The sequence below is a fragment of the Phasianus colchicus genome, chromosome Z, assembly GCF_987193195.1.
Source record: "Phasianus colchicus chromosome Z, bPhaCol1.hap1.1, whole genome shotgun sequence".
Taxonomy (NCBI): Eukaryota; Metazoa; Chordata; class Aves; order Galliformes; family Phasianidae; genus Phasianus; species Phasianus colchicus.
In genome coordinates, this window is record NC_143476.1 from 48,687,643 (window position 1) to 48,831,821 (window position 144,179).

Here is a 144,179-nt window from a genome sequence, read left to right on the forward strand (position 1 = left end):
CATACCTTGAATCTTTCTCTCCTTTGTATTTCTCATCACTACACACTAACACAGTTACTCCTCTCCCTGAATAGTAGTACACCAATGTGTAAAACATTTTATAAGTGTTTCATTGATGACTGTGCCACTTAATGTATACAAGTCAGCTATAATTGCTCATGAGTTTGATAAATGAAGCAAAAGGAGAAAAACGAGAAAAAAAAATTGTGGAAAAAAAAAGTTATTTGTAAGTATTTTTCAGGCTTTTTTGTTTGTTTGATTGTTTTGTTTTTTGATTCAGAAATGTGGATAAAAATTGCCTGTAACTGAAAACAGAAAGAAATCTGAGTGTCCAGATTAATGCCACGTTTCATAAATATAGTACAAGTGATTCAGGTCGCAGCTTCTGACTTGTACATGGTAAATGTTCTGAGCTCAGTGACATTGCCCTGGTTACCAGCCAAACTCCAGTTTGAAAGAAAACTCCTTAAGATCATTGTGTATTAAGACACAGGCATTCTTTATTGCAGTGCTAGATGCACAGGGGATAACTTCACCTAAATGCACACACCTGGCAGAAAAGATCTTCAGCTTGTACACACGACTTACAATACACAAGTAAAGATTTTCCTGCACAGTACGTACACATTCAATACTACCCCCCAAATCATTAGTGTGGAGTTCTGATTTCCAACTTTTTGTGTTGGTGGTCTTCTTGGTGTATCCTTTAGTTGAACTCTCTTGTCTTTTCACCTTATTCATGATAGAAAGTTCCCTTTGTGGGATGCTTTGCTGACTATCGAATCAAGGACTAGTTCTTACTGGTAATCAGTAGCAGGCTTTTGAAGCTTTGTAGGCAGGAACGTTCTGCAATCTGTTATCTAAAACAGTCACAATGCTCCACAACACCCTCTCCTGTGAACACTGAACTGAAGAACTAGTCAGGCCTACTCATAACTGTGTAAAGGCAAATTCAGGAGCTCTTTACAATGCTGACAGTCACAGTGTCAATCCAAAATGTGTTTTTTATTGTGATACAAAAAGCCACTGTTTAACATCTGTCATTTCTTATAAAACTGACACATTCACCCAGTGGAACCAGCACAGTTGTTATTTGGTAATTCTCTTCCCTGTCATGTCCTCACCTCTCCTGAATGTTGTAAGTGGGCAAGTCCTATATTACTTTAATTTATTACTGAAGGTCCTTCACTTTGGAAGTCTCTGACAAAGCCTTTTAGCAAAGGATCAGCTCCATCTTCCAGCTTTGAAAGTGGTATGCTCCTTCTCCAGCCTAAAAATACATGACATCTGAGGAAAAAGGAGATGGTCTAGGTTAAGTGTGCTCATGCTCATCTTAGTTTGAAAATCAGCAGGTCTTCTGTGCTTTAATTGCTGTTCTTCAAGACCTTTCATCACCATTTCAATCCAGGGGCATTGTGGCAACTAGGGTGTGCACAGAATGGTCATGTCTTGTCTTTTACATCATCCTCAGTAAGTCCATTTGAAAATGTAGTTTTATTATCTTCTGCTGTAATAGACTGTCCTGCCAAACAAAAAGTGTTATTCTGTTGGTTCGTTTTTTTTCCTTCTGACACAAAGTAATTTTGCACTTAAGAAAGTGAGTAGAAGCTACTAAGCTGTAAATGCTGATGGTCTCATTGGCAATAGGCCTAGGCTAGCAAGCAAAATACACATCATTAGGAAATACTACAATGGAGGTTTTAGATGACCATTTTTCAGTTGTGTTATAGGGCATGGGAACTGCATGGAGAAGGACTATAGTGATTGCCTTGTTTAATGACAGAGAAGAAGTAGCTATCTAACTGAACAGACAGCTTGCCCTATTACAGTGCAGAGTACAGTACAGCTAGAACCAAGTAGAAGAGGCAGGCAAAGTGAGCAAGGTGACTGCAAGAAATGCCAGAGATCATGACTTGGAAAGGTGTGGGGTTTCAGGGATGCGCTGCATTCAGGAAGAGCATCATAAAATGGAGTGAAAACAGAAGACAAGCTTGCTTGAGTTATGGGAAAAAGACTGATGTTTGTTTTGATTTTATTTGTGTACACATCCTGGGCAGAGCAGATGCTTCAGGCAGATGGCTGAACTGGTTTTTGCTTTGTTTTGTTTTGTTTTTAATGAGCATCACTTGTCAACTGAATGTTTCTGGTACAGCAAAGCACACCAGGTGCGGGACCTTCCACATGGCATGAAATCATTCATAGAATTGCCTAAATCATGGGTGTCCAACTTTTTGGCCTGCCTAAGTGAAGACTGTGGGACAAACTAAGACATTACGAACAAAAGACCTTGCAAATGAATAAACAAGCTTGGCAGCTTCTTGTGTCATATGTAAAGATGCACGAGGTACCTGGCTGGTACACGTGACCAAGGGGTTCTTACAGGGGGGGGATAAAAAAGTTGAAAGCACCTACATTTATATGAAGGTCTTCATTCTGCACCAACAACAGAGTCCATGCCTCACTTGCCACAAAGGAATTGTCTTGGGCCATATACACATTTGCTTTGAAAGTAATGCCTCCTACTTATTTTCATAGAAACTAGAACAGATAAAAGGACACAGTAACACTATTTGATAGCGCAGATTTTCAGCTACAAAACACTTTTTCAACACAGACACCACCATTATCTATACATTTTCACATGCAATGAACAAGAGGCCTGCTTATAAAAATCTGCACAAGTGGAGGAGATCCACTATTGCTGTCACCACTGCTGAAACACACCACCACCACCTCACTGTGCCCACATCCATTATTTGGTCACCGTTAATGTTCAGCAAGTGTTAATGAATGCTAGAGGGTGCCATTTTATTCCACATAGAGGAAATCAATGACACACCTTTGCTTCATTTAGATTTCCAAGTCAGATGCCATTTTGTCAGACTGCCCCTCTGCTGCCATCCATCACACTGCAACAACATCTAATAGAGTATGTGTGGGAAGGTTCCACATCTACTGCCATACCATCTCTTGACATAAAATAGCAGACATTAATTTTGGAGCTCAGAAAATATATAGTTCATGCATATAAATAACAAAACTTGTTTTTATTTTTTATATTTTTTATTAAAACAGAGTATAGCAACAACTCTGAACTGGTGGGATATTTGACCTCGTTTTTCTGAAATTAACACATCACCCTAGTTCAATGGCAGTGGCTGCAATTCTCGGTGAGGTCTCGAGGTGTTCATCAGAGATTTTTTATGACATTTTATTTCTTCTGTACTTCATTTTTGAAAATAGTTGTTCACAAATGTACACACTGCCAAACAGCGATGATATAAATAAGCTGTGATTATGAAAAGAGGGATATTTTCTCAGATAAGAGAGAGCTTATAAAAGTAAAGAGATATAGTCAGATTTTTGAATTGAATGTCTGACTCTATACACTCCATTCAAAAATTCCCAGGTAATGTATTTATGCAAACTGAAAATGGATTTGCAAATATACAAAAAAAAAAAAAAAAAAAAAAGATGATTTTTTTTTTTTTGCAATCTTGAAGCTTGTTCCCAAATTCCTTTTCACAACAAATATGTTCCAAGATACTTTGGAACATCAAAATCAAAGCCTTAACTATAAAACAGTCATAAAAATGGTGACCTGGTCTTCTCAACAGTATTTCAGAAAGCAATTTACTTCTGATGTCACAGACTCATGATCTCAAACACAAAAGAACCTATTAATTTCCTTAATTTAAATGGGTTTTGGACACAGCCCAATGGAATGAGAAAAAAAAATAGCAACAAGAAAATGGGTACAATTCCAGCCATGTGATTGAAAATAATCCACAAGTCTGCAGAGAAGGAGGGAGGAAAGATAAAGAGGATGGGCAAGGAGACACAGAGCAGCTCCTACCCCACTGAGGCAGCTGATGCCATCCTGCCAAGAGGTTTGCCTGGGGAGCCCCTAACTGGTTCATGGGGTGGACATGGGGGGCAGCTGTTTGCCTGCCTTGGCTGCTTATGCTGGGAGCTCCTGCTTGCAGAAACTTGTTCTTCAAGTAAAATGCTGCCATGTTTTCTAGTGGAAGGAAACTACAGTGCAAATAATGGGCAGAAGTTAAGGCACTTCTTGTTTTTGCACCAAGGTTTTCTGGAGCTGGGCTGTGCTTGGGGGAAGACAGTGTACACTCCCATCCTGCTTTAGCTGTTCTGAATGCAACCTGGATGGATTCGGAATGCTTGTTTGTAATTTAACTATTCCCACTCACAGTATGGTACACCCTTTTATTTTCCTTCCAGAGTACGGCTTCATTATTATGCCAAATTGTGGAAACATCATGTTTTGTCATCATCCTCAATAGCTGATTGAGTAGTTTTGCATATATTATTAACAAGTCCTACTTAGCAAGGCTATATGTCTTAGCTGGTTCTGATATACTGATGTACTCTTGAGTTTTTTTTCTGTTATATGCCAATAGTAAATGTCTCCAGTGGTTCCAGCAGGCTAGAAGATCCACCACTCTTGGCCTGTTCTTGTCATGCACTCTTGGACTGCCATGAAACCAGTTTTTGTCTTTACAGAACTCTATGAGGGTTCATGGTTAAACACAAACTTGCTCACGGAGTTTACATTCCACAGGTAGTTCAAACAATTTAGAATGAACTTGATCTAACTCTTTAGCCTCATTACCAAGTTGTGCAGACTGTCTGTACTGGCAGGAGAATATTATGGTTGGGGTAAAAAAGTGAAAAAAGAGAGGCAATCATTTTATCTTAGTTCTGAGCCATCAACTCAGGTTCCAAAGCCCTTAGACTCTCTAGTTACTTCTTTATATGATGGGAGTCAAACCTGCCACTTGAAAGCTGATTTTTTTTTTGTTAAATACATGTCTGCTCTTCAAAGAACTATCTGAGCATCCAACATATTGCACAATGCTAAAAAGAACACAGAGATGCTGGGAGTAACAAGATGATTTATCTATTGTCTGTCTTCTGGAACATGTACCAAGCTGTTACTACACAAACATCATATTTAGTGCCTAGTTCCTGAAAGTCCACTACAGCTTGTGCGAAATTGGTTGTGATTTTTACTTTTCTCAGAATTCCCTCCTTTTCGGAGAGGGAGACTTTTAGCAAATGATCTTCTCACTTTTCTACATACTGAACTGTAGGAATACAAGAAAAACTGTTCAGAACAGAAGCTGTGGAGCAAGATAAGCAGCATGGGAACCAAGGACACTTCTAGAAGAAGAAAGAATGTCTCACGGCTATGATTGGATAAGCGCCCGTGTGAACAGTTGAAGAGTGTCCTGTAGAATGCTCTGTTGACCTGTAAGGGTGGATGGGAAAGTTGTAGGGGTGGATGGGGAAGCTAGAAAACTTGTGAAGATATGTGAGTGATGTGAGAACTTGTAATAAACGATTTGGATCATTCACATCTGAGTCCATGCATCAGACGCTGCAAATGGCACCCACTGTGTGGGGCAAATCAAGCTGAGGCTGAGCGAGCCCCGTCCAGCAGCGCCTGATTGAACTACGGAGAGCCTGTTTCGTGCGCGCCCGCACTGTTCTGCAGGACAGAAGGTGAGCAGTCGGGAACCATGGGAAGTTCGCTAACGAAGGAGCAGCAAGCAAATCTTGCAGCATTACAATTAGTTTTAACGTTTCAGAATCAGCCTGTATCTACCTCAGCATTGGTTGCTTTTCTTAAATGGATAAGCAAAAATGTCCCTGAATTTCTGAAAACTGGATTCTCTTTTAATGGAGAGCTTTGGGACAAAATTAGCGCAAAACTCCAAGAGGCTTCTATTACTAAAGACAGAACGGCTGCTAAACTTTTACCTGTTTGGAACCAAATAATGGAAGGGCTTAAACAAATTCGACAAGGAAGAATTTCTTCTGACTGCTCTCCATCACCCTCCCTCCCACCCCCGCCATTGCCCCTCGGTGCAGAAAGCAGCCCCCGTCCGGATTCGTCAGTCTGGGGCCTCCCCAGTGTTCGAGGAACAGCCAGTTGTCAATGTGCGGAATGTGGCCACAGGGCATTGGGAAGGTCCCTTACCACTGATAACTTGGGGTCATGGATATGCTTGTGTTTCCACAGGGACTGGCCCAACATGGGTTCCAGCACGATATGTTTGGCCTCATCTCAAGGCAGAAAATAGAATCCAGCCTTTATAACGACTGGGATTGTGTGCTTCTTTATTATTGGTATTGCTTTCTAAATTGTTGTACTGCAACAGTAGTAATGGTATGATATAGTGGGTGATTTTCCTGTCTTATCAATGCAGTCTCAAGAGTTAGAATTATTGGGCATTATCTAGGTTGTCGTGTGCTTCTTTTATTTTAGTAATAGATTGAATGTGAATTAAACAGGATTTAATGTTACCAATGCTGGAATCTATGGGAATAGCTCTTTTAATGTATTGGCAATATGTGGTTATGATACTGTCAGCCTTTTCTTGATTTGCAAAGACAAAACCTGGAAAGGAATCCCAGGCAAAAGGATAACCCTGTATTATAGAATGATTAACTTTCATTCATCCCACTTATCTGGAATTTTAAAATATGACCATGCATCACCTGAGACAAAAGTGCATGCGAAGAGAGCTCAACTTGTTAGTTTATTATGTTTTGCAAGCAGGTGTTCCACTTGGGCTCTGTATCATGCACTGGCCATGCAAATGCAGTGTACAAATGGAGAATACCCTTCGGATCTTGAGAAGAATAAAAGCAACAAAGAATCTGTGATGGGTGAGAGAGGAAAAGTGCACGCTGAGGAAGGGGATGCCCTGCTGGCACTGCATCACCATATCGCATTCACCACAACCATGTTCTTTCTCTCTCTTTTTCCGCAGGTTGTTGTTTCTCGAGGGTCAGTAAGTAATAATGCCCCTAGTGATACTATAGCACCTTTGCCCACTAATGTTGATTCTATCTGACATGCAAAAAGTTGTATGGCCATTAATTTTCTATTAGCCCAAAGGCATGATCATGAGCACTGTAAAAGCATCTGTTGTACAAATTGTAGTGATCGTTCAAAATCAGTATATCAGAATATACAAAAGTTGAAGACCTCTTTCTAACCACTTAGAGATTAACACAGAACGGGACCTTCAGGGATTTATTTCCACTCAAGAAACTTGAGTTGCAGACCAAACACGTGTTTGTTCTTTTTAGTAGGTTAACAGTATTTCTTGACATTATCCTGTTTTTCTTGTCACCTTTCTCAAACTTAGAGTATTGTCAATCGAGGCCTTGACTGAGTTATAATGATTATGTTATTAATATAATTAGTGTTATTATTTTATAGTATCGTAGTAGTTTGCGAATAAACAAAAAAGGGGGAATTGTGGGAATACAGGAAAAACTGTTCAGAACAGAAGCTGTGGGGCAAGATAAACAGCATGGGAACCAAGGACACTTCTAGAAGAAGAAAGAATGTCTCACGGCTCCGATTGGATAAGCGCCCGTGTGAACGGTTGAAGAGTGTCCTGTAGAATGCTCTGTTGACCTGTAAGGGTGGATGGGAAAGTTGTAGGGGTGGATGGGAAAGCTAGAAAAAGAAAACTTGTGAAGGTATATAAGTGATGTGAGAACTTGCAATAAACGATTTAGATCATTCAATCTGAGTCCATGCATCAGACGCTGTACTGAACCATAGAAGTTTAGTGCCCCAGGACACTTTGAGATCCCCCTCTGCCATTCAACAAAGACATGTTCAGCCCAGTGGTAGCACTGGAGTAGTCAGAATTTAAAACCAGATTCTGCATGTAATTCTATTCATTTTAGTCAATTCTGTAGCTATCCTAACTGTTGCCTTTCTGTTATACCTGAGATCAATCTGTCTCAAGAATCACGGTATGAAGAATATGGCCAGTATACAAACTATGTATTTGACAAATTTACACTTGTAAATAAGAAATTTACTAACTTCTGATATTCCCTTGCACTTTTTATTGTCATGTTACTGCTATGAATAATCAGTTCATAATATAGAACATGCAGAAGTATACTCAATTTTCATTCAGGTAAAACTTGTGCACATTCTTTATGATCATTTTTTAAACAGAGCAACAAAGCTTGCATTAATTATCTAGGAATACCTCATTCTCATGCCTCCAGCTGCTGCCATCTTGTATGCTATAGTATAAGATTGTTGTTTTTAAATGTTTAATTGTTATTTTTGGGTTATTTTTAATCCAAAGTATAAAATAACAATTCACTGTGTGAACGGCTGTGTTCTTTCTAAGAGCTTAATCTTCCTTCTAATTCTCCTTCTTCATTGCTTACCCAATTATTTTTAGGTAAAAAGACTGAATGAAGTCTTCTGATTTGCCAAAAGCCTTAAGCATTCCAGCAGACTGTGGCTTGACATATGCAGTACTGTTTGTTGTACTGAGCAACTTCCTTATGAGTATGGCCCGTGTTTTGCCATCTAGCTATAGAAAATAGACATGCCACAAAAAAATGAAAAAAAAAAAAAAGAACAACCCCCCCCAAAAACAACTAGCATTTAATTAAAATGCCTTGACAAGAAAAGGATGATGGTTATGATATCAAGCATTGCAATTGAGGTTATTACTTAGCTCTTCCTTGAGAAACAGCAGGAAATAACGTCCTACCCACTCCTGACCTCTTTTTTGTTGTCAGCAGCACCTGGCTTCATTGGAGGTATGGGGATAGGCTAAAAACGCACTCTTTCAGCCAGAATATTGTCTTTGCAGTCCTTCTGGCACTTTGAAGAGCAGGCTGTCCTCATGTCCACAGTCTCCACTGTCTCTTACAGTGCAGAATAGGCTACACTCTGCAGTGAGGGGCTGGCTGGGGAAAGCCTATGTGGGACAGGGGAAGGGGGTAAGGGAACATGGAAGGAAAGAGCTGCTCACATAGAATTCCCAGCAAGGCAAAAGAACTCCCCACCCTTTAGTCAACTAGAGAGAGAAAATGTGTAAAAGGTGTAGACAGCACCTAATGTGAGCCACAGTTTTCTTTGCAAATGGTAACTGGTGCACACTCTCATCTTTGCTGAGATTAAGAAATGAAGAAGTAAATAATAGTTTTGAACAAAAGTCACATGAATAGCAGGGAAGATGTCAGTGCTGTAAGCAGGCAGGGAGCCCTACAGATCATATGAACACAAATAAGTTAGGCCATGGCCATGCTGGAGGTGTCTGCTCTATCTATCTTTCATTATCCAGAAAAATCAGGTTCCCCCATGTTAGCATCTTTTTGGTTCTTCAGCATGAGCAGGAGTGATAATTTGACTCCGTTCTTTTTAGCAGCCTTTAGAGAATTTTCTGAGTTGGAAATGCAATATTTTTGAGAGAATTAGAGTGATTTAGTTTTGTTTTCTGAAAAGACAATGATACTAGAATTGTTTGTGAAAAGGATAACTGAATGAACATGGACACTGCTGTGGGAATGGAGTCAGAGGGTAAAAAGAGAGCGTGTAGCAGAGAAGGAAAAGAAAAACACCCCATTCAGATTTTGAAAAGACAGGATATACAGAGGCAGTAGGAATGCTGAAAGATAAAATGATTACGTTGTCTGTTGTGAAATTATCGTGTCCATGCAGCCTTATTTCTGCAGATCATCCCTTTATCTCAAAGGTTACAATAACAAGAACTATCTACTGCCTGAAGTTTGGAAAATAATTTTTTTTTACTTTAGCAGAGTTGCAAAGATGTACGCTAACAATTCTCCTGCTGGATTTAAGAAAATAACAGGCTCAGAGCCTGCAGTGTACCTTTCTCTGTGGGTACACAAATCATTGACTTCCTCCCAATAGAAAATACTTTGCAATGGAGATGCCCCATTTTACAAGTGCTGAGGTCACACTGGGTGGTGGTGGCTGGACTGAGAATCCTCCCCTGAGGAAAGCAGCTGCAGTGGATCCCAAGCCCCTGTGTGGAGTCACAGAGGAGTTTGCTTGCTGTCCAGAAAGAGTACCACTCCTCATTACTCCTCTGCCCATGGATGGTTTGTTGTGCGTACATGGAAAAGGGTGGCTGTCTGGGACTATGCTTCGTTTTGTGGTTCTGCTACTTTGCTTTTAAAGCCCAATGCTGTAGCAGTGCTATACCATAAGTTTTAAAAATAGGCCTGAGTAGGGTGAGAGGAAAGAAAAAAAAAAAGATCAAAATCTGGGAAATGAAACTATAAAATGTTGCTACTATTATGTTAAGCAAAAAGTGAAGGACTATTTCTACTGTGACTTTCCTGGGCGCAACAGGTCATCTTTGATTTCTAAGAAAAATTCTAGATTTTAGTGTCCTCTGATTTCAAATAACTTTCAAGGTGAAAAAAACAACACCCATTTATTTCTCAGGAAACAGCAGCTGGAGCAAGATCACATAGCAAATGAGTTTCAGAAACTGGAAAGAAAATAAGCCAGCGTACCAGTGTAATTTTCAGCATCTTTCTCTGACCACTAGCTCATACTCACACAGCTTTCCCTTGAGAGACAGCTGCTTTCATTGCCTGTTCAGTATCAAGACAGGCTCTTCCTATCTCCGCATTACAAAATGGGAGGTAAAAGAGTCTGTGCCCCTCTTCAATCATGGCTTTTAACCTTCACCAACTTTTCCCAAGACCAATTATTGTTCCCTGAGAGTGCCACACAGTCTGCGGAATGTACAATAAAATGAGCTCAATGCTTTCTCTCCCCAAGAAAGGACAGCAGTTTATTACTATAATAAAGGTCATGTGTCATGGTTCTGTGATTTTTGGTTATCCGTATTCCATATCACAGCATCATGTAGTGCACTGGGAGTTTAACTGTTATAATGCTCAAGTTCTGAGTACCTGCCCGGAAAAGAAGAACTATATTCCCCAGGGCTTTGTGGTCGGAGAGGAGATACAACTCCTGGCAAGGTTACCTGACATGCTCTTCTTCGGCAGGGTCTCCTCCTGTCTCTCCCTGACGCTCAACTGGACGACGCATCTCACCTCAGCGTTGTGGTGAGGCCTATCCACCTTTCGGACATTCTCTCCCTCATTATATTTTATTTATTAGTTCAATTCTAATTATATTGTATTATAGTGTGTTATCTTGCATTCCGATACTATATTTAGTAAATTAGTTTGTTTCTCCTCAGATCGTTGCCACTGTTTTTAATTATTTTGGGGTCCCCTGTTCCCTTTTCCGAAGGTGCGGATTTTGCGAAATTCCTCCGCCCCGCTAGTCACGGAACCGGGCCGAACCAGCCTCTAAACCGCTGACATTCTTGGTGGAGAATGAAGGCAAAAGCTGCTTTTTATCTTTTTAGAACAAATCTCTCTCTGCTCTCGGAGAGTTTTGTTGGGAAAGTTTATCTTTTTCATAGGTGCTCACTGAAAACTTGACCTTGAAAGTCTAGGCGGACTGCCAATATTCTGGGATATTTGTAAACTTTGAGCACTGCTATCGGGCTTCTGTAAAGAGAAAAAAAAAATGATTCCGCTTTCTCTTTTAAACCATTGACAGTCATGACACTGCTTTCTTGTATGAATGCTGTATTTTTGGAAAGATCATGCAGCTCAGATGATAAAAATAACAATTCTCCGTGAGAACACTGAGACTTCATCTTGCAGGCAGTTTACATAATTAAGCTGTTCTCAGTCACCTTAAGTTTTCAAAGGCTTGAACAACTGATGATTTTAATTAAGTATAATTAATCTGTTCCAAAACCCGCAGGCTAGTAATGAAGTTAAATGGTTGTCTGCTTTGCATTAACCGCTACAAGCTCTATACAGCAAACTCGTCCTTAGTACACAAAGCACGCAGCAGAAAAGCATCATCCCCTAAACAATAATAGCATTTAAGAATTGTTTGACCCCTTGCAGAATGGGGTCTCTGGATACTCCAGAATGCTAACCCAATTGCATTACAACAAAGATCCACGTGCTCCCCAAAGCACTACAAGAGTCTGTAACTCTTTTACCATTGCTAATTCTGCTGGGCCTTTCTGTCTCTAGGACCCAGCCCCACTTGTTGGCTGCTGTCACCCGTGGCTTGTCCAGTCCTTATTATCTCTGTAGGGAAATTGCTGTGCTGCATTTCATTGCGAAGATTTTCCTCCAGGTGGGGAGTGGAAGAATTGCCTGTGTCTGTAATAGAGGCAAGCCTCCAAAAAACTGTGGAAACTCAGTCCCCAAAACAGAACTTGGAAACATGTAAACAGAAGTCCATATGTGGGTGGGACCAAACATTTCCTTATTACTGTAAGTAAGCGTTTGGAAATTGCTTTTTAATTTACACTCATGCTTAACCTACTCCAGGACTGTGCTGTAGTTGACCTCTGGAGGAGCACAGCTTCCACCTCTTCTATCTCAGGAGCACAGCAGAGAAGGAATATGTCCACTGCACAGTCACAGATCTAAGGGAAGTTGAAGACTATTACTCTGCTTCCACATAACTTCTGCATAAATCCAGAAGTAGCCACTCATCAGGATATGTCTGACAAAGAGCACCCTGAACATATACACCAGTGAAGCAACAAACACACTGGTTATAATGAGGGGAAGTGGGTGGTGGGTGAGAAAAATAGGAAGGTTGGTGATACTCAAGGAGCTGCATCAGGAAACAGGCACGGCCGGTAGCTGGCAGGGAGCATACTTGTTTCTCTTACAAGTCATGATTCTTTTGTTTATTAACATAGGAAAATAATGAGTTGTAGCATTAGAACAAGGCTTTAAACCATGGTTGTCCAACCTTTTGGCTTGCCTGGGCTGCACTGAGTGAGGAGGAATTGTTTTGGGCTGCATATTGAGTATTGACTCCCAAAGTATTGACTCCTGTTTATTTCTGTGGTAACTACAATCCATACAAAGAGAACAATAACACTATTTGATAGAGTGAATTCTCAACTAGGAAACACTTTTTTAATGCAGTAATTACCATTAGCTCTGCATTTTCAGCGGCCATTATGTAGAGCCTGCATGTTGCACTCCTAAAAAATTGCACCAGTGAAGGTGACTCACTGTTCCACAGCTGCTATGATAGTGTTGTTGCTGAGATGCATTACCCACCACCTCACTGTGTTCACATCCATTGTTTGGTCTCCATAAATGTTCAGCAAGTGTTGATGAACATCGATGAATGCAGTTTTTTCCACATGAAGAAATTCAGTTCCACCCCTTTGCTTCATACACGCTCCATGTCAGATTCCATTCTGTCAGACTGCCCTTCTGCTGTCATCTGTCACACAACAATAAAGTGTAATGGAATATTGGTGGGAATGTTCAGCCTCTACTGCTGCTGCCTCTACTGCCATATCACCAACATCTGCCTCTGACGTTGTGGCCTGATGTAATAAAACAGAAAGCGTACATAGTATTATAGCAGTAGTTAATATATATAAATAACAAAACATTTTAATTTTAATATTTTTTTATGAAAACATGAAGAAGAGAACACCCAACACATAAAATTAGTTGGTTATTCAATGTCTTTTTTGTGAAACCAATGCATCAGACTGATTGGATGGCAGTGGTTGCAATTCTTATTGAGTTCTCAAGGTGTTCATCAGAGATTTCTGACAAAATTTTACTCATCCTGTGCTTCACTCTTGACAACGATTGTTCACAAATATGCATACTGCTAAAAGTGATGACATTTATAAGGCATGATTATGAAGCAAAGGATATATTTCTGCTAAGACAGGTTTTATAAAAATGCAGCTGAGACATTCACATTTTGGGGTCAAATGTGTGACTGCAACTCTATACATTCAATTTGAAAATTTGCAGATGATGTGTTTAAGTCGACTGAAGTTCCTTTATCACAGTGGAAAGCATGGCTGCTTATTTGTTGATGCTCACAGGACCGTGTTTAGCCAGTGTATCAAAACGAACATAATTCTTTGCCATCACTTGAGTTAACACTGCACTGCTCCTTTCCCGTGCCCTGGTTAAAGCCCAGACAGGGTTCATAATGCACCAATGCTCAGTTGTTGCTGAGTGATGGCTGTGTGCCCAGGGTGGGCCGTTCTGTGGGGAAGATCCTTCACCTTTAGAATAAGAGGCAAGGGCAGGCTGCACTACTTGCTTTAAACATCTTGCATGCTCGTTTTGAATGATGCCACTTGGCAATGTTTGTAGGGACTACTGCATCAGTGATAACCAGCAGCCTATCACTGAGCAGAATGGTCAGTAAAGCCCTTTTGCCTTTTTTTTAATCTTTCAGATAAAGGATTACAAATATGTTTAAGAAAAAAACTATCATCCATAGGATTAAAGAATATGCACAGGATTTCTGCTGCTTGCCCTCAAATATTAATGTAATTAAAATATGCAAATAAAATTCAAAGTGTGTAACCATAAAAATAACACTGGTTTTGAAGACATTCTGTCAAAATCGCTTGATTTTTTAATTTAATATTTACCTTTCCTGATTAACTTCTTTATAAGTGACATAGATGATGGGATTGAGTGCACCCTCAGTAAATTTGCGCATGACACCAAGCTGAATGGTGTGGTTGATACAGCAGAAGGAAGAAATGCCATCCAGAAAGATGCTGATAAACTCAACATGCAGGTCCTTGTGCGCCTAATGAAGTCCAACAATGCCAACTGCAAGGTTTTGCACTTGGGTTGAGATAGTCCCAGATTACAAACTGGGAGAAGAATGCAACAGTACCCTATTGATAAGGACTTAGGGGTCCTGATTGATGGAAAACTTAACATGAGCCAGCAGTGTGCACCAAAGGTCAGTGATATCCTGGGTTCCATTAGAGGAGGAGTGGTTAGCAGGGTCAGGGAGATGATTGTTCTCCTCTGCTCTGCCCTCATGAGGCTCCGGCTGGAGTGGGCTTCCAACACAGAAAAGATGTAGAGCTTCTGGAGAGGGTCCAAAGGAGGACAGTGAAGAAGATCTAAGGGCTGGAGCACCTCTCGTATGGAGACAGCCTGAAAGAATTGGGTTTGTTTATCCTGGAAAAGAGAAGACTGCAGGGGGACCTCATTGTGGCCTTCCAATATTTAAAGGGAGTTTATAAACATGAGGGAAATCAACTTTTTCATGGGTAGATAGTGACAGGACAAGGAGAATGGCTTTAAACTAAAGGAAGAGAGATTTAGCTCGTATTTAGCTTCTTCACTTCAAGCAAGGCTCTTCATTGTACTCATTGTACTGCTACTTTCTTCTTTTTTTTTTAAGTCTGTATCTAGACAAAATATGAAACTGATATGAAACTGAGCTGCACTTAGGTGTTGCCACTTTGCATTTTTAATAAGCAGAACAGTCCAACAACTAGAAAAGAAAGGAAAAAAAAAAAAAAAGAACAACAGAAGAACAAAACTAGCAAATAATATCTAAAAGTGAAAAGGGAGCTATGGAGCAATTGTGATGTTAAATGTACGAACATTTATGGCCTACTTGTTTGTGATTTGATCCTTTCACAGCATTGAGGTAGCAGAGAAAACTTTGGATAGATGTTACACAGCTTTTGAGATGGTGAAAATCATAAAGCAGCCAATAGAGACCTCAGTGTATTGCTCAGAGTGGTGCAACAGAGATCTTTTTTCAGCTTGCTTCTGCAGGTGTAACTGCAGAGAACTTCAAAGAACATCATTACTACAGCACACAAATAATTACATTATTGCATAATATCTTCCATGATAAGTGACATCAAGGAATGCAAAAAAAGACATTTCCTGAGAACATTTTTAAATGTTGGGCAAAAAAACATGGTGTGGATGCTCTTAGCTTGTCCTCTCTGTGTATAGAGTCTGAAAAAAGACTGTGAAGGCTGCGCCCTTGAGACAGGTGGACTGAGAGAGTAGGCACTGAAGACTCATCAGTGTCCAGTGTTGGCTCACAGTGTCCAGTGTTTGCTCAGTTAACATGTTGTTAACTGTTACATAGGCAGAGCTCTCATTGCAGATTAAATAAGCTCGAGGCTGGCATAAAGAGCAGTAAGTGTGTGCCAATGCACTGGTGTCTGTCACCAGGACACTGAGCAGTGCTAATCATTTTCCTTTCCTCCATCTTCCCACAGCAGCTCCCACAAGTCTCAAATACTCACTGGAATGGCATTAATTCACCATGTTATGATAATTAAAGATTGCAAGCCAGCACGAAAGACTGAGGCTGCTAACCTCTAATACTAAGAAAGCCCATCACAAGATTTCAGCAGAGCTCACACAGACTTGAATCTCAAGTAACATCAATGAACCTTTGCCATATGCAACTACTGCCAGCTATCAGCAGCGATCAGTTGCTGGTGTGCCAGTTCCATCAGCAACAAATGGTCTTTCAATTACTGATAGCTGATAAGGATGTTGTTAAGTCGATCTACTTAGGCAAGAAGAACTCAGTGTGTGGAAGTGCCAGAGAAGGAGCAATATGCAAACTGTCCAGCGCTCCATGTATTCTTCTACTCAGCAGCTGAATATAGGAATGACATTGCCCTCTCGTGGGTAATCGATGAAATGGAAAACGTCAGCTGCAGTCCTAGTGTGGGCGTGGGTTCGTTGGTTCTGCTAGTCTCTCCTTGCAGCCTCTCGAAATTTTCGTGTGTGCTCAGGTTGTTCAGAGTTGAGAACTGTGTTTTGCAGAGCCAGGACTTCCTTTTGAGTAGAAATCTCTGTGTGCTGGCTAGGAGTAACTCTATGAGGACGTGACCCAGTAGCCAGAGTTCTGTAAGTGCCAGGTATTTCAGATCCAGGTTATTTTTATAGTTGGAAGACAGGAAGAAGCATCAATCTCAGCAATTTAGCCTAGGAGCTAAAACACAGATCTAGGCTTGTGACAGTCAAGTAGGTCTGATTTGCTTTCAGAACACCCTTTGTTTCTGTTAATAATGCTCAGCCTGAGTAGTTCAGATCATAGCTCTTGAGAAAGGAATTGATGCAGTGCATTGTGTAGAGATGCAGCAGAGCTGAGGTTCTTCTGAGCAAACATGCGAACTGTTCATGACAGTACTGAAAGTCCATGGTATAGAGGTGGTAACTGGCCCACCATGATGCCTGTGGAAGTTAAAAACAGTCTGTCCTGAGAAGTTACACACTATGAAGAGAACTGATTTTGGTCTTTGTGTAGATCTCAGAGAACCTGACTGAAGAAGAATGAGTCAGCTGGTAAAAAGGGGATGGAGGAGGAGGGGTAAAATCAAGCAGCAGAGGACAGCCAGAAGACAAGAAGGCTTGGGACAGGCTAGCTTGATTTTACCTTAAACATGACTGCTTGATCCTTCTGCCTTGAAATTCTACTGAAGTCTGCATTGCTGCAATAGCTGAAGCACTATCTCCAATCTTTCTAATCTCAGAATATCTTTGGGAAGAAAGACACATGGCTTATACAAGTGGCACACTGTCAATGGCAAACATAGATGTTTTATGTTAAGTATGGCTGCTGGAGTAGTACTCATTAAACATTATTCCCTTCTCATCACTAGAAGAATATCCCCTGCTCTGTCATCCACTATGAAGAGCACCTGTCAACAACCACAGCAAAACTACCTAAGAATACATTAAACTAATGATGTTCTGGTTTTAAAATTATTTCTCTCACTTTCCCCCTGACATATATCTGTGTAAACACAGTGTGTGTCTATATAAACATGTAAGTATATGTATATATATCTTTGAATGGTAGGATGTGCAGCACTCAGTAAAACCATAGTCCATGAAAGTTCTTGTTCAGTCTGTCTTCATTTTAGTGTACTTGGAAGGGAGAATAAATGGAGAAAGAGCAAGCATCATCTTGCCTAGAGAACAGGTGCTTTGAAGATCCAGCTGACTGTTGGAATGGTACAGTGGGAGATAAAAGGACTGTCAAAAGTTCAGTGCACACAAAATAAGCCACATTTAGATGGCCTGTCTTTCAGGGCACTGGAGTGGAGGATAAATAAAGCGCTTCTAAATAATGGCTGCTTTTATTATTTTGGGTTTTGCAGGTACATGACATTTAAAGAGACGTAAATCGAGCTTAATAATGCCTCTAATTGTATAAAATGCCTCTAATTGTATAAAGTAATGCCAATTATATAATAGTTGTGAGTAAAGGGAAATACTCAGAATCGTAGAATAATAGAATCCTTAGGTTGTAAAGGCCTCTTGGTTCATCTAATCCAACTGTCAGCCCATCACCACCCCACCATGCCCACTAACCACATCACTCAGTGCCAAATCTACATGTTTCTTAACATCTCCCGGACAGAAACCCACCATCTCCCTGAGAAGCACTTTCCAATACTCCACCATTCTTTTAGAGAATAAATCTCTCCTAAATAAATCTCAACCTGAACCTCCCTGGCACCACTTGAGGCTATCACATCCCATCACATAGATTTATTTTACAAATAGCTACCTTCAGTTTTGGTTCAGCTAGCCTTCAAGCCCTCTGTGGAAGAAGGATGAAGTGCCCCACTTCAACACCACTGCTTCCAGACCACCACGTAACACAGCCTCTGCTGCTGTGCTCTAACCTCTTGTGTTCTGACACCGCTGCTCTGTCCCAAATCAGAATTATATTGCTGCCAGACCAAAATTCAGTTTCTCTCAGGACAACCTTTGCAGTGTCTCCCTAAATTTCTCACCATGAGCTTCTCTATTCTACCCATTCCACCCAGACCCTCTGTTCAGCGGCCAGGCCCCACCTGCTCTGTTAGACCCAACCCTGCTGCTCCCAGTACCACACAACCACTCTGGCTCCTGCTTTCAGCAAGGTAAAACTACAGACACAAGCTGCTCCTACCAAAAGTCTACCTAGTCAAGATTCAGAATAGGAACAGACAATGCATCCTGTAAAGTTGTTGCAGTAGCCCCAGCACAAGTACATGGAGGTGTGTCATCACAGTGACCTGCTCCCATCTCTCTGAAACAGTCAGGTCTCTGACAGCAGTGTCTCTGTCTTTCCAATGTCCGTGTCTCCATGCTGTCATGAGGGTGCTGCTGTGGCTACTTTGCTTTACTTAGGTGAATATTCTCTCCCTCCTCACTTTTTTCTTTTTTATAAATCTATATAAAAATCTGGTGTAATGCATGAAAATATGCTTAACATATCTTGCTATTATGTTAGATTTTTATTCATACATTTCTTTAGAGAAAAGACAGATGTATGAAGGCACAAACTTGTTTAACAGTTCCAGCTGTTCAGTTTCTCTAATGGAAACCTGCATAAGGGCAATGCCTTTATCATCTATGGATTATTTACCATAACGTTGCAGTGAGTACACAGCTGTACTACTGGCTTCGGAATCAAATTATATCACAACTTGTGTTCTGACCCTGACACTCCAAGCATTTTGCAGGCAACATTTCTAGACAGTTGTATTACGTTGACTTATCAGTAAAATGAATACAGATCATATCAGCTGCTTCTCAGGACTGTTTGGTTGAGTGATGTTTCAATCGTGGTGAAATCTGGATGGACGTGACTAAAAATGCACAAATTGTTAGTATGTTTTTACCATCAAATAAGCCCTTTACTTTAGAGTTAAGTCTTCAGCAGACTTTAAGGAAAGCAACATAGGAAATAAAAAGAAAATAGCCACAGATGAAATGGCAGAAAGTGCTCACTACCTCTTGGTTGAATTATGTGTTTGAGAAAAAATGATTTGGTTTAACAGATTTATCTACAACAGAAGAAAATCAAAACAAATTTAAACAGTCATGCAGAAAAAAAAATAGTAGTTCTGCCTTTAGCTGCTGCCTTGCCTTCCCTATGTGGGTAGTGGCACAATTTGGCACAATGCTTTAAGGAAACAGAATGCTTTAGCCGCTAAATAATGCTCATTCTTCTGTTGCTAAAGACAACTTTTAGACAACTACTTCTCTGGTTGTTTACAGTTTTGCAGCTTCCAAAGTTTGAAAACAAAGACTTCTCTACTGGACTTAACTGAAAAAGCAGTGCTGCATTTTTTCTCATAACAGAGATTTTTTTTTCGAGCAGACAGATCGTGTTGTTCAACCGAAAGCCAAGAAAAGAACTTAAAAACCTGCCCCAACATCTGCTATTTTTCTTGCATTTCCTTGTTTCCATTCATGAATCCACTTGCTTCCATAGAATAATAGAATGATAGAATTACTCAGGTTGGAAGGGACCTCAAGGATCATCAAATCCAACCGCAGCCTAACCACAGTACCCTACCTCTAACAACCCTCTGCTAAATCATGTCTCTGAGCACCACATCCAGACGGCTCTTAAACACATCCAGGGACAAACTAAGAGATAAACTAAGAGAAAAAAAGACTTTCTGCTGGCCTTGTATTTAGTACTATTGTACTAAATTCTGGTACTATTGTACTGCATTCTAGTAAACTATGTAAGATGTGTAAGTAACTCAGTAGTTCTTCATTGCTTTATTAATCTATTTTATACATTTGTGCTCAGTAATAACAATAGCCACAATGTATGCTCTGTGTAGGCAACAAGAATTGGAAATGAGATGCTGCATAAAGTACCCAACATATGTGACTTCACGTGCATCAAAGATCCTTACTTTTGATTCTAAAACATAATTCCAGGGCAATAAAAAATTCTCAGTGGTCAGCATTTCAGAAGTCATTTGGAAAGAAACGTGATTGTCAGCCACAAGAATTGCCTCTAGCTGGCAAAAACTACAGGTCATATAGTAGGCGCGTTACATAAAGCATCATCAGTTGTAACTTAACAAAAGAAACAACACTTCCACTTTAGTCAAGACATGTGAACCCTGTCTTAAACATAAGACCCACAAGATCTGAAAATAAAATCCGATGTTTTGTCAAATAAAGTAAAATTAACATACCATTTATAATCTAATGGTTACTTTGCTATGTTATTTTCACTTTTTTTTTTTTTTTAGTGGATATAGGTTAATCAAGCTTTTAGTGTCTAGATACAATGAGAAACTATTATTTGCATTAAAAGCTATATGATATATGACTTAAAAAGAGTGAAAATGATCTGAAACTTGATCAATGAACTGCATTTTACTCTAATGCACAGAAAAGGATCAACTTGGCATTTTCTACTTGGTTCACTACTATTTCACCACAAACTGAAAAAAAAAAAGTAGTTGTTAGAACTTAAGTGGATTATACTCACAGGCAAACATAATTAATTTGGTGATCATAAAGAATTCAATTATAACCTTCAGGTATGCATGTGTGACTCTGTTTTTACCTGAATATAGATGTTAGACAAACTCAGCAGTTCTGCCTTAGTTTGTATTGGAGATATTCAAGACCCGCCTGGACGCCTACCTGTGCAGCTTGACTTAGGGAGCCTGCTTTGGCAGGGGGTTAGACTAGATGATCTCTAGGGGTCCCTTCCACCCTCTACAACTCTGACTCTTCTTCAAGCCAGCTAGCAGCATGGCAGGAGAGGTGCTGTCAAATGGCATTCAAGTAATAATATATTGCCAACAACATTTTTTGCTTAGTTAGAGCTTGCTTAGAGCCCTTTTCTGCAAACCACATGGCTAAATTCTCATGACCAGTGCAGCAAGATGAGCACAAGCTTAGCTGAGCATAGAACTCCCCTCATTTTAATTGTTTCAGTTTCTGTTTTGAGTGTCTCTATTAATGTACAGGAAACTGCCCACAGAGCACAGTTTTATATCTTCTACGTGTAAGACATTGGTTGACATTTTAACCAACAGTATTTACAGTAACAACACTGCAAGATGAGATCAAGAGAAATTAATTTGGTACAGCATAAATCAGTTTGCTAATTTGAAGATGCATACACATGTATTATACTTCTGTGAAAGCCAAGTGTTCAGCATTTGCAATAGAAAAACACCCCTAAAGGGTTAGTCAGTAAGTAAGTAACTTTGGTGATTAAGGCTAAATTAATTGCTGTGATGCTAAGAAAGAAATTAAAACCCAGAAGAATAAAAAATGAATCCATGTCTACAATGCCAACAGAGAAAATGCTTGAAGACTAGTATTTGAGATTACTAGTGGAAAGAATTGTGTGTGGAATGCTTACATCTTGAGGAGCAGATAAATATTCTATCACAATGCACAGCACTGGTAAGCAATCTTTTATATTTATTGAATGGGAACATAACTACACATATATTTGTAAATTTTTATTTCTATTTTTATTTTTTTTTAAGTTTGACAACAGCAGCTCTTCAGAAAGAACACCAAGCAGGTAGCAGGGCTGTACAAGATGGAGAATTATAGAGGTAGAATTTGAACAAAGATGTTCAGTTTTATCTGCTGTGATAATGTCTATATATCATCCCTGATGCTATACTTTGCCTGAATATACCAAATTACAGACCACAGCATTTACCCACAGCTAGTCACCGCAGTCAATAAAAATCACTGTATGGATCAGTTTACAAAGAGTTAACTCACAATGCTTGCCATTTTCCCTAACAAAATGCTTCTCCATCAATTCAACGTTGTGGGCTCTCAATCTTAACATGTAGTGTTTCACAAAATGACTTACTAATAGAAATCCATATCTTGCCAGTTCAATGAAGGATCAACAGAACTGTCATGGTTTTATCTCTAGATCTGTGTCCATGACAGGGGACCAGCCCAAAAGGGCAAAGAAAGGAAAGGAATGAAAGGAAAAAAGAAAAAAAAAACAGCAGCAACTTACTTTACTAATTGTAGTAAAAAAATTCCAAGTCAATTGAGATTGAAGCTAATAAATATCAAGTAAAAGGGAGTGAGTTTCTGAAAACCCAAATTCTTACTCTCACTTGCAAGGGAGAAAAAAAAAAAAAAAAAGTCTCTTGAGACTTCCAATCAGTTTTATCTTTCCCTCTTCCCTGAGAACAGAATGAAAAACCAAAGTCTTCTGGGAATCATGGTTCATTCTTCTCTTCCAAGACAGCAGAACTAACTCTTTATCTCCCAGTGCACCACATGATGTTATGATCATACTGATAACGAACCACAAAACCGTGACAGGTGTACAGCTTCCATCAATGTGACCATGCTACAATCTATTGGTATACAGATATACATAACAATAACATGTTTAACATGTTATCTCAACTTGCTGAGAAAAAGTGTTTGATATTCATTGTATTTCGTCAGTAGCACTGAATAGTAGACAGTTGAAAGCTGCTGAAGAATTTTACAGAAGCTATGGGAACATTTCAATGAATTCAGGTGTCAATACACTGATAAGTTTGGTTTCCAATAGACACACTCAAAATAGTAACAAACCTTTACTGTTGTCTCAGTGAGATCTGCTCCTCCTAACTCACAAAGTGCTGCCAATAAGCAATTTTCTAATACCCTGTATTTCCTCTACATCACACATCTATTAATTTAATGCAAGTGAATCATAATTCTGATATTGCAAATACTGATGTGCAAAACTATCAAAACTGAAACAATGAAGTACATACAGAACAGCTGTATGTGGAAAATCTGTGTGCAGTTACAGAACTATGACCTCTTTGGGATTACAGCAATGTGGTGAACAGCTTACACAGTTTGAGTGCTACAACAGATGGACATAGGCTCTTAGGAAGCACAGGATGGGGCAGCAAAGAGGAAATATCACACTCCACATGAGAGCAGATGAAGTTCTGGTAGCTACGTACTTTCAGGAACAGGTCAAGAGACTACAAACCCAAATAGCAGGCAGACTAACATATGTACACTTGTACTGCTACAGATTGTGTGACCAAGAAGAAGCAGTGCCAAATTTAAAATTCCAGAGGTAAAGAAAACCCAGCAACTTACATAACCACCCCTCACAAAAAGTATGTTATCAGTACTTGAACATTAAACAGGTGTATTTTAATCATGTCATTTTCAGATTAGACTGTTAAAATAGACAAGACTTCAGATTCGTATACTTTAAATAATTTATTAAAGCAAATAATTTTGTTGATAAAATGTGATTATCATTAGAAAAGATTGACAACAAGAATAGCTTTGTAGATATATATATATATATATATTTTTTTTTTTTACAGATTTTGCAGAATAAGATATTTGCATAGATTTCACAGTGCTTCTTTACTGTCTAAAACAGCTTAACTTCCTGAAGTACTTCAGTATTATTAGGAACGCTTTGGTTTGTACTGACTACAGTAGATAAAACAATACAAATAAAATAGACATTGTTTTTGACTTGAAGATTATCTATTCCAGTAAGTCATAAAATACAATTTTTTTTTTCAAACAAAATTAAATAATACAGCCTTACTCTTCTTGTTCTGAAAATCACAAGCATTGTTCAAAAGCTTTACAAAATCTCCATGACGGCCTGTCTTGCTTGTCAACTTCTATTTAGCTAGAAAAATTCTGAAATATATCTGCACCCTCAAGCCAGTTCCGAAAACAGGATAGCCCTTTGTCTCTGATCTGTTTCCTTCCTTTGTCAGTAATCACTTCTCCGGTTTGTTTCACAATCACCAGTTTAGGAATTGCTGTTATGTTGTATTTCTTCTTCAGATCGCTGAGAGAAAAAAAAGTTAAAGACATCATTAGGGACCATTCTAAGAAGACAGCTAATTTCTTGTGAAAGGTATGCTGGTAACTACACATGGCAGAGCAGAAGCAATGACTGTCCAGACTCTTCAGAGTTTGAGGCATAGCACTGGGTAGTGTGGAGAGATGGAAAAGGCCCAACCAGAACCGAACATTTACCTGGTGAAACTTAGCTAAGGGAGCTAGGAGAGATGAAGCAACCTTCCCATCACTGCTCTTCATCACTGTCCATAGCCTCCAGAGAAATTGAAACTGAATCTTATGGACTATAAAGAGGTCAATTACAGTGTGACGTATCCTTCCATCCCATTTTTATTAGCCAGAACCAGTTGTCTTTTTTTGCTGGCTAGGAGGAAATACTTTACTTAACTTAGCATTAGCTATTTACTCTAGTATAAAGATGTTGTAATAAATCAAATCTGTAAAGAAGCATAATACTTTAAGCAGAAAAAAAAAAAAAAAAGCAACAGAAAAACACATTAAATTCCTTCAATGACACAAGTTGAACTCTCAACAGAAGAAAAACTGGCAAGAGAGGCCACATATCACCAACAGTGATCATTTCTTGAAATCAGGATATGGAAAAATCTGGACAGATTACAAATAACTATCTTGCCATCAACTGTTTTCTAACAAAACAGTTAAACTGCAAGTGAAAAAATTAAAAAGCCATACAGCAGCAAACTTCGTATTGATGGAGCAGGTAACTCAAGAAAAACTAGAGACAACTTTTGAAGGACAGAAAGACACAATCACAGAATTGTAGGGGCTGGAAAGGACCTCCAGAAATCATCTAGTCCAATCCCCCTGCCAAAGCAGGCTTCCTAGACCAGGCTCACAGACAGACATCTTGAACATCTCCAGAGCAGACTCCACAGCCTCTCTGGGCAGCCTGTTCCAGTGCTCCATCACCTTTACTGTGAAGAAGTTCTTACACACATTTGTGCAGAACTTCCTACGCTCCAGTTTGTGGCCAATTCCCCTTGTTCTATCACTGCACACCACTGAAAAGAGTATGGCCTCACGCCTTGGCCTCCCAGAACAGATAGATATTTATAGACACTGATCAGACCCCCCTCCGTCCTCTTTTCTCATGGCTAAACTGACCCAGGTCACTCAGTCTTTCCACATGAGAGGTACTCCAGGCCCTTTATCATCTTTGTGGACTTCTGCTGGACTCTTTCTAGGACATTCCTGTCTTTCTTGTACCGAGGAGACCAGAACTGGACACAGTACTCCAAGTGAGGCTTCACCAGGGCAGAACAGAGAGGGAGAATCACCTCCTTTCACCTGCTGGCCATGCCTTTTTTTTTTTTTTTTTTTTTTAAATGCAGAGCAGGAAGCCATTGACCTTCTTGGCAACAAGTGCACACTGCTGGCTCATGGCCAACCTCTCATCCACCAGGACACCCAGGTCCCTCTCTGCAGAGCTCCTCTCCAGCACATCATCCTCCAACCTGTACAGGTACATGCTGTTATTCCTTTACACTTGCTTTTGTTAAACCTCATCTGGGTCCTCCCTGCCCAGCTTTCCAACCTGTGCATGTCTCGCTGAATGGCAGCACAGCATTCTAGTGTGTCAGCCATTCCTCCCAGCTTCGTTTCACAGCATCCCCTCATCAAGGTTACTGATTAAGACGCTGAACAAGACTGGACCCAGAAACAACCCCTGGGGAACACTGCTAGATACAGGCCTCCAACTGGACTCTGCACCACCAATCACAATCCTCTGAGCTTGGCCAGTCAGCCAGTTCTCAACTCATCTCACTGTCCACTCATTTCTCCCACAATTCCTCAGCTTCATTTTAAGGATGTTGTGGGAGACGTTATCAAATGCCTTGCTGAAATCCAGGTAGACTACATCCACTGCTCTCTCCCCATCCACCCAGCTGGTGATGACACTGTAGAAGACAGGTTGGTCAAGCAGGACCTCCCTCTCGTGAGCTCATGCTGACTACTCCTGATATCCTCCTTCTCCTCCAATTGCTTTGAGCTGATGTCCTGAACAAGCTATACCATCATGTTTCCATGGACAGAGGTGAGGCTGAGTGGCCTTTAGTTTCCTGGATCCTCCTTCTTGCACTTTTTGAAGACTGAAGTGAGATTGGCTATCCTCCAGTCTTCAGGCACCTCTCCCATTCTCCAAGACGGTTCAGCAGTCACCTCTGTCAGCTCCTTCAGCCCATGTGGATGCAACCCATTGGTGCCCAGGAATTTACGTACATTGATCGTGCCTAGACACTCTCAGACCATCTTCTCCCTCACCTTCCATTCCCAAGACTCTCTAACTTACATCCAGGGTCCAAGATTCCCATGGGGGAGTCTTATCAGTGAAGACAGAAGCAAAGAATGCATTCAGTACCTCCACCTTCTTGGCATCCCATTACCAGAACAGCCACATTTCCCCCCAGTCTTCCTTTTACTGGGGACATACATTAAAAAGCCTTTCTTATTATCCTTTCTTTCCTTTGCCAGATTCAAATCCAGGTGGGCTTTAGCCTTCCTCACCACATCCCCAAAGGCCCTGACAACATTCCTACATTCTTCTCAAGTGGTCAGACCCTTTTTCCACATTTCATGTACCTTCTTCCCTTTGAGTTCATACATGAGCTCCTTGCTCATCCATACAGGTGTCCTGCCACCTTTCCCTGATTTCTTACTTGTACAGATGCACTGATCCTGATCTTGGAAAAAGTGCTGTTTAAATGCTGATCAGCTCTCACAGGCCCCCTTACACTCTAACCCTAGCCCACAGGATAGCTCCAAGTAGGTCCTGAAAGAGATCAAAATTGGCTCTCCTAGAATCCAGGGTAGCAATCCTACTTTTTGTTTTGCTTCTTCCATTCAAGATGCTGAACTCCACCATCTCTCGATCACTACATACAAGGTGCCCCTGACTTTCCCTAACAAGCCTATCCTTATTAGTAAGAACAAAGTCCAGTAACGCCCCCACCTGCATCAGAAAGTTATCTTCAACATAATGCAGGAACTGTCAGAACCACACATGCCTAGCCATGTTGCTTATCCAACAAATATCTGTATAACTGAGGTCCCCCATAAGAACTAGTGCCTGGGATCACGCTACTTCCTGCTGCTTGTAGAAGGCCTCATTCACTTCCTTTTCCTGATCAGGGGGCCTATAATACTCACCCACAACAGTGTCACACATACTAGCCTGCCCCTTAATTCTCACCCACAAGCTCTCCACTGCTACACAACCCACCCCCAGGTGGAGTTCAATACATTCTAGCTGCTCTCTCACATAAAGAGTAACTCCACCACTCTGCCTAGCCAGCCTCTTTCCTAAAAAGCATGTAGCTATCTATGACACCATTTCACAGTCATGTGAGCTGTCCTACCGCATCTCTGTGATTGCAATGATATCATGGACTTGCAACCATACAGAGATCTCTAACTCTTCCTGTTTATTTCTCACACTGTGTGCATTACTATACAGAAACATTAGGGAAGCAGCAGGTCCAAGTATCCCTAAAGGGATGCAAGAAAATTTCAGGTGAGGAATTTGCAACATATTCCTCTGAGGAGATCTCACAAGATCCTAAAGGACAATCCAGAAATTTTTCCCTGCAATATGCTAGAACATCATCTCCTAGCCCTTCTCTGTCCCACTGACTTCCACCCTCTCCCCCCATAAATCTAGTTGAAATCTTTGAACTACTTGCTCAACCCCAGTGAGCATCATTTTACCCTCTTCCTCCTTCTTACTTAGTTTAACACTCTTACACCTCCTGGACTAGGATCCCCTTTCCCCCTGAAGACACATGAGACCAATCCACAGCCATCAGGACAAGTGCAAAGTAAACTACTCCATGAGCAAAGAACTCAAAGCTTCTGACATAGCACCAGCCTTTCAGTCACTTATTCTAAGTTTTCCTACCCCACTCTTTATCCCTCACCATATCCCAGAAGGGAGAGAAGAAAATACTACTTGCACTCCCTCAACAAATGGCCCTAATGTCTTCTGATAACTTGCAAGCTTCCCTGAGTGACTTCATCACTGCCTGCCTGAACTATCAACAACTATCTGCTTTACAGAAAATGACTGTCCTGCACTGCTTTTCAAAGTGGGCAGAAACCGAGCACCAGAAAAACCAGACGATGGCGACAAAGCAAGCAATATCAGAATATAATCACAGAATCACCAGGGTTGGAAGGAACCTCAAGCATCATGAATCTCCAACCCCCCGCCACATGGAGGGCCACCAACCTCCTCATTTAATACTAGATCAGGCTGCCCAGGGCCTCCTCCAATCTGGCCATGACCCTCTAGGGATGGGGCATCCACAACCTCTCTGGGCAGCCGGTTCCAGCACCACACCATTCTCTCTGTAAAGAACTCCCTCATGACATCCAATCTAAATCTCCCCTCCCTCAATTTAAAACCATTTCCCCTTGTCCTGCTGACACCTACCCTTCCAAAGAGGTGACTCCCCTCCTGTTTGTAGGCCCTCTTTAGGTACTGAAAGGCTGCAATGAGGTCACCCTGCAGCCTTCTTTTCTCCAGGCTGAACAAGCCCAGCTCCCTCAGCCTGTCTTCATAGGGGAGGTGCTCCAGTCCCCAGATCATCTTTGTGGCTCTCCTGTGGGTTCCCTCCAACAGCTCTGTCTTTTTTGTACTGGAGGCTCCAGACCTGGACACAGTTCTCCAGATGGGGCCTCACAAGAGCAGAGTAGAAGGGGACAATCACCTCCCTGTCCCTGCTGGCCACCCCTCTTCCGATGGAGCCCACCATACCATTTACTTTCCGAGCTGCAAGAGCACACTGCTGGCTCATGTTAAGTTTTTCATCCATCAGGACCCCCAGGTCCTTCTCTGCAGGGCTGCTCTCAAGGACCGCTCCTTCCAGTCGATATAGATGCCTGGGATTCCTCCAGCCCAAGTGTAAAACTCTGCACTTTGCTGTGTTGAACCTCATCAGGTTCACCTGGGCCCACCTTTCAAGCCTGCTGAGGTCCCTCTGAATGGCATCCCTTCCTTCTCCCATGTCAACCGCACCACTCAGCTTGGTGTCGTCAGAAAAGTTGTTGAGGGTGCACTCGATTCCATCATTGATGTCATTGATAAAGATGTTAAAGAGCACCGGTCCCAAGACAGACGCTGCTCATTACCAGCCTTCACCCAGACATAGAGCCATTCATGACCACCCTCTGTCTGTGGCCTCTCTACCAATTTTTTATCCATCAAGTGGTTCTGCCCATCAGATCCACATCCCTCCAATTTGAAGATAAGGATGTGGTGGGGACCACGTCAAAGCCCTTGCTCAAGTCCATGTAAATGAGATTGGTCGCCTTTCCCTTGTCCAACAATGCCGTCACTCCATCACAGAAGGCTACCAGGTTGATTAAGCATGACCTTCCCCTGGTGAAGCCATGCTGGCTGTGTCTGATCACACACTCATTAGCATAGGCATTAGCATATTAGACATTATCTGTCCTCACTGAAACAAGGAGAAACCTTTAAAATCCTACATAAAATACAAGACCAGAGAAAGCATTCCTGAAATATTTTTCTTCTCATTTTTTGCAAGAAAAACCTTAAATAGGTAACGGATGCTGCTTTACCAGGTAATTAGCATCAACTTTCAGCAGAGAAATAATAAGGTCTAGCAACACAGGCTTGTTCAGACAACTCTGAAATAAAAACAAGCTACCAAGGATACCCACAGACTGTTTTCAAGTCTCCTAAAAAGGTAGGAAAAAAACCCAACCCAAAGCAAATTCATGCAAGCAGAATGAAAAAGGTTATCTCATATCAGTAGTAAGGTAAACAAGATGGAAGATGCACTGTATTGCTTCAGCAGACAATCAAATAGAGTATGATGCCTAACACAATTGTAGTACAGGCAGAACTGTGGAAACTGAAGGTAATTTGCCGTTGAGAATGGAAATAACAGTTTGCTTTCCTAAGGGAATGAGTACCCTAGCACAATATATTGTTTATGCAGCCCTAGACAGAAGGTTGCATGCATCAAACCAGACCGAAGCATGCACACAGATTCTGCTTACATTTGTGTGTAGGCGGTTGTACGACTAGACTTGAAGAATGCTCAGGAATGGATCTGCAGATATCACTTCTTCATCACCATGGATGTGTTAGAGGTATTTACAAAAGCATTTTAAAACCTGTTAGATCACCTATGGGGATCTCAGATGCTGTGACTCAGCTGTACAAAGAACACAGGCACCATCAGATGAACTAACAATGACAGTTTAATCACTAACCATAATCAGAAACATCCTGTGCCTCAAAGGAAAACTCAATTTTCTTGCAATACATTGAAGTGATAAGTAATGACATTTTAAAATATCAGCTGGAAGAAGATATTCCAAGGTGAAGCCTACAGTTATGTACTGTTTCTCACTGAGAAGAGAAACCTAAAATCCAAATAGTCAAAGAAGAAGAGAAAGCTATAAAAAAGGATAGCTGGGGAAGACCAGATGAGTAGCCTTTTCATAGTTAAAGAATATTTTAGCAAAATCCTTCAACTGTTACTTTTTGTCCATGCAAGATGGCCAACACAACACAAGATGACAACCTTCATTCACATACAAAATACAAAAAGATGAGAAAGATTATTTAAGAATCCTGGAAGTCACTGAAGTTTGTTAGGCCTTTGATTTTTAGGAGAATCTTATTGAGGAATGTTCGAGGGTACAAATATTTTACAGTATCAAGTACTGATTTTAGACTACGGTAGAGCTTATTTCTTTCATAGAAACCCACACAGTGCTGTGATTTGCATTTGGACCTAGAACAGTATTGGTAACAACACACCAGTGTTTTACCTATTGTTGAGCAGTACTTACACAGTCAAGTCTGTGTTTGTCATGCTGTCCTGCCAGTCAGGAAGCTGAGGGTGGGCGAGAGCCTGGTAAAGGACATGGCTGAGACAGTGAATCCCAACTGATCAGAGGAATCTCCCAAACCACATGACAGAGTCAGCAATAAAAGCTGGGAGAAAGAAGGAGAAAGTGGGGGGACATTTAGATTTCACTGGCATTGTCATCTTTTCATCATGTGTAATTAATCCTTGCTTCTCTGCAAATGGCTCAACATCTGCCTCTGGTAGGTTGTTGCAACTGAATTCCTTATTTTGCTTTGTTCGTGGACGCAGTTGCACTTCATCTTTAAAGCTGTCTTTACTTCAACACTATTTCAACAAGTTCCCTCCTCTCAGATTAATCCCTCTAGCCTCCACTGTGGAGGTGGAAAGGCAGCTAAGCGAACAAGCAGCAAGTGGTGCTTAGCTGCTTACCAGAGTTAGTGAATAATTTATATGACAATTTAAGATCTATCCATAAAAGGGTTCTTAAGAGACAGACAACACGTGACAAAGTTAATATCATAATGGAAACATATACAATACACTCATTCACTAGGTTAAAGTGATATTTAACAACACTTCAGTTTTAACAGCCTTCACTTGTCCAGTATTTTTCAAGCAAAAGTACTTCCATCTTGCCATGCTGCAATCCACAGCCATGTGTATTTTCTTTCAGCAGTGAACTTTCTGCACTGTTAAGCATTAGTCACTTAATGATATCAAAGATGCACACTGTAAGAATGGGATTCAATTTTAGGGTTCAGATTTGGGATCAGTTTAAACAGGTTACAACTCTTAATTACTTATAGATACTTCTCACTTGCCTTTTTCAGTTCCCTTGACACACTTCTAAAGATGCTAGTCCACATTCAAGTCTAAAGTTTCTAATATAAAATGTAAGCATATCCTTCCCCTTCCCATCATTTGGGACTGTTTGAATTCTAGTTTCCACTGATAGGAGCTTGCCTACCAGTCAGCTTGTAGAATGACTAGCACAGACAGCTACACAAAGAATGTCTGATTTCATAGTATAATTAGGTATAAACACAGCAGTCTCTTCACATATCATAATGAACACAGCAGTCCCTATTTACTAACATCTGTTGTTAATATATTCCCCTTTACTCCTTCTCTAGCTTTCTATTATTCCCATTCCTCTACTGCTCCTTTTTTTCTAGGATGTCTTTGTCCCATCTCTGCAAGAACCTAAAGCCTGTGCCTGCAGCAGCAAAATCCACATCAAAACTGCAAGCAGTCAAACATCAGGAGTAATATCTCCTACTAGTCATGTCATAGGTTATCTACTGCAGTAAAAGTAAACCTTTTTGCCATCTCTGAGAAAACAGTCAGGACTGGCAGCACAGAAGAGTCCTGAGATCTTGCTGTGAATTCACTTTTTTGCTTCTCCACAGGAACGTACGTTTTGCCCACTACCTTATAGGCTACTTCTAAACAGGAAGAAATTCAGCCCCATGAAATGTTGTACCTCCATGTGTGAAAACCTTTTTATCCAATTTCAAGTCAGCTTTTTTGTCCTATAAGAGACACTAGTCTAAGTTGCAGATTTACACACAGAAGTCACCAGCTAGAACACTAACTTCATTGTAGACTTTGAGAGAAAGCACGAAGGAAATCAACTTGAATGACTTACAATGGAATTTTTAAAAGGTTAATGAATAAAGATTAATAAATACACAAAATGTTAAAATACCAACTTGATATAATTTAAAACTGTGTTCTTACTTGAAACTGAAATAAATGGCCAGAACTACGTCTGGACAAGTTGGATGCACTTGTAAAATGTTTACAGTGATTCATAAATATCTCTGAAACTGAATTGCCAGCTAATTCAACCTAGGCTTCTTAAGCATTTTCACACAACTCTTTATTGTAAACAAGGAACAGCTTCAAAATCATTTTATTTTCCTATTTCCCCATACTTTGTTCTTCCATTATACATTTTGACCCCTGACTGCACAAACCATATTTCACTACAGGTATCTGAAGGTCACTAGAGTCTGAAAAGCTGATTAGGTTGCCTCCATACTTCCATTCCACATGACTTGGGCACGTCATAGCACAGTTCGAAATAGAACCCTAATCCACTCAGTCTGAAGCTGTAAGCACATTCCAGTGACCTATGCTGGATGAAGTGACTTCAGGTATTACATTTTCTTCAGGAAGTTGGCCCAAATTCTACTAGTGTTAAGCAGTTACTGAATACAACTACTGCCTGGGAAGCATTTGGAGAGCTATGAAAAAGTATTTTTAAATCTATTTCTGAGTTCATGGAAATTGCCATTAAAAAAATAAAGACATAACATTAAGTGGTTTCTTTATAGCACTAGGTGACATCCAGGAATGATCCAAGGAAGGATGACATAATTCCTGGGATCAGGTTGTTCACTCTTGTGGTTGTCAAGGTACACCAAACAAGCAACTCATTTCCTGACTTCACTGACTGAAACATCGCTGTTCTTATAAGACAACATATGGACCACCTGTACCTTTACTTTCATTATTTAATACATTTTTTATATATAACTTTACATGGATAAACTAAATCTACTGCTTTACCTAATCCAAAGCTAAGGAAACATTTTCAGCCTACAGAAATTTCAGCGCCCTCCCCCCTCTTCTCCAGTACCTTCTGTGTGCCCCCTTAATCTAGAATTCTTCTGAGGAACTAAATCATGTTTCTGGGTAGTCAAAATGCATATATATCTTTAATTTTTGTCATCATAACAGTCCTTGTTTTGTCCCTCACCCTACTCTTCAAACATGCTCATATCTCCTCCTTTTGTTGTTCTGCTGAGCAAACTGCCTACAGTAATGTCCATTTAAAAATATATTACCACAGGAATTTTTTGTCCCTTTTTATCAGCTGAATTTGTTTTTTTACCAAGCTGCGTATCTCAAATTGTTTATAAACATGCCTTAACCCTGCGGGCAGCTCAGCAGCACAGAGCCACTTGCTCACTATCCCCTGGTGGGGTGGGGCAGAGAATCATAAAGATAAACATACAGGAACTCATAGGTTGAGATAAAGACAGCTTTCTAGGGAAAGCAAAAGCCATGCGCATCAGCAAAGCAAGACAAGGAATTCATCTGCTGCATCTCATCAGCAGGCAGGAGAACAGGGTCATTACAAGTAACTGCTTCCTGGGAAGGCAAACACCGTCACTCTGAATGCCCCTGCCTCCTTACCTCATCCCAGCTTTTACTACCACACACGTGGTATGTGAAACCCATTTGGCTATCACGGGTCAGCCCCCCTGGCTGTGTCCCCTCCCGGCTCCTTGTGCACTCCTGCTGTCAGGGCAGCGGAAGTAGAAAGGTCATTGACTTCGCATAAGCACTGCCCTGTAACAACTTAAAACATCTGTGTCCTACCACCGTTTTCATCAAAAATCCGAAGTACATTATCAAGCAAGCCTCTATGAAGAAAATTAACTCCATCCCAGCCAAAACTATGGCAACGTTTGCTCTCCCTTCAGTTCGTCGGCAACGAGTTTTGCTACTCCTTCACTCTTATTTCTTTCCAGAGCGCTGCCAAATCGGGCAACCCACAACTACCGCTGTGCTGGAAAAGCCTAGATAGAGAGCCAGCAGCAGCCCTGCCCAGAGGACAGAACGATGAAAGCAGCAGAGGGCTGATGCGGCCAAAATCCCGCAGGACAGGGAAGCACCAATCAGGGCTGCACAGGGATCAGGCAGAGGTACGGGAAAGTCCTTATGCCGGAGAGGGGGATGCGAGCCGGCCCCCGCGGTACTCACTGCTTGTAGGGGTCGTGGAAGGGCAGAGCCAGCCAGTCGCCGTGCATGGAATGCATGTAGCCCAGCATTTCCTCGGCACTGTGGTCAGAGGAGATGAAGACGACCTCGAATGGCGCGGGCGGCTGGCTCTCCTCCAGCAGCTCGGTATAGAAGTCGCAGAGCACGGGGGTGAAGTCGCGACAGGGCGAGCACCAGCCGGCCGAGAAGTAGAGGCCTACCACCTTGTTCTGCAGTGCCTCCTCGGGGTCCACGCTGCGGCCGTCTTTGCTGACCAGCAGCCGCCCGCTGAACACGTCCACCATGCTGCCTCTGGGGGGGACACCGTGGAGCAAGGTGCGGCACGGGCGCGGTGAACGTGCACGCTCCGGGGGCGGCACTGGGCTTGGGCACTCACGCCGTCTGGAGAAGCATCTCGACACACATGCAACCTCCGCCCCCCCGCCTTTGCCGTCACCATCAGCGACACTACACGAACTTCATCCCTTACGTCTGCGCTCAAGCTCTACACCCACCCCGCCCCGACAGGCAGCAGAGCTGGCCAATGGCCGCGGCAGGAGGGCGTGGCCGCGCCCCAGCCCCGTCCGTGCTGAGGGGTGACGGCCTCGAGGCGAGCTGGGTGATGGAGGGCAGTGGCTGTGCCCGCAGGGCGGTGGGAGTCGTCCCCGAGAGGTGAAGGTAACATTTCGCTCTCACCTGGGCGGAAGTCGCATCCCCGTCAGCTTTAGAAAGCTTCTAAAGTTTGATTAAAGGGACATGGTTGGGGGTGATAACCGCACCTGGCACATTGTGTCATATTCAATAATTGCACCGCGTCCTGTTGGAAGAGAATATATCTTAAACCAAGACTGACCAATACAAGTGCTGCTATTTCTTTTGGATACTTTGGGCTCAAATTATGGAGCTACTACCACAGAAAACATTAAAACTGGTCTTTACAGTTGCTGGTCCTACTTTTTTCAGCTGCAGAGCCTCAAAAATCTATTCTATTCTGGGAAAAGACAAGAGTTGTGATCAATGTACATCGTGACTGAAGTACCAAAAACCAATACTAATCATAATGTGTGTAGTTTGACAACAAAGTCCTCAGTGAAGGACTTAGACAAATGTCTCCTAAACATCTGCCATCAGCTGTGAGAACTGCAATATCAGAAGTCAAATCATAGAATCATAGAATGGCTTGGGTTGAAAAGGATCACAGTGATCATCAAGTTTCAACCCCCCTGCTATGTGCAGGGTAAATGTTCAGATTTATCTGTTACAGGAAGAAACTGAGGACAGGCCCCTCACCCCTTCCTTCTGAGGTCTCTTTGAAGTGTTTTCTTCCCTTGGCTTGGTTAGTTACTCTCACCTTTTGTCTTGAGAGAACAAGAGAAGGAATCACTTAAAAAATTGAGCAGAAATAGCACTGCAGTATTATTTCTATGTGTGTTTTTGTAACTGTTTAGATGGATCAGTTTGATTTGAAGCATGCATCCACATATCAGCATACATTGCTCAGTATTGATTAGAAAACTTTAAAAAACTACTTTTTCACTCACAATCTGAGAACACATCGCTACATTTTGTTCATGAGAACAGAGTTTACAGTCATATGTTGCACATAAAGGGTTTATTTTAAATGTTTTAAGGATAGAGTTACATCATAATTATAAAAATTACTTACAGAATTAAGTAACAGATTTAAAGTGTTTATACTTCTAAATGCAGAGAACAGAGAACTGTCTACATTGTTCAAAATAAAATAAAAATAATGAAACCAAGCTCTAAAGATGAAGTCATTACCTAATTTTAAAATGTGAACACGAAGACCTTTGAACTATACACATACCAAGAACCATCCAAATTGCACTAATGATGTAAAATACAAAAAACACAGCATTTTCAAGGAACCAGAAACTGTTTTTACTGTCATTCTTTTCCCATAAGCAATTAGTTAATTTTCTGAAGACAAAGACTTCATTTTTAATTCTTTTTTAAAATTAAATTATCTACCTGTTTCAATAAAAAGGGGTTTTCCTATGCTTCGTTCCAACTTAGTTTAGGGTTTGGCACTCAAAAAAAAAAAAAAAAAAAAGCAGTGTTTTACTGATTCGGTGTGACTTTATTTATTTGTTAACAGAATACACGGTCCCTTTAAATGCTGTATGACACATACAACTGGAAAAATTACCTTCTGTTGGCACTATGCTTGTCTCACCGGTGCATTTAATCCTACTAACAACCATTAAAACAGCACAATAAGCAAACTCACAAAAACTGAACACAAAATAAAAACAGAACAAAACCAAAACCTAAACATTTTTAACATGCATCTTTAGTTTGTTACATTGAACATTCTAACCCTCTAAGCATGCAAAAAATGATGGTCTGCATTTAACTTTTTTTCCTTTTAAAAAGTTTTACATGGCAGCCTGACATCACACACGCACACACACACAATATACAACAGTACTACAGCAGGTAAATGTGAAAGGCCAATAACTTTTATACAAAGATCCACGGCCTGTGCCATCACAGGCCCTACGTAATTTTGGAAAGTAATGTTGAACCCCTAGAACAAGGAACCAACATTCAGTTACCAGGGTAACGCAAGCACTGCATGCAGATCTGAAACATGAGCCTAAAACAAAGCCCAGAGAAGATGGGCAGGGTGTGGAATTAGTCTCAAGTCTCAAAAAGGTGGTTTAAGCTACTGAAAAAAAAAGAAAAGAAAGAAAAAGGAAAGAAGAAAAAAATGAAAAGAAATACCCATACAATAGCCAATGGGGACATCTAAAAACAACCATAAAATTTACAGTTTATAGATTATACTCTAATTGGCAGAATATGTGGTGTATTAAAGTGGCTTGCAGACAACCCACAAATGCAAGCCTAATGCTAAAAGTGTTCTGGTAGATCTAAACCTCAGATCTTTCAAAACAACACATTCCTCAGACCTATAGCCCCCAAATCAGTGTACTAAGTTATTCATGTGTCTTGTGTGTCATCAATACACTCACTCATTCTTGTGCCAGAAATATCAACTTGGGCTCATGGAGCCAGGCTCAGCTTTGAGATTTACATGCAGGACTCTTAAGAGTCAATAGAAAACACATATAACAGATCTGCAGGATGAAAACATTGTGTTGCAAATCTGCTCACTTTGTTCAAAATACAAGGAACATTTACTCAGGTACCTAGTGCTTAAGGACTGCATTGAGAAGCTATTCACTATAAGACAATAGCCTGCCTTTGGTTGCCCATGATGAAATAACTGGACATAATGCAATATAATGCAATGGACAAAGAATTAAGGTATCATATTTATATGGTGAGTATTTATTACAATTCAACAGTATAATGAGGCACAAGCCTTAAGGCTAAAATATGAAATCAAGCAAAAAAATGGACAGAAAGGGGCTTAAACCACCGAGTCTTCGGTATACCCAATCTGAGATCACACAGACTTCTGATCTCTGATTAACAACATATCTCCTGCATCCTTCCACTAATGGCATAAGGGTGGATTTCAGAGTGCATGTTCCATCAACAGCGCTGTCTTCACAAAACTGCACTTTCATGAAGCAGTTCTTTGAAACTTGCAGAGCTCCGCCTTTGTGTAACATGACAATTTTGTTGCTGTGCTGATCGTTGTTGCCATTCTTATGCTTTCAAAAGCTGCCACAGTTACAAGAACAAAAAAAATAAAACAAATAAAAAAAAACCCCAAACAAACAAACAAAAAAACAAAAACACCCCACCGACAACCCTAATCTTCATTTGCGACTATCCTGCAAGGTTACAACTGTGAAAGGATTTTGCTGCTGTGGGCTGCTAGGTACTTCCACAATCTAATGCAGACGGCTGAACCACTGAGACTGCCTGTAGCTTCCATGAGACGGCACACCACTGGCATGCAGAACTGTAGTGTTCACAGAATGAAATTCAAGTAACAGCATATCTCAAAGTAAGTACAATCTACACCACAAAGGGCAACAACAGATTTAAGCTGTGGATTTGTCTGGATACTCCTAATGTAGAAAAGCCAGAGAAAGATTAAGTTGGGAAGGTGCCTTTTTGAATCAAAAATGGTTAGAAACAAACAAAAAAAAAAAAAAAAAAAAAAGAAGAAGAAAACAAAACAACAACAACAAAATCAAGCAAACAACAGAATGCAACAGACTGAGCAGAAGGCAACAAATGCCCTTCCTTCTCTACAATTAAGTCTTCAATAAAAAATGATTCCTGTACCCTCCACTCCCCTTTGAGACTGTATTTACCACATAAAATACAACCATTGTTAGGCATCTAATCCACACATTCAGGTTGCTAGATTTTGGTATTAGATGAGAGACTACTGATTGCCAATGCGTAGTCTAAAGTCTTCTGAAGTAGCATACATATATACTGGTAAACTTGTGGCACCAAGCACTTGTGTTTTGCTAATAGAGTGAAATAAACAAATAAAGAAGTACAACATTTAGGACTGAAGGCAGCCTTGTTGCTTGTATTTTACTGGTTCCTACAACTTGTAAATACAGGCTATTAACCTTGCATTTTCTAGTTAACTGGTTATACTGATTAAATATATTTTTATAGTTTTAAGACTTTTCACTGAAAGGTGCATAAGTCAAACACTTGATATTCTACAGCCATGTGACTACTAAAAAATGCACAAGTATTTCCATGTACTGCAAATTCTTAAGAAGCTATATTTAAAATAAAGTGTAGAAACACAGCAGACTGGTGTTACTTGGGTTAGGCACTCCTTAGTGCAGCACAAATCATTCAAACCTTTCAGTAACATCAATTCTGTCCCAACCCTGAAAACAAGGACTGCCAGTAGCCAAGAAATTAAATTTAATGTTATAAAAGAAGGTATATCAAAATATCAAACTACACTTGCATGAGGTGAGTGCAAAGTTGAAGACTGTTAAAATCTATGAAAAAATTTAGATTAAGGACTACAATACTAGATCAACTTTACACAGCCTGAATTTGCAGCTGTTTTTTCCTCTTAACTCCCTCCTGCTGAGATATACTGACTTCCTCCAAGAAAAGGAGTTCTTTTACACAAAATGTGTCATGTTCACATAATTTTTTTCCTATTATTCAGAACAAAACAGTTTTGCTGGCAGAGATTGTGGGTTCGCAGGGACATTTAAGCTTTCATTAAACTGGAAAGCAGTCAAGTCTTTGTGTCTACAAATTTTACATTTAATAGTTCCACAAATTTGGCAGAGTTCACAATGATGTCTAGGATGTCTTCACCAAATCGTAGACATAAATATGGAAATCATCATCAAACTTGATGAAATAGACAGATGGTTTGGCTTCAACTTGATGAATGACCATGCCAGTCCGTTTTGAGCCATCTTCTTTGGCATATTCCACTTGTTTGCCTACCAGGCTGTCCACAACTTCACCTGGTTCCCGTTCTGCAGGAGGTGAATCATCTGTAACACAAAACCAGTGTACTTTGGTAGGCATGGATGGAATTTCAGTATGGAAAATAACATCAAACTCATCTGCAAAACCAGTAAGAAACTATCAGAACTGTTAAATTAATTACCAGTGTACTTCTGAAACGTACAGTTGCATATGTTTTTAGCCTACCAATAATTCAACAGTTCAATTTTACAAAGTCAAAAACAGCACTTTTGATTGTTTAATCTTTAATCAAAAAGGTTTACATACATGTTATCAAAAATGTTTGTGGATTATTGAATTTAAGCTACCAGCAGGAACAAGACTGGATCTCATCAGCAGCCCCATCTACCCCCTACACACATATTATGCGATGTTTGAATATATGCAACAAGCACACCTCCAAGATGTCTAACAGTAACCTCTTTTTGTTAGAGCTTTTGATTTGACGTTGGAATTGATAATCATTACTAAAGTCTAACCATATTATTTGCTTCGCTAGCAAAATCTACCCAGAAGTACCCTTATATTTTTTGACAATGTCTATGCCACATGTGGATGCAAAAAGACAAGTAAATTACAGAACAAATACAATAAGTAGTAATAGCAGTGTACTGGAGAATTGGAAGCTAGCCTCACCAAAAAACCCACATTCTTTCTCTGCTTCTTTTATGAAGTTTCTCTGTAAATGTACAGTTCCTCCATAAATGCATCATCACAAATAGTTATCATTCTCTCAAAATCAGTTTTATGTGAAGTATTTGTTGATAAAACGTAAGCTAACACATTTTAATTAGAAAGAATTTTGCAGTATTTACACAGTTTTAGTATCAAAAACAGTATTTTTCCCTTACAAAAAAAAGCTTAAAAGAAGTTACTGACATTTTTGTGTCCTCATATACACAAAGACAAGTAACAACCTAAGCTTGAGAAAATAAAAAGAAACTTCCCTAAGTTATAGTTCTAACACTATGGCAAATTCTACTCTATCCTATATTCTTGAACGGTAATATTCTGCAAAAATTCTTCATGTTAATAGGAAAAGCCACAAAAACTTTCACTTCAAGAAACAATGAAAAAATACTCCCCTAATCTACCGGTTTTTTTTCCTTCATTTTGCAACATGTGAAAGAAAATAAATTTTCAATAGCTTAAGTGCTTCTTTTCCCCCATAAACTACTAAAAGGTTTTCCACTTTGAAGACTTACCACAGCTAAATTAAACTGCTTCAGAAATACAAATCAAAAACAATCTCTGTGAGCTATAATACCTCTTTCCATACAAGAACAATAGTGGAAAGCTTCTGGTTTATCAAGTTTCTAATAAAAACTCCAGACAGAACCTCTTCCATAGTAGCAAGAACATATTTTCAAAAGTTAAGAATAATTATGGAAAACAGCTTTCCTCTACTTACTGCATACTCCTCTGCTGATTAAAAATGAAATTTTTCAATAGTTATAAGAATTATTTTAACATCACCTGCAAACTTAGTGTTCTTTTGAGTACTGTGTCCAGATCACTTATAAAAACACTGAATAGAACTGGCCCTAAAATGGAGCCTTGGGAACCCCAACAGTCTAATGTAACCCCATTTACTACAACTCCTTGACCCCAACACACCAGCCAACTGTTCATCCACAAATTTGCTTTACTCCTTAAGCAGAGGATCTCAACTATGTAGTTGCCAAATGCAATCTCCATGCAACCCAAACCCTCTATAATCAAATTTAGAATTGCATTCACAATCAGCTCTAGCCCAGTCTAAAATATGTCCAGAACTGTATCTAGAGTGAGCGAGCAGTTTTTAAGCAGATGAATAAACAAACCACCCCCACAACTTCTCAGATTAACAGAACTGCATTCATACAAGATCATGTCCATGACAACAAACTCCCATGTCCATAAATTAACCAAAACCAAACACTTATGGAAATAGATGATTTTTTCCAGAAGAAAAAAATGCTAATGAGCCTACTTACTTGAATCAGGCATGATGCGAAGGTCACCCTCTTTATAATCATCTAAGAGTTGGTACATGTACAAGACAGGATCTTTCTCATAGGTAATATAAAACCATGTGTTCATAATAGGAGCTCGAGCCAAGACCATCCCCCTCCATTCATCTTTTGAGCCATCTTCTGTCTCAAACATATGTTCCACAGCTTTGCCAATCATTGTGTCTGCCAGGTGGGCATCACTAATTCGAGATGAAGCTGCAATGATAGCATTCCATAAGTTCATTCAAAAGCACAATTATATGCCACTGTGAAAAACAGGTTTTTTTTTCATGATTCACAGAGATTTTATTTCAAGTTAGTCAATTCATATACAAAGCAAACACTGTCCATTCCAGAGAGTTTACTTAGTGAAGAAATGCAGAATTTTACTAGTGTGGTCAAAACAGTACATTGTTGTATTGCTCACACACAGAATCATAGAATCACAGAATCATAGAATGGCCTGGGTTGAAAAGGACCACAATGATCATCTAGTTTCAACTCCCCTGCTACGTGCAGGGTCACCAACCACTAGACCAGGCTGCCCAGAGCCACATCCAGCCCGGCCTTGAATGCCTTGCTCAAGATCAAATAATCACAATGCACTCTACTGCATTACCAGCATAGGTCACAGCAATGAAAACTATTTGTATTTTAGCTACATATTGGGCAGTGAGTACTCAGGCAAGCAAGAAAAGGAAGAGAAGCCTAACAGAGAGCAGTTCAAGGAAGGTGAAGTCTTTGAAAATGTTTCCTGCTGTTATTAGAAATACTTAGGTAATGTACAGAAGGAAAAATATCAGTTTCAGACATACTACACACAACATAACCAAGATCACCTAGAGTTTAAATTTTAATGGAAAAATCAAAGTTAACTTTTCATAATCTTGTTATGGAAAGACACTAAACAAAACCCATAGAATGTTCTATATGCTATTTAGAGACAAAAAAAAAAAAAAAAAAAAAAAAGTACTACTGGATTCTCTGTTATTGTCAGATCTTTGTGAAATCAGAAAATTTAAACGGAACATTTAAGACTACTTGCCACATGACAAAAAATAATTAATAAAATCTAAGTAATCAGATGTCATCTTGGGGATGCCGGGAATCACTGAGAGAGAACATTCAAAAATAAGTGTCAAGTTATATGTGTGTATTTGGGAAAAAAAAAACCAAACACTTACCAACTCTGTCTGGAAGGACTTCAAGTGCAGAAACCCTTTCATCTTTGTGCAGCTCTAGTCCATACACACAATCAAATCCATCATACTTTATAAGATAAAGAGAGGGATTTACAGGAACTTGGTCAAGAACTGTGCCCTTCCACTGTGTTACAGGTCCACTTCCTTCTTTCCATCCATGCTGTATTCTGCAGCCTACAATGTTTCTTCGTGGCTGAGAAATAGGTTTGCTTGGTCCCACATTGTTTCTGTGCTTTCTGTACACAGACACAAACATAATATTAAATAAGCACATATTCAAAATTCTACTCTGGATAAGAAGTGTATACTTTGTCTACAACTTAGTGTATCTTAGCAAAATAAAAGTATCAAGCTTACTACGCTATGCTGGAAAAAAAAAAGAAACAACCAACAAAAACATACTGAAGAGTAGTGGATTACTCCCAATAACATTTTAATGAGAGTTTTGTAATTGTATACCTAGAACTAGTTTGCTTAAGAGCAAAACAGTTACGCTGACTATCAACTCACCTGATCACATCTCAAAGCACAGTACCTCACAGAACTTTACTATCTCGTTTCTCTCCCTTGTGAACAGTAAACCTAAATCCCTTATACTAGGATGAAGAAATGAGTGGAAGTAGTACTGGCAGGTGACTAAAATTCTTCTAAGGCGTTTTTTTCTCCTATAACCTGTGTTTTCAGATGAAGAATGTTTAGCTTCCTTCTTCACTTATTTTGGTGTCGAAGTATTTTTAAAGGTATGTCAGCAGTAACATTCCTCTAGCATTCCTCTTTATTGCAACACCGTTAAAATTTTATGTAATGGTAATGGCAATAGAAGGCACACTTCTTAGTGCACTAAACATTTTTCTGCTTTTCTTGTTTTCAGGGAAGTTGTATGAAAATTCCTTCTGGTGAATATCAGCAACCATGTAAGCTATTTGACAAAACACTGAATGCTTCATGCAAATTTTATTCTATACTGTTACTAAAATCACCAATTGACCATGTGTATTTTAGCATTTTAAAATACACATTTTAATTCTTAAAATGATTATTTAGAGGGGTGACACATCAAAATACTAGTGAATCTCAACTAATACTAAAATAATTGTTTTGATTAGTTACTACCTGTTACATTTTTATGGCAAACATGCAATAACATTTTTAAAAGCAACATCTAAAGAATGAAAATAGCTTGCAAACAAAACAATTTTTTTTCCTTAAAGACAGCAGTAACTGAAGAGAAAGATGATGAGAGCTCACAGAGCAGTGTGTGTATGATACAGATACAAAGAGGACAACAGTCAAATCTCAGTCCTACAGAATAAGGCACTCACTATACGAAACTAGAATGCATAATGCTGAAGATGTAATCCAAATTCTATCAAAAACGAGATGTATGATTATTTCATCAGCTTATTATTTCATCAGCTTGTTCTACCTCCAGAAAAAGACCTTAGCAGAAACTTCAGTAGTAGAATTTAACAAAATTCCCCTTTTGTGATTAGACTTTTTCAGCAAGAGAAAGCTACAGTGTTTGTAGTCCTAACTTCTGAGAGCATAAATAATTATAAACTATCAGTTACAAGGCTCTTTCTCACAGTTGGTTTTAATTTATTCTGAAACTAGAATGCATTTTCAAACTCTTGCTCAAGGGTTTTTTTTTTTTTTTTAAATTATAATGGTCTCAGTAATACTTTATTGTGACTGAGATGAGACAACAAAATGAGTTTTACGTTTACTTAGTTTTAATGAATCTTAGTTCCATTTAAGACAGAATAAAACAATGTAAAAAAACCTGAAAGTTACAATAACATTAGTTTGTTATGTTTTTAAGTGCTACTAGTTATCTAATTCTTGAAAAGTTTAAAGATACTGTTCAATATCAATTTTTGCTTTCTACCTGTAAAGCACCTGGAAATGTTTAAAGTGAAACAATTAAGTGAAAAGCTTCACAGTCATTCTAAATAATATGATGAAAAAATACTGCAAAAGTGAGTTCAAACTACCTTTTAAAATGCCTTGGAGAGAGCAAAAAACATTACAAATGTAGTTACAAGTCAAACACCAGCCAGATCAAGTTGTTTTTGAAGGCTGTTGTACTACTGAATTCTTGTTGTACTACTGCCATTCACTCTCATTTGCAGTATTTTTTAATGTAAAAAATGAGAGCTTTAAATTAGTAAATTTCCAAGGAAAATTTATATTTTCTTACATGTGAACATGTGGTAAGAAAAAATGTGTGGCTTTTTTAAGTAACAGCAACCAATTTATTTTCATCCAAGACAGAAAGTAATGAACCCAAGTGATACCTTAACAATATGCTGTTTCTGTAATGCACCCAGTAATAAAAATATACACAACCTCTGAGATGCTATATCCAGAAGACCCAAAATGTTTACCTCTATTAGAATTCTCTTCAAAAATTCCACTCAGATTCTCATATTGAGATAACAATTTTTCTAGATACATACAATGCATGGAGTTAAGCAGACCAAAAAATAGCAAGCCCTAGAAATAGTTCTCAACACATCAAACATATCCTCAGTGTGTTTCAGATCCTCTTCTGTATCTTGAAGGCATTAAGCTGGTAAAGAAAACCTAGTTATGAAAAGGCTTCATTATCGAAACCAGGTTTGTGAGAGTACACAGGCAGAAAGAAATCTTCCTACTTCTTCAAATTATGCTTAGATGGTCCTCATACAAACTTTCATTTTGCATGTGCTATCAGGAAAAACAGTGTACTGCAGAACTACTTACGATTGGCAGCTGAGAAACATTACTTTAGAACTGTGCTTACAAGACAAATTGGTATTTATAAAAGGAGCATGGAAATTTCCAATAGTCTATCAAGTTATCCATTTAATTAAGTTTCGAAAAAATTTAAATTTTTTTCAGCTCTCAGAGAAACATGAGTTAGAACTAGGGAAAGAAACAGCAAAGGATGAAAGAAAACCATACCCCTAAGATTTGCAGATAAAAAACAACAACAAAAAAGCATAGCTGCAAAAGAACTGGCAAGAAAACTCTGCAATTGTTAAGTGCAGCACAACAGCAATGGTCCAAATAATTTCAGGCTTTCATAGTATGAAGAAGAAAAACTATTAAAAATAGGACCCCGAACTTATTACAATCTTATTATAGACTACCACCAATAGCAGAATGGCAATGAGACGATTATTATTAGCTACTTTTCACAATATTCAGACTCACAAAACTCACTATTCAGTTGCAAAATCTTATGATGCTGCAGGAGCCAAGATTACAAGGTGGTTTAAAGTGAGATCAGAAATGCAAAAGGCTAGGTTCACTGATAGTTAAACTGTAGGTACAACCTGCACCCTGAGATCCTCAAATTGCAAACTACAAGAAATGTGGGGAGAAGAAAGGATTGATACATACATCATTTCTTGTACTCTTTTCTTAAGTACCAAGAGTGGAAAAAGAATGAGATCTGAGAGACTACTGACTGATATGGTGCTAATGAGGTCAGATTCATATTCACAGCAATCGTCACTATCCACTGACATCATCTGGAAGATCTGTCCTTATGCAACTGAGCTATAACCATGGCTGAATCCTTTCCAAAAGGCTCAACAGTTGACTACCACTTAGTGATGACTTCAGAAGAGTAAACTGCACTGCTCATATGATCACTTCCTTAAATCATGCTCTCTTACATACTTTTGGGTCTTCCCTCTGCCACAAAAATTCTGTAGCATGTATGAAGTCTCCACTATGGCCTTAACATACCAATAGGCTTGTTCCTCTTGTTTTGTATTAAATGAGGAATATAAAAGTCATGATAACTAAATTAACAACAAAGTATGCATTACTAACTTACTGTCTACTATAACAGCTCAGAGTATTATAAGCACACATTTTTACAGAATCATCCATATCTCACTTTCTTACTGTAAATTACGCATGTAAACAATTCTCTGCTAGTCTCTCTTACTCTCAGATAAGTCAGTGAACAGCACATATCTTCGTTTGGCACATAAAACCTTCACTAAATGATCCAGAAACAATTGAACTAGGCTAAATTAACATAAAACTAAGCTGGATAGTTAAGTTCCTCAAGATTGTATCATATAGCCTTTATGCTAGCAAATGCACAACCTATTTAGGTATTTAAAAACTGTATATCAACACAACAGTAAAGACAAATCTAGCCACCCTCAAGTACAAAAGGCAACCCACCTCTGATAGTCTTCCCATCATACACTCCTTTCTCTGAGCGGTTGAAAAAGAACAAGAGAAATTAAGTTTTAACCAACTCTACCTGCCTCTAGACAAATAAACTTATGTCTTTGCCTTCTATGAAGATAGATAAGAATGGATAATGATGAGTTGGTGGAAGGGATTAGAGTAATTTTACATAAAATTTTGTCTCTGGGAAACAATTATTACTCATTCAAAAATGTTAAGTCACTGAAAACACACTTGGTAGGCAAACTGCTTTGGATTGATGCATGTCATAAACCACTATAATAGGACTTTAGATTTAAAATGGAACTAGTAACTTTTTAATAAGTTTCAGGCTAAAGCAGAATAGATTTCTCCATCAGAGATGCAGTCAGATACATCTCACCGTTTGACACTAAGATCAATAATGCCCAGAGTATTAACTGTTTTCTCACAGCTACTCAGCAACATTCAGCTGCTAATTAAAGATCTTGTACAGGAAATAATGCATGTCATGAGAATGCGTAAGAAGATATCCTCCACCCATGAATAGCAGCCTTATAACAGACATACTTCAGATGTCCTTTATTTCAGAAAAGTGAAAAATCCTTTTCAAAACTACAGTTCTAGTGAATGGAAGATAAAATATTTCTAAGGTTATTTCCATACTGGTCTACCAGTAAGTATGCTTTAGAATTGTTAATAATGGATGAACATTTTGCCAGATTAACTGAGGTACCTGAGTACATGCGACCGGTTTCTGGCTTGCAACTGCTTCTCTCTGAATCCCAGAGAAATTGTATATTGTAGTCACAAGATAATTTCAGAATAACATTCAAAAATGATGCTTAAAACTCCCTTAGTGGCTTATTCTTTCCTACCACCCTCCAGAAAGAACTGAAGTCTTACTCTACACAAAAAAACTGAACGCTATTCCCTAAATTTTACAGAAGCTAAGTGATTGGAACAATGCAGATATATTTCTAAAACAGTTCTTCCAGTTACACACAGCTTTATTTTTGTAAAAATATTAACAACTTACTTGTGGGAAGTTCTTTTCTTCATCATGCTGGCAGAGACTCCTGCATGACCTACAATATAAATGATGATGGAATTACTGAAAAATAAAGTCTGTGTACAACATCACAAAAATCTATATTAAAAAAATTTATATATAAAAATTTCTCTATGAGCACTAAAATGTACACAATCAAAAAACATCATGTTGTGAATTATCAGTGTACTCCTGCAATGGGAGAAGGCTTTACAGAAATAAGAAATAAGCTTGAAGAGTGATGTGGCTACAATAGCTAAAAAGAAAGCTGAACTTCACTTAACAAGGACCTGGTCTATGTTTTAGAGAAATACTTGCAACAGTTGAGATGACCAGCTAGCTACAACAGTTAAGTGAATCAACTAACTCTGTAAGTGTCTGTTCTTGTGCTAATCAAAAAAATGCAAATGCATGTCTTGCTGAATTAATCAGACCAACATGAAGGAAGTATACATGTGATTCAGCCTAAAGAACATAAGAAATCTAAGCAGTAAACAAAAAGAGGCATGAAGAGAGCAGATCTCTTAAGCTGGCTTCAACTCATATATTCCTTCCGAACAAATAAGAATGTCTAGTACCATGATGAGGAGCATGTTATAGACATGGTTAAATAGAATTTGCATTGTGATTCAGCTGGACATTACAATTACTATATTAACTCTGCCAAGCATAACTTATACTTTAATTGCTGTAATATTTTGCTAAATCAAATAATAATGAAATGTCTAAAGACTTAAAATAATGTGTTTAAAGAGTTAAAGCTTCCTTTTGTGAAGTATGTAAAAGAACGTGGTAAGAGAGTCCTGCATTTTTGCCAGTAGAAGGCATAATGCACAAGAAAGTCCATGACATCATAGGGCAGATGTTAAGCAGTACTGAGAATTCTGACAAAGTACAACGGTCATGAATAAGAGGCTAAAGAAAGGGACTTCACACAGGATTTAGGAAAAGTAGTGAAAACATTGGCTGCATATGGGCTCCTTAAAGGTGAGGAACAATCACCTTGTGCACCTGAGTGCAAACAAAGCCTGGAAGAAGCTAGCAGAAAAATCTGAAGGATGGACAGAAATCTTTGGTGTCATTTTTCAAGGATAGAAGGGCACTGCACTTATTCCAGTGATATTTGGGATGAACGTGAAAACTTGAAGCCTTATAATAAGAGAAAGGAAAGGACAAAAGAAGGCTGGTGATGATTGTTAGAATGCTGCTGGTGAACAGTAGTTAACTTATTTTTTTAGCATGATTCTTTCATGAAAGATAACATGATGTACAAAACATGATGAACACATCTAGAAAAAAATATAAACAAGTTTTCTGAATCAGAACTACATCATCAGAACATACTGAATGCCCAATGTATATGGATTCTTTTCTACAGCCTACTCAAATAGACCCTATTAAAGTCACATCTGTTATATATATATATATTTAGGCTAATGAATGCTCAGGAGATGTTTGGCTTGATTCTGATTCTCCCAGTCCTCTTTGTGATTATTCCTATCATATGAATTGAGAAAGCACCAGGTGCACACTTTGGATAATTATGCACTTCCTCAAATAAATTGATCTCAAAACTAAACCAGGAAATATATGCCTAGAATGGATGGCCTCTCCCTAGGGAAAAGGAGCAAACCAGGCTATTCTCAGTATAGATCACACTCACAGTTTAGTATTAGAAAAAAGGATACTCCTATAAACCCCATCACTGAAATAGGCAGACCTCATCATGTCTTCTGGGCCAGACAACTGCTTGTCAGCTATGGTTAAGGCAGAGAGCATGGGGGATGAGATACTCCTATAAACCCCATCACTGAAATAGGCAGACCTCATCATGTCTTCTGGGCCATATCACTGCTTGTCAGCTATGGTTAAGGCAGAGAGCATGGGGGATGAGATACTCCTATAAACCCCATCACTGAAATAGGCAGACCTCATCATGTCTTCTGGGCCAGACAACTGCTTGTCAGCTATGGTTAAGGCAGAGAGCATGGGGGATGAGATACTCCTATAAACCCCATCACTGAAATAGGCAGACCTCATCATGTCTTCTGGGCCATATCACTGCTTGTCAGCTATGGTTAAGGCAGAGAGCATGGGGGATGAGAAGTATCAGATGGTTAATGGTGGTTGGGAATGCTCAAAAGTTGCAAACTGCCTTGATAAAATCTGCTTCCTCAGACAGGTTTGACAGACCCGAGTCTGGAGGGTCATGCCAGGGAGCCCTCAAATTTCCTTGGCAGTACAGTGTCAAGAAGCTTTTGGCCTAAATGTCCCTAAATGAGACAACATTAACTGTGCATACCAGCAGAAAAGTGTAAAGAGAACATCCTGTTATTCTTTAACCAGTTTGTTCTTTGTTCTAGTTTGCTGACTCCCAGGGTTTCATAGCTACAAGGCCTACCACGGAGTTTATCAAGCCCCATGGTGATTCACCCATAGTTACATCCTCACCCACAGAGAACAATACAGAATAGGATGTAAATGACTAGAATAAAAATATTTCAAGATTTATGGACCCTCATTCTGCAAAGACAGTGATAGAGTGGATATCCTTACTTCTGCCTAAGGCTGAAGACTATCAGCTGAGGAAAAAACATCAGTATTAACTGGGGAGGGAGTGCATGATCCCCAGAGACCCATGTTGAAAATTCCTGAATCCTCTAGACTCAAGTGTGTTGCCACCCCAAGGGCAGTCAAACTAAATGCAGTATATAACGTTGAATGTGCACATTTACTTTTGTTGATCCACCACCCACAGACCAAGGCTCAAGACAATCCTGTGTCCAAGTTAAGTGGTGAAATTTCTCCCTCTCTCTATTTCCCTTAATCTTCTTTTACTCATTTTTTTCAGTAACTGTCACCTACTACTGTAGAAAATTACCTAATTTTGCCTCAAAGTAGTAGTTGTTAGAAAGCTCATTAAATTGTCTGATATGGTTCTGTTGAGTCACTATCTGACTAAGTTGCTCTGGCAACCCTTGTCAAACATACTATTTGGGGGATTTCAAACATTCACCTTCTTCACAACTCACTGAGTGGGATAAAACAACTTTGTCTGAAAAAAACTTTTTCTTGATATCCAACCTGAACTTTCCCTGTCACAGCTGCATGCCTTTCCCTTCTACTGCTGGTCACCAGACAACACTGCCTCTCCACATCCCTCATGAGAAAGCTGTAGGCTGCAATGAGGTTTCCCGTCAGCCTTCTCTTTCCTGGACTGAACAAACCCAGGGACATGCATTCCTGGTGCAGAATATGGCATTTGCTCTTGTTAAACTTCATACCATCCTTTAGAGTCAGAAGGGACCTTTAAAGGTCACCTAGTCCAACTCCCCTGTGATGAAAAGAGACATCCACTGCTAGATCAGGTTACTCAGAGCCTGTTCCAGCCTGGCCTTTAAACTCTCCAGGAATGGGACATCCACATCTCTGGGCAACCCACTCCAATGCCTTACCACCCACACTGTAAAAGACATTTTCCTTGTATCTAACCTAATTCTACCTTCCTTAGGCTTGAAACCATTTCTCCTTGTTCTATCACAACAAACCCTGCTAAAGAGTTTGTCCCCTTCTTTCCTGCAGCTCCCCTTTAGATACTAGAAGACTGGTATCAGGTCACTCAGAGCCTTCCCCAAGCTATACAGCCCCAGCTTTTTCAGCCTGTTCTCATAAGAGAGATGTTCCATCCCTAGGATCATTTTTATGGCCCTAACTTCATGTGGTTTCTGATTTCTCTGTCCTCCAATTTGTCGAGGTCTCTGTGCAGGACTTCTTCACCCTTGAGAGTCAATATCTCCTCTTAAATTATTATCATCTGCCATCTTACTTAATCCTGCATCCAGATCATTTACAAAAATTAGAAAGAAGTCTAGCTCTAGATTTGAGCCCTGCAGAGTCCCACTGGTGACTGGCTCTCAGTGTGATGCAATCCCATTTGCTGTAACTCTTTGGGCCTGATGTGTGAGCCAACAGCTCACCCATGTCATTACATTTTTGTCTAGCCGTGTGCTGGACTGCATTTCTCACAGAAACTTGTGTTGGGACTGGGAATCATTCTCAATACTTTTCTGAGTACATGCATTCTTTTAACATTTCATCAAAGCACATAAGCATTATACCAAGCTAACACATGCTAAAAACAAAAGTCTGCTAAGGGTTTGAGAGGTGACTTTTACTCTTTTTTGGTGTCAGTGGAAGCTTGACAGTTCCTGAAGGAACATGTTTGTTCCTGTATTAAGCTCTAAATTGAAGAGACTGACCAACATTTAGCTCCCCACATCAATATTTTAGACAGTTTAATATATAATCACAACATTTAGATACAACAAACTTACAAGAAGGTAAGATGATACATATTTGAAGATCCGAATAGAACAAACCCACTGCACAACTGATTATAAGCTAATTGCCCTGAAGTCACTCCCATACTTTGCACTAACATTTCAGAATGATATAAACTCATTTAAAGACATTTTAAGCTAAGTTACTGACTTATGTAGCATTTCCCTCAGCTAGCAGATCTCTAATTGTAGCAACAGTTCACTGATTCATGATCATTTTTCTTTCTTAATGGGGATGGAACAAGAGTCTGTATTCCAATTTTAACCTTACACAACATTTTAACAAAGCCAAAAGCAAAATAATCTGACAAATCAGCCTGTCCAAGTTTTCCTTTGTTCAGGACAACTGCTACAGAAATAGGTTTTGCATTATGACTAGAAAGTTCAAGAGCATCCACAGCCAATTCAGAGTTGTAGCTACACTTCAAAGTGAATGGAAGGAGTCTTCAGGATATAACTCATGCCATCTTCATTATCTATCACTCTGGACAGCATCTGTTTTACTGCTAAACAAGATATAGTGGAGATATACCTCAATAATCCATTCAATTATCAGTGAGAATTTTGAAAACGGAGGGGGGTGGGGGTGCAGGGGTGAGGGATAGAGGGTCCACACACATGTAGAAGACAACTTATTTTAACAACTACAGTACTGTTAACAGTTAAAATTTACAAATTTCCTTGCCCGACTGTCTTTCAGCTACAGAAAGACAAGGATACACTTAGGTAAAAAAGTAGTAAGACAAAAACTGTATGATAGGAAGCGAATAAGTTCTGAAGAACTGTGTCTGAGTAACAGCCATGACATGGTTGAGAGTTTATGGATTAAAATCAGGGATTGGTCCAGTAAAGGACACCTGGCGTTTGGAGTCTATTACAGGCCACCTGATCAGGAGGAGCATGCTGACAAGGCCTTCTTGCTTCAACTGCAACAAGTGTCACACTCACAGGCTCTTGTCCTCATGGCGGATTTCAACCACCTGGATACTAGCTGGGATAGCAGGACAGTGGGTGGCAGACAAACCAAGAGATTCCCAGAGTTTGCTGAGGATAACTTCCTGGTCCAGATAATAGATGGACCAACTCAAGGTGAAGCCTTACTGGACCTAATGCTCACCAATGCAGAGAAGAGCATTAGAGAGGTTAAGATTGAAGGCAGCCTGGGCTGTAGTAACCATCCCTGGTGGAATTTGTGATCCTGAGGAATGCAGGCCTGGCAAAAAGCAGAGTCAGGATCCTGAATTTCAGGAGAGCAAAATTCCAACTGCTCAAGGAACTGCTGGATGGGATCCTCTGGAAAACTGTCCTTAAGGGTGTAGGAACAGAACAGAACTGGCAGCTCTTTAAGGACACTCTTCTGCAAGCATAAGAGCTCTCCATCCCACAGCAGAAGAAATTGAGTGGAGAAGGTGGGCGACCAACATGGCTGTGCAAGGACATGCAGCTTAAACTGAAGGAAAAGAGAGAAATTTACGGGAAGTGTAAGCAAGGTTGTATATCCTGGGAAGAATACATGGACACTGTCCGCATGTGTAGAGATAGGATCAGGAAAGCCAAGGCAGAGATGAAGCTGAATTTGGCAAGGGATGTGAAAAATAACAAGAAGGGGTTTTACAGGTAATTGGCAGGAGGAGACAGGCCAAGGAGAGTGTTCCACCTCTGATAAATGAGAACAGAGAACTGGCTTCCTCAGACCTGGGAAAAGCTGAGGTCCTCAATATGTGCTTTGCCTCAGTCTTCATTGGTGGTTATCATGGGACAGATCCTCCTTGTTACCATATTAAGGCAAATATGAGACAAACAGGTGATCTGAGACAGCCAGCATGGCTTCACTAAGGACAGATCTTGCCTGACCAATCTGGTGGCCTTCTGTGATGGACTGACAGCATCAGTGGATACGAGAAGGGCAATGGATGCCATGTATCTGGACTTCCACAATCACTCTGACATGGTCCATCACCACATCCTTCTCTCTAAATTGGAGAGGTATGGATTTGAAAGATGGACTGTTTGATGGATTAAGAACTTGGCTGGTCATAGCCACAGGGTTGTAATCAGTCATTCTGGTGGAGGCCGGTCACAAGTGGTGTCCCTCAAGGGTTGGTCTTGGGACCAGTGCTCTTCAACATCTTCATCAATGCCATAAGATGGAATTGAGTGCACTCTCAGCGAATCTGCAGACAACACCAAGCTGAGTGGTGTGGTCAATACATTGAAGGGAAGGGAAGCCATCCACAGGGATCTGGACAGGCTGGAGAAGTGGGCCCATGAAAACCTTATGAGGTTCAACAAGGTCAAGTGCAAGGTGTTGTGCTTGGGCTGTGCAATCTCAGATATTTATATAGAAGAACTCCTTGAGAATAGCTCTGTAGAGAAGCACTTGGGGGTCCTGCTGGATAAGAAGCTGGACATGAGCCAGCAGTGTGCACTTACAGCCCAAAAGGCCAACTGTGTTCTGGGCTGCATTAAAAGAGGAGTGGCCAGCAGGGAGAGGGAGGTGATTGTCCCCCTCTACTCAGCTCTTGTGAGGCCTCATCTGGAGTACTGCATCCAGGTCTGGGTCCCCCAGCCCAAGAAAGATGCAGAGTTCTTAGAACGGGTCCAGAGGAGGGCTGCTAAGATGATCAGAGGACTGGGGACTCCTATGAAGAAAGGTTGAGGGAATTGGGCTTGTTTAGCTCTGGGAAAATCTCATTGTGGCCTTCCAGTACTTGAAGGGAGCATATAAATAGAAGGGGAAATGACTGCTTACATAGGTTGATAGTAATAGGACAAGGAGGAGTAAGTAAGGCCAGAGCAAGTCTGAGACTGCCTCATGAGACTGAATGTATACAAGTCTATGGGGCTGGATAGTGTGCATCCCAGGGTTCTGAAGGAGCTGGCTGAGGTGGTTGCCAAGCTGCTCTCCATCATCTTTGAAAAGTCATGGCTGTCAGGTGAGGTCCTGGATGACTGTAGGAAGAGTCACGTCACTCCCATTTACAAGAAAGGGAGCAAGGAGGACCGGAGAACTACAGGCCGGTGAGTCTCACCTCTGTGCCTGAGAAGATCATGGAACAGATCCTCCTGGATGACATGCTTGATCACATGAGGAATGAGTGTGTGATCCAAGACAGCCAGCATGGCTTCACCAGCGGAAGCTCATGCTTAACCAATCTGGGTTAAGCCAGCAGGGAGAGGGAGGTGATTGTCCCCCTCTACTCAGATCGTGTAAGGCTCCATCTGGAGTACTGCATCCAGGTCTGGGTCCCCCAGCCCAAGAAAGACACAGCGTTCTTAGAACGGGTCCATGACGGAGTGATGGCATTGGCGGACAAAGGGAAGGAGACTGATGTCATTTACCTGGACTTGAGCAAGGCCTTTGTCATAGTCCTCCACCACATTCTTATCTCCAAATTAGAGGGATGTGGATTTGATGGCTGGACCACTTGATGGATAAGAAATTGGTTAAAAGGCCACAGACAGAGGGTGGTCATCAATGGTTCTATGCCCAGGTGGAGGCAGGAAACAAGAGGCATCCCCCATGGATTTGTCTCGGGACCAGTGCCCTTTAATATCTTTATCAATGACATCAATGATGGAAGCAAGTGCACTCTCAGAAAGTTTGCTGATGATACCAAGCTGAGTGGTGCGATTGACATGGGAGAAGGAAGGGATGCCATTCAGAGGGACCTCAACAGATTTGAAAGGTGGGCCTGGGTGAACCTAATGAGGTTCAACACAGCAAAGTGCAGAGTTTTGCACTAGGGCTGGAGGAATCCCAGGCATCTATATCGACTGGAAGGAGCAGTCCTTGAGAGCAGCCCTGCAGAGGAAGGACCTCATGGATGAAAAACATGAGCCAGCAGCGTGCTCTTGCAGCTCAGAAAGCAAATGGTATCCTGGGCTCCGTCAAAAGAGGGGTGGCCAGCAGGGACAGGAAGGTGATTGTCCCCCTCTACTCTGCTCTTGTGAAGCCCCATCTGGAGAACTGTGTCCAGGTCTGGAGCCCACAGTACAAAAAAGACAGAGAGCTGTAGGAGAGAGTCCAGAAGGGAGCCACAAAGATGATCAGGGGACTGGGGCACCTCCCCTATGAAGATAGGCTGAGGGAGCTGGGCTTGTTCAGCCTGGAGAAAAGAAGGCTGCAGGGTGACCTCATTGCAGCCTTTCAGTACCTAAAGAGGGCCTACAAACAGGAGGGGAGTCACCTCTTCGGAAGGGTAGATGTCAGCAGGACAAGGGGAAATGGTTTTAAGTTGAGGGAGGGAAGATTTAGGTTGGATGTCACGGGAAGCTGTTTACAGAGAGAGTGGTGAGGTGCTGGAACAGGCTGCCCAGAGAGGTTGTGGATGCCCTGTCCCTGGAGGTGTTCAAGGCTAGATTGGATGGGGCCCTGAGCAAGCTGATCTAGTATTAAATGGGGAGGTTGGTGGCCCTGCCTGTGGCAGGGGGGTTGCAGACTCATGATCCTTGAGGTTCCTTCCAACATGGGCCATTCTGTGATTCTGTGAAACAAGCACAGTTAATAAAAATGGGAAAATATACACTGAACAACCCCTGTCACACACAGGTGATGCACCAGCAAGTGCCTGTATGTTGTGTTATTTTGATTTTTGTTGTTGGTATACCACATCATATCATCACGTAAAACAGTGAGAGTTACAGAGTTAACGTTCTGATTCTGTGGACTGCCTTTTTGGAGGCATTTTGGGTTCTTGGAAGGGAGAGGAGGAGCAGCACGGCATTCCTGGAGGACATCTCATGCAGAGGAAGAAAGGTGGTGCTCCTGGCAGGACACCAGCTGCTCTTCCTCTTGCTTGCTCACATGCTGCGAAGAGAAGCATGTTTCCCCTGCAGTCTACTAGTATGAGACTTAGTATTTGGACAGTTTTCTCTCTCATTTCCTTTGATTTTGTTGGATTTAGTAAATTACCGTTCCTCCTCAGATCGTTGCTGTTGCTTTTTTTTTTTTAGACCCATCTGCTATCTTCCTATCCCTCCCCCTTGCCTCCTCTCCCAGAGTGCACAGCCCCCAAGTGTCTTGCCTCATTAGTCACAGGGCCCCGCCCCACCACAAAAAGGTAGTACATTTTTTTTTTTCCTCTCTCTTTTGTCTCCTTCCAGGCTTGTGCCCCTGTCATAAACACAGATCTAGGGATAATTCTGTGACACTGTATCGCCCATCCCTTACTCAAAAAATACCATCTGACCCTTGTCAAGACAAAACATCTTTGTCAAGAAACTAAAATGAGAGAGTCTTTGAAGGGCTACAAACATTACTCCTTTGAAGTGGTAAAATCCATTAGAACAAATTACATTTTGAAATGCTGTTCCAGTTTTCTTTTCCCTAGAGGAATTAAAAAAATTAATTCAAACTACTAAATTCCTTCTGTTTTTTTTTTTTTTTTTTTTTTTTTTAACATACTAAGTCCTGTGCATTTCATTTTCTCCCCAAGATCAAAGGAAAAAATTAAACTACATAAAACTATTATAAAGTAAGACAGAGAAAACTTCAGTGGCAAGAAAAACATGATTCTTATTTCCTATTCAGAACTACAAAGAGCCTGACAAGTTTTGTAAATGAATGTGATTTTGATTACATCTCTACTGTCATATTGATACTGATATAGGTTGGTTTGGTTAGCAACAAGGATTAGTACATTAATTTAAGAACCAATGTATTAGTTTAGCGAAAGGAATCCATAAGTGATAGTTCTAAAACTTCCCATTTCAGCTTTCATGATGAATAGTCTTGTTTTCCTCAATAACTCTGCAGTAAGAACATAATAGAATAATTTCATCTTTTGCCTCAATGGTTTTGCCTTGCACAAAGCACTGGAGTCACAACAGAATACTTGGTATCTTCTGTCTCAAAACATGCAAAGATATTTTCCTCAGGTTCCACATGTATTGCTTTTAAAAAAATGTCTCATTATGGCCTAATAAGCAATGGAAATCTTCCAAACCGGGGAAAAGTGGATGAAAGTGGGTCAAAGATTTCAGTGAATGAAGCTGATGGTGAAAAATGGGAAGAAGTGGGTGAGCATTTAACCACCCTAGATACCACTGGGCATACTCAAAGGGACATTAGCATATTATGAGTCCTTGAAAAAGAATGAATATGTATACCAGTGTACTGCATATGTATGTCTTAACTATTCAAATGCAGAGCCTCAGAGGGCCTGCTTGCCTATCATGAGAAATAAAGGAATGCCGCTTTCTAACACCGCACTGGAGTTAGAGAGTTTTCTTCCTGGATTTTGGATGACAATACGTGCTTAAGACTTAAAATGCTGACCGCAAATAAGAGTACTTTATACAAACATATTGCTAATATTCTCCTTCAACTAATGATTGCAGAAAATAAAGCAGTAACCTGGTTCACATAACTTCTCCTGAAATCTCTGGTGTTATCTAAACCAGTATCTAATTATACTTCAGTCACAGCATTAATCACTCTTTGTCAACTGCTCAATGTGCAGCTAAAAGATAATTTTAAATATCCCTATTTCAAGGATAACATCTTCAGAAAAATCTTTCAGGAAAAAAAAAATAGATGTGTTTGGTCATAAGCGGTAATGTAGCTGCAGATATTATCAGATGTTAATGTTAACCAGAGAAGAAAGTCATGATCCTCCTTTATTATATACACACCACACATTCAAAATACTCTGTATAACCAAATGGCCTTATGCATAACAGTAGAAGAATAAATTAACACTCAATATAAATTAAAAATAAATGTATTTGTTTTATGCTTTTTTGAAACAGCCAGTAAAGACAAAATTTAGTGGATCTGAAGGAGAAAATATTTGTTGACCTTGTTAGCATAGAAAGATGCATTTTACATAACAGAATGTGAACACAAACTCCAACTCAGTCAAAAGCAACAAACTAAGCATTGGATTGTCACACGGTCTGCATGTTTTTTTAAGGCCAATTCAGCTCAAAGTAGATTATTAAGGTAAGTCTTTAAAAATTCAACAGCAAAACTAGAAACTTCTGCCTCATGAAGACAAAAGAAAACAATAACATAAGACATTAAAACGTTATCTGTGGATGCTGACTCTAAGGAACACAGGTGTTATTTCAGCTGAGGAGTAACAAAAAGAAGATTATGGAGAGGGATGGAAGTAAGCTACTGGCAATGTCTTTACTATTGTACGCCTTTACTATTATTACATAGTTATCTCTTTGAACCATCAAAGTCAGATAAACTTTTCAAAACAAACCATAGCATCTCACTTCTCTCAGTATTCCCTGTATTTAAAATTAGCAGCAGAAGCTGGACCTTTGAAAGCTGAACTTCAGAATCTGCTGTGGAAATAGCAGTAATCCTGTGGGAATTATTTTTGAACAGGGTGCTACTACAGAATTAATTTCAGAGATTTTAGAGCATGCTTTTGTGCACCTAATACTGCCCAACCAGAACTTAAAAAGGAATGGGGAAGGAATAGGATTCTTTTCAATTAAAACAGATTAAGAGTACAAAGATAAAATAAATTTTTGACTGCTTAAAAAATGTCACTGAAATCCCAAGTGTCACATCTTGGACTGAGAGCTCTTCTCAGTTTGCAGTAGCAGTAACCTACATTTGCCTTTAAGAGGGAAAAACTAGAGAAGCATCTGTGTCATTAAATTTCTATTAGTTTTCTTTCCTTCACTAAAATATCCAGCTCTGTTTTCAAACCATTCTGATTGTTTCTGACCATCACAGTTTGCTGAGATTCTGTGCCTCTAGAGGAAAACTGCTAATAACTGTAGAAGACCACAGGCTTCTTACAGCATTAACAGACAAACATGAACTACACTAACAAGGATCAAACATAAGAGTAGATACAACAAGAGTAAATACGATTTATTTCACAATCAATTGTACTATATAATGTTAATAAAATATTGTCTATATTTCCCTGACTGGGGACAGATATGCATAGACATTATAGAATAGCTGGCTGATCTACTGAATCTACATCCTGAAAAACTTCTCTACACTTCTGAGAAAATCAGAGATTGTAGTCATGGAAGGTACTGTTGTGAAAAAAACAATCAAAAAACAAATCCAGCTTTCTTTCTCCATCCTCAATCCTGTCCTTTATTTCTCAAGGTAGAACTATGAAGCATGCTCTTCATTAAAGTTTGATTTCAGAACCCTAGTTTTTTTTAACCAAATGTATCTTTACACTTGCTTTATAGCAAAGAAAAGCATTTTCTTTGTAGGAAGGAAGGACAGATGAAAATCATCTTTTTTTTTTTTAATCAAAGAAGCTGGTATACCTGAAATGTCACTAAGTCTCCACCTCTGAATGAAAGCAAGATCAATTACAAACAGCTTTGGTAATGTATTAATTTTTACAATAATCCTCACCACCCACATGAATGCTTGACACTATCACTAGATTACAAATCCTCAGATTGTTTTTTGCTGCCTGTACATGATTCCAAAGTCTCTTATAATTCCAAGATTATTTTATATGACCCACAAATCAAAGAAAGTGTGTAAATTTCTTTAAAAAACTGGATAGCCGCTTAATTTCTCTTGAATTAGGAAGAAAAATTAATAATAGAATATACCAACTTAATATAGTTTATTGTCAGATGATGCTACTTCTGTTGGCAAGACTTTAAGAACTTTCTTCCATTTGGAAGTATCCAGCTGTTCTGCATAAAACAAACTACTGTTCACATAGTTTCTTGGAAATGGCAATTATCTTCAAAAAAGGAAGGCAATAAATGTCAAAACAGCAAAGACATTTGAATCAACACTCCTGTAAAAAGCAGCAAAAGCTGTTTAAAAGTTACTTATAAATGCAAAAGATATTTCACAGTTGTTCAAACCATTATTGTGTATGCACCAAATATCTTATTCCCTCCACACCGTTAATATTATTCTCAATTATTTTAAACAAAATAATTGTCAAGTCTAATAATTGCTTATGCACTTGCTTTCTTCTCAAAATCTCTAGGAGAATAAATCCTATTAGGGTTATTCTTAGTAGGATCAGTACTATCAATAGTAGGATAAATCCTCAATGTTTGCACATTAGAAAAGAAAATGAATAATACATTAAGCCAATAAAAAGTCACAAAGATTGCTGACATTTTTAATCCTAACACACAGAACAGGTGTCATTTTGTGACAACTACAGGCCTAAGTCATTCCTCCCTGGCAAATTAACTTATTAACTTGTAACTGAGTAAGAACTCTTAACCTGCTTGCAAAGAAGTCTTAGAAGGAAAAGGCAGTCTTCATTTAATCATTCCAGCACTTGACCTAGTTGTACTTGTGATTTCTCTGCCAAAGACACAAAAAGCACAACTAACACACTACAATCCTATTTCGTATCACACTGGAAGGCCTCTTTCTTCCTGACTTCAAAATTATTTTATAAACTCTCATGAACTCAATTATTGTTTTTACTTTTCTTTACAAAAGGAAAATGATCACTCAGTAAAACTACTGTGATGATAATGCTCCTTCTTGCTAAGTAGCTGTCTTTAAACAAAATCTCTTACCCAACCTTCATTGCTGAGTGGGCTATGCAGCTCTTCTAATGATAAGTGTCTGTTGTCCTACCTATGCATAATCAGGAAATATACAGCAGATAATTCATCCCCATATTTTTCTTCCTAAAAAGCAAGAAGCCAGCAAATATAACAATAATGAGAAACAAGAACAGAAGAAGGTCAGCAGCTGTCCACCTCAAGAAAAGAAATGCTAGAGGCTGAAAGCTGTCAACATCCAGGCCAGGCAAGCAGATATGCAAGAGTTCAAGACAACCAAATGTATCTAACTTACTGGTTGTTTTTAAATGACGTAAGTTCATCAAATGAATACAGATTTAAGGACTTTTCAGTTAAGATCAGAAAACTTCAGTGTGAAAACGCTGTATAGGGATACTAAAAAGAAAATGTAGTATCTGAAGAAATTTTGTATTGGATAAACTACGATGAGTTATTAATGGAAAGTGAAAATCTGTTTGAAAATAAAAAAGAATTCATAAACATTGAAAGAACAAGTAGGAAGCAGTATTTTCCATAAAACATTGAAGTAAAATTTCAATTTTTTTTAAATGTAAGAATTTTAGCCATTAAATAAATTATCAGCCTTTAAATAAACTTTCATTTATGACACTTCAAATCTGTGCTGTAATTATGTTGTTAACTGTATATCACAATTTAATTATTAGACAAAAACTCTTCTAACAGTTTCCTTAAAAAAATCAGAGTCTGCATTCTTTCAGCTTGGTGTAGTGTTTAATTAATTAACATTTAGAAGTCAACAATACTGAAGTTAAATATCAAGTCAAAACCTTTTTTTCTTTCTGTTCTCTCACAAATATAATTCTTCTCTCACAGGTACTCTGCGAGTGTCAAGAAGAAGGATCATTTCTCAGCTGGCTGAATAAAAACTCACTGAAGCTGGTGCCTAAGCCTTTGCAATGGATCATTCCTATGAAAAGCAACATTCCTTTGAGACGATTTATTAGAACTGCTATTTGCAGAAGTCACATTTGAAATCAGTAGATGTTTCAAATGACAGCAAATTAACATTAGTGGAAGCTAATCACATGTAAAAACAGTAAGTTACCAAAAGGTTTCAAAGAAATTTTCCTTTATTGGTGCTTCAGTTCTGAATGAATTCGGCAAGTACTTGAAAGCAGCAAAATGGGTATTTTTAAAGACAACTCCCTTTCCCAATTTGACACTGTATTCATTTGGGTTTATTGACATTTTTAGAAAAGCAATGATTGTCAATGGTTGATTTTAGGTAATGCCCTACATCATTGTATGGGAACTGCTGAATCCCAGCAGCCTGAACCTCTGATTGATTACCTGAAGTGAGCAACAAGTCAGCCACGGGAGCACAGGTGAAGGCCTGGCTCCACCTCTCATAGGCACATTTAAGAGCTGACTACCAGTGGGAAAGGATCTCTTCTAGAGATCCCTCTAAAGTTTTGTAGTGAGCCTAGGATGCGGGTAAGCATTCTATCCATTCTCTTTTTGTTTTTATAACCTGCTTAGCCAACCTCTCTTGTTTATTTCATAATTATAACATCTTTATATTCATTGACTATACAATCATGCATCTACAAAGCTTTTTACTGTGTTGGCCAGTAATGAGTTTAATTTCACTACACAATAAAAAGGCAATTCTATTTCTCTCTGAAAAACATTAAGTAATTTCACAGAAAAAATAAAGTTATATATTTATAATGCAAATCATTCTATATAATAATATATTACTTAAATAGGAATTAAAAAGACTGAACTCATTTTGTTTCTAAAGGGCCACGTAGAAAAACAGAACAATTCTTCATCACTTTATGCTTTTATTGCATCATTGCTGATAATCCTCACTTCAGAATACACTAGACTGACTGTGACTGATTACTCTATTAAACTGCAAAACTTTAAATAAGCCCAAATGGTCATAAAGCACGCTTACTCACATTTTGTGTTTATGTGATTATAAAGTACTTATGACTAATCTTCAATTTAGATAAGACAGTAGCAACAGTCTATAGATCTGGACTAACTTTTTTGTAGTGCTTAACAGATGCTCTTCTACAATTTTTGATGAAGTTACATCAAGCTATAAATACACACGGTATACATTTCTTTCTATTTTTTCAGCACTTCAGGGATAAACAGAAGAAAAAGTCTCCTGTGAAAATGTCAGTGTAGGTCTACAACAAACTCATTTTTTTCCCTCCTTTTAAGGAGGTGTTTAATTTACAGTTCCATTAATATTTTCTCTCATTATAGACCTCTTATATGCACATCCATATTGTTAAATTAAATCTGAGTCTTTTTAATTTGTTAGGTTCTGTAACATGAGTAAACACTCTTTTAAGATACAAGTAGTAACACATGTATTAAGACATAAAGACTATCTATAAAAGCAAGAATGTTTTTTATTTGCTGAAGGCAAGCAAACAAAATCTGCAAACCTGAAAAGGAGGCTTACCTGCATCAGCTCTGGATCGCTGACCTGGTGATTTTCCAAATGGGGTCTTCATTCATCTGTGTTTAAGTGAGCAGCAAAGCTGCTGGACTAGGGTGAAAATCCAGTTCTTTCCAGCTCTCAGGAGATCTCACTCTTCAAAGAGAAACAGCTACTTAATCCACTATTCAATCATGAATTTGTTCTTTTTCAAAAGCAGAAGACACACTCTGAAAAACAAAATAGGCAAAGCGTTAAGCTTTTTGATTTGGAACTTAACTTGAAATAAGCATTCATGGCTGAATGAGTCACTGGTTTGTGAAGACCTGCAGAAGTTTTTGGTGATTTTCTATACCTAAATTTATCTGATTCCTAAAGTATTTAGGAATCATCACGTTCATCTAGATAATCAAGGAGGTAAATAAGAACTTTTAGAAGTTCCATTTAGGAGTTAAGTTGAAGAAACCTTTTTATTACCTGGAAGTTTGAAGAATTGCAGGTCAACAAGGCAACATTATCCCAATTTAGAAGAAGGGCACAAAAAAAACCTTGAAATTACTGACCTGTTACTATAAATTCATTGTTTGAAAAAACTGCACTTAAAGGATACAGCAATCATCAGGCAGAATCAGCATGGGTTCTTGAAAGGAAAAGCCTGTCTCACTAATTCGATAATTGTCCTAGTTTCAACTATGACAGAGTTGACTTTATTCACAGCATCTAGGATAATGCTGTGTTCTGGCTTCAGAAGAAAAACAATGCTGATAACACACAAATATTTTACAATTTTTTAACTGTTATTGAGTAATGCTGCCAAGACAGAGCCAAGGACATTTCATCTGCTCATGCTGTCACATGTGTATAGCAACTGCTGAATCACAGCCTGAACCTCTGATTGATCCAGTCAGCGAGCAATGAGTCAGCCCTGGGAGCACAGGTGAAGGCAATTCACCTGTGCTGCTGGAAGGGGTGCAGCCTGGCTCCACCTCTCCTAGACACATTTAAGAGCTGACCAGCAGTAGGGAAGGATCTCTTCTGGAGATCCCTCCTTTGGGTTTTACAGCAAGCCCAGGATAAGGGTAAGCATATAAACTTCTACATGTTAACAACTTTTTCCATACAGTGCATACTAAAAAGTAGAAAGTATAATAATAGATTGAAGATGAATCTGTATTACATGTTGTGCTTATTTTTCCCCCAGATTCTTAGTCTATGGCAAAAATATGATGTACAACATATTTTAATTTAATTAGTTGTTAAGATGCTGTATTTACAAAGGTAACTAAAGAATCAAAAAACCTTTGACATTTTAATGAAAAGACTTGGCCCCAGTCACTACCATGGCATACATATTAATTTTCTTTTAAAAAGAAAAGGAATTCCTAATCCTCTTATGATCAAAATCCATTTACTAGCATTATTTCAGCCCACTCTGTTAAACTAAAGCTTCAAGACTACTGACGTACTGAGTAGTGAAGAGCTGATTCAGCAATACAAACGGGTTTTCTAAAAACAGAGTAACTTTCACTTAGACTTATATAAGATTTCTGCTGGAAAACACTGAAACAAGTTTTTTGCGAGTTACTATTCTGAATTCAATTTACATTTCAGTTTCAATGTTTTCACCACAGAGGGGATAAACTCAGGCTTTCTTAAAACAAACTAATGCACTTTGAGAACATCTTGAATTCTAAAGCATATGATACTTCTCAGTCTCACCTGATTAAAAAAAAAAAACAATAACAATGCACTTTTAGACTGCTAATATGATGGATGACAAAACACAGTTAATATCATCATCTAAATGTTTTAGACCATTAATATCGAAAATCAAGGAAAAGAAATTCATGAAATGAAAAGGAAAGACAAATAGCTTTACTGAATGCAGACTTCTTGTCATGGTTTTGTGATTTTTGGTTTTCGGTATTCCACATCATAACATCATGTGGGGCACTGGGAGTTTAACTGTTGGTGCTCAAGCTCTGGGTACCTGCCTGAAAGAGAAGAAGAACTACATTCCCCAGGGGACTTTGAGGTCGCAGAGAGTCTCGAGATACAACTCCTGGCAAGGTCACCTGATGCACTCTTCTTAGCCTGCTCTTCGTCGGCTCTCCTCCCCTTTTCTCCCTGCTGCTCAACTGGACGGCGCATCTCACCTCAGCTCTCCGCGTTGTGGTGAGGCCTACCCACCTTTCAGACATTCTCTTTCATTATATTTGATTTATTAGCTTCAGATTTAATTATATTGTATTATAGTGTGTTATCTTGCATTCCGATAATATATTTAGTAAATTAGTTTGTTTCTCCTCAGATCGTTGCCGCTGTTTTTAATTATTTTGGGGTCCCCTGTTCCCTTTTTCCAGAGGCGCGGATCTGCGGATCCCTCCGCCCCGCTAGTCACGGAACTGGGCCGAACCAGCCCGTAAACCGTTGACATTTCTTGATGGAGAATGCGGGCAAGAAGAGCTGCTTTTTAGTTTTTTAGAACGAATCTCTCTCTGCTCTTGGAGAGTTTCGTTGGGAAAGTTTATCTTTTTCACAGGTGCTCACTGAACTTGACCTTGAAAGTCTAGGCGGACTGCCAATATTCTGGGATATTTGTAAACTTTGAGCACTGCTATCTTGCTTCTGGAAAGAGAAAAAAATGATTCTGCTTTCTCTTTTAAACCTGTTTGCAGAGGGAGCTGCTAATTTTACAGAACTTGGGATTTTTAAGCAGGCTCCTAGTCTCTCCTTTGAATCCTTTATGCAGTTTTTGAATGCTCATCTGATCATGTTGTCTATCTCCCTGAATGTTCTTCTCATCATTTCACTCAGTATTTGTATTTATCATATTTTAAGGAAGCCTTCCCCAAAACCAGAGAATACTGAGTGGCAGGGAGTGTGGAGAGGCTTGGGAGAGACTTTAGAGAGATGGACATCTTCGGTGTCATGGAACTTCACTCCTGAACACCTGAAAGACCCTGAGAGCTTAAATGCATACTTGAGACAGGAATGTTGCGGCTCAGGCAGATCTGAGGAGGCACAGATGATTTGGGGCCTAGCTAATGCTTATCGGGCCTTATTCAATAGTATCCCAGAGAGGGAGAGAGTTTGTGAAATTGAGAGAGAGTGTCTGAGAGCTGAAATGGAGAGTCTCAGGGAGGCAGTACGAAATGAGCGAGAGAGTCTCCAAGCAGAAAGGGAGAGTTTGCAGGAGAGACTCCGAGCAGAGAGGGAGACTCTCCGGGCTGAGCGAGAGAGTCTCCTGGTCAAGAGAAAGGACCTCCAATCTGAGAGAGATGCCCTCCGGTCTGAGAGGGATAGCCTCAAGTCCAAACAGGATGCCCTCCGAATTGAGAGAGACTCCCTGCAATCCCAAAGAGCCTCAGGAGAGACCCGAGGCCGACCCCTGGGATTCTGGAGTCGGGCCTACAGGGGGTCGGAAGAGGGCTACACTCCAACTGAAAAGGAGATCTTAGCTGCTTATGAGGGGGTTCAGGCTGCTTCTGAAGTAGTTGGTACTGAAACACAGCTCCTTCTGGCACCTCGACTGCCAGTGCTGAACTGGATGTTCAAGGGAAAGGTTCCTTCCACCCATCATGCTACTGATGCCACTTGGAGTAAGTGGATTGCGTTGATTACGCAGCGAGCTCGGATGGGGAACCTCAGCCATACAGGGATCCTAGAGGTGATCATGGATTGGCCAGAAGGCAAAAAGTTTGGAACACCACCAGCAGAAGAGGTATCACGTGCTAAAGAGGCCCCACCATACAATGAACTACCAGAAAATGAAAAGACATACGCCCTGTTCACTGATGGATCGTGTCGTATTGTGGGGAAGCATCGCAGATGGAAAGCTGCTGTGTGGAGCCCCACACGACAAGTTGCAGAGGCCACCGAAGGGAAAGGAGAATCAAGCCAATTTGCAGAGGTAAAGGCTGTCCAACTGGCCTTAGATGTTGCTGAATGGGAGAGGTGGCCAATGCTTTATCTTTACACTGACTCATGGATGGTGGCAAATGCTTTATGGGGGTGGTTACAGCAGTGGGAACAGAACAACTGGCAAAGAAGGGGTAAACCCATTTGGGCTGCTGAACTGTGGAAAGACATTGCTGCCCGAATAAAGAATATTGTTGTAAAGGTGCGCCATGTAGATGCTCATGTGCCCAAGAGTCGGGCTACTGAAGAACAGCAAAATAACCATTAGGTAGATCGAGCCGCCAAAATTGAGGTGGCCTAAGTAGACCTGGATTGGCAGAACAAGGGTGAATTATTTCTAGCTTGGTGGGCCCATGAGACCTCGGGTCATCAAGGAAGAGATGCAACATACAAATGGGCTAGAGACCGAGGGGTGGACTTAACTATGGATGCTATTTCACAGGTTGTCCATGACTGTGACACATGCGCCACAATTAAACAAGCCAAGAGGATGAAACCTCTCTGGGAGGAACGGCGATGGCAAAAGTATAAATATGAGGAGTGATGGCAAGTTGATTATATCACCTTGCCACGATCTCGCAGTGGTAAGCATTACGTACTTACTATGGTAGAGGCAACCACTGGGTGACTTGAAACATATGCAGTACCCCATGCTACCGCCCGAAACACCATACTGGGTCTTGAGAAACAAGTCCTGTGGCGACATGGCACCCCAGAAAGAATTGAGTCAGATAATGGGACTCATTTCAAAAATTCTCTTGTAAATACTTGGGCCAAGGATCATGGCATTGTGTGGATTTATCATATCCCCTACCATGCACCAGCCTCTGGTAAAATTGAACGCTACAATGGGTTGTTAAAAACCATGTTGAAAGCAATAGGTGGCGGAACATTTAAGCATTGGGAGAAGCATTTGGCAGAAGCCACCTGGTTGGTCAATACTAGAGGATCTATCAATCGTGATGGTCCTGCTAGCTCCCTACATACTGTCAAGGGAGATAAGGTCCCTGTAGTACATGTAAAGAACATGCTGGGAAAAGCAGTTTGGGTCTTTCCAGCTTCTGGGAAGGGCAAACCTCTTCGTGGAACTGTTTTTGCCCAGGGACCTGGGTCCACTTGGTGGGTGATGCAGAAAAACGGGGATGTTCAATGTGTACCACAAGGAAATTTGATGTTGGGGGAGTGCAGTCAGTAATTCCATGTATATATACAGGTTTGTGTGTGCATGTGTTTAGTGTTTGGTAATTATATTTTGTTTGTATATGTTAAGCATGATGTAGTGATGTAGAATAAGGGGTGGAACGTCATGGTTTTGTGATTTTTGGTTTTTGGTATTCCACATCATAACATCACGTGGGGCACTGGGAGTTTAACTGTTGGTGCTCAAGCTCTGGGTACCTGCCTGGAAGAGAAGAAGAACTACATTCCCCAGGGGACTTTGCGGTCACAGAGAGTCTCGAGATACAACTCCTGGCAAGGTCACCTGATGCACTCTTCTTAGCCTGCTCTTCGTCGGCTCTCCTCCCCTTTTTTCTCCCTGCTGCTCAACTGGACGGCGCATCTCACCTCAGCTCTCCGTGTTGTGGTGAGGCCTACCCACCTTTCGGACATTCTCTCTCATTATATTTGATTTATTAGCTTCAGATTTAATTATATTGTATTATAGTGTGTTATCTTGCATTCCGATAATATATTTAGTAAATTAGTTTGTTTCTCCTCAGATCGTTGCCGCTGTTTTTAATTATTTTGGGGTCCCCTGTTCCCTTTTTCCAGAGGCGCGGATCTGCGGATCCCTCCGCCCCGCTAGTCACGGAACTGGGCCGAACCAGCCCGTAAACCGTTGACACTTCTACATTTAAAACAAACTACACTAACCTTTTACACATTGCTGGTAACTTTTAGAAGAGAAGTGTCACTGCCTACCTATTTCATACCGCTTTCCCCCACACGGGACAGCAAAGGTCACAAACAATTCAGCTGCAGATTTAAAAAAAAAAAAAAAGCATTCTTCTGACTTGTAATCAGCTGCAACTGATTTTTTGCTTCCCTCTGACCTTCCTAGATAAGACCCCTGACTTTCCTAGATAAGAGTGTACTTGTAAAAAACAATATAGAAATTAGATATGTTGTCTGATGTTGTTTTAGTTACTACAGTATGTTTCACACAAGAAATGTTAAGTGTTAAGATTAAAACCAGCAAGCCCTACAAACTATACTAGTCATACAGATTTATTGAGAAGAGTAAAATCATCCTATCAGAGCGGAGCAGAAGATAAATCAACTTTAAAAACAGTTATGTTAAAAGAAGTACTTTTCCAGCAAAAAAAGTAAAAGTAGGGAAAAACAGGATGCACACAGACTATGCTTGCAGGCATTTAACAGCCCTCTATAAATACTTATAGAAATGAAAACATGAGAGTTTTCAGCTCTGTAAAAATATAAATTTAATTTTCTAGCTAACTTTCAGTTGATGTTCATCTTAGCTTTTCCACCAAATGATACACACTTCACTGCAAAACACAGAACAAAAACTGTTTACTGCATTCTTGTGAAAGCAAGACTATGCTACCACCATAAAGGGTAGCATAGGGTACTATGCAACACCAAAATATGGCAGTGATAATTAATACTAATAAATACAACCTTGAAGGCTTCAGCCCTGAACAGCATTATCTAAACTTTAATCACCATGAACACAGGAGGAAGCAGCATCAGTAAATTTGCTGAGGTGCCTATTCAGTCAAAGGGGAAATGCTTAGAAAGAGACAGAATGATACAACATGATCCTTCTTTAACTCAGGGTACACAATTGTAGATTCAGAATATACATCTTTCATATCAACTAAAGTCTTCCAACTTCCAAAGTCTGCTCCAGCTCTAAGAGCTATTAGGGAGAAGGCCTTCTGGCACCACCTAGTGGACTCTTACCATTTCAGTTCAGTATTGAAAACATTCCTCTTGCTCGCAGCTCCCCATCGGTTTGCACTGAGTCTGCTGAGCAATGGCAGCAGCATGTCAGGAGACATGTAGGGGCAAGGAGTCACTTTAAAATGGGGCATGTTGGTTGAAGGAGTTTCTTGGCTCCATAACATTTTAATCTCTGTAATTCAACTCTGAGCTGTTAGTATATACCACATGTGAACGAAACATGACTACAGCATTATTAACTAGTTCGATTAGGCAGGTATCTTATTTATACTTGAATTTTAGCATAGGAGCAGGAATGATAATCCTGTGCTATTTTCCCTCTCCAAGAGAGAATATTAATGTTAAAATATCCCCTATATAACTGGGGGGATAAAAAACACACGCCTACTTTCAGTTTATGTTACTTTCAAAAACACAAAAACTAACAACAACATCTTAACTTTTCTGTGTTGTGAGAATGTAGCCATGCAAATTCTAAGGCTTTGCTGAAGTAATCTGCAGGCTCATCAGCCTCTCTCTTGTTAGGAACAGTGCTCACTAGGATTCTGGAGGAGCAATAACATCTAACAAAAAAGATAATAGGTACATAAACTCAGTGAACACAAAGATGATTTTCAGCTGACAGTCATGAAGAGCAATACATTTCAATAATGATTTTTTTTTTTAATCAGCTCACAGACTAAATCAAGTATTACTTTCTGAAAGCAGCCTTTACAGTTTTTCCTATACTCAAAGGTGCATTGTTATTTGTCTAGAATTGTACAGAAATAAATAACACTGGCATACACCTGTGCATTCACATATATAAAAACAAAATACACATTTAAAAAATAAATTTTCTGTCTACAATGCTATACTGACATAGCTGCAGATGATTCAACAGAAGATTGAAAGAAGACAGACATTGAAACATGAAATGTAAACAACCACTTCTTGCCAATAGGAATGGCTTTTGTTAAGAATGGGGCTGTAAATACTACACTTTCTGTACAAAGGGAAAGAAACACTACTTTTTTCTTTGCTTTAGGAAAGAAGATGCTTCAAAAAAGCAATGTACTATACAAAGACAACTTTCTTAAAAGCTAACATAATAAAATACACTCTACTATCAACACAGACAAAAAAAATATGTAATTATTCTGGAACTAAATACAAGTGTTTTAAACTTTCAGTAAAGTTCTTTAACTCTGTGTGGACAATGCAGAATGTATAGTTTCTATTTACTAATACTTACAAAACATTTTAGCATAAGCAACTGGATAAACATTAACCATAATCATAGAAACATGGAATCAGCAAGATTGGAAAAGATCACCAAAATCATCTTGCCCAGCTGTCCACCTACCATCAATACTGCCCATTCCTTAGTACCACATCTACACATTTCTTGAACACCTCCAGGGACGGTGACTCCACCAGCTCCCTGGGCAGCCCATTCCAGCACTTGACCACTCTGAGAAGTTCTTCCTAATAGCCTCAATCTCTCCTGGCACAACTTGAAACCATTCCCTCTTGTCCTATTGCTAGGTACACAGAAGATGCCCAGTCCCACCTCACCACAGCCTCCTTTCAGGCAGTTGTAGAGGGGAGCAAGGTCTCCCCTGAGCTTCATCTTTCCCAGACTGAACAATCCTGGTTCCCTCATGCCATTCCATGTCACTGTCCTGTCACTGTCACAGAGAGCAGAGAGCTCCTGTCCCTCTGCTCCTGAGTGAGTTTAAGAACAAGGTAATTTGGCAGAAAATAAACACCTTTGCATTTCAGGTTGTCCTCAGGTACAGGAGGGGCTAGGGATTCTAGACTTTCATTCTGAATGATGCCCAATTCAGGGTTAACAGTCTGGTCATGTTCAATATATTGACAACCACAATTACAATTGTACTAACTATACACTTTCAGATTAGTAGCATTCACTGAACTCTCACAGCCATACTTAAGGAATCTGGTCACATTCAATAAAAACTCTCATGTCTATATTAATGAATAGTATCTATCTGTTGCTTAAATAAACAACAGATTTGTTGGCTTTCCAGTAATAAATTCACCGTCTGCAAAGCACATGCAAAGATATAAGAAAAATACATCCTGGACACAAGCACATGAAGTTATAGAACAATATAGAGATTTCCAAGTTTTCCAGGGAAACTCTCGATATAACCAAGTGTTTGAATCTTAACCCAAGGTGTCCCTATGGGGGTGAAAGAGGACCAGCCTGTCTGATAACATAAGTTAAAGGTGGACTGTGCCTGACATCCAATGGTATTTCCCTGACATCTACTCTCTCAAGTAATTTTTTTACTATTTCTAATTTTTTCAGGTGGAGCTTGAGTGACTCTATTGATACACACCTTTGTTATGACTACTGCAAAATTTTCTTGCTTTGCTTCAAAGGTACAGAGAGAAGAACTCAGGGCACAACTTAAGTGAGAAGTGGTGACAGGTAGCTTTTGGGATGGAGGTGTGTTTTAGTTGTTTGTAGTGAACAAAGTTCACCCAAAGGATGGTATTCTGTCAAAAAAATAATAGCCTATCAGTACAGAGTGACAAGGTGGGTATCACAGAGCCTGGTTGCAGTGCCTTCACTCCACCCTCCTGCTGTTTCTCTCACAGTTAGCACATCAAGCTCTACGATGCTGCCTACCAACACCTAAGGTTGCCTAGGGAACTTCTGCAAGGAATGGATTCCTTGCATACCAGCTGCACTATGCTTCTGTACCTTTCCTTGATGTGTGAATAAAGCCATACCTTCCACATAAGTTTAAATTCCAAGTCACCTCTAGCAATCATTCCACAGGAAGCCACAGGTTGCTTCAAGGCCTCCATTTCTCTGTTCTGAATAAACCAAGAAACCTCAGCTGCTTTTCATATCTCTTGCTCTCCATATCCTTTGCTATCTTTACTGCCCTCTCTAATAATTTCATGTTCTTATATTGTGACACCTCCACCTGAACCCAGCACTCGAGGTGAGGTCACAAAGCACAGAGCAGAGCAAGACAACCACCTTCCTTGCCAGGTGGCACTGTTGTACCTGATGTGCCCCAGGATATATTCGGACTTTTTTGCTGCCAAGGCATAATGCTGATTCAGATTCAACTTGCTATCAGCAAAAACCTCCAGATTCCTTTCTGTGGGGCTGCTCTCTGGCCTTCAATCTGTACCCATAACCAGCACTGCCAAATCATACATAGAATCTGACGCTCTTGTAGGTGTTAATGCGGCCCTCTAATTTGTTCAGTTCTCTCCAAGGCCTCCTTGCCCTAAAGTGAGTAAACACCTCCTCCAAATACACTATTGTATGCTTTCAGTAGTATTTGAGCATTCAAGTACTACATGCAAATCATTTATAAAGATAAAAGGAGACTGGCCCTAAAATGGAGCCTGCAGAACCCCACTAGTGACTAGTTACACCTACCTAATAAAACTCCTCTTACTATTACACACTAAGACCAATCTGCCAGGTAATTACACACTCCAGTTGAATATTAAAAAAAAAAAAACACATAACAAAGACTTGCCATGTTCTCTACAGCTCTGCTCTTCTCAGTTCCCACTATTTTCAGTATATGGACAATCATAGAATGGCCTTGAAAAGAATAATGATCATCTATTTTCAACAAACTGCTATGCGCAGGGTCACCAACCACCAGACCAGGCTGCACAGAACCACATGCAGCCTGGCACTGAATGCATCCAGGGATGGGGCATCCATAACTTCTCCGGGCAACCTGTTCCAGTGTGTCACCACTCTCTGTGTGAAAAACTTCCTCCTAATATCTAACAAAATCTCCCATCTCAGTTTAAAACCATTCCCCCTCGTCCTATCACTATCCACCCTTGTAAACAGCCGTTCCTCCTCCTATTTATATGCTCCCTTCAAGTACTGGAAGGCCACAATGAAGTCTCCCTGGAGCCTTCTCTTCTACAAGCTAAACAATCGCAGTTCACTCAACCTTTCCTCACAGGACAGACGCTCCAGCCCTCTGATCATCTTAGTGGCCCTCCTCTGGACCCAGTCCAAGAGCTCTGTGTCCCACCTCATGAGAGCTGAGTAGAGGTAGACAATCACCTCACCTTTTAATGCAACCCAGAACACAGTTGGCCTTCTGGGCTGCAAATGCATGCTGCTGGCTCATGTCCAGCTTCTTATCCACCAAGACCCCAAAGTCCTTCTTTTCAGTGCTGCTCTCAAGGAGAGCTTCCCCCATTTCATATAAAACCTAGGACTGCCTTGACCCAAGTGCAATACCTTGCACTTGGCCTTGTTGAACTCATTAGGTTCTCATGGGCCCACTTCTCCATCCTGTCCAGGTCCCTCTGGATGACTTCCTGTCAACGGTTTACGGGCTGGTTCGGCCCGGTTCCATGACTAGCAGGGCGGAGGGATCCGCAGATCCGCACCTCCGGAAAAAGGAAACAGGGGACCCAAAATAATTGAAAACAGCGGCAACGATCTGAGGGGAAACAAACTAATTTACTAAATATAGTAACAACAAAATATAATGAGAGAGAGAGTGTGCGTGAAAGGTGGAAAGGTCTCACCACAACGCTGAGGTGAGAAGTGCAGTCCAGTTGAGCCGATGAAGAAAAGCAGACGGAGACGAGCAGACGGCGAAGCGCAGGTGAAGAGGAGCAGGCGAAGAAGAAGGATCAAGTGACCTTGTTGGGAGTTACATCTCCTTGCTGACCGCAAAGGCCCCTGGGGAATGTAGTTGTTGTTCTCCTCCAGACAGGCACCCGGAACTTGAGCATCCACAGTCGAACATTACATGATGTTATGATGTGGAATACAGATAACCAAAAATCATAAAACTATGACACTTCCCTTCCCAGTGTATCGACTGCACCACCCAGGTTGGCATCATCCATGAACTTGCTGAGGGTGCACTCGATACCATCATTCATGCAGATACTGAAGAGCACCAGTCCCAAGACCAACCCTGCAGACACCTTTGTGACGAGCCTCCATCCTAACACAGAGCCATTAATCACAACCGTTTTGCTGCATCCAGCCAGCCAATTTCCATCGAACAGTCCTTCCTTCAAATCTCTCCAATTTAGAGAGAAGAACGTGATGAGGGACCATGCCAAAGGCTTTGCAGAAATCCAGGTAGATGATGGTAGATGACTTCCATTGCCCTTCCCTCGTCAACCAAACTGTCACTCCATCATAGAAAGCCACCAGATTGGTCAGGCACGATCTGTCCTTAGTGAAGCCATGCTGGCTGTCTCGAATCACCTGTTTGTCTCGTATGTGCCTTAACACAGCTTCTAGGAAGATCTGCTCCGTGATCTTCCCAGGCACAGAGATGAGGCTTACAGGCCAGTAGCTCCCCAGGTCTTCCTTTCTCTCTTTCTAAAAGGAGGAATAATGTCTCCCTTTTACCAGTAACTGGAGACTTTATCAGATAGCCATGATCTTTCAAATATGACAGAGAGCAGCTCGGCAACCTCATCAGCCATCTTTTTCAGAACCTTAAGATGGATATTATCCAGCCCCATGGACATACGCACATTCAATTTCATGAGGAGGATTCGGACTTTTCCACCATTACAGTAGGACAGAAACCACTCCCCACACCCTCACCTAGAGGCTCATGCTCCTGGCAGACATGGGAAGCCTGACCACCCGTGAAGACTGAGGCAAAGCACTCATTCAGTACCTCAGCTTTTTTTTGCCTGAGGAAGCCAGCTCCCCACTACCTTTCACCAGAGGGGGAACACTCTCCTTGGCCTGTCTCCTCCTGCCTATGTACCTGTGGAACCCCTTCTTGTTATCTTTCAAATCCCTCGCCAAGTTCAGCTCCATCCGTGCCTTGGGTTTCCTAATCCTATCTTCACACACATGGACAACAGCCCTGTATTGATCCCAGGATACACAACCCTGCTTCCACTTTCTGTACATTTCCCTCTTTTCTCTCAGTTTAAGCTGGGGGTCCTTGCACAGCAACAACACTCACCTGCTTCCCCTGCTTGACTTCTGCTGGGGATGGAGAGCCGCTGTACTCTCAGAAGGGTGCCCTTAAAGAGCTTCCAGCTCTGTTCTGTGCCCATGCCCTTAAGGAGAGTTTCCCAGGGAATCCCACTCAGCAGTTCCTTGAGCAGCTGGAAGTTTGCTCTCCTAAAGCACGGGATCCTAGCTCTGCTTTTTGCCAGGCCCACATTCTTCCATATCATAAACTCCACCAAAACATGGTCATTACAGCCCAGGCATCCTCCAATCCTAACCTCTCTAACGCTCTCCTCTGCACTGGTGAGCACCAGGTCCAGTAAGGCTTCACCTCGAGTTGGTCCATCTATTACCTGGACCAGGAAGTTGTTCTCGACAGACTCCAGGAATCTCCTGGATTGTCTGCCACCTGCTATTCCACTATCCCAGCTGATATCCAGGTGAAATCCTCCATCAGGACAAGAGTCCATGAGCACCTCCTGCAGCTGAAGCAAGAAGGTATCAGCAGCAGCCTCCTCCTGATCAGGTGGCCTGTAGCAGATTCTAATCACTAGCCCCCCCTTATTGGACTGATCTTTGATTTTTACCCACATGCTCTTGACCTGATCATGGCCGTTCCTCAGACACAGCTCTTCGCAATCTACCCACTTCCTAACATGGAGGGCAACTTCACCACCCCTCCTATCCTGCCTATCCCTTCTGAAAAGCCTGTAGTCCTCAGTCAAGGTATTCCAATCATGGGATTCATTCCGCTATGTTTCCATGACAGCAATTAGGTCATACTTTCCCAATTGCACCACAGTTTCTAACTTCTCCTGTTTATTTCCCATGCTGCACACATTGGTGTAGAGGCATTTCTTGGAGTCTTCTCGGAGCCCTCCTCATTACCTCCAGGACAAGTCGGGGGTTTCCCCTACTGCCTTCCAAGGTGACAGTGTTCCCAGGTGCTTCTCTGTCACCCTGAACACCTCCTTGCCCCGTCACATCTAGTTTAAAGCCCTTCTAACCAACCCAGCCAGCTTGCTCCCAAGAATATTTGTGGTCCTTCTAGTTAGTTGCCTCCTGTCTGCTGTCAGCACCTCCCCTTTCTCAAGGCTGTGTCTGAAATCAAAGTACCCAAAGCACTGATTGTGATACCATTCGCAAACCCATTCATTTAGCACGTCCACCCTCCTCCTTTTGTGCAGATCCCAGTCACCAACTGAGGTCAGAAGAGAAAACTTGGGCGCCTGATCCTTTCAGCAGACCCCACCAATAATCTCCCTCTCACCATCCCGGATGCTCCTCAGCCTTTCTACTTTCTCCTTTAGCTCTACCACCAGGCTGAGCAAATCATCCACCTGCTCACGCTGCACACAGCTGGTATCCCGGCTGCCCTCCTGTAGCAGTGACAGGGTCAGACATTCTCTGCAGCCTGAGACCTGAACTGTGGCATGGCCGTTCATGCTTTCCCTTTTAGCAGCAGCTCGCCGCCGTGTGGTGACCACGTTTGCACCTCGGTGTGTCCAGAGAGCAACGACCTGTTAAGTGACCTGTTAAGTATTAAGTGCTAAATGTTAAGCTCCCTCCAATATGGCAAAGTGTCCTGCCCCGCCTGTGCAAACTGCCCTGCCGTGCCCTGTTTGCCCGTCCTATTCACCACGTTCCCGGCTCGCTGCTCTCGCTAGGTGCCGCCTTTGCTCGCACAGGGAGGAGTTGCCGCCGACAGTCCTCACTCCGCTCATACACGTCAGAGCCGCCGCGCTGCCGGGGGCGGGGGGACTGCCTCGCTCTCCCTCAGCTTCTTGGAGCTTCTTAGATGCGGTTTTTTTTTTTCTTTTTTTTTCTTTTTTTTTTTTTCTCTGCGATTTGGACGTTCTAAGAACGGTCCTTCGTCGCGAGGCACTGCTATAAGGCTGATCTGCTCAGGATTTATCCTGAAATGGCGGCTACAGGCAATTTTAAAATTGCCGCCGACACTCCTTGTTCCATCCACATTAACACAGTGACTGTGTTAAATGTGAAATAAAGGGTGCACTTCGCGAATCCCTCCGCCCCACTAGTCAAGGAACCGGGCAAACCAGCCCATAAACCATTGACAATGTTAATACTGTATACATAAATTAAAGCACTTTTATTGAGATAAATGGGTTAAGTAGTCTCTGCCACTGTCACCCCCTAGTTTATCTGGCTTTGCCCATGTTTCAGTACACATCAGTTATGCTTCTAGACTGCCTTGGACTCTTCGCTGGTCAAAACCATTTATTTTTGTATCAGTTTCTAAAGCTGTCAGTTACTCCCAGCATAATGGACGCAAGTGAAACAAGTTTTCCACCCCTTTCCAAATTAAGTATCGGTATTAAGCATGTTAGTGCACTAGCACTGCCTTACACTCGTCCATTACTCTTCTCTCTCACAGCTTCCAGTCTTCTTACATTTACTCAAGTTATTTTATCACTGATTGTAGAAAAAAAATCCAGTAGACAATGACCAGTCCAATCAGCTGCCTTTTTGTGTTTTTTTTTGTTTGTTTGTTTGTTTTAATTATTTTTTTACATCACTCCCTGTACCAATAACCTACTGGAATCACAGCAATCTTTTCTCTAAGACAACTTGCAAAACTAGCTGCAACATATGCTTCCCTGTGTTTTCTCTTTCCTGAGGGCTACTTGTCACAAATACCTTTTAGCCATCACCACTAAGAAACTCACAATTTCAGTCAGTAATAAATCCATAAATAAGTTGGGGGGGGGGGGGGGGGGGGGAAAGCATAAAGCAGAGCACAGAGTACAAACAGACAAAGTCTCTCTGGTTTTCAGAAGTAAAACAAATACCATACTCCCAGATTATGGTTGCAGTCATACTCACCCCACGCAGTGCTGGATAGAAAGAAAACATACGTAAGGACTTAGAAAGTCCTGCTGATAAACCCTAGCAGTCAGCAGGTCACTGCTAAATATGCACGAGCAGGAATTACTCAATACTTAATTGCTCAGAGTTGACGTTTTTCATTAGTAGTTCACTAATTTTTACATTAGTAAAAAACACACTACATCTTTATCAAACTTTGTATGTTGAATACACTCTCGTATACCTGTCTTAAAAGTTAAAGCAATCTACAGATTCTTAAGAAAAATAATCAACACCCTTCTTCCATTTTCTCTTGTTATATCATCATCATGAAGACAATTAAACAATTTTGATTGAAATTTTCTTAGAAGTTTAATTAGCTTAAAGAACATGTCCAGAACAAAAGAAATTCTAGCAATCCACCTTGGGTAGTGAAAAGCAATTGCAAACAATGCCATCTAGATTTAAATACAAAGTAGTTTCCAGCAAACGCAGAATCGTGGACAGACAGCACCATACTTCCCCAGTACTACTAAATTATTAAACAGCTTATTTAGCATTTCCTAACCATGGTATTATCCACAAGCAAGCCACATTAATCCAAAAATGCAATAAAAGGAAACAACTGTTAATTCCTAATTGAGCAGCTCCAATATACTGGTGTTTCCATCATTTACCAGAGAAAGCACATTTGTTCGAACTTTTGAAATCAGTAAGTCTTCTTGCACCTTCCAACAAATCAAGTAACACTTATAATTCACAAGGTTATCCATATTCTTAAACAAGTCTATAAGCAAAATTAGGTAAGCTAGCTACTACTTTAGTAATTTGTCCAAAAACTTAACCTGATGCTTGACAGGTCAAGTAATAAATCACTTTCAGTTAAGTATTTAACTGATTTAAGCCATGCACAATACAGGACATGCAAAAGCAATTTCATGTATGTAAGAGAATGGTTTCAAAATATTATTTGGAAGAAAAAATATTCAGTCATCCCAGCAAATGTTTCATTACAATACATAAAATTCAGTAACTCATAATTTTCAACTTAAGCCACTAGTCACAACTTTAAAAACAAAAGTAAAAGCTTAGGAAACATTTTTCAAAATTCCCTATTGTGCACATATAACTGTTTATGAGAAAAACTATACTGGTAACTTACTTGACATCATCACCTCACAGGTTTGAAAGGTGGAGCAGCTCTACAACCATGAAAGCCTTTAATAAAACAGACAAAGTTAAAATTTGATTATCCTGTAAGGCAGATAGACAGTTTGCATACTTTAAGCTAGTGACAGTCTTCAGGTATACAGAATGAGAACATCAACATTCCCAGAGTAAGAGCTAAAAGTTATTTTACAATTAAAAATTACTGAACTAATTAAGACTGCCAATAGCAGGCAGAAAATCCATTCCTGTTACTACCTCAGAGAGCGGCAATCCCACGTATGTACACAGACCAGGAGAAGAACTCTCAGTCTTGAGAGCAGCTCTGCTGGGAAGGACTTAAGGGTTCTGGTAGATGAAAGCTGTAACATGAGCCAGCAGCATCTGCTTGCAGTGAGGGAAGCCAACAGCACCGAGGGCTGAATCAGAAGAATAGTGGCCAGCAGGGAGAGGGAGGTGATTGTCCCTGTCCAATGACCCAAGAATATAATGCTGAGGAACACTCCTAATGCGGTACAAAAGGCAAACTGCAATTTAATATAATTTTATTTCTGTAAGAAGTATTAAATAGGTACCTAACAATTTTTTTTTCTTCCAGTAGAGTTGGAGCAAATGTTTCTGCTTTAGTAACTTAAAAACAAACAAGCAAAACAAAAAACAAACCACTTAGAAAACAAGTATCTCTCCTATTCCTTTAATTTACCAGAACACATGAAATTATGACTTAACTAACAAGTTTGTGCATTTTATTGCATCCACTAGAAGTCTTAATGTTTAATTCTACTAATATGTAGGAAGTCCGGTCCTGACAGAATACAATAATTGTGGCCTTCTAAGCAAGACAAATTCATATCTTGTCAAATTCTCTTCAAACAGCTTAAGAAAAGCATTTTTCTAACTTTATGCTTTGTTTTTTGAAAACAGTAGGACATCCTCATTGATCTCTTAAGCTGCACGTGAGTAATTAGCATTTTCTTTTACTAAAGTTTCTGTTAAAAAAAAAAAAGCAAGTTTTCCCAAAGATGATTACATTATCAATCTATTTGCTCCAACTGCTCCTCAACTACTGCGTATGCAGAAGGCTGCAGAGACAGGCACATGCTTTCTCCTCCCTGCAATATGTATAATGAAATAGCATCTTACAGAGGTAGGCCTTAAATACTTTCCAAAATTATCATTTCCTTTGATCTGTTTACTTAACAGACAGTTGACAATATTTTGCGTTTTCTGTTTACTATTCCTATGTATCTTCCATCCACGATTTAAGGAACTATGCTGCCTAAAATTCTTCTCAGATTATGTAAGCATACTTTCATATTACCTTTCAAGTCACTAACTGAACTTGAATAAAAAATGGTTTAACTAGAACTCCCCAGGAGACTATTCTATATTTTATACCTACAAGAATCATCTTCAGCTGGAAGAAACTAACCTTGCTAATAAATAGTACCTCTTAGTGCACATCTATAATTCATTTTTTATACTTAGATCTTCCATAAACAGGTCAAAACAAGCCAATGTTTTTCATTTAAAGAAGACCAAATAAGTGGTGAAATATACTTTACTCTTTTTCACATCAATGTAAGAGCTGCATTGCTGCTTAATTCACATGGTACAGGGCTACCAAGTAAGATTTCCTTCCAGCTAACAGTATGAGAAATTTCCTCACTGCATCTAGTAGCAGCACCTAGCATCTGCCAAAAATTTTTTCACAAGTTAAACAATTATGTTTCAACCATGCTGGCTTCTTTTAAGTAAAGGCTTTTTTGTTACATTAAACAGATATTTTCAAGAATCTGAACTGTGATATATTTGGATTTTCAATGGAACACTGAGGTATGAAGAAATGAACAGTAGGCCTCAAAGCAAAGCTATCTATAGATGAATATCACAACCCAGCACAACATATCATCAGTATACAATCATTTGCAAAACATGCATGATCATTAGCAAAATATGCATCTTGGACAAAACAAAACACCTCATTAGCAAGAGATGTAGCTTAGATAATGCGTTATGAGAATGTATTAACCTTTCAAGGATAGTGTCAAGGTCTACAAGTACACAAACTTCCTTCATTCCTCCTTGAGCCCTGGCCAGGCTTGAGGTGGAATCCAAAGGGAGAATTAAATCAGATGTTTCCGCCTAATTGTCACATTAACTTATTTATTTTTTACTAAACATAACAATATGAAAGCTGGACCCTCTTGCAGCAAACTTGGAGACCTCACCTATGAGTGGACACTCTGCTTAGGACCTGCCAATTGCCAGGAAAGTCTCTCCAAATACTTGCTGCAACCAGGGCTCCCCAGTGACTGCAGATCTAGAAGATGTTTAAGTATTAGGGCAATTGGTGATTTATCTTTTTTAATCACCACTACTATCCTTATACACTAAATAATGCATTGTTCAGCATTCTTCTTGCTGTATCATTTCACTTACTATCTCATCGCTTTAAACTTAAGTAAAGAAAAATGTATTTTTTTAACTTGGTGTCTATGACCTGGGATGGGATCTGTACTGATCCCATCCACTGGCAAAACAAATACCTACAAAAATAAGTTAGCAGATTATGCAGAGAACATTTAATGACATACAGATAGAGATGCACTGATGTAAATAACAATAGCCAGCCATCTGTTTCAATACAATTTCCTCACCAGACTTCAATATATTTAAGAAAAATACTTGTATTGTATTACACATTTTCTATCCAAAATTCACAGATTGTAACCATTGTGACAGACCCTCATAAAGCAAAAATACCGTTAAGTTTATAAAAATACAGCAAGTAAATATCTATGGGGTTATGACAAACTTGCAGACTGGCAATCTGGAATACCCACACACACAAACACCTGAAAAATCACCACAAAGTTTTTTAAGTGTAACTTGCATGAATGAAAAAGAAAATCTGCATGACAAAAAAGAAAATCAACACAACTAGTTTCAGCAACAAAGTTCTTCTTTTGCCTTCACAGGCTTTTAATAATATTAATTGACTGGAAAAACTACTTTCAGTCCTCAAACAGGCAGCAGGGAAATGTAGCAAAATAGCTCACGAGGTAACACAATCAGCAATTAAAACGTATTTTCTAAAGTGTTAAAAGATAGTTACTTTAAGCTAGTGTAAATTCAGCAGAAAACAAGAAATCCCTACAGATAACTGTAAACCATTCCAACCCATTAGTGATACTGTTGTTGAAACTGTTCGGAGAAGAATGCTTAAATGACAGGAGAAAAAAATCATCCTTCAGTAGAGATTCGTAAAAATCATCTGTAAAATCTGTAAATGACAAAGCGTCCATAAAATATTCTAGAATAGCTTTTTTTCAAGCTACAGCCTTATTTAAACAGTAAGAATAACAAACACTAAAGGCAAAACAATACAAAAATGTTTGTACAAAAACTTTATCTTGAGTACACCCAGCAAATTAAATAATTTCTCTGAACTCAGAGAATTTGCATGGTATGCAGACTCTGTCACACATGGATATATTTATTCATGCACTAAAATTCTGCAATTGCAATGTAAGGACAGATACACAATACCTGATATATCTCTATCTCCCCTGTACCTTTTCCTATCCTGAAAATAATAAGCTAACCAGAGGCCAGCTAATTTTTCCTATTTGTGGGCTTTGAAAATATGGATGAAGGATAGAAATGGGATTACTGCATTTTCCTGGAGTTCTTCAGAGAAGGAAGAAAGGCCTATGAACTACAGTAGAAGGAATGGTACAACAGTGGGTTTTATATCCAACAGGTAATAATATTTAAATACCAATCCAATGTGGGCTGACAGTAAGTAACTGACAATAACACTACATGCTCACTAAATAAGACAAGCTATCAGTATGTCAGCTGATAGTTAGAATTAACAATAGGTTTAGGATTTTTCTTGAAAGGGAAGAAAGATGACACACTTATAAAAAAAACAGAAACAAAACAAACAAAAAACTGAAGTAATGAAATCATTAAAGAATGAAAATCCTGAGATAAAGGGTTGGGAATAGGAAATCAGACACATATGCCACACTAAAAAAATAACGAGGAAGAAAACCTCAACTAAATAACAGGTTTTAAGTTTGGTCTCCCTTTAAATAAAATTATTCTTCTGAAATTCTCTCCAAGTATAAGGAAAAAGGACCACACTTCAATACATAAATGTAGAACATCATTTTAAAAGAGTTATTTTAGAGCTCTTCACTTTTTCCTCTATCAGTTTGACTAGGTAAAACTTCTGTTGTTCTGGAATAGGATTGTATGATTTACTAACAAAAGTAGAATTATGGGGACAGAAATTTAACTCTTCTATTCTACACTGAAAACTGCTAGTTTAGCCACCTTGCTTTAAGAATAGTAAAATCTATCCTTCCCTGGTATATCTCCTAGTAATACTAAGATGTGACTTTTCTGCGCATCCCACTGCTACAATTCTTCCTGCAGCTTTACACAACATGCCTCTGAAGCACAGTAGAGTTCTTAGACCATCCCTAGTGTGAGAATCAAATGTTGTTTCTGCATTAGAATTGGATAATATTTTTTTATTTCATGATTTCTGCTGTCATAGTTCTTTCTGGGAGTCTTTCTACTTAACTTGAGGAAGATCTCTGATAGTTTACATCACTTATCCTCTAGATGAATCTTCCCAGGAATGCACGCTCTGTATATAGGTGTATCTATGTATATTTTGTCATACACATTGCGAGAATATCCTGCACGAGATCAAACCATGTTTGTCATGGCACACCTGAGGAAGCGCCTGAAGAGACATTGGAAGGCCTGGCATCACCCCCACCCCTGGTTCTCTTTGTTTAACGAAGACTTTGAAGAAAATCACCATATCAATACAAGAAGAGCACTGAGACACCTTAGAAACAATAGGATGGCTACTGACTGACACCAGATAACACCCCCCAATCAACAAATATAAACTGTGGTAAGATTGTGAACTTGGAATACTCAGCCAATTGAGAAACAGGGCAGGGGGACGGGTAAAGGGAAAAACAGGGTATAAAGACTGTCATCTTGTGTCCATAGGGGAGCTCCTGCTTGTGAGACGTCCGCCACTGCAATCGCGAATAAATCTGCTTTTATCAGAGGTACCGTCCTGACAAAAATTATTTGGACATTTCCAACACTAGTTATTCTAAACAGCAACACGAATCTACTTGCTGACTGAACCTCATGTGTATGTTCCAGTGACTGATGATTTAATGAATGCAAAGTCCTAGAAGATCATTCTTTTACAAATATTTTGAAAGGATGTAGTATTTATTAAAATCCCAGAGCTCTTCCCTGTATACTTTATTCAAAGGTAAATCTTAAGTCCAAAATCCAATGGTAACCTTAAATAACTCATAAGTGTTCAGCCTACTTCAAATTATCTTGTGTTCAACCATAGGGAAAGAAGATGTACAGACATCAGTTATAAGTTGTTACAGGTCACTGTAATTGCCTGCAGTTGCAAGCTTCTGCACTATAGCAAATATGAATTGTCTTAGATTACTGTCACTAGTAGGCAGCCATTCTCCTCCTCCCTGAAACCAGCAAATGCACAAAACCAACCACTACTTGGGATACTTTATCATAATACAGTGCTACCAATCATTGTGTTTGCTACCATTCTGAGGTAAATGCAGCTTTAAGTAGAACAAAACACTTGCAGTACTTTCTCATTCTTTTAAAGATGTAGTCAACATAGCTCAGTTAATATATTTGTAAGACAGTTTAATGCTTCATTAATATTTACAAAGACAGATCTCTGTAAATTAGGCAAGGAAACATCTACCAGAAAAGTGAGAAACTTCTCTGTTTTCTGCTTAAATGCCTTCTTTTAGGTGATGAGGAGGCACAAAACAAACGCTGATGATGCAAGTTTTAATTGCTATTGTCTGAGAAATGAAGGCACAAGGATGCCCAGAAATTCTGAAGAGCAAGACCAGGGCAAACTTATCAATCTGGCTGTTAGGAGGTAACTGGAGGAGGAGTGGTAAAACTGAATTAAGTGTAGCAAACTATGTAAATCAAATTCTTGAGCTGACATCTCTTCAGGAGGCTGTTTGATCTTTCAGTGACGTTTTTCAGGGTCCAGCAGCCAGTGCTCTCAAAAAAAAAATCAAGCTAGCAGATGCTGCTACATATAGCTGCTATTGAAGAAATGTAAGTTTGATATTTTTACGGAAAGAGGAAAAAAATAGACTTGCATTTCAGAGACCACTTTCATCAGTACTCTGTAGACTGTAAGAGAACAGAATTTTCTTGAGCAAAGCATTCAGAACATATAAATCCAGTATGCCTGAATTCTCAAAGATGTACTTGACTAAGAAAAGCCACTATGACACTGAACTGAAAGTAAACCTAATTTTTCCTAGCAAATTTTAAGAATTTTTTACATTAGTTACCTAGAGTAATTATTTTGATGACATACTTGAAGCATTATTTCCTGAGGCTTCGATAACTTTATTCATGAACTTCCACAATCAAGAACATACTTTGTTTCCATTCCAGACATGACAGTTTTCAGGAATCGTTGAAGGTGAACTCAAAATAATCAACTTCTGCAGCTGTTTTATAACTCACAAAGAAATCACTTTTTGTCTGAGATAAGCAGTGGCACATTATCAGTCTAGGGAATTCAATGTCAGAACAACCCAACAACACCATGAAGCATAATAAGCCAAGCCAATTATATATCACAGAGAATCATAGAATGCTTTCATTTGAGAGGGACCTCAAAAGTTACCTAGCTGCCAACCACTGGGATCAAGCACCATATCAGGCTGCCCAGGGTCCCATCCCACTAGTCCTTCTCAGCAGAGCTCTCAAAGTGTTTTTCTACCAGAGAGTGGGATTGGTCTCTTCTCAGTGGTGACAGGACAAGGGGAAATGGCCTCAAGCTGCACCCAGGTAAGTTTAGGTTGGATATCAGGAGAAACTTCTTTACAGAAAGGGTTGTTAAGCACTGCAATAGACTCCCCAGTGAGGTGGTTGAGTCACCATCCCTGAATGCGTTTAAAAACCTTTTGGATGTGGTGCTCAGGGACATGATTTAGCAGAGGGTTATTAAAGTTAGGGTAATATGGTTATGTTGAGGTTGGACTTAATGATCTTTAAGTTATTTTCCAACCTGAGCAATTCTATGATTCTACTTATAGAAGAGTTGCAGGGCTGTAGAGAAAAAATACTGTTTAAATACACCATCAACACTGGATTAACATGAAAGGGAATGGTAAGAAATTAATTCACCTGCTGGTTGTATTGTTTTGTTTTTTAAGTAAAAGATAAGCACCCTTAGCTCTCAGCATTATACTGTATTTTGCTTACATACAGGTCTTTCTGATTTTTTGGTGGAAAATAAAACACATCCTCCACGTGTAGAAGTTGAGAGGGAAAAGAGAAAAAAAAAAATGAGGGCAAGAAGTCAAGCCTCTAAAGATGAAAGCTACTTTGAAATCAGTGTTGCTCCCTCACAGATAGTCCAATGAATACATGTTAAGACAGTAAACTCTGGTCAAAAACGGTGTGTTCAAATTATTCTATTACGCATGAAAATAATGTATTGCAAAAATAAAAAAAAAAGAAATAAGAAAGCGCATTCAAAAAGACAGGACTCAAGAGTAAGAACTTTCAGCAACAACAGTTAGACAGATAAAGGTTTTTTTCTCCCTTTTAGTTTTGCCATCTCTGCAGAAAGCTGTTTCAGGTCAGACAGAAAGATCAACTAACAAACATTTAACTAAGACTTATTTCTTGAGATTTTCTGAGATTTTTAATCACTACAGTTAATGATAACAATGACAACAAAAAACACACCCTTCTTTCTTTTGGAAGTACAGATGCAGAGAGAGAAATTAAATTGATTTTTAATACTTAATCAAGGTTGAGTCTACTCATAGAGAAGGTGTCTCACTCCAATTAGTGGAGGGAGAGGAAATTCTTTGATATATGTATTCCTGATGGTGAGATTAAGGCACTACAGGTCAAACATTGGCCCAACTAGTTTACTGCAAATCCTAGATGCTTAGGGAAATGGGAGAAGGGAAGACAGGCGATAGGAAAGAGATAGGAAATAAAAGCAAGGCGTATTTGCAGGAAGCAAGAGAGAGTGTCACCACCATGGATCCAGCGTCGCTCATAGTGCGTCCATTGGTCCGGTCACCATGGGGAATGGGAGAAAGCCCAAAAGCTTCACACCACAGTAGCAAGCAGGCCCCAGGGGATTTCTTCTCAGGAGGTTCCCCCCCCCCCCCAACCCCCCCCAAAAGAATTCCCCCAGCTACAAGTTTAGTTGGGGCATCTTATCCCTCCCTTCTCAGTGTTTTTTTGTTTGTTTTGTTTTGTTTTCCTTCTTGTTAGCTGTACACTCTTGGCCATCCAGATAAGCCACTAGGGAGTGGTCCTTCATTTACCAGTGCACAAGCATTACTGCCTTTCGCAGTAGTCAGCTCCTTCAAGCAGTACCCCCAAAAAAGACTGCTTGTCTCCCTTCTGCTTATCTTTACAATCATAAGCAGAACTATTGTGGCTCGGTGACGCTCACCACTCGCCTCCTAGATATGTCCAGCTGCCAGTTCAAGCCTTATCATCGAGAGACCTCACAAAGTGAGTTTTGAGGGAAGAAAAAAAAAAAAGGGTTCAGAAACCTTCTCTCACATGCAGGGAGAAAGAAATTCAGAAAGGGAAAAAAAGATATGCATCTTACAATGAAAATAGCATCTCAGAAGGCAGAGTATCCATTCCCATAAAAGCATGCTAATCTTTTATCTACAGATTTCTATTTATCCAATCGATAAACAGAGTGCACACAAGATCACTCCTGCCTTTCATGTTGATGCTTCATATCTAACCTTGTGCAAACTCCACCCAAATGTCTCTGAGACATGTGTTTAGAGGCCTAATTATGACTGAAAACTATGTTTACATGCAGCAGTCTCTCTCCCTACTTTTTCTCCTTCAACTAAGTTTTATACATAAGGGGAAAAACAAAACAACATTAAAAAACCCTTCAAATTAATCCACGTACATTCAGCAATGCATGTATTATTTGCTGATACAGCCATGTCTCCACCTGTATGAAACAAAACTGTCTCACCATCCTTTCCATTCAAACCAATACTCACTTAAGTCAGGACTTGAGCTATAAGGACAGCATATAAGACAGAAGTCTTTCTCACTCAGTGCGTTATGGCTGGCATCCCAAATAATACACTTTTATTTTCAGAAATAAAAAAAATAAAAATTAAGTTATAGAAGATGGAGTCTAGGTAATTACATCTGTCTAACAACCAGGAGACCAAAAGATTTCTCCAAGTGAAGCTTTTTCCTCCTCTCTTCAGCAGGAGAGAGAATGACTCCGACACCCCCCTTTGTGAATGCTATACTTACCAACATGATATCAAGCAGGAGCATCTAACACTGGTTCTTATTATATCAAGTATTGACATATCCCTTAACTCTAAAAACTCAAAAGTCAGATTCTTATGAAGCAATCAAGTCACATGACAGACTGAATTTACTGCTATTTTTAAAAAATACTCTTGTCATAGTAATGTCTTTTAACTGATCAGATCTCTCAAAACTGCAGTTCTACTGATGGAAAAAAGATCATTAACAAAATTTTGGGTCATCTTTCAAGAGGAAGACAAAAATCTTCCAAAGGCAATTAGTGAACAAAGAATTGCTAAGACCATTAATAAAATCTTCTGCAATCAAAAAGGTTTTGAAAAGGAAGTAGTGAATTTATCTCTATATTTGCCCCAATTTTTATTTCACTTTGCAATTCACATCGTTGCTCAAAACATAAATAAGTAAGGAACATGATGGGCAAGTAAACATCCAGAGTCATGCAGACAGAGCCAACTGTCTTCTGAGAATGAGTTACACCCTCGTTGATATAGCTTTTACGTTTGATAGTACCATGGGAAGAAAAAAAAAAAGAAGAAAAAAAAGATCACCTATTCCCTAAACATTTTTCCAAAGACCACTGCATATAAGCTGAAGACCAATGACTATAAGTTACAGACATTCAGAACAGATACAGTACTCATCAGCGGTAGCTGACCAGTGCATACTGTTGAATACCCGAGACCAGAACAATTAAAGCAGGTGTTATGGTTGTCAAGGCATTTGAGAAAGCTTAACTCAAACACAGGGAAACACCATCATGTAAATATTCCAGAACATTCTCTCTTCTACCTACTCGGCTCACAACATATAATTTAAGTCTAGAAAGCTAGAAACATCCATATTTAATTATCTCAATTGCAAATATAATATAGCACTTCATCTAACTTTCTTCAGTGTTAGTAGGGAATAATTTTGTATGGGGAAAACATACACAAAGTTAGCAGAATAAGTTCTGAAACAGAAATAAATAATTTTAAATACCAGACGAATCTGATACATCTTTCAGGTTTTACCCAGTGAGGGTGTGAGATCATGACCTAATCAAATTTGTTTTTACATTTAAATTAATACAAGAAGTTCAATAAGAAAAGATTTGATTTTTTTTTAAGCATGTCAAATTAAGTGTAAATAGGTGTAATTCCCTAGATTACATCATCATTTCTAGTAATTCCTGGATTATAGACTGAGAACAACTGAGCCAACTTGACTGGATATTAGGTCAAATTTCAGAACCAGTGGTGAGGCACTGTAACGAGCTTCTCAGGGAGGTCGTACAGTCACTGTTCCTGGAGATGTTTAATAAGGGCTTTATTAAGCATTTATTAAAGGTGGTGATGTGCTGAAAGTTGGACTAGATTATTTTAGTGGCCTTTTCCAACCTTATGAATTACAGAATCAAATCTCAACATACTAGTTATCACTTAAGAGTAAAATATGGCACATTAAATAATTTTCTGGATTTTAGACAGTACTAGAGAGGATACACTCAGACCATAAAGTCCATTCCTATCCCAAAAGTAAATTCCTAATCACTTTACAGAAACTTTTTTTGTGAACAATTCCTGACAGTAGCTTTGAAGAATGCGTTGCTTGAGTAAGTGAAATTTCCCTTTGGGAAGAACACTGCAGTGTTCCAGATCAACACCCAGAACATAAAATGATGGTTGGTCTGAGCTCTTCTAAAGAAATGTTCCTATATGTATCTTGTTCAATAACAAAAGGTTCGTCCATTATAATTACCAAAAGATAAAGCAAAGGAAACATGAAAGCTGGCACACAAGAAAACTGCTTCAAGTCGTGCCAGAAGATATTCAGATTGGATATCATTAAGAATTTCTTCATTGAATGGTTGGTTATCAACCAGGCATCAAACAGGCCGCCCAGGATTGTGATGGAGTTGCCAGTACCAGAGGTATTTAAGAGAAGTATGAATGTAGCATTTAGATACACAGCTCAGTGGTACACTTGTAGAATTTTGTATAAGGGTCAAATTTTACAGACTTCAGCACCGTTAGATCAGCTAGAACAATTTCCCATGCTTCAGAACAAGTCAGTGAATGCTACAAAAAAAGACACTACATTACTACTTTTTACAATAATCAACCACACCTGAACAGAGCAGTATCACTTTAAAAAGCAGCACCACTGTTAGATGTGAAATTGCCAACGTTATACTTTACAAACCAGTTAGCAGAGTGGTCTTAAAACAGATTTAAATTACAAACATTCCTTGTATTTATTAATTGTTCTAACAGGAAACTAGGAAAGAAAAAAAAAAAAAAAGAGACAAGCAATGTAAAGGATTGAAAAATAAAAAAAAATTTTAAAGCCCTGTTGAAAGGTACTGTTATGATTCAACCCAGCAGGCAGCTTAACACCACACAGCCTTTCACTCACTTTCCTCCATCTCAGTGGGATAGGGAAGAATTAGGAAAATAAATTTATTTTATTTATAGATTTAGAGAATTTATAGATTTAGAGAAAAAGTTAAGAAAATTAAGGAAGAATAAATTATCATAATTTATATGTGCCTATGTGTATGTGGGCACTCATATATAAAAATACAAAAATGCCTATAGCTACATATAGAGTTCTGTCCCCTTGCTGCTCTTTGTGCCCCCTGAGCCCCTAGCTTAGAGGGACAGTACAAGAAGCTCAGAAATTAGCATGTCCTTGACTCTGCACAGCCCTGCTCAGCAACAAGTGAAACTTCGGTGTATCAACACTGTTTTCCTCCAAAAGCCAAAAATCAGCATCATACCAGACACTATGAAGATTTACTCTGTCGCAGCTGAAACGAGATCAGGTACACATTCAGAGGGGAACTGTAAACAGGCTACTTGCTCCTGAAGTTACGCACTCACTTTGTGTAAGTTGGAAACTTAGGATGCAAAGACTAGCTCTGAAGCACTAGGAAGACTCTGATAACAAAAGAAAGATTCACCTTTCACTTCAAATACAGCAATACATTTTATCAGAGCATTTTAATTCACAAGCATTTTCAAATTTACAGATACAAGCAGTTTTAGATTTACGAAACTAACTCTCCAAAGGCTTGGCACTAAGCCAAACAAAAAAATCTGGGAAGCAAGCATGAAGAATTGCTTTGTTACCACATGCTACTAATTACCAGTGACCGAACGCAAGGCTCTTTACTTGGGATACCTGGTACAGTTACATGGGGACTGTTGCAAACTCATCTGAGAATAGTATATTCATATATCAATGCCAGAAACCAAGCGTAAACAAGGGTATGTCAAAGATGACAAGGGATTTAACCAAATGAATAATCGTGAGGTATTAATCAATATAGTGATAAAAAAAAAAGTTACCATAAGTAGCTACATAATGGCAAATGCAAAACTGAGAACACAACACAAGGAACAAGTGAAATGATACAAATTTGTTGTTCAAACCACCATATAAAATTAAAGATCTAAAGCTCAACTGTCATTCTAAATCACTGAAATCCATACAACTACTCCTAAAATGCACACTCATCTCACCAGAATTTGTAGGTGTATAACTTGAACAACCTCAGAGCATTCAAAAATAATGGGAACAACAACAAGAAAAAAAAATCATATAACCACGTGGTTAGGAAAAACCCAAGAACTAACCTTTACCAAAACGCCATAAATATCTGCCTGTAATTGTTTACAGTACTTTCAGTAACTCTTATACTGCAGACAGATCTCAAAAATTAAATGTATACATAACATACATAATACACCTCAACATCATCTTCAATACTTTTCAATAATTGCAAATATTGGAATATATAATCAAGTAGTATTTATTCACCACAGTTAATGACAACAATTTATAACAACATTTTGTGGAATTACAATAAAGGTTGCAAGTATGTAGGTCAAAGAAGACCTCACATAACTTGGATTTAGCAGTTCTACAAAGCAAAAAAGATGTTTGCACATCTGCAGAATCATACACAGCAACTCAACAAATTCACCTCCTAGATTCTCTAGCAAATTCACATTTTACAGTATAAGGGGAAGTTAAATCACTACCATATCATGAAAGAATTGTTTGAATTAAATAACTTTATCCTCATTTGAAAAGTATTTTAATTATATGAGGCCTCTTTGTCACTAAAATCAACAGTACACACAAATACAAATTAGTTAACTACACTGCTTCAAGGAACTAGCAGAACTAACTTATCCATGTTATGAAAATGCGGATGAGGGGGATGGGAAATAGTCTGAAGCCTGATAGAAGGAAAGTCAGATTTCCCATTCTTCTAAGTCATGCAGTATGCTGACATGTAAATAGCATCTGCATAGCAAGCACCTTGACGTGCAGAAAGTATTTACCAGGTGTATGGGAACTGCTGAGTCATGGCCTGAACCTCTGATTGACCATCTGAGGCAAGCAATGAGTCAGCCATGGGAGCACAGGTGAAGGCAACTCACCTGTGCTACTGGAAGGGGTGGAGTGTGGCTCCATCTCTCCTAGACCCCATTTAAGAGTTAACGGGCACTGAGGAAGGATCTCTTTTTGGAGATTGCTCCTCTTGGAGTTTTCTCAGTGAGCTTAGGACAAGGGTAAGCTTTCCATCTATTCTTCTTTAGCATGATAACCTGTTTAGCCTTTCTTGTGTATTTCTTAATTATAACATTCATATATTCATTGATTATACACCTGGAAAACCAATAAAGATCAGCATCTTCCCCCAATAATAAAACTATGAAATTCTGAAGAGTAGTCAGGCAAGGAAAATGAGAAAAACTAATAAAAACCTCTCATACCTCTTACAAAAAAGAAGCTGCCAGATCATAAAAAATAACTTTCCATTACAATGATTCTATATCCTTTAGTTAACTTCAGCTAACAACTTCTAAACACTTAAAAAAAAAAAACAACTATTTGTCACATCAGTTCTAGAGTAACTTATAAAAACATATTCATACACCCATATGATCCATTTGATTAGCAAGTTGAGTCTGACCTGAGAAGAAAGTAAGCTAGGCAAAACAAAATGAAAGCATGTCACAAGTCACAAAGTCTGCCAAGACTGGTCTTTTCTTGAGAACAGAACTTCTCTGAAATTATTTTTTTTTCTAACACTGGGAAAATAATGCATTATATTAAGGAAAAAAAAAAAATCAACAAACCTAAATACTTTGAAAGAGCTATAGCATCACGTGGGTATTTACAGACATCAAGACATCAAAGAGCACAGTTTGGCAACTGTAAGCAATGAAGGTAAAGGACAAGAAGTCAACATAAGAATGCTACATAAATCAAAATAATATACAGAAAATACTGAAATATGAGATAAACTAAAGGTATGTGTTACCTTCAGGACTTGCAATTTAACTAGTAATTTCAGATATTCTGAATTACATTGAGTCATGACTTAAAACAATTCCCTGAGAAATGCTACTTTGCAAAAATAAATCCATTTATTTCCAACATAACCAACAAACTGATCACGAAGGCCTCTCTCTCAGACTTATTTCCCAATATGAGAAAGTGAACAGTGTCAGAAAAGAAGGTTTTACTAAGATTTAGCATTGAAGTTAATTAGACATTGCCTTACGCTATCCACAGTGGAAAGAAAAAAAAAAAAATCACTGGGCTGTCCTCACTTCAAGACTCCAGAGGCACAACAATTTGGCAAGTTACTGAACTAGATCAGATTATCAGGAAACACTTCAACCAATAGTATATCTTTAACTAACTAATCAACACATCTAAGACGGAAAAACTATCTTCTATGTGTCAAATAAATAACTTCAACAAAGCAGAAATGAAGTTTACAGAATAATTTCTAGAAACAAAACTAAAATGTCACAGAGTAATAAACATGACTGTTAAAGTGGCTCTTTTCAGACCAACCCATTGTCTAAACAGATGCGTTGTATACAGTGTATTTTTATTTTGCACATTTTGACCATTTTGTTTGGTCCCCCTAAGGACCAGCTTAAGTAGCCAAATACCTATTCTAGGGGCAGGAGCTGCATATCTCAAATGTTTCAGAAACATTTCACACATTAGCAGAACAGCATGACTGCAAAATTTAGTGGCTACAATAAAGAGCAACATATTACCTACAACAAGTAGGTAATTCTAGTGGCTTTACCAACATCACCTTCTTGGGCAAGTTGTTAAATGTAAACAAATTGTAACTGCTACAGAACCCAGTGATATATAATGTTACAGGCTTTTGATCAAGCTTTTCCATCCATGAGTAGTACAGCTGGCTCAGGAGCCATGATAAACATTCTGAAATTGTCTTGTAACCTGGATGACTCCGGTCAAGTATTATGTTGTTGTAAACTCATTACCATCATTTATTTTCTCCTTGTGCCCAGTTAACACTTGTTCATGAACACAGAAAAAAAAAAAAAAAAACAGATGAAAAAAATGTCACAAAATTAGGAAGCATTTATATGTGATACTACACTTTAGTATTAGAATTAAGTAACTATTTATGTATCATATGACTATGCTGTCCAGTGCTCATCTGCTGGAAACTTCCCAAGCAAAGCAGACAAAAATGACAGACCTATGGCTTTTGTTACTTAACAGCAATGCTCACGTATTAAGAGAAGCTGTGGTTATCCATGTCTGTAGGCTTAGGAATAAAGCCCATGTCTTTAAATATAATATTTGAAGAATTAAATATTTACTATAAGTTACAGTAACATGCCTTGAAAGAGAGGCAAGTATCTCTGCACCTTCAGTATTCACGCGTACAATTAAAATTGACATGTAAATCGGTTCTGCAGCAGGTTATTTTGGACAAGCCCAAAAAATAACTTTATTTTGGTTCTAGCCTGCAGGAAAGCAATAAAATAAGCAATTTTCAACGAAGCCAGAAGGAGGTGCTCTCAATAACTCAAGTCAGGGGGTACTGAACTGAGCGCCCCTCTGGTGGTAGATGAGATCAGAAGTATGCTGTCTTGTTTTAGTTGAGGAGCTCCCTTAAGCCACAATGCCATACCTTTTCAACAAAAAAGGAAGCTGGAAAGCAGAAGTGCGCCTTTTAAAGTACTTCAGCTTGCCATCGTCCTCAGAAGGGAAAATTAATCTGTGACAGGAAACTACGAACATGAAGGCCTGGCAAGTGTTAATTCCTTGTATTCCATGATTTACCAGCTGTTTGAGAAACTGACAAGATGAAACACAGAACACAAAAAAATACAAAAAGCTTATGGTAATGCTTTTACCTACACAAGCCTGTTCTGACTCAACTAGTTCAGGTCTTTCAAACGTGACTGTGACGAGTTGTTACATTAAACTGAACTACACCCTGAAATTAAGAGCCCTCGATCGTTCTACGAGAGTAACACAGTATTCCATCTCTGCCAGCAATGTGGTGCATCAGCCTCCCCCCCACCCAAAAAAAGAGAAAACGATACGCACATTCCAAACAAGCCTCTCTCTGCAGGACTCATCCAGCTCTCCCCTTTCCTCCTGCCCTCCCCCAGCCTTGCCAGGTTCCCAAACCCGCTCTGATTTTAGGTTTCATTTTGTTGTAAACTGCAAAACGAACGGAGAAAGCACCCAAAGCAAGGATCCTTACCCTTGAAATCCCACCATGCGCGCAACCAAGGAGGGTGAACTGTTTTTCCTTTTTTTTTTTTTTTTTTTTTTTTTTTTTTGAAGGGCGCTGAGGAGGGAGGGGGAAGAAACAAAGCCTACATGGAGGAGAGGCTTAAGCGGCGGAGGCAGAGAGAGAAGGCGGAGAGCCCGGCGGAGGAGCAGGGCGAACGTCAGCCATGTTGTGTGTGTGTGTGTGTGTGTGTGTGTGTGTGTGTGTGTTTGTGTGTGTGTGTGTGTGTGTTGGTCGAGTATTTACAAACCTGCAGCTGCGGCAGCGCTTGGAGCGTGGGAGAGGGGGCAAAGCAGGGATGAAGAGCGAGGAGAGGAGGAAGGGGAGAGGCGCACCGGAGAGCGAGAGAAGGGTGGGTGGGAGGAGGGGGAAGCGGCGGCAGCGGCAAGAGACAAAGGACGGCGCACCGCCGGGCGCAGCGCACACCCTTGCGCTCACGCACACGTCCGGGTGTCTCACGGTGGCCGCCAGCCCAGAGCACACCAAAGCGTCAGCGCGCCGCCTCCCGCAACCACAGCCTCCAGGCCGCCGCTGCCAGTCCGGCCCCACCGAGCGCACACCCCTCGCCCCGCCGTCCCGCGGCGCTGCTCCCCGCCCCCGCTAGCCGCCGGCGGCCCCAGAGCGGGCCCCAGCCCGCGACACAACAGCCACAGAGGGAAGGGGGTATTGAGAACCGCGCCGGGGAAAGCGGCGGTTCCCCGGAGCCCGGAAGGGTGGGGGCCGCCGGGAGCCGGCAGGGCGCTACAGGACCGGCCCGGGGCCCGCAGCCGCCCACCCCCCGTGGCTTCCGGGCAGGCGCAGCGGAAGGGGCGCCGGGCGCGCGTTGGGGGCAGGGTGCGGGTGCCCCGGGCGCGCACATAGCGCTGGCCCGGGGGAGAGAGGGTAGGAAGGGAAGGCGAGGCTGGGAGAGGTGGCGGCCGTCCCCCCACAGCGACTCCCTCCGGCGCTGCCCGGTACTGGGCCGGGCCCGGCCAAGGGCGGCGCGACGGGCCGCGTCTCCCCCCCCCCCTCCCACCCCCCCGTTCCCTCCCGCTCGCTCACCTGCCGCCGGGACGGGCGCCCGGGGGTGCCAGGCGGGCGGCCCAGGAATGCCAGCGCTACCGCCGCAGCGCTCCCTGCCTCGCCGGGCCGCTCAGCTCCTTCGCGGCGGCAGCGTGGACGGCCGCTCCCCTTGTCTTGTTTGCACCCCTCCACCGTCGCCACCGCTGCCTCCTGCTCGCCTCTGCCACATTTGGATCCCCCCTCTCCCTACGCAAGCTCAGCCGCCAGTAGAGAGGCCTCCTCACCTTCCTGCCAAATAGTGAGCCATCCGCATAGAGTCGTTCAAAACACAGGGCCTAGCCCCGCCCTCCGCCGCCGTGCCCTCCCCCGCTCCCTCCACGCCGTCGCACAGGCGCACTGTGGTGCCTGAAATGCGACAGCAACGCAGGAAGTGCGCTCCCGCCCCGGTAGGGCTGCCGCTCGTAGCGCGCATGCGTAGGCCCTAGTCTTCTGTGTTTTGTAAGACGAAGTTTAATGAATGACCGGAGCTACTAAAAATTGTTATGTGTAGAACGTGACTGGGAGATACAGGCATAGTTAGTGTACAAAAGCTAAAATTGATTTGTTAAAATGATTTCACGTACACATTTGGGCTCTCTAAGTTTGGCATTGGTAGTTGCGATGGATGACGTCCAAATTCCCAGCCATCGTCCTTTGAGAGAAAATACCACAGTATGAATGTGAAAGCACGCATATTTTGCTTAAAAATCTTAATGGGAAAACAGTAAAGCAGCATTCATAACTTTAGTCATCTCTGTGTTAATTTCGCAATTCATAATTTCATCAAACATTGGCTGTGTCTCTTGAAGCTTCTTAGGGGGTCTCTGAGCAAACCCTGGGATGAAGGCTACAATTTAAGGATTTTTTTCTGCAGAGGTGACTAAAGAATTTTGGAAGAGCAGTAGGACAAAGTATGTGTATGAAAGAAAAAACACAATAAGGAGAATTATACAAAACAAACAAACAAAAAAATAACACACACACACACACACAAAAAAACCCACAGTAAGGAGAAGTTTTGTTGTCCAAATATCTGGTCTGGATCTTTACGCTTTTCTTTCATGTTGCATTTTTCTCTTGACATATAGAGACCCTATAATTATATGAAAAACTTGCAATCTTTTAATATTTTCATGTACCAAGATAAAGGGCCCTTAACTTTAAAAGTGCTTGGAGTAGTTGAGGCGGAGAATAAAAGATCGTTTCTGATCCTGGGCTGAGTCATGGCAATCCTTAATGGTTGAACTTCCAGGAACAACAGATTCCTTGAAGGCTTTACTTTGGAGATTCATCTAGATCAGGCTCATCCAGAGCTAGTAGAACATGCCTTGATCCCTGAATACTAGGCATTGTCCACAAAAGAATGCTGTTACATTGCACAGAAAGAGAATTACATCATACTTTCCCATCCTAGACTCATCAGCAGTGGCTGATCCCTGAGCTGGCTGGAAAGAATGTCCAGACGAGTGAGAAAACTGGAGACAGACTGCCCATCAAGGCTATTTACTCATTCTTCTGTATTGCAAACAGCTCTTGTCTTACCTTTAGACAAGGTGAAACCTTTCTCTTTAACCCTTGAAGTTTTGGGTGTAACTTTCTGCTTCAGTTCAACCAGATACAGACAGTGATTTAGCACTGTCTGGGTGCAAGCTTGGAGCTCTGCGTTATACTCCAAATGATGTTCCAAGTTCTGAAAAAAGGTGCTTGTACAGAAAAGACCAAATTGGGGCAGCTCCTTGCATATCACATGACTAAACAAGGTGTGTAACAGATGCCAACTCAGAAGAAATTCGGAACGTAGCATCAAATTTTTGGGTTGATTGTAGAGTGATATCAGAAAGACAAAACAGAGGACTACTCTGTTTTGTGCTGACTTCCTGTTCGAGGAGAGGCAGTGTAACGTGTAACTGTAACATGGTAGTTTCAAGTAGGATTCCTTTCATTATTGTTCTTGTTATCAATGGAACAGTGAAACAAACAAGAAAGAGTTGTGTGTCTGCATGTGAGGGACAGCACTTGACAAGCTTGATCTCTTTCTATGATCAAGTGATCTGCCACTTGACAGTGGATGAGGAAAAGGCTGTTGGTGTAGCCTACCTAGACTCCAGCAAAGACTTCGACAGTGTATTCTCCTGAGGAAGCTGGCAGTTCATTGCATGAAAAGGTACAGGTGTGGGAATCAAATGTTGTTTCTGCATTAGAACAAGATAAGAATTTTTATTTTATGGTCTCCACTGCCATAGCTCTTTTCAAGAGTCTCCGATAGTTTTCATCACTTATTCTCTAGATGAACTTTCCCCAGGAATGCGTGCTCAATATATAGGAGAATTAATATATAATCATTGAGTTTAGGTAGATGGAGTAGGTTTATAGGCACAAAGACTGCAGCTCCTGTCTGTCAAGCCTCCTGAAATACCTCTGAGCCTTATTAATATTTAGTGCTGGACAGACAAGACCCTAGTAATAAAGAATTTGAGAAGTTAATTAACAACACATACATATAAGCTAGCAACAACTTATGTATGTCCATCATGAAAGTATATGTTACACACATTGCAAGAATGTCCTGTACAAATTAAAAGGACAAGACATGACATGCCTTAGGGAGTGCCTGATGAAGGTACTGAGGAAGGGCTGGCATCCTCCCCCTCCCCCCTTCGGTACTCTTTGTTTAACAAAGACTTCGAAGAAAATCACCATATCAATACGACAAGAAGAGCACTGAGACATCTTGGAAACAACAGGACTGATACTGACTGACACCAGATAACACACGGATTAGCAAGTAATTAACAAATGTAAACCTTGAATAAGATTGTGAGCCTGGAGTACCCAGCCAATGTGGAAACGGGAGGGGGAGAGGCAAGGGGAGGAAACAAGGTATAAAAAGCTGTCATTGTGTCCATAAGCACGCTCTCCTGCTTGCTGGACGTCTGCCATTCCAATCGCGAATAAAATCTGCTTTTATCAGAGATACTGTCCTGAAAAAATTGTTTGGATATTTCCAACAAAGGTAAAGAATTGGCTGGAAGGCTGGACCCAGAGAATGGTGTCACCAGAGGAGTTAAATCCAACTGGTGCTCACGAAGGAGTGATATTCCCCAAGGGTTGGTACTGGGGCCCATCTTATTTAATGTTCTTCTTGATAACCTGGATGAGGGGATTGAGTTCACCCTCAGTAAGTTTGCAGATGATACCCAGCTGGGAGGAACTGTCAATCTGTCTGAGGGTAGGAAGATCAACAAGACCAAGTGTCAAACCTTGCACTTTGGCTACAACAACCCCAGGCAATGCTAAAGGCTTGGGGCAGAGGGCTGAAAGACTGTGTGGAAGAAACGGATCCAGGAGTGTTGGTCAGCACTCAGCTGAACATGAGCCAGCAGTTTGCCAATATGGCCAAGAAAACCAATTGCATCCTGGCTTGTATTATAAATAGTGTTGCCAGCAGGAGCAGGGTGGTGTTCATCCCTCTCAGCTGGAGTTCAGTTTTGGGCCCCTCTCTACAGGACAGATATTAAGGCCCTGGAATGTATCCCCTGGATGAAAATGAAGCTGATGAGGGATAGGGCACACACGTCTTATGAGGAGCAGCAGAGGGAACTGGGATTGTTTAATCTGGAGAAGAGGAGGCTTAGGGGAGACCTTATAGCTCTCTACAACTCTCTGGAAGGAAGTTGTGATATGGTGGGTGTCAACTTCTGCCATGTTACTAGCAATAGGGCTAGAAGAAATGGCTTCAAATTGCACCAGGAGAGGTTCAGGTTGGATATCAGGAAAAACATCTTCTTCAAAAGAATGGTCAGGCACTGGAACAGTTGCTTAGAGTTGTGGTTGAGTCACCATCTCTGGAGGTGTTCAAGAAACGTTTAGACGTTGTAGTAAGGAACATGGTTTAAGTGAGGAAATATTGGTCATAGGTGAACAGTTGAACTAGATGTTCTTGAAGGTTTTTCCAATCTTGGTGATTCTATGATTCTAAAATCCCAGCTTTTAGAATGAACAAGCTAGTTACAATTTCCTTGCACGGTCTAGATGGACTGTTCAGGGTGCTCCCACCTTCTGCTTCCATATAAGGTAGATATCTGAGGTGTCAGCTGGGGGAAAGCTGGGTCAAGATAGTTGTTTAGCAATTGCCTGATGACAGATGACTGTAATCTGCTGGACTGTTAGAGTTAAATTCAGGGACTTTTAGATAAGAGGCAGCAGTCCAAAGAGTGTTAAACACAAGTATAACACAAGTGAATGGAAAGTATGTTGTACATGATACATTTTTTTTCTATTTAAACAGTGTAAAACAAAGTTCAGCACTTGAAAAGAGCCTAAACCCACTCTTTGGTTTCCAATGGCTTCCAATGACCTAAGGCTTGAGAATCTGATTGAAGGCTTTCATGCTGTGAAATTAAAATGCAACTTCGCCCAATATATAATGTCTTTTGAGCTGTCTTTTAACTTACTTTTTCTTTAAAAAGAGTGCTGTACATAAACTTCCCAGAATGTTTTAGTACTTTGGTATAACACTTATTTCTTCTGCAAATGGAGTGGCCAAACTCTTCCACAAGCTTTCAGTACCATTGGGTAGCCAACTTCACCCTGATTTCAAAAATCATTGGTTTTTTGATCTCCCCCAGCCTAAAGTGAATTAGACTTAATTACTGAAAAATCATATTCTCCTTTTGATAGAGTCAAAAAACTTCAGAAATCAAGTGGGAACATCTGAATTTGAAGGATGAAAGACATCTTGCCTCTTAGCCTGTTGACTTGAAATGCAGAGATCAATCAGCCACTTCTGCTTTAGCTTTGCCTTAATGGAGCAATTTTATTTAGCTGGCTTCCTAGTAAGTTTGTCTTTTCGAAGTAAGCTGCTCGAATAAGAGAGGTCTTATTTAAATCAAGAGAACTATAGGCCTCCTTCCAAGAGGTTTGCTGTATCAGATGGTTTCAGCATTGATGCAATGTGTCATGCTTGCAGGAATCAACCATTTATCTTTGAATAACTTCAGTACAATAGCAGTAAGCTTCAAATGTATGTGATCTACCTTAAAAATTGCCTCAGATGAATGCTTGCAAATATCAGGAAGTGGTGAATAAAGTAAGGCTTTTAAGAGAAATGCTCCAATGTCTACTGAAATAAAACTCAAACTGGATCAGACATTTCTACTTTTTTCTGTCAGAGACAGTGACTTCTGCTCAACATGTTTTACTTACAGTGTCAGGCTTTCAGTGTGTCTGCTTTATTTAAAATTGAAAAATGTGTGAAAATTAGGTGAGATATCATGTTTAAAAGAAATTAAATTGATAACAGTCAATTGTAGTAAAACGTGAAAATTCTCTAGGTTTGAGAGGTTTCTTTTAGTTCAGCCTCAGATTTGTTGGGTTCAGTGAGTTCAATTCAGTAAAAGACTTTCAAAAATGAACCATTTATAGTAGAGAGCTGATGGGTTTACTGTAAAAACCTATAAATAAGACAAGATTCTAATTTCCAATATTTGGTTAATATGGAGAAGTTTTACTTGCAAACTTGCTTTTTTCATAGTTTATTCTCAATTTGTGGTTAGATTTTTCATCCAATCAGCAAAATTCTTAATTTTTTACTATTATAGTTACATCTATTTGGTAAGTAAGTGATCCCTTACTGTGTGTCAAGGAATGATAAACTAGTAAATGTGCCTGAAGAGGAATCACTGACATTACTCAGACATCCTGTTGAAACAGGTATGGCTTTCTGTCATGTAAGACGAGACCTGTATTCACAGACTTTTTTGGTCACAGCAAGAGAGAATACTAAATGAATCGTACTAAAAATTTAAACCCTTCTCCTCTTACTCTTTTATCTTCCCTCTTTCAATTATATGTAGAAGTAGCAGTCATCAGCCTTTTGGTTTACAAAGTGTAGCAGAGGTTTTTTTTTGTTTGTTTTCGTTTGGATTTTTTTTTGTAGGTAGGAAAAAAACAGACAAAGAAGATAGTACTCCAAAATATATCTTTCCTTTATTTTTGTTTTTAGATGGACTGTGAAACATGAGAAGCCTGGTGAGCAACTTAATTTGCAAATACTTGATTCTCATTTTCATCCTGAAATTTTTTATTTTAAAGCAGGTTTGGAAATATTTGAGATAAGAGTACTGTCTGTCATATGTACTTTAGTGCTTTTCAAGGGAACTTAGAAATAATACTAAAATAATTCTAAAAAAGTTGACTTGAAGAAATTTATGCAGAGAGACTTAACAGCAATTGAGCCTGTTGTGGGAGTCCTGGCTCCTTTTGACATTGATAAGAACTCCACAAAACAGGCACAGTTTTTCCATTACTGTGTTTTCTTTTGCCTTGTAAAATAGAACAGTGTTACAACATGCTTCTTCATCTTCAGTGTTACATCACAGTTATCATCCACAACATCTGAAAGCTACTATGATGTTGTAAGCAAGCATTAATCATATTATAAAATTCAGTGGCTATCCTTATGAGGATATATTAACAGAATATTTTGTGTAATTACTTCTCAAAACAAAGTACATAATGTCAGCCGAGTAAGAACTGACCTACAAAGATTACAAGTCTTTGTATGTTTATGATTTAATACAACAAACATGTATTCTATCTAGGTCAGGATGACTATCCTTGAAAATGCTAATGTGATTAAGGAGAGGAGCTCCTAATCACAATATGATCCCTAAACTTTGTTTGAGATAGGAGCATCTTGAAAAAATTTTGCCTTCATGTAGGGAGATTAGCCCTATCTTTAACTGAACAATTTTAGGCTGGAGACTGTATCAGGTGTTGGAAATATCCAAATAATTTATCAGGACAGTATTTCTGATAAAAGCAGATTTTGTTCACAATTGCAATGGCGGGCATCCCAGAAGCAGAAGTGCACCTGCAGAGACTCTGCTACATCTTTTATGCCATCTGATGCTGATCTTTTTTTCCCAGGTTCTGGCTGAGTACTTCAGGTTCACAGATCTTCCCAATGCGTTACTAAACATATGGATACTAGCTAAACATAAATTATTGCTATCTAAACATGTATATTATTAATTATTTAACTTATCCTCCTTAAATGCTCTATCACTAAGGTCTTGTCTGTCCAGCATCAAAAATTAATAGTATCTCAGCATAAACAGCCTATTGAAATCCTTGTCACACTGTTTTGGAGTGGGACGTCTAACTTGTATTTAACTCCAGGCTCAGAGGTATTCCAGGTGGCTGGACACAAGAGCTGCAGTCTTTGTACCTATAAATTACTCCATCTACCTAATCTCTGTGACTATAAATTACTTCATCTGTCTGCTGAGCACGTGCGAAGATGATCAGGGACTCCTGATGAAGTAAAAAGACTATGCTCCTCTCTCCCTGACTCCTCCCCTCCCCCGGAAAGAAAGACCTATTAGTAAAATATTTATCTTCTTAGTTCTAATGCAGAAACATTCTATTCCTACACAGGGTAGTGGTCAAGGGATAAAAAGTACGGAAAAAAACCAGCATTGCAAAAATCCTGGACTGTTCTAGTTTTGTGGAAAGTCACCTTGCACCTAGACTTGAACAACCTTGCAATAAATCAGTACCATGTCTGTGTATGAGATTACATTACTGCACACTGGGTAATGAATCCCACCTTTCAAACAACAATTTTCTGATGACTTAGATGGGACAGTTGTGCTGCCTTGCCTTAATTGTCTTGCTGCACCCAGCTGGAAGTAGGAGAATGATCAGACTCCAACACACACTGGTCTTTTGTTCGAGGACTCAGTTGGATTCTCTCCCCTGCTGGTGCATTAAATGACAGTGAAGTGCAATGCTAAAATCAAGACATTGAATTCCTGGTGTTGAGGGGAATAAGACGCTTAGATTTTTTGGGCTTCTTTTTTTGTTCAATAATTAGCTGATATTTGTTATTTGGTTCTATACACTGATGTCTAAAAGCAGAGTGTATCTGGGGGTCCTGGGTTCTTTTGATGTTGATAAGACTAACTGTTCATAAGGACTCTGCAAAAACAGGCGTGCAGTTTTACTGTTGTTGTGTGTTTCTTTTGCCTTGTTAAAGCAGAACAGCCTTACAACTTGCCTCCCCATCTACAATGCTACATTGCAATTATTATCCACAACATCTAAGGGCTAGTTTAGTGTTGGAAGCAGGCATTATTCATATTATGCAACAATTCAGTGGTTATCCATATAAAGATGTATTAACAGAATACTTTGTGTAATTACTTCAAATCTCCTCCCCCCTTTTCAATAAGCTTGCAAATTCTTTCACAAAAGCTCACATTGCTTATGCTTAATCACTGTAAATTTATAACAAATGAAAGAGTTTAAAATTCTTAATATCAGAATTATCACTAGCTACACTATAGGGAAAACCCGGTGAGGGTTCATAGAATCCTTCAAACAGTTATTTTAGATTGTAATCCGGACTGGAAAGATATACAGGTTTTGCTGAGTACATTATTATTCTCTGAGGAAAAGCCATTGGTTTTAGAGAAAGCTAATGAGGAAAACAGGTGGATAAATGCAAGGGAAGATCCAGAACAGTTAATGTCTGAAAGAAAATCTATATGGTATCTAAATACTGATGGCAGGCAGCTAACAATTAAGCAGAATTAACAGTTAATATTATATGTGTGAGAAATAACTCAGATGATTTTTCTGAGACTGGATATTTTGTGAAAAAGTTTTAATTTGCAATTGCAATGGCAAGTGTATCATAGAATCACAATCATAGAATTACAAGGTTGGAAACGACCTATAAGATCATCTAGTCCAACTGTGTCCTGCAAGCAAGAGCACACAACTAAAATCACATCACAGCTCCTGCCCTCCAAGTGCTACAAATTCTTCCCATTTCCCTGTTGATTGAGTACTCCAGGTTCACAACCAATCTGACACTTGCTACTCTCTTTGTTTCTTCCAGTAAGCAGAATCCATAAGGCTGTCGCCAAGCCATTATCTCCCACCACATGTCTGCCGGATAAGTTTGTTTCTTAGTCCACCCTCTCCCCTGCAATCTCCCCAAGAGAGAGGAGTACACAAATTAACATGCCAGTCAGAATCTCCTCTTATGTCTCAAGAATATGCATACTCTTTTCTATAACCAGAAATAAAAATTTATTTTGTATCAAAGGTCCTGAGGTATATCCCTTTGGTACAACATCTTATTACTTATGGAAAAACAATATGTCATTTCCCACATATGGGTACAACATGGGGTACCCATACCAAATAATATATCCAAATTATATCAGATGACACAGAGCCTGACTCAGGATCCATCAGCATTTTATGAGAGGTATGTGAGGTATCTAGAAGGATTTGGACCGAAAAGGGGAAGAGAGTGAAACTATGATTAAGATGTCCATTGGATAGTTGGTCCCTTATATCTGAAAGAAGTTGTAGAAAGTTGATGGGGTTTCAGGGATGTCTGTTTAGCAGTTGGTTGAAATCACTTATGAGATATACAACACTAGGGAGGAAGTAGAAAAGAGAAAGAAACAGAAGGATAATCAAAAGAAAAATAAAATACAGGCAAGCTTTTTGGCAACAGTTATAGCCCAAGCCACAAATCAAAAAGGAAAAGAAACACTGAGAGGAGAGCAGATGAAACTACCAAGAAAATATTGTCAGTAACTGTAGGAACCTTACTTTCTGAGAAGTTCTTAAATATTAAGACTCCTGTTTACACAAAAAAATGAGATAAGTTAGTGGAGATATGAAATTGTACTGAAGGATGATGGGTAACACTTCATAGACAATGAACTTAACCCTGCAATAATGAAAGAGTTCATGGAAAAAGCACACAGGATTACTCATACAGTAACAGAATCTCTAGTTGAAAGCAGAAGATAATTAACAGAAATGAGCTGATTGCCAAAAGTACTGTCCAGAACTGCAGGATTTGTCTTAAAAATAATCCTAACATCTAAAGGAAACCTCACTCCTAGAAGAAGTTGAAAAGGAGTTCTGTACCCAGGGAATACTGGCAAATTGATTTTTCTGAATTACTGAAGTGTAGTGGGTATAAATATTTATTGGTATTTATTGGCACCTTTTCAGGGTGACCTGAGGCATTCCTATGCCAAACCAACAAAGCAAGAGAAGCAGTCAAATTTTATGAAAGTAAGTAATTGCAATATTTAGTATTCCAGGAGAACTCTTGTCAGATAGAGGACCTCGTTTGGTAGTGAAAGTAACCCAAGGAATATCTAAGTTTCTGCAAATTAAATGTGATATACACCCCATGGAGACCACAGTGGAAGTGTGGATCAGGTAGGGAGAATGAATCAAACATTAAAAAGGCTGGTTGAGAACTGTACCAAGAAACACTTTAGAAACTGACAGCAGTTCTCATTTTGGCATTGCTGAGAATTTGAATAACCCTGGAGTTAGGGAAGTAGTTAGTCCTTTTTAAATCTTGTATGGAAAACAGTATACTGTAAATTTGGCTAGAAGAAGTCATCAGATGCATGGAGCTGGTGATCAAATACTTATTGAGTATATCTTGTCTTTGACAAGAGTTCTTCATACTTAAGATCTCCAGTGACCTTGAAAGTGCCTGTGCATTCCTTCAAACCAGCCAACCAAGTGAATCTACAAATTTGGGTAATTGAATGTTTGGCCGAGAAGTGGAAAGGACCTTATCTGGTACTCCTAACAACACATACTATGGTAAAAGTAAAAAGGATTAATTCTTGGGTTTGAATCAAGAGAACAGTTTTTCTATATTGTGAGAACAGTCTTTCGCGTAACATGAGCAGATATAAGCAGAAAGACAGGATGCTTGTGAAAATGTAAGCTCAAGAACAGAATGCAAAGGAGGCAACAGAACTTGTTGTCAAGTGAAGATAAGAAAGTAGAATAGATGTTCTGTTGTTGAAGATAAGATGGCAAAACGGATGCTTCAGTTCAGTGTAACATCAATTTAGGAGTGGGATGTCTAACTTGTATTTAACTCAAGACTCAGAGGTATTCCAGATGGCTGGACAGACAAGAGCTGCAGTCTTTGTACTTATAAATTAATCCATCTACCTAATCTCTGTGACTATAAATTACTTCGTCTATTTGTTGAGCATGTGAAGACTAGCAGAGGCCCCTGATGAAGTAAAAAGACTGCGCCCCTACCCCATCTCCCCCAAGAAAGAACAATTAGTAAAATATTTATCTTGCTAGTTCTAATGCAGAAACAGCATTCCATTCCTACAGTTCCCCCCTCTTCTTCTTTATATGTTGTTGATTTCTGCAGTTCTTTTCTAAAGCATGATTTTATAGACTCCTTCCTCTTCTTTACTTTCTTCATTCTCCCTCTCCTTTAATACCATCATTTTATCTGAATGTGATGGTGGTGGCTCCACTGGTATTTGCTTCAATAGTACTGTCTCAATCAATCGCTGTACCGGTCCTTTCACACAGGGGATTACACAGCAACTGATTGGTGTCAGAGCTCATGCTACTATAATCAAAGAAGTAAATGTGGATACAACTTCCCCTTTCCCTTTACCAAACCATGACTCCAACTATGCAGTGATAGAAGTATCTATTCCTAAATTTTCTGCCAATTCATCAGCAAGGGTGGTAAGCCCTTGCAATGCCTTTGTTATTGTGCCATCCAGAGCTGTGTTACTGGGGATGAAGGTGCAACAGCAGGTACCCAGTACTACACCCACCCACCCTTTTTCAGCTAGCATCATATCTAGGGCTGTCCTATTTTCGCAGGCCATCTATTTGTGGCATGTAACTGTTCTGCAATCCCTTTTATTGCACCCTTTGTATAATTTATAGATCTGTAGATTATAAAAAATGTAGTTAATTCAATCTACATTCTTGTTGATTGTAACCCACCAAAACAGTTTGATTTTTCGCCTTAAATTCATCAGAGATTCCAAGAAGTGGAGAGTTAAAATAGTCAGCTTGCCCGTATACCAAATAACTACTAATATTAATACACTTAGCAATATTTTTCACAAGAGATAGATAAGCATTTGCATCAAAAGACTCCCTAATCAAATTAACGTCTAACAATTACAAGAACGCATATTACTCTCTTTGGATTCACACCTTTGAAGGTCCTGCTGACTTCAATCCCCACTATTTTTGAGGGACCTTCTTGATTCTAGCATGATGTATCCACAATGCTTGCTCTTTAATTTTGACTGTTGTGTGGGACATTAGCAGCACCTGGAATGGACCTACCCACCTTGGTTCCATGGGAGAATCTGAAAGAGATCTAATACACACATACTCTCCTGGTAAAATATTATGTATCAGGCCATCAAGGCCTTGGGCAGTAGTTCCTAGAACAGTTTCTCTATTTTCCGAAGTTGTTTCTGTAGACTTAACAAATATTCAGTTAGTATTTCAGTTGGTATTCCCTTCCTGGGTAGAGATCCCCATTTGTACAACATAAGGCCTTCCATACAATATTTCTAAAGAACTTAACCCTTCTTTGGCTCTAGGTTTCATTCTGATCCTCAGGAGAGCCAAAGGCAGTGACTGTGACCAGGACAATCCAATCTTCTTTCTCAGTTTTAATTTTACTGTCTGGAATTAAAGCCAATTCACCAATCTCTTTTCCTTCAGCTGCCTGTTTTGCCACCTGATGCACCGTCAGATTTCCAATTTCCTTTCTGATGTCCTTCACAATGTATAATAGCCACACTCTTTGGTAGATTTCTGAATTTGTTTTCCTTGTGTGACCGATCCTTGCTCTTCCCAGATGGTACTGTGAGTGTGTACCACTGTAAACACTTATTTAGAATCTGTCCACATATTTAAGGCTCTTGACAAGGCAATTGTTATAGCCTTCTGAGTGGAAGTCCCCATAGGTTTTGCTTCAATTACCTGGTCAGTAGCAGTCACTGCATATTCTGCCTTACGGTTTCCTTGTCTCACAAAACTGCTTCCATTAATGAATCCAGGAATCCTCAGCATCACTAAATGGTTCCTCCTTTAGGTTTGGCAAACTGGCATAGATAGTCTCTAAGCAGTCACACAATGCCAGCTTGGAGGTAGCTCTGCATTGGTGTTCTGGGTGTTTGGCAAATTGCTTCCTTCTCTTTGATCAGTTGAGCTTTCTGTTGAGAAACTTGATAACCATTTAAATCAAGAAAATCAGCGAACAGTCCATTGTATACAGTCATCTTTTGTTACTGTGGCATCCATTTAATGCGGTAAAGTTCCACCTTGGGATGGAGGAACCCAAGTCTTGAGCTCACAAGCTGACCGGTTCTCAAAAATCATTGGGCTGTTTTTGCAACCCTGGTAACAGGTTAACTGAATCTCTTCTCCTAAGGGGTTTTCCTAATCAAAGGCAAGTAACTTTAGACTTTCTTGTCAAAACAAGGCAGAAAAGGTGTCCTTCAAATCCAGATAAACCTCACCTACTCATTCCTTAACTTGATTAAGAAAGTGTATGGATTTGCCAGCACCAGGTGTATATCTTCAATAATTCTATTAATGGCCCTCAAATCTTGTACCACACTATAGCTCTTACCTTCTGGTTTTTCAACTGCAAGATTGGAGTGTTGTATTTGGGTTCACATTCAATTAATAATCCAAACTACAAAAAATTACCTATTATTTCTTCTGTCTTTCTAGAGTCTTGTATCCTCAAAGGGCACTGCTTTACCCTGACTGGACTGGCTCCCACTCTTAACTTCTATTGAGGCTGCATTTTTGGCTCTGCCAGGCATCCCCCACTCCTGGGTATACCTGATTTAAGACTTCTGTAACTTTTAGGGGTACAGCATTATTTTTCCCAGTTTGTATTTAAGCCAGTCTTAAAAATTTTGATCTATTCAGCTTGCTTTATCCTTAGCTCCAGTTTTTCTGATAAGCTTTTTTCTTGTTGGCCAGTAGCTCCTACTATATCTACAGATATGTCATGGTTTTACATTTATGATTTTACAAAATCATAAAATCATGTAAAGCACTGGGAGTTAAAAAGTTAATGCCCCACTTCCATTGACTGCTGATTTTCCAAATACCTGGCTCTCAGAAGAGAAGAACTACATACCCCAGAGGACTTTGCATTCAGAAAGAAAGATATAACTCCTGACAAGTCATGGGACTCTCTCTTTTCTTGCTGTCAGTGTGTGTGCTCCCCAGCCATTTTGCCTTCAATTTTAGAGTAAGGCCTTCAGTTTTGGACACTCTCTCTCATGTTATTTGATTCATTAGCCTCAATTCCAATTATATATTGTATTATATTGTGTTATCTTGCATTCTGATATCATATTTCATAAATTAGCTTTCCTCCTCAGATCATTGCCACTGTTCTGTTTTTAGGCCCATCTCCTATCTCCTTACCCTTCCCCTTTTCCCCTTTTCTTCTTTTCCCCTTTTCCTCTTTTCTCCTTTTCCAGTGCATCGGTCCGTGGATTTCCCTGCCACATTAGTTGCAAAACAGGGCTGAACCGGCCCATAAACCATTGACATCTTCTCCCCTTTTTGAGGCAGTGGGCCTGTGGGCCTGCTGTCCCCGTCACAGGCACAGACAGATCCAGAGATAACTCTGTGACAGTTATTGGCAGAGAACATGGGCAATCTGAACTGAATCTGAACTTTTTAACGCTGGCAGAAAAATAAAGGATTTCTTAAAGTCAGAAAATTGCAGACGGCTGTAGCTTTGACCTTCATAGTTTAGATTAGAGGCCAGGTGGACTGCCAGACTTTGGAAACTGTACTGAGTTTTAGTGTTGTTGTTTGCTTGTTTGTTTTTCTTTTATCAACTGCCAACTATGAATCTGTTCTTTATTTTGGGAGTGCTGTATAAAGAATTAAAGGCCATTATGTTTTTTGGAATTTATTTGTTTCTTATTAAGTTCATCATTTTCTGTTTTGGAGTTGCAACCAACAAGTAAGGGTACTGATGGAGACACTGATGGAGACATACCTGTATGCAATGTTGTATGATTTGAATATTGACAATTACATTCCAGACAGAGTAGCTAATTTTTCAAACAACACAATGTTTAAACCAGTTTCCAGTCTTTCTTCTCAGCTCCTTATGCATTTTTGGAATGCCAGGCTAGTGATCATGTTATCAATCTCCCTGAATATATTCTTCTTCATTTACATTATGTGGAAGAAGTCTTCTCCAAAAAAAAGGAAGTCTTCTCATTATGTGGAAAAGTCTTCATTCAGAATGCTGACTGGCAAGGAATATGGAGAATTTTAGGAAAAATCTCGGAAGTGTGGAGACCCCCAGTGTCATGGGATTTCACTCTTGAACACCTTTGGGATCCCGAGAAAGTAAGCAAGTATTTAAGTCAGGGATGGCAGCTTAGGCTTAGGTAGATCTGAGGAGGTACAACTTATTTGGGGCTTGGCTTGCACTTACTAAGCTCTATATAATACTATTCTGGAGAGAGAGAGTTTCTGAGCTGAGATTCATGCCAAAGGGGGAAGTCTCCAAGTCAAACCCAATCAATTGCAAGGGGCACCAGTATTGATGTCAGTTGCCCCTGTGGAAAGACAGAAATGGAAATGGGTGTCATTGCATCTAGAACGGAAAGAAGAAGCAGCAGAGGAAGTGGAGGAAGATCCAGGTGAGTGGCACAGCCCAAAACCACTGCCATCAAAACAGGCAACAGAAAAAACTAAGAGACATGGAGAGGAGAGTGAGAAGGAGGAACTCACTGTTACAGAAATGATCTGGAGCCTGAGATGAAAAAGTGGACCACCACTAAAAAAGCTATCCGCTATTTGAGAGAGACAGCTGTGGTGGAAATGCTTATGACCCCATGTTTGTTCTTAACAATCCACATCAAAACCATGATCCTGAAAGAGGAGTATGTCAGATATATGGTGGAAACTCACAAGAACAGCACCAGAAAAGTACGCTGGTACACTAGCAGCAATGTTTGAAAGGTAGAACAACAGAGAAGATCCCTAGTGTTTTATTATCCCTAGTGATATTTACACTTATCCCTAGTGATATCTCTAGTGATTATTACACTTCAAAACTTTGAACGAAAACTACCTCCATCTGATGCCTGCATTTCAACCATCTCAAAAATAACATAAAGACTAGATAAAATGATAGATAAAATGGAGAAGCAGGATGATATACAGGAGGAATTGTCTCTATTGATTAATTGTGATGAACCCATTGTAGTATCAAAAATGCCTAATGAAGATCGGGATCATCAAAAGAGTACTGAAGGAGTTGATCAAACTGATTAATATCTCAGCTATCAAAGGCAAATTCCTTCCTGCACAGGCAAATGACAGTAGTAAATCTATGTTGCATGCTGCTTGATGGAGTTACTTATACGAGCATGGAGAAGACATGAAGAAGTATCATAAAAAACCCACTCCTGCACTACGAGAATAAGTGAGAGAATTACAAAACAGATCAACCACCAATGAAATTGCTCCCATTATTGCAGGTAACCAAAAGAGGGGCCTTGCCTTCAGCGGCGGTGGAGGAAGGGATAATAGAATGTATTGAATTGAGTGGATCTGTTGGCCTGGCACATCAGAACCACAGAAATATAAGGAACTGGTGGACAGTGCTGCACAGTGCACTCTAATGCCCTCGAGTCATGAAGGGACAGAATCAATTTATACTTCTGGGGTGACTGGGGGCTTGCAATAATTGACTGGTTGGAGGCCAAAGGAAGCCTCACTGGTAAAGACTGGCAAAAGCATCTTATTGTGAGTGGCCAGGGGGCTCCATGTATACTTGACGTAGAGCAAAGGCGATGACAGAGCACCTATTTGAAAAATAGGTGCTATGGGAAAAGATATTAAAGAGAAATTAACTCACCCCTCCCAGTAACAGTTTGGAGAAAGGGGCAAGCTGAGGAATGTAGCCTGCGTACTCATGCTGTTGGAGGAGAAGACAAGAGGGAAAGGGGTACCTGCTCAGGCTCAGATTGCGCATGCACTCCCAGAAGCATTGCTGAGACAGGAAGGATGGATCTAGTCTCCCTACCTCTCCCACCCCCAGCTCCAGGCACTCACGTGCTCATGTACTGGTTCACACTGTGACCTCAATTCCACTACACTCCACCCCTTCACAGCATGAACCTATGACTGAGCTGGTAGGGGGCGAGCTCCTGCAGTTTGGTGGCTCAAAATACAATGTACATCTCAACACATGTACAATACCTGCTGCAACGTAGAATGTTAAGACAATAAAGGCAATTATTGGTAGTCTTTTCCGCGGTTCTGTTGGGCCAGTACTTGATGTTCTTTCTCAAGGCTTATCTTCTTCAAAGACCAGTAACAGTTCTGATTCATGCTCGCCGGTTCCCAAAAGTTCAGCAGTGCACCACAGGGTATCACAGTGTTTCCACATGGACAGTGGAACATGCTGGAGTAATGCTGCTCCTGCTGTCTCTCCTGTGAACTTACAACCTCAAGGGGAGTAAAACAAATGTTTAATAGATACGAGGAGGAGTAGGTCTGCCCTCCATGGCATAAACACAGCCAGGATACAGGCTGTGTTTAGGTCTAGAGTCAACATTTGCACCTGTATCAGGGCATGTCCTGGTCTTCAGTACCACACCCTCTGGCCTGATACCTGTGGCTGAATCACTATATCAGGTACCAAAGAGGGGGTTCTAATCTGCCACATGGACATGATGAATGTTCCCTTTGCAGTGAAAACAGAGGTGTCAACTACTACCTCTACTGGCCATATACCGATTACTGGAGGGTTTCCTGATCCCCCACTCTCTAACAATCTTCCCCAAGGTGCAAGGAGACTGTACCATTTTGGTCCTGCTTGCACCTTCCAAGGCCATTTTACCTGGTGTCTCTAGCTCTAGGTGCCAACTTGTGGCTTGAGCGAGGTGTCCTTGCTTGCAATTTGTATCCTAAGCAGGGAGGCCCAAGTTGTTTACAACATTCTTAAAGCACTGGGTCTGCCATCTCTTGGTCTCTCATTCAAGTCTCACAGGGTTTTTTAAAGTCTCCTGGTCCACCTCTGCAGGGATTGTGAATCTGTCTTCAGAGCAGCCTTCAGGATCCCTTTATATCTTTCTATTAGGCCTGCTCCCATTGAATTATAGGGCAGGTGAAACCGCCATCTGATATTGTCTTCAGCCCACTTCTGTACAGTTGCACCTGTGAAATGTGTACCTTGGCCAATTTCGAAGACCTCAGGAGTCCTGCATGACGCCATTAACCTAGTTAAAGCTTTGATGATATAGGCTTGGTTTGCCTTCACTGCAAGATAGGCTTGCATCAATCCACTTAGTGTATCAACACAAGTTAAGGCATATCTTGCTCCCTCAGGTCGAGGAAAGTGACTTATATAATCGATCTGCCATCACTGTAATGGGTTATGTCCCCTAGCGAGATGGGCTGTAGTTTCTGGCAGAGGTCTTGGTCTCATTTGTGAGCAAGCTTTACAGTCCTGAAAATATTTGGTAACTCTATGGGCAGCCCCCATGTTTTAGCTGCTGCCCACATAGTTTTCTGTCCTGCATGTTATAATTTCTGATGCAGTCAGTGGGCTATGTCTTCTGCTGACGTACTTCCTAACCATTGGACTTGAGCTTCATCATTGCCTGGTGACTGCAAGGGTTGATGTCCAGAGACACGGTATGCTCGTACAATCCTGTGCCTAACCATGTTCTATATATCAACCCACATATCTTTGCCCCAGATAGGTCAGGCATGGATTGTCCAATCCTGAATGGCCCACTGTGCTATGCATAGTGTGAGCCCTCAGTAGACTGCCGAACTATCTGTGCAGAAGTTCAGTGTGCTGTTTGCAGGTTCTTGAGTGTCATGGTATTATGATTTTTGGTTATTAGTATTCCACATCATAACATCATGTAGTGCACTGGGAGTTAAATTGTTAATGCTCACGTTCCAGGTACCTGTCCAGAAGAGAAGAACTACATTCCCCAGGGGCTTTGCAGTAAGAGAGGAGATATAACTCCTGGCAAGGTTACCTGATGCCCTCTTCTTCGTCTGCTCTTCCTCGTCAGCTCTCCTCCTGTCTCTCTGCTGCTCAACTGGACTGCGCATCTCACCACAGCGTTGTGGTGAGGCCTATCCACCTTTCAGACATTCTCTTTCTCATTACATTTGATTTATTAGCTTCAATTCTAATTATATTGTATTATGGTGCGTTATCTTGCATTCTGATACTATATTTAGAAAATTAGTTTGTTTCTCCTCAGATCGTTGCTGCTGTTTTTAATTATTTTGGGGCCCCCTGTTTCCCTTTTCTGGAGGCACAGATTTTATGTAATCCCTCCGCCCCGCTAGTCACGGAACTGGGCCAAACTGGCCTGTAAACCGCTGACATTGAGTTATCACCATCCACAGAGCTCAAAGCTCAGCCCACTGGCTGCTTTGTCCATCCATCTCTTCAAACTATATTGTTTCATTTGAGGGAAAACTCGCCACCTACTTGGGTTCCCTCTGCTGGATCCATCTGTTTGTACCATGCATCTTCTGGAATAGGGTATTTCCCCTCCTGTACAGGACTCTTCTCTGGGCACGTAATCACTATTTCCTCAGGTGTCTCACTATGATATGTTACCAGCCCAAGTCTCTTTTGCAGTTCTTCCTTCAGCGGAGAAAATGACAGGTGGCTTCTCTGACTAAGATAGGTGACAGAGCATACCACTATTTGTGACTGGGCTACCCCAGTCTTAGGAATGTGGGTTAGATCTTTTACCCACCCCTGAATTGGTGAAGTTGTTTTAAGAATAATCTCTGCAGTCTGAGTTATTGGTTCTACCTCCTACAGTGCAGAATAGTTAGTTAATAACTGCTTTTCAACCATGCTGTATCTCTCTTCTACTCCATGCCAAATCTGTGACCAGAACCTAATTGGGATTCAAACAGAACTCTGGCACTGCCACAGCCCCCAGACAAACCCTTCTTGGGTTACATGCACATCTAGTTTATCTGGAAGGATTTGATCAAATATATCCAGTGCCTGGGCCTGCTTAACAGCTATTTTTGCTTGCTGGAAGGCTTTTTGTTCCATTCTACCCCAATCCCATATTCGGCCTTTTTTTGTTAATCGATACAGAGGTTTTAGCAGTTGTGCTAACTGGGGTATAAAGGATCACCAATATCCTAATATATCCAAAAACTCCTGCAACTGCTTCAGTTTTGTGGGAAGCGGGAACACTTGGATCTTATCTATGATTGCACTGAGTAACACTTTAGTCTTACCTGACCAGACAGCATCCAGGAATTTAACTGATAGTCCTGGTCCTTGAAACTTCTGTGGGTTTATAGCCCATCCTTTTTCCTGTAAATAAGTAATTAATGATGATACTATCTTCTCTAATGCCTTGATTGAGTCAGACATTAGCATCAAATTGATGTAGTAGTACATTTTAGACAGTAGATGATTTGTTCCAACTTGCCAAGTCACATGCCACCAAATTATGGCAAAAAGTAGGTGAATGCACGTACCCCTGAGGTAGGACTTGAAAAGTCCACTGCTGGCCCTCCCATGTGCATGTGAATTGGTCTTGAGATTCCTTAGCAATTAGAATGCTGAAAAATGCATTTGTTAGATCCAGAACACAGTGATATGTTTCTATTTCTCTACTTAATATATCTATGAGGGAGGCGATATTGGGTACAACCGCATGAATTGGCAGCATGACTTTATTTAGTTCTCTGTGGTTTACTGTCATTCGCCACGTACCTTCTGACTTCCCGACTGGCCATATGGGGGAGTTGTATGGGCTGTGTGCAGGTCTAATGATCCCTACTCTCTCCAGCTCCTGCACAGTCTTGGTAATTTCTTCTTGCTCACCCAGGAGTCTATACTACTTTGTATTTGTGATCCAGCACAGTTGTGGCAAAGAAATAGGTTCAATTTTCACGACTCCTTATAATTGCCTGCACCGCCTGGATACTAATACATCTTTCTCTTAGTCTGAACTCCACAGTCGCCTCGACAGCCAGGCCCCATAAAATGTCTGTGCCCAAGATGTACTCTGGGACTAGGGCAATAGACACTATACTCGCAGGGTGGGAGACTCCCAACCCCCAATTTCAACCACATCTGGTGACAGGAATGGTCTGTCACCCAAAGCTAGCGATCATCCCTCTACCCCCATTAAATTTAGTTGAATCATCATAAATAACTGATGTTTCTGCACCCGTGTCTACTAATGCCATAACCCTTAGTTATTTGGTCCCTTATGTTCTTTTGGGACCAAAAATTGTGAACTCAACATAGGGCCTCCGGTCCCTTATGGAGACCCTACGGAAACTATCATCCTCTGTCACACCACAAGCTGTTCTATATCCAGGTCTTTTCCCTCAGGTGGCTCAGGCATTGTGTCACCTCAAGTGACCTGTAGAGTTACTTGTGGCTCAAGTCACTTGTGGAAGCTTTTTTTTATTAGGGATTATAAAGTCCTCTAAATTCCAAGTCTTTGTTTGCATTTGTTGAATTGTTTGTACTTCTGATCTGAAAATATTTTGAAATTTCTGATCATTTTGCAGTTTTTTCCATAATTGGAGTATAACATGATTAGGCTGCCCATCAATCTTAGCAAAGGCAACCCCAGCCCATATGAGACTGTTAAACATTTATTTTCGGGACACCCGTATTAGGGCCCGATTGGTGTGCTTTTGGAGCAGCCTTCCTGGTTTTAACTGGGAGAACCTTGGCTTCTTCTACCACTCGAACCTGCCTTGTTCTTAGGCATTCTGCTTCCCCCAAATCAGCTACCAGCTGGGCAGTCTGTTGGATAACGTCTTCTGAGGCCATTAGGGGGTTTAGTATGGAAACTAAAGTTCCATAGAGGTGGGAAGGAACCTGTTGTATAATCAGGTCTCTCATTCCCACCATAGGTTTTGCCAAGTCTGGGCTCTTAAAAGTTTCCTACTATATTGCTTCTCTCATACCTAATTCACAAATGTAAGTTTGAAGGTTCTCCATGGAAGACCATAACCCTATGTGCAAAAGAATGCCAGTCTTTTTGGACCAAGCCAGACAGCATGCTGCCATCAACCAATCTATTACTGAATGCTTCTCCTTAGTATACTGAATGGCAGCATACAACTTCTGCCTAAGGGCAGAGTGTAAAGCAGTGGATGATAGTTTGGAAATTTCTGACCCATTTAGCACAACACTCTTTACCTCTAATTCCCATAATCTCAGAAGCCAGGCTGGCATGCTCTCTCTGGGCTTGTGTTGGAATTTCTGAACCAAATCCATTAATTCCGTTGCCATATAAGGACAAGCTGCTACATGTAGATGGGTCTGAGCAGGGGGCCACTGATCAGGGAGCACCCCTGCTGGTTCATCCTGTATTTTTTGTTTGTTTGTTTGTTTGAGTTATGATGGGACGGATGACAAAGAGATCCATTGCAGATGGAGCTTTGAGATCTGATTTGGAAGCCTTGTCTTCTGGATTGACCAGGTCCATTGATTCAGGAACCTGGGTATCATCTAATGAAATTTTACTGACCTGCTTCATTGAGAAGTTTAGGTTTGAATTCTTTCCCATCAGTATTCCAAGCTGTTGTTCTAATTTCTCAATCCTATCTTGTAATAGTTGATTTTCCTTTACTAAAATATTAGCTGTCCTTTCAGCCTGATTTAAAGCATCTAACAGTGGCCATGCTATGGTGGAAGCAGCAAGCTGGCATTCTTTAGTAACTAATATATCTTTATCTAAGCCATGGAAATAACTCGCCATGTGAGATGGGGAAGAAATAATTCCCAGTAACCCGCAGGGGACACCATTTTTCAACTATAATTGTGAGTTCATAGTAAGGTAAGAGCCCAGAAATCTTGGGCTCTGTCCAGGAATGGTCTTATCTAGGGGTGTAATGTGCCCCCCTTGATTCATTTAAAGGCATTCCAAAGAAAGACATTTTCTTTTAATATTTTAGCCTGCCTGGTTCGCCAAAATGTAGAACAAACAAAGGCAATGACAGAGCCTTTATTTCAGAAATAGGTGCTATAGGAAACGATATCAAAAAGAAATTAACTCACCCCTCCCAGTAACAGTTTGGAGAAAGGGGCGAGCTGACAAATGCAGCCTGTGTACTCACACTGCTGGAGGAGAAGGTGGGGGGGTTGGGGAGGGCAGTGGGCCCGCTCAGGCTCAGATTGCACATGCGCTCCCAGAAGCATTGCTGAGACAGAAAGGGTGGCTCTGCGCCCCCCCCCCTCCTCCTGCCCCCTCCAGGCAGTCCCACGCTCATTTGTTGGTTCAGGCTGTGACCTTGGAATTCCACTACACTTGGTATCGATTATCTCAGAAGGGAGCATTTCAAGGATTGCAAGGGGTATCGATGGGCCTTTGGAATAGCTGCTATAAACACAAACGGCGTTAAGCAGCTCTTTTGACTGGCCTGTAGGAAGATCCATCTGTTGTGAGGCTGCTAGAAGAGTGTTGTGGTTTTGTGATTTTTTTGTCAGTATTCCACATCCGAATATCATGTGAAACAGTGGGAGTTAAAGAGTTAATGTTCTGGTTCCGTTTACTGCCTATTATGGGCATTTTGAATATTCTGATGGGAGGGAAGGGGCGGCATCCCCGGAGGACTTGGCGAGAAGAGGAAGATAGGGGGATTTTCGGACAGGACCCCGGCCATCTCTCCTTCTGGCTCTGCTCATCTGGCTCGCTCTCGGCTCGCTGCAGAGAAAAGCACGTGTTTCTTTTGCAGTCTACTAGAGTAAGACTACCTCGTCTACTGTCTCGTACTTTGGATGCTCTTGTCTCTCTCATTTTGCTTGATTTGGTTAAATTCAGTAAATTACCTTTCCTCCTCAGGTGGTTGCCGTTAGCTTTTTTTCTTACACCCATCTGCTGTCTTTCTACCCATCCCCCTCTCCCCCTCTCTTGGAACGCAGGGCCTGCTTCGGGGCTAAACAGCTAGACTGAAAGAAAAGAGGGAGGGTAGTTTTCCTCTCTCTCCATTTTTTTTTCTCCCGGGGCTTTTTGCCCCTTGTCACGGTCTCAGATAACTCCGTGACAAAATGGAAGAGCAACAGGTACTAATTACCACAAAAACGGAGCACAGAGGGCAGTACTTCACCAACAGGGATTCCTTGCTCCCCACTCATAAGTTGATTCATCAGCTAGAGAGCCAGGGAGTGGTAAGCAAAACTCATCTTTTAACAGTCCCATATGGCTAGTGCATAAAGCCAATGGAGAGTGGAGGTTGAAAGTAGACAACCGTCGCCTGAATGAAGTCACACCCCCACTGAGTGCTGCTGTGCCAGAACTCCAGTATGAATTGAAGTCAAAAGCAACCAAGTGGTATAGCACTTGGTATAATGCATTCTTTTCAATTCTTTTGGCCACAGTTTGCTTTCACCTGGAGGGGTATTCAGTATACCTGTAACCGTTTGCCCGTGCGGTGGAAACACAGCCCAGCCACATGCCATGGGTTGATCAAATTGCATTGGAACAGGGCAGTGCTCCTGACCACCTATATATTAATAAATGCTCTCTATATTAATGATATTGTTGTATGGGGCAATACAACAGAGGAAGTTTTCAAGAAAGGAGAGAGAATAATCCAAATCCTTCTGCAAGCTGGTTTTGCTATTAAGTGAAACAAAGTGAAAGGTCCTCGCAGGAAATTCAGTTCCTAGGAATTAAGCAGCAATATGGATGTCATCACATCCTGCTGGATGTGATCAACAAAATTACTGCTATGTCTCCAATCACTAGCAAGAAAAAGACACAGTCTTTTCTGGGCATAGTGGGCTTGTGGAGAATGCATGTTCCAAACTATAAAATCATTGTAAGCTCCCTTTATGAGGTGATGTGAAAGAAGAATAATTTTACATGGGGCCCTGAGCAGTAGCAGGCTTTTGAGCAAATTAAATGGGAAATAGCCCATGCCACGGCCCTGGGCCAGTACAGATGGGACAGGATGTGAAGAACATCCTCTATAATGCTGCTGGAGAGAAAGGTCCCACTTGGAGTCTGGCAAAGTCTCAAGAGAGACTCGAGGCTGACCCCTGGGAGTTGAGCATACAGGGGATCTGAAGAGTACTACACTCCAACTCCAACTTGAAAAGGAGATCTTAGCTGCATATGATGGGGTTCAAGCTTCTTCCATAGTAGTCGGTACTGAAATGCAGCTCCTTCTAGCACCTCAATTGCCAGTGCTGAAGTGGATGTTTAAAATAAATGTTCCCCTCACCCTTCATGCTACTGATGCCATTTGGAGTAAGTGGATTGCGACACAACGAGCTCAGATGGGGAGCCTCAGTCATCCAGGAATCTTAGAAGTGATCATGGATTGGCCTAAAGGTAAAAAGTTCTGAACGTCACCAGCAGAAGAAGTAATCGTGTGCTAAAGAGGCCCCACCATACAGTGAACTACCAGAAAATGAAATTTGCCTTGTTCACAGTTGGATATCATATTATGGGGAAGCATCGCAGATGGAAATCTCCTATGTGAAGCCCTTCGCGACAAGTTGCACAGACCACCGAAAGAAAAGGAGAATCAAGCCAATTTGCGGAGGTGAAGGCTGTCCAACTGGCCTTAGATGTTGCTGAATGGGAGAGATGGCCAATGCTTTATCTTTACACTGACTCGTGGATGGTGGCAAATACCTTATGGGGGTGGTTACAGCAGTGGGAACAAAACAAAACAAATAGGGGCAAACCTATTTGGGCTGCTGAACTGTGGAAAGACATTGCTGCCCGAATATAGAATATGGTTGTAAAGGTGCACCATGTAGATGCTCATGTACCTACAAGTTGGGCTACTGAAGACCAACAAAATAACCATCAGGTGGATCAAGCTGCTAAAATTGAGATGGCTCAAATACACTTGGACAGACAAAACAAGGGTGAATTATTTCTAGCTTAGTGGGCCCATGAGATCTCGGGCCACGAAGGGAGAGATGCAATATGTAAGCGGGCTAGAGACCAAGGGGTGGATTTAACTATGGACACTATTGCACAAGTTATTCACGACTGTGACACATGCACCACAATTAAACAAGCCAAGAAGATGAAAACTCTCTGCGGGGAAGGGCAATGGCAAAAGTATAAATATACTTTTGGAGGCATAGAGGGTTGATTGTATCACTTTGCCATGAACCTGCGATGGTAAGTCTTATGTGCTTACCATGGTGGAGGCAACCACTGGGTGGCTTGAAACATATGCAGTACCCCATGCTACTGCCTGAAACACCATATTAGGTCTCGAGAAACAAGTCCTGTTTCCAGAAGGAACTGAGTCAGATAATGGGACTCATTTCAAAAATTCTCTTGTAAATGCTTGGGCCAAAGATCATGGCATTGAGTGGATTTATCATATCCCCTGTCATGTACCAGCTTCTGATAAAATTGAGCAACACAATGGCTTTTTAAAAACTATGTTGAAAGCATTGGGTGATGGAATGTTTAAGCATTTGGAGAAGCATTTGGCAGAAAACCACGTGGTTGGTCCATAATCAAGGATCAATCTTGAGATGGTCTTACCTAATCCAGCTCCCTACATACTGTAGAGGGAGATAAGGCCCCTGTATTACATGTAAAAAGCATGTTGGGAAAAGTGGTTTGGGTCCTTCCAGCTTCTGGAAAAGGCAAGCCTTTCTGTGGAAATATTTTTGCTCAGAGACCTGGGTCCACTTGGTGGGTGATGCAGACAGCAGAAAGGTGGGGATGTTCAGGGTGTACCAGAAGGGAATTTGATGTTGGGAGAGTGCAGTCAGTAATTCTATCTATCTATCTATATACATATATATATATGTATTTGTGTTTGTGTGCATGTGTGTGTAATGTATGTTAATTATTGTTTGTTTGTATATATGTATATGTATGTACATGTATGTTTATATGAAGCATGGTGTAGTGATGTGGAGTAAGGGTGGAATGTCATGGTTTTACGATTTTTGTTATTGGTATTCCACATCATAACATCATGTAAAGCACTGGGAGTTAAAAAGTTAATGCCCCACTTCCATTGACTGCTGATTTTCCAAATACCTGGCTCTCAGAAGAGAAGAACTACATACCCCAGAGGACTTTGCATTCAGAAAGAAAGATACAACTCCTGACAAGTCATGGGACTCTCTCTTTTCTTGCTGTCAGTGTGTGTGCTCCCCAGCCATTTTGCCTTCAATTTTAGAGTAAGGCCTTCAGTTTTGGACACTCTCTCATGTTATTTGATTCATTAGCCTCAATTCCAATTATATATTGTATTATATTGTGTTATCTTGCATTCTGAAATCATATTTCATAAATTAGCTTTCCTCCTCAGATTGTTGCCACTGTTCTGTTTTTAGGCCCATCTCCCATCTCCTTACCCTTCCATTTTTCCTCTTTTCCCCTTTCCCAGTGCATCGGTCCATGGGTTCACCTGCCAAAACAGGGCCAAACTGGCCCATAAACCATTGACATCTCCTCCCCTTTTTGGGTCATTGGGCCTGTGGGCCTGCTATAGATCTAGAGATAACTCCGTGACAGGGTAATAATACTTGATGTCACACAGAGTAAGAGGCAACCGTATCCACCAGAAAATAAACCTATTTATGCTACTCTGCTCACTGCAATTTAACCAATTTAACCCTGTTAAGCTGTAGTGAAACTTCCCAGGTTCTGTCATTCAGCTTTTCACAGAATCACAGAATCGTAGGGGTTAGAAGGGATCTCCAGAGATCATTGAGTCCAACCCCCCTGCCAAAGCAGGTTCCCTACACCAGGTCGCACAGGTAGGCATCCAGGCAGGTCTTGAATATCTCCAGAGAAGGAGACTCCACAACCTCCCTGGGCAGCCTGTTCCAGTGCTCCGTCACCTCACCGTAAAGAAGTTCTTGTGCACATTTGTGGGAACTTCCTATGCTGCAGTTTCTGGCCATTTCCCCTTGTCCTGTCTCCACACACTGCTGAAAACAGTCTGGCCTCGCCACTCTGCCCCCCACACCTTAGATATTTATAGACCTGGATCAGGTCCCTTCTCAGTCTTCTCAAAGCTAAACAGACCCAGTTCACTTAGCCTTTCTTCATAGGGGAGATGCTCCAGGTCCTTCACCATCTTTGTGGCCCTCCGCTGGACTCTTTCCAAGAGATCCTGTCTTTTTTGTACAGGGGAGCCCAGAACTGGACACAGTACTCCAGATGAGGCCTTACCAGGGCAGAGTAGAGGGGGAGGATCAGCTCCCTCGACCTGCTGGCCATACTCTTTTTAATGTACCCTAGAGTGCCATTGGCCTTTTTGGCCACAAGGGCACATTGCTGGATGATGGCCAACCTGTCGTCCACCAGGACACCCAGGTCCCTCTCTGCAGAGCTCCTCTCCAGCAGGTCATCCCCCAACCTGTACTGGTGCATGCAATTATTCCTCCCTAGATGCAAGACTCTATGCTTGCTTTTGTTAAACCTCATCTGGTTTCTTTCTGCCCAGCTCTCCAGCCTGTCCAGGTCTCGCTGAATGGCAGCACAGCCTTCAGGCGTGTCAGCCAATCCTCCCAACTTCGTATCATCAGCAAACTTGCTTAGGGTGGCCACTATCCCCTCATCAAGGTCATTGATGAAGATGTTGAACAAGACTGGACCCAGCAATCAGAGATCAGAGACAGTTTCTTTCCCCCTCAGCTTGGGACAGCTTCTCCACCAGTATCTCATTTCCCTGGTATTTGCACACTGCTTTCAATGCAGTGGAGGAGGAACCCTCCGCGGGCCCTACTCTAGTGCAGCTGCTATTGTTCTTCCCAGTTTCTTTCTTTTGTTACAATCCCTGTTTCTGTATAATCTCCAGGCTCCCTCAATTATTAATTTCTCCACGTCTCTTACTTCTGCTTCTTTTAATCTCTATATCACTGGGAAAAAGTAAAGACATTCTTGCTCTGATTAGCAAAAGACCTCAGGAAATGTAAACAAGTTCAGCAGACACACAGGGAGAAAATCAAAGGACTATAACTATTTGTGCCTGATAGTATCTCTTGACATAATTGCAAGACATCCATCTTGTACACCTGGCATGGGTGTTAGCAGATGCTATAAAGGTCAAGCTGACCAGTTTAAGCCCCACTGAACCTAAGACTTCTGATGGAGATGAGCAGTGGGAACCATGGGAGCATGTATGACAAAGGAACAGAAGGCAAATTGCCAAATGATGGAAGACCCCATCAATTTTTTTTACTTTGTCCTGGCCAGAAACAAAAAGGGGAGATAACCAGTGAAGGAGGAGGTGAGCAACAACACTGAGCTGCATTTCACAGAGAAATGGCTTCATGGTAAGCTGGGAGCATGGAGCAATGGGCGGCACTTTGCTGAGCGGCTGCTAACAGAGTACTGCACTGAGATCCGGGCACCTGATGGTTCCTTCCTTGTCAGGGACAGTGACATTCGTTGAGGACTACACTGGGTCCTTCTGGTGCAACAAGAAGGTGGCAGGACTCCAGCAGCCCCAAGTTCTTCCTGACCATCAACTTGGTGTTTGACAGCCTCTATGATCTCATCACCCACTACCAGGAGGTGCTGCTGAGTTCAAGAACAAGTTCAAGATGAGGCTAACAGAGTTGGTACCTCAGACCAACGCCCATGAGAGCAAAGAATGGTGCCAACTTCACCCACATCCAAGCTGAGCCCATGCTGATGCGGTTGCTGTGGGATGGCGCAAAAGGGACAAGCCCAGCTCCAGTGCCATCTCCTTCAGGGCAGAATGAAAGATCAAGCACTGCCATGTGCAGCAGGAGAGTCATGTTTAATATAAGGCACTTGACCAAGTGCATGTTGTTCAAATTCATCACATGCAATAAAGGTCTTCGCTCTGTGCTAACAGTGGAGTCCGTGTTTAATTGCCACAGTTAAACCTTGCTCTTATTTTCCTTCCTCATCTTGTCTTTCCCAAACCTTTTTCATTTTCCAAACTTTCATCATTAGAAAAACTACTAACACTGTATTTCAGTTTCACTTCCTCCCCTTCGGAGGCTTCCAGTGCTAACACTGGGATGTCAGGTTTCCTAGATCTCTGCAGGTAAAAGCTATTCTCGCTTCTAATGTCCTGTCCCCTCCCTATTTGCAAGTAATACACTGTTTACAGCAGGGTGTCCAGCACCTGGATCTCTCTCACTCTGAGAGTTCTGTGTAAAAACTACAGTGGCGATGGTGCAGGGGGTTTTTCTCTGTCACCACAGACCACAGATTCTAATACCTATAACTCACTGTTTTTCCTGAACTCTTTTATCTTCTCCCACCCCCACCCCCACCACCCAATTTCTCTATTGTACCCTCAATTACACTTCTATATACCCTTAACAATTACACTTCTATCTGCTATCAAAACAGTTTGTCCCACTCCCTTCAAAACCCACAGATCAAACAGTACTATTCTTCAACTTCCACAAACACCCAGCATTTGATCTCATGATTAGGATACTCAGTAATAAAACTGGTCCCATTACTTCATTTATATTCTTTTTTTCTTATTCAATATTCCACCTTGCTCACCAGCAATGTCTCTCCAGTGAGCCAAAATACAACCTAGGAGGTCTTTTCGATATATCTTCGGACACCTCTTGTCTCATAATAGCTTCTTCGGTAACACTTTCACACCATAAACATTTAACAATCACAAAGACAGTGACAATAACCAGTACAGTTTATCCGTGGTGTCCTTCCTTTCTCAGCCTCCCTCCAGGGCCCAACCTTCCCCCTGTATTCCTTTCCCAGTCTTTTGCATAGCTGCATGTCTAATCATGCCTCTTCTCCAATAATCAACATACCCACAATAGACATAATTTCCATCTGTGAGTAGAAATTAGACCATAGAAATTGATCCAACTATTCTGCTACTCGTATAGAATCTTCAATTAAAGAATTCATTTCCTTCTTGAAATTCCTGACTTTTCTACTAGTAAAAGGGGGAAGCATTAACATCCTATTTACACTGGTCCAATTCCCTCAATAATTGAGAATGTGTGCTCTCTCTAGGACCCTGCACAGGATCAGCAGCAAGGCCACCCCCTGCCTCTGCAGAGGCTACTGCCACTTGCATTGTTTCGGAATTTTAAGGGGGGGGAGGGAAGTTATCTAAGGGATCCCATTTATGATCTTTCTACTCTTGTTTTTCTTTTGAACTTCGAGTCCTTCTTGTGAGAAACTGTTTTACGTCTTGCACCCATTAAGCTGCATAAGCCAATTCTGTTTCAGAGAAAGAAGTCTTACTGCTTACATATAAATTAAAAGTCTGACAAACCCCATCTTCTTCAGACCCATGTTTTGGTCCATATATTAATTTTCCCTGTAGTGGCTTTCTATGCCATGACATCTTTTTCCTGTCCTAGTCCCTAGTTTTGGGATTATTTTTCCAATTCTAAAGATCTTTCCCAAGGGACTATCTTCAGGCATGATTTTGGGGACCACTTTTCCCTACTCTTGGGTGCTCCTACTACCCATCCCTCTGGAATGCTGCCGTGAACTTCCCAGCTCACAGGTTACCACACTCTGATTCTTGGATTTAGTGCCCAATCCCTCTAGAGTGCGAGGCTCCGATTCTCAGACTAAATAGGGGTGTACTGCTGGCACTTCATCAAGTGCACAGGGTTCCATACACCAACAGCTCCCCTCCCAAGACTGTTTCTTACAATCTTTTGTTTCACACTTTGTCTGTCTGCAGCCACACCCCTTGTGGTACTACGGAATCCTGGACTGGGACTCTGCACTCACTTTGCACTGAAAGTGCATCCCAGTCACACACTCAAGAGCCTCAGTGGACCCCCAAGGTAAGAATTTAATTCTCTTACTTTGGTCCAAGTACGAAGTTACCCTGGTCTGCAGTGGTTAACACCCATGCCTACCTGCACCTTAGCTTTCACAAAGCCTATCTTTTACGTAACAGTCTCAGTTTCCAATCAGCTATCTCAAGGAGTCACCTCATTACTCAGACAGGACCACTAAAATCAGTGGGGTGTGTCTCTCCTGTCCAGGGCAGCAGGGAGACCTCCCCGGGAGGTGATAATAATCCCAGACAAGCCCCTAAATTGTTGGAAATATCTGAATAACTTATCAGGATGGTATCTTTGATTAAAGCAGATTTTGTTTGCAATTGCAATGGCAGGAGTCCTGCAAGCAGAAGCGCACTTGCAGAGAAAGTGTTACAGTGTTACGTCTTTTATGCCCTATTACCCAACGCTTATCTTTTCCTCTCCTGGTTCCTCACTGGCCGAGTGCTTCAGGTTCACAAATATTCCAACGCTTCACTGAATGTATGGATACTGTCTAAGCATACATTTTTGCTGTCAAAACACGAATATTATTTAACTTCACCTTCTTAAATTCTCTATCATTAAGGTCTTGTCTGTCCAGCACCAAAAATTAGTAATCTCTCAGCATAATGAGCTTATTGAAATCCTTATCACACTGTTTAGGAGTGGGATGTCTAACATGTTGTTAACTCCAGGCTCAGAGGTATTCCAGATGGCTGGACAGACAAGAGCTGCAGTCTTTGTACCTATAAATTACTCCATCTACCTAATCTCTGTGACTATAAATTACTTCACCTATCTGCTCAGCATGTGAAGACTCTCAGAGGCCCCTGATGAAGTAATGATGTTGCTTGATTTTCATTAAAAAAAACTTGGAGAAAATGAAACTGATCTAACCTGTATTTTTAGATTATTCTCAAAGGGGGGAATTGCTGTCAGTCAAGTAAGGACTAGCCATTGTACAAGTTTATATATGTGTATCCTTAGATATAGCAAATATGTATTTTTTATCTAGGTCAGGATGCACATCCTTGAAGCAGAGTTCTTAATCACAATATGACAGCTAAAATTATCTTTGAGACAGGAGCATCTTGAAAAAATCTGTAGTTAATTAGCCAAACTAGCATAGCTTTCAGGTAGGGAGTTTAGCCCTATCTATAACTGACCAATTGTGTCAAGGTAGTAGTCAGGTGATAAAAACATGAATAAAAAAGCATCATAAAAACTATGGGGATTGCTAGATTTGTGAAAGGCTACCTAGCAGCCAGACTTGTGCAACCTTGCAATAAATCATTGTCCTGACTTTGTATGAAAATGGCTTACTGCGCACTGAGTAATGAATTTGCCTTACAGACAACAGTGGCAGAAAAAGAAAAAACAACACAACATTGTGAAGAACATCTAAGAAAAAGGTATGAAATCCTAACAATCACCGGAAGCTTTTGGAGAAGAAATAGAGACTGTTCTTTCAAAGTTTTAATACTGAGGTAGGAGAGAAAAGATTATGAAATTCTAGTAGATTTTTGAAGAAGCTAATTTTATTTCTATAAGAGATAGAAAGTATTATGTAGATAGTTTTGTTTGATTTTGCTTCCAGTAATGTTGGATTAATTAACAAATACTGTTGTTTTTGTTTTTCACAGTACTTATCTAATTTTGTATTTATTATTTTCATCTGCTTTCATTTGCTTCTTCATTACCTTTTTTGCTATAATTATAGTCATGTCACTTTCATTGTAGATGCATTTACTATTTTTTACACATAATTTGTATGAAATGAATGTTGAACTCTGCTGTATTCTGTGTTAGTACTGCAGATGGAGTATGTACCTAACTTGTAGCATTATTTACTGTATTTTAGTGCTGTCTCTGCTCTGATTGTCTAAGGATATAAATTTGTCTTCTTTGACAGAGATATTTATCCAGTACGGTTTTAGTAGAATGATGAACATAAAAATAAGTGATAACCTACAGACTACTGGGTGCACTTCAACTCACACACTAACATCTGCCTTCATTAAACCAGCAACCATGTAAAACACACAATTGCACAAAAGCCTCAGTTACGTTATATACATATGTACTTGCAATGCTTACTAAAAAGAATTACACAAAACACAGGCAATTCAGAAGGGAAGTACTGCATGAGACCTCAGGACTGGAAAAAAAAAAAAAAGAGTTAAAAAGAAACTGAATTAATACAGTATGCAGCAATGAAGAATTATTACATACCACCTCATTTGTGAGAATTCATTAAATGTATTGAAGAAAACATGTCATATAAATCCTATTTCCCTGCAGGCCAAGTGATTGAGACTTGCCAGTGCCAGACTTCAGGGACACCATACAAAAAATAGGACCAGGTTACACTACAACAATGGGTAAAAGACTTAACAACCATTTCTATAGGTGCCTTCCACAGACAAACCATCAAAATACAGGAAATGTATATATGCAGTTACCACAATGTAGTAATTTCATCACTTGTCTTTGTGGAAACAGCAGTGAGTCTAACAATCAATGAAGGATGAAGAAATCGATTTAATGACAGTGCATTTTATATATGTATATAACTGTCTTTTGTGCCTTAGTCATTCTCTTCTGGGGAAATTAAAAAAAAAAAAACAAACTTTCAAAAACAAGCCTAAGGGAAACTCTCATAAAAGGAAAATAAAAATATTTATTTAGACTTAAAAATACTGGTATGTTGTTTTAACATGTTGTTTCACCTCATATGCTCTAAAATTTCAATGGGAATTTTTACTGCTAGTACTCACTTCTACTCTATCCCTCAGTAATGTTTTCCAGACCCTTTCTGGTGCTGATCAATTTTTTCTCTACTTTTTTTTTTTTTTTTTTTTTAATGTTTATTAGTACACTTCAGCCTCCTGGAAGTCCCTAGAATAGCGGTAATGTGATCATGTGTGAATCATATTGTAAAAGGCACAAACCTAGGGATCTGCACATGTGCCCACCACCAGAGTACCACAGCTACAAGTAGAGACTGTTGCTGGATTCAAGGATGGTGATTCCATTTCTTCTCTCTCTCTGACTTCACATATGGCTGGTTCATAGGGGAAGGATATTTTGCTTCTCTTTCATGTCTTTCTCAGTCTCTTGCCTTTGGCACATAAACACAGTATTGTTACAAGTTTTGAATATTGTTGGGTTTTGCAAAGCTGTTGTCTATTGTAATTCCAGTGAGTATAAAATCATTGAGGTTTGCCAAGCCACTATTTTCCATAATTCCACTGAATTTATATGGAGCTAATGTTGTTTCAAGTTTTGCCAAATTGCTATCTGTTGTAATTGATAATTGTTGTAATTGTAATTTTCATCTTGATAGATGAAAAACTTAATATGAGCCAGCAGCGTGCCCTTGTGGCTCAGAAGGCAAATGGTATCCTGGGCTCCATCAGAAGAGGGGTGGCCAGCAGGGACAGGGAGGTGATTGTTCCCCTCTACTCTGCTCTTGTGAGGCCCCATCTGGAGTACTGCATCCAAGTGTGGAGCCCCCAGTACAAAAAAGACAGGGAAATGTTGGAGAGGGTCCAGAGGATAGCCACAAAGATGATCAGGGGACTGGAGCACCTCCCCTATGAAGACAGGCTGAGGAAGCTGGGCTTGTTCAGCCTGGAGAAAAGAAGGCTGCGGGGTGACCTCATTGCAGCATTTCAGTACCTAAAGGGGGCCTATAAACAGGAAGGGAATCAACTCTTCGGAAGGGTAGATAACAGCAGGACAAGGGGAAATGGTTTTAAGTTGAGGGAGGGGAGATTTAGGTTGGACATCAGGGGGAAGTTCTTTACAGAGAGAGTGATGAGGTACTGGAACAGGCTGCCCAGAGAGGTTGTGGATGCTCCATCCCTGGAGGTGTTCAAGGCCAGATTGCTGTTGCCTCTGCTGAAATGCATGAGCTACAGCCTCACTATTCTCACATCCACTTTTCGATGTCCTTAAACATTCAGAAAACATTGATGTATTTCAATGGGTGCAATTTTTTTCCACAAGGAGGAATTCAGTGGCACACCTTTTCTTCATCCTAACTTCCGTGTCAGATGCCAGTTTGTTAGACTGCCCCTCTGCTGCCATCTCTCACATGGCAACAGAATGTAACAGAATATTGGCGGGAAAGTTCAGCCTTTACTGCCATACAGTCAACATCTGCCTCTGCCATCGTGGGAAAACATAATAAGATAGGAGGCATTATTTTTGGAGTAGCCCTCATATATTGTACCAAGAATGAAGAAAGTGATATTTGATGTTTTCTGTCTGTGGTTCCTGAGAATTCAAAAGTTTTTTTCATCAGGCTGGTGGAAATAAAAACTGTTTTTTTTTTCCCCCCCAGACAACTAATGCATCACAAGAAGTAATATGGACCAGCAAATTAGCAACATCAAAGTACACACACATTAGAAGGAAAGAGCAGTGAGTGATTCTAGATATGCAAAATGAGGATTTAGATTGTGCCTACTTTTTCCTCACTTCCACCATGTATGCTATTGCTGCCTCCTTGTCTGTGGCTTATTTTCTGCTTTCCACCATCTCCTACGCTGTACTGACACAGCCATTTGATTACCGTCAAGAGAGTTGATGGTGACATCTGCACATGCATACAGGTGCATGTGCACCTGCACATGCATACATGCATACACACGGGGAGTACTGGGGCCAGCATCTGTGCAAACTGGTATTGCTGCTTAAAAGCCTTCACAAATGACTTTTTCTTGATATAAAGTTTTAGACTGGTGCTAACAGGATTGGCTGAATTGCACCAGGGGAGCAAACAGCATCTCAGAATAGATATGGGCATGAAATGCATTGATGGCATGTAGCTTAGCAGATCAAGGTCCTGAATTGAAGAAATTGATGCAGAGAGACTTAACAGTGGCAGTTTTATTACTGTTAAGCAGGTATTCTTATTGTCAGTGATGGGGAAGAACTGGGGTTTATCCTACATCAGTGTTCCCTGAGTAGTCATTTACAAATAGGTTATATTCTTACAGGTGTTACATATTCATTATATTTCCAAAAATCATTAACGTAATCAGTCATGTCCTCCTCCAACCCCCCCCCCCCCCCCCCCCAAGTGTAATCAGTCAGAGATCTCTGCAGCCACACAGTGGCCTTTTAATATTATTACAGCCCATCCAGTGGTTTTCCTTCAACTGTCTTCATCATAATGTCTACTGGTCAACCTCTCATTGTTTGCTTGCTTCGATGCCCATAATCTTTCTTCCTCACTCTTGTGATTACAGGTTCTTTGTTCTTGTGTTTAGAGAAAGAGTGGTTTTGTAATATTCTTCACTACTTAGGAAAACCATGTTTAAGAAAGAAGAAGTCCATATCAGGAAATACGTAAGGGTTACTAAGGCCCAGTTCCTGATTTGTGATACCTATTATGCTGTGCTAAAAAACATTAAATTTAATTATACATTTATCTAGCAGCCTGTCTCTTGTAGGTACGTACTTTCTTCTAGTTCTGTACCTCAGTGTTAATAATATTTTTTTAAAGCATTCTCATCAAGTCTGTGTGGATATCCCTAAAGCACCCAGTTTGGGAATCAAAAGGAAGTCACTAAATCCCAGCAATCACAGATTCACAGCATGAAGGGACTAATTACAGTCAACTCTTAGCAAGAACAAAAATATATATCCAAGTCAGCATTCCACCAGCAACTTAAAACAGGACCCAGGAGAAGTACTGCATATCTTTTTCTTTGCATCATCTAGAGGAATTCTGAATGCTGGAAAGGCATCTGACTGTACAGTTAGAAGCATATTAGGCTTGGTAGTCTGCTTGGTCTTGTGCTGTTGGAGCACAAATGCTTGTTTTAGCACAATAATTTATGACAGCATTAAAAGAACTGAGCACAGAAGTGATGTTGTGGTTAAAGCCTTTCATTTCACTACAGACAGAGGCAGATCATATAATCTAGCCACAAGATATCTGTATATTTTGAGTTAGGCCAATGATTAATTGTCTAGTCTTTGATGTCTTTCTTTACTTGTTGCAGCACTGATACCATAAAGGTCAAGAAACTCTGTAAGACTCAAGCTGGAGGGTTAGAAAGTAGCCATTCTTTAATATCAGTGCTGGATGTGTGGGAGCAACTATGTAATAAAGTCACTTTGACAAATGAGGTGAATTCAGTATTATGATTTACAAAACACCTTTTTTGGTCTCAAGTGTGGTCTTTTTTACTCAACTCCTACTGTTTTATTTATTTGATGCCTAAAGTTGGGCTTTACACTCCAATAAATAGTTCTCTTGAAGGTGCATGGGTATGCTATACCATTAGACAGCCAGACACTTCTTGGAGGAGAGGTACAGCAAACAGACAGGAGACAGCAGTCATAAGTAACTTAAGTTCTGGCTGGATGTAAAAAAAGAACACACTTCCAGACACACATCCAGTGCAATGGACCAGGTCCAGGAAAGAGATGCCCAGAGGCTGTGGAATTTTCATCTTTAGAGCAGTTCAAAACTCATCTAGACAGGACCCTGACCAATTCCATCTAGCTAACTTTGAAGTTAGCTCCAGTTAGAGCAGGTATTTAATCTACATAACATCCAGAAGTCCTTTCTTAGAGCAGGTACTTAGTCTGCATAACAACTGGAAGACTTTTTTTTTTTTTTTTTTTTTTTTTTTTTTTTTTAATGACTGCTGGAATTTGCTAACATGTCTCAAAAACTGATAATTTGACTCTTTTTTTTCTGGCTGAGGTGTTTCTTGCTCAAGTTGAAGCTCAGTTCTGAGTTCCAGTTGTCCTGCTTATCTAGGATAAACAGCCTTCCTAGGATGAGATGTTTCTCTTCAGAGATCCAAGACTGCTAAGAATAAGAACAAGGACAGACATCCTTGACATGAGGGTACAAATCAGTCCAAATCAGTGACCAATTAGAAGAGACTATGTGCCCTTGTGCACAAATATAGATGAAGTGAGGAGTGGGATATCTCCCTTTGACAACTACTCTTTACTCTAATGCTGAGGTGAGACATACAGTTGGGGTGATCAAAAGGGAAGAGAGAGAGAGGTATCTCATGACTTTGCCAGAGGTATCTCCTCTCTGAATGCAAAGTCCTTTGGGGTATGTAGTTCATCTTCTCTTCTGGGACAGATACCCGGAACTGGAGCATTAACTCTTTAACTCCCAGTGCACTACATGATGTTATGATGTAGAATACCGATAACCAAAATTCATAAAACCATTACACAGTGTCAAAATAAACTGCATGTTGATAAGTTGCGTACTTATCAGACTGTAGCTGAAAAGTCTGCTGATTGGGCTGCACAGTACAAGAGGAGAAAAGGTGAAGTGAATCATAAGAAAGTGTGTTCTGTAATTATAGAAGTAGGTATACAGTGGGTCCTGATAAAGGGGATGAAGGTATTTGGGATTCCACTGATTCTGTTGAGGCTGGTTCCTCATCAGTTATGAGTGTAGTTATGAAGTTCTGAGTGTAAAACCAGCGTGGAGAAGAGTAGAATTGGATGCTTCTGGGCAGCCTGTAAGGAAGTGTGGGGAAGTCTCTGGACTCGCAGGACGCACTGGAAACACAACAGCACACCAATGTGGCTAAAAGCTGTTAGTCTACTTTATTAAGCACTACTCTATTTATACATGTCAGCAGAGCATTCTACAAAACATTCTTCTACCATTCATGCAGGCGCCAATCAGAGCCAAGAGATATTCTTTCTTCTTCTAGAGGTCTCCTTGGTTCTCATGCTGTTTATCTTGCTCCACAGCTGCTGCTCTGAACAGTTTTTCTTATATACCCACAAGGAAGGATGTGGTAAAAGATTATATTCAGCATGAAATAAATTACATAATTGAGCAGTTTAAACAAAGACCAGGGGAACCTCTGATTTCATGAATAGTGTGTTTGTACAACCAGGGAGCATTTGGGGTCACTTTAGATGCAAGAGATACTAAACAGTTTTTAGTTTTCAGCTTGGACACTGTTGTGCATTATACATTTTGAAATAATGCCAGGGACAGTCATTGGGGGACCACTTGGGGATGTAATGCTAAGTACTCCATAGTAAGTGGCTGGCCAGTATCTATGTGCCCATGCTACACTTTGCAGGATTGTGTGTACAACAAATCTGGAGGATGCTGATACTCTGATTCAGAATACTTTGTCTGTTGCAAGGAGGAATGGGCAGATTAAGACTGCCCATCTGACATATAAAAATGTGATTATGACTCTCTTGGTCAATGAGACTGAGAACTCCCTCAGTGAAGTAATTGGAAAAATACAGAAGTTAGGCAAGTAGAGAATAGTGCCTCCAAGGAAGTGCAGGTATCCTCAATACTTTTAAGGAAAATGAAAATCAAGTTTCTCAAAGGGAAGTGCTTACAGCTTTTCTGAAAGATGGTTTGTCTCATGATAAGACTGATGGTATTCCAACTAAAGAACTGTGGAGAATATACAAACAGGGAGGGTTGAACAAACCTAATAAGAAAGTGCAAAATTCTAAAGCAGCAAGTCCAGGAGTAATTCTGCCCTCAGCACCTCCTCTGTAGCCTTAATGTGATTTTACACCTACTCACAGAGGACCACCTGTGAGTGGATTGACTGTTCCACTGTTTGGAATAATCCATTGAGGCCAGTAAAAAAAAGTGACAGAACCTGGCAAATTCTGCAGACTGTAGAGAACTAAGCCAAACTCCACTGCTTGTCATCTACAATGCCAGATATCGTTACTGTGATCAAAATAGTACAAATACAAATAATTCATTATATAGATGATTGCACTGATTCAGGGAAACAATGAGGAAGAAATGCAAAAAATACTGGAACTGGTAGTAGATCATATGACAGACTGGGAAATTAATCCTGCTAAAATTCAAGGACCATCCTGAAAAGTGATCTTTTTAGGAATTCAGTGGCATCACCGGCATCTGGAAATATTACCTGTAGCTTGACAGAAAATTTTAGATTTTGCAATACCAGAAAATGAAAACGAGGCACAGAGATTTATTGGACCATATTTGGAGGCAGCGACAAATTTTAACCACTTTGTATAAATTAACAAGAAAGAAATATAAGTTTAAAAGGTGGAGTGAGCAGCAGGCTGCCTTTGAATTAGCAAAGGAAGTTATTTAATGGGCTTTAGATATGGCCCATGCAAAGGGGGAGGTAGAGTTGAAAGCACCTCTAAATGAATCACAATTGGAGTCTTGGGCAAAAACAGGGAAAGAAAAGGGCTCCCTTGGGGTTTTGGGGAAGAAAATTGATGAAGGGAATGTTTGCTAGCCACTGTGTCAAGTTGCCCAAGACCCATTCAAGCTGGCAGTGAACACCTCCAGGGATGGAACATCCACAGCTTCTTTTGGCAGCCAGTTTCACCCTCTGTATTAAAAATTTCTCTCTAGCATCTAATCTAAATATCTTCTCTTGAAGTTTAAAGGCATTCTCCTTTGTCCTGGCCCTGTCAGACCATGTAAAAAGTCTATCTGCTTTCACTCTACTAGCTCCATTCAAATTCAGAAGGCTGTGCTACACAACTAATAAAAAATATACATGTCACCCTGAAACTGCCCTTTTTCATGATCTCTATTAAAATCGAGTTCTTTGGGTGCACTTTGCTTATTGTAATCATATTAAAATTGCAAAACAGATTTATTTCCCAAAGTCTGCCCACCTCCAAGGTCTGACCATCCTTCCTCAAGCATGTGCTCAGATTTTTAAAAAATGAATCACGGAGAACTTACACCAATTGCATCAACAGGATGTATGGCCAGTGTTTCCCATCTTTAGTGAAGATACCATCACACACAAGCTTGGAGGACATGACTGATTTCTGGGATCAGCTGATGGGTTGAGCCTCTCTTCCCCCTCTATCTACTTACCCTTTGGGTGAGATAGCTGGTTATACTGAGTGCTTCTCTGGGAAACTTAGAAATCTCTGTGGAGCCACTCAATAATTTTGCACATTTGCTCTTGGTTGTATTATTCACATTCTAGTTACTTGCATGTGCTTTGCAAACAAAGTGTATATCACTGGCAATCCAAAAGAATCTTCACTTCTTCAGCTTTGATTAAGAGCGCATTCATTAACCTATCTATTTGTGAGTTCTCACCGACCTGTGTCCAGACTCTCTGAGGAAGGTGATGTTATCTCATCAAAAACAACTCCCTGCATCATGCTATTTTTGCATCCATAATCATAATTGTTTAATTCAATATGTTGATATTGAATGCAATGAATTATGGAAAGCAATTTGGAATTTTCTATGTGTATTGTTCTACTACTCAGAAACATTCAATAGAATAAACTAAAAACATGGAGTCCAAGAATAAGTAAAAGTCAATTAATCTTCTGGTTGGTAGCAGTAGAGTGAACTTTCGGTTTGCCCAGTGCCAGGTCTTACACGTCTTAGTGTTAAGGGGCTCAACTGAGGCAAGAGAGAAGAAAAAAAAAAAGGCAGACTTTTAAATTTCCACAAACAGCTGAAGTTATTCTTTAAAAACTCCTCTCAATTGCAAATGTTGATGTTTTATTTCAACTCACTAAAACTTATTGTCCCAGAGAGAATTACTGCTGTAATTACTGAAACACAGTAATCTGGGTATATCTTAGTGAAGTAGAGAATTGGATTGGGTGTGTTTGCAAAAACAAACAAACTAAAAAAGAAATCAGAACAAAGACAATTTGGAGGGGAATAATTTAGAGAAAGTGAGCTTTGAAGAACTTCCTTATGACTGGTCATCCTGACAAGGTATTCCAATGATGTGTATGTCTGCTAGGAAAGCAAAATGTTGTGGTGTAAGCCTTCAAGATTTTTTCAGTGTATCAAGCCCTGGTCAAGGTATCAGACAAACCAAGCACACTTAAACATTATGTTCACCAACACAGATGAGCTAATTAAAATTCTAAGACTCAAGGTAATCTGGGTTGTAAAGAACATCCCAGGTTGAGTTTGTGATCTTGAGCAATATGGAAGTTATGTAAAGGCACATGCAAGACGAGGAGGTGATTTGAGGCAGGAAGCATAATTTCACTAAGGGCAGATCATGCCCGGCCAATCTTGTGGCTTTTTATGATTAAGTTCTGGTGTTGGCCAACAAGAGTACTGGACAATGCCATCTGTCTAGATTTCTGTGAGGCCTCTGATGTGATCTCACACCACATCCTTACCTGTAAACTGGAGGGAGCAGGATCTGAAGGCTATACCATATACAGTGGGTAAGGACTTTATGCCTTCTGACTTCTGTCTGTTCAGGCAGATGAAAGATGGTCCACATGGGCAACCTTTACTAGGAATGATGCCATCCATCATAGCAGCTGTGGAACAGATGATTGCCTCCATGAGTGAAGATATTTTTATTTTTATTTTTTTAAGGAACAAGGTATGCAGGTTCTTGTTCATCGCTGGAGAAAAATGTGAAGCTAATAGTGGTGACTATGCAGTGGACTGCAGCTGATAATTTGATCTATCAAGTAGTGTTCTTGTAGGTTTTTTGTCTGTTTTCTTTTCCATGGAAATAAATAGGAGACATTACTTTCAGAGGAGTACATTAATTTTTTGTGAACTTTTATTTCTCAGTCATGCACTGCAAGATCTCCTGAGAAAATGCAAAAAGCTAAAATACAAAGCCTTGATTCAATGCCAGAGCAGAGGAGAATGGGAGGGAAAGAAGAAGAGATCTGTGAAACTGAGGGTTCCACCATCTTCTGAATGGGAGTCAACGGCTGTGGGTAGAACTGAGGATTCCATTTCTGTATTGTGAGAATAAAGGAATTTCCAAAGACCTGAACTTCTCTACTTGAACAGATCTTGGAAAAATCTTTCCTTTTTATTATGACTTCTAACATCTGAATAGAAAAGAACAGATATTTCATAAATTTAGCATGTTAATTGCTAGAAGTAATAAAATTTGAAGTAGTTTATGTGTATTTTAGTAGTCAGATTAAGAAATATTTTTAATTAGATAATTTTATGATTATCATTTTGTTTTTATTTTTATTTATATAGTAAGAATAATTAACAGTGGAACTACAAAAAAAAAAAAAAAAAGAAGAAGTAATGTTTGAAAATACATAGATAGAAAAAGTTGGGATTTTTAAGTTTTGCAGTAGTTTAGACAGAATACAGTGCAGCAAAATATCCAGGCTACCTTTGATTTCATTCAAATTCAAGAAACATGACAATGATTGTTTTTCAATGTTCATTAAATAAGAAGCATAAAGCAAACAACAGCTAAGAAATGAAATATAGAAACATTTCTTCGATCATGCTGCTTATGTCTTTTTGAGATTTTCAGCTGCATCTGGATAAGACTGAGCAACCTGATCCACATTTTTTATTATTTGAACCGGAGATCAGACCAGATGTGCTTCAATGATCCTTTCTGAGATCACTTCCATAGTGGTATGAATGTCACTATCCAGATGAGATCAAAAACTTTGTCCCAGTCACTGTATTGAGAGTTCATTTCTCACAGTGTGCTAATTATTATACTGAGAAAAGAGATTGAATAAGCAAAGGAAAATATCAGAAAAAGCAGAAGGAAAAAATAAATGGCTTGAAAATTAAATGCATAAATAGCATTAACACTTGGTCACTTCTACTCTCATTGTCATACTAATTTTTTAATATAGTCTATGACTGCTTTTCCCTTCAAATCCTGTAGAATACAAGTAAGAAAATATAGCATTAAAAATCAAAACT

At 40.3% G+C, this 144,179-nt stretch overlaps 3 protein-coding genes across 9 annotated transcripts; 1 reads left to right on the top strand and 2 right to left on the bottom strand.

Annotated features, from left to right (window-relative positions):
* Positions 1–23,793: 23,793 nt before the first annotated feature.
* Positions 23,794–35,473, bottom strand: NXNL2 (nucleoredoxin like 2). Its single transcript, XM_031605469.2, has 2 exons — positions 34,947–35,473; positions 23,794–24,292 (listed from the first exon to the last, which is right to left on the bottom strand). The coding sequence occupies exons 1-2, from the start codon at positions 35,246–35,248 to the stop codon at positions 24,124–24,126; spliced, it is 471 nt and encodes a 156-aa protein (XP_031461329.2). The 5' UTR covers positions 35,249–35,473; the 3' UTR covers positions 23,794–24,123.
* A 1,063-nt stretch (positions 35,474–36,536) lies between these two features.
* On the bottom strand, positions 36,537–100,244 carry SPIN1 (spindlin 1). 7 transcript variants are annotated; one of them, XM_090132653.1, is made up of 7 exons: positions 99,874–100,223; positions 81,835–81,890; positions 65,072–65,277; positions 48,767–48,815; positions 43,534–43,787; positions 42,332–42,565; positions 36,537–40,381 (listed from the first exon to the last, which is right to left on the bottom strand). In XM_090132653.1, the coding sequence occupies exons 3-7, from the start codon at positions 65,121–65,123 to the stop codon at positions 40,182–40,184; spliced, it is 789 nt and encodes a 262-aa protein (XP_089988779.1). In that variant the 5' UTR covers positions 65,124–65,277; positions 81,835–81,890; positions 99,874–100,223; the 3' UTR covers positions 36,537–40,181. The 7 variants fall into 7 exon arrangements, with proteins under 7 accessions (XP_089988779.1, XP_089988777.1, XP_089988781.1 ...); XM_090132651.1 differs by having other exon boundaries at positions 98,803–100,223; XM_090132655.1 differs by having other exon boundaries at positions 100,119–100,199.
* On the top strand, positions 67,417–70,679 carry LOC149912961 (uncharacterized). The gene is made up of 2 exons (XM_090132650.1): positions 67,417–68,960; positions 69,411–70,679. The coding sequence occupies exons 1-2, from the start codon at positions 67,692–67,694 to the stop codon at positions 69,510–69,512; spliced, it is 1,371 nt and encodes a 456-aa protein (XP_089988776.1). The 5' UTR covers positions 67,417–67,691; the 3' UTR covers positions 69,513–70,679.
* Positions 100,245–144,179: the final 43,935 nt, after the last annotated feature.

Coding starts and splice junctions, on each gene's coding strand:
- NXNL2 (XM_031605469.2), bottom strand. CDS start 35,248: ATGGTGGACGTGTTCAGCGGGCGGCTGCTGGTCAGCAAAGACGGCCGC. Junction 24,293..34,946: donor TTCCACGACCCCTACAAGCA/GTGAGTACCGCG, acceptor TTTTTCTCTCAG/CGATCTGAAGAAGAAATACA.
- SPIN1 (XM_090132657.1), bottom strand. CDS start 65,123: ATGAAGACCCCATTTGGAAAATCACCAGGTCAGCGATCCAGAGCTGAT. Junction 48,816..65,071: donor GCGATCCAGAGCTGATGCAG/GTAAGCCTCCTT, acceptor TTTATATTGTAG/GTCATGCAGGAGTCTCTGCC. Junction 43,788..48,766: donor AAGAAAAGAACTTCCCACAA/GTAAGTTGTTAA, acceptor GTCTGTGTACAG/AAAGCACAGAAACAATGTGG.
- LOC149912961 (XM_090132650.1), top strand. CDS start 67,692: ATGATTCTGCTTTCTCTTTTAAACCTGTTTGCAGAGGGAGCTGCTAAT. Junction 68,961..69,410: donor AATCAAGCCAATTTGCAGAG/GTAAAGGCTGTC, acceptor GCTATTTCACAG/GTTGTCCATGACTGTGACAC.